Source organism: Megalops cyprinoides, chromosome 16 (assembly GCF_013368585.1).
Source record: "Megalops cyprinoides isolate fMegCyp1 chromosome 16, fMegCyp1.pri, whole genome shotgun sequence".
In the NCBI taxonomy this organism is placed as follows: domain Eukaryota; kingdom Metazoa; phylum Chordata; class Actinopteri; order Elopiformes; family Megalopidae; genus Megalops; species Megalops cyprinoides.
In genome coordinates, this window is record NC_050598.1 from 1859218 (window position 1) to 1975250 (window position 116033).

General features: G+C 42.8%; 3 protein-coding genes and 1 pseudogene across 4 annotated transcripts; 3 read left to right on the forward strand and 1 right to left on the reverse strand.

Moving 5' to 3' along the window:
• The first annotated feature begins 2411 nt into the window (after positions 1-2411).
• Positions 2412-23793, forward strand: LOC118791127 (annotated as a pseudogene).
• An 11120-nt stretch (positions 23794-34913) lies between these two features.
• On the reverse strand, positions 34914-36696 carry her5 (hairy-related 5). The gene is made up of 3 exons (XM_036547599.1): positions 36649-36696; positions 35583-35678; positions 34914-35411 (listed from the first exon to the last, which is right to left on the reverse strand). The coding sequence occupies exons 1-3, from the start codon at positions 36694-36696 to the stop codon at positions 34914-34916; spliced, it is 642 nt and encodes a 213-aa protein (XP_036403492.1).
• An 18773-nt stretch (positions 36697-55469) lies between these two features.
• On the forward strand, positions 55470-78063 carry ctc1 (CTS telomere maintenance complex component 1). 2 transcript variants are annotated; one of them, XM_036548004.1, is made up of 24 exons: positions 55470-55642; positions 56166-56317; positions 56671-56917; positions 57251-57471; positions 57925-58060; positions 58311-58688; positions 58899-59027; positions 59945-60171; positions 60502-60652; positions 61309-61506; positions 63640-63778; positions 63872-63986; positions 64225-64819; positions 65511-65600; positions 65743-65853; positions 66489-66544; positions 67689-67795; positions 68391-68556; positions 69243-69311; positions 69467-69629; positions 73081-73145; positions 75416-75572; positions 76962-77097; positions 77768-78063. In XM_036548004.1, the coding sequence occupies exons 1-24, from the start codon at positions 55601-55603 to the stop codon at positions 77878-77880; spliced, it is 3963 nt and encodes a 1320-aa protein (XP_036403897.1). In that variant the 5' UTR covers positions 55470-55600; the 3' UTR covers positions 77881-78063. The 2 variants fall into 2 exon arrangements, with proteins under 2 accessions (XP_036403897.1, XP_036403899.1); XM_036548006.1 differs by lacking the exons at positions 76962-77097; positions 77768-78063 and having other exon boundaries at positions 75468-75566.
• Positions 78064-80094: 2031 nt separating this feature from the next.
• Positions 80095-111796, forward strand: tfr2 (transferrin receptor 2). Its single transcript, XM_036548595.1, has 18 exons — positions 80095-80110; positions 86694-86751; positions 89802-90042; positions 91181-91370; positions 95582-95722; positions 96571-96682; positions 97208-97450; positions 98188-98327; positions 103822-104003; positions 104501-104620; positions 106027-106109; positions 106356-106419; positions 107022-107089; positions 107841-107917; positions 109225-109309; positions 109571-109798; positions 110269-110409; positions 110692-111796. Exons 2-18 carry the CDS (start codon positions 86722-86724, stop codon positions 110932-110934), a joined length of 2388 nt encoding a protein of 795 aa, XP_036404488.1. The 5' UTR covers positions 80095-80110; positions 86694-86721; the 3' UTR covers positions 110935-111796.
• Positions 111797-116033: the final 4237 nt, after the last annotated feature.

Here is a 116033-nt window from a genome sequence, read left to right on the forward strand (position 1 = left end):
CTTTTTCGAGTCATTTATTTATGTCTTTATTTATTTTGATTTTGGCAGCTTTCGTCCTCCATTCTGGTCAGTTGTGCCCAGTATATGGTGGTGTTCCTTTATTTTACGCATGATTAGATTCCAAGCACTCCTCTCATATTTCATATTCCATGTGAAAGTATTTTTTGTGATAAACCACTGAAAAACCAATGTAAAATTTAAATTTAAAAAAGTAAATGTCTCTCACTAAATTTGTTTTTATATTATGAAATCAATATGTATAAGCACTATCATGCAAGTATATGTCCCACCAACCCCATGTGGTGAAGTACCGATTTTCAAAACAGATCCTTCTGGCATGCATAGAACTCTTGCCCTGTAGGTGTGTCCATTTGTTGGCGACAGATTTCAGTGCTGATGTCATACTTTCAAACACAGCCTGCTTCACTAAGTCATAACCTGTGGCATTGCCACTAAAGCATTTTTAGTTTGGCTAATCGGGGAGGATTAGCTCGGCTGGTTAGAAGTGGACTAGTAGTTAGCAGACTGGCCACTTCTAGTTCAGTTATTCATATACTGTACCACCACTAGTCTTTCAGACGTTCAATAATGATAAATGCTGCCTGTGTTTTCCAGTTTTGCCAGAAGAGGCTCATGGTCACCCCTTGTGCCTTTGATATGCCAGATCTTTGGTTGACTCAGGTTTGATACAGGTCAAGCTGCAGTTGGTCCATCCAGTGGTTAAGGACTTTGAACCTCTGCTCTTGACACAGGCTTTTAATTCTTGTCCTTTATATGTCCCTATGGCACAGCTTAGTGAGAGTGATGTACCCATGCAAACTGAGAGCAAGTAGTGTCAGCTGCAAAGGCTGTGGTGGATTGTAGCTCTTCTGGTTCCTCCTCACTGGCACCCGCTGGTGCCGCTTGCTGCACATCCCCCCTCTTAAGAGGCATTGCTGCAGTAGTGGTCTTATATAGCTGCTTTTGATTCTTCATCTCACTGTGGCATCCCGCTACTGACACCATTCATAAGTGTCCAGGGACCTCATTTATAAAAAAAGTTGCGTAGAAACCATCCTACGTTTGATCTAAGATCGTTTCTGAAATGTGCGTACTTGTGATTCAGAGAAAATGAACGCACGAACAAAAAAAAGGGTGTACGCCGCTCTCCCAGATGTGAAATGTATAAATCACAAATGATCTTGAAATTGTGCGCAGTTGAATGGTTTTAGATCTCCGCCTTGTAAACGCCCCCTAATTAATTTCATTAGCATATAAAGGAGCTCGAATCAGCTCGGCAAACGGTACCTGCTTCTCAGCCATTGTCATCATGCGCAAAGACGTCTGCCCGATCAGTAAAAACTCGTTGGACAAAGGGATGATTCACGTCCCGGGCGGGATGGCGTGGGATTTCATCACCCTACTCAGAACGGCGCGCAATTTAAAACTTATGAAATGTTTATTTCTGGAATTAATTTTAATATTTTCGGACCGCGGTTGACCGCGGGCAACTGAAACCGCTGAAAGCAAAACCGCGCATAAGGGGGAGACCACTGTAATAATAATAATGAGGAAACAATTAGGCAGCAGACGACATGTTGGCGCTTTTAGATTTCCGAATACCTGCAGTACTACAACATTGCCACAAGGAAACGTGCGTACGCCAAGTTGGAACCTGCTGTGGAGCTAAGTACTTTTCCACGACAAAGACCGTTTTTATAAATCTGAACTTTGGCATGGATTTCAGCGTACGCACATTCTAAGATCAAATCTGTGCGTCAGAACGTTTTATAAATTAGGTCTCAGCAGTGGGTATGTAATTAAGTGCATGCAAGACAAAATTTTCCAAGAAAAATCTCTGTTTCTTTATTCTCAGCAAAGTGCAGTCCCAGAATCCAGTGCAAAACATGAAGACCAAACTTGAAAAGTATTTGCACTGGAAGGGAAGACAAACAAATGCAATACAGACACAAAAAATATGTGCAACTATCTTACAGCTCCATGGTCCCTTGCAATAATGAGCTGCTGGTGGAGTCAGCATGCCCACCCTAGCTTATATGAAGCAGTCTGTTGGTCCCTCAACATTTAACAATGTCTGTACCTTCCATGGCTAAAAATCCCTTTAAAAACTTGTTAATGTTGGCTACAAATATGATTTTAACCATGATACTGAATACAGTGATTTGTCTGTGACATGATAAAAGACAACAAACAGGTATTTTTAGGGCATAGTGTTTCTCCATCCAGGGCATTGTTCCTTCAGTCCATGGCAATATACATTGATGAACGGTGACCTATTGAGAATCACCGGAAAAACATACATATAAATATAGTAAATTAGGGTAATATGTAAGAAACTCAGACACAAGTATTTGTTATTGTTTTTGCATCTTGTAAAGGTGGGTAAAATTGGCTACTTTGTGGAAATCAACATGGTGTTGTACAAGGTAGAGGTGACTACAGGAAGAATCCAGCTTGCCAGCATGATGAACAATATCTTCATAAAGCTGGTGGGCACTGAGGGAGAGAGTGATCGCACCATGCTCATAAACCTCAGGGGAGGCTTCTATCAGGGCTCAGTAAGTGGTAAGGCCCAGTGATCTAAGCACCAAACCATACAGTTAGCCAATGGAAAGCGCAATATACATGTATCTCCAGTTTAGCCCTCATAATGACCATTTCAAGTTTACGCTGACTATGATTATTACTGTTAAAATCTGGTGTGTGCGTATTGAAATAGCTGAGAAGTGTACTGTTTCTGTTTAGAGGCTAATTCTCTGGTATTGCTGACTCATTTGTTGTGTTTCTGCAAATGGGCAAGTTCAAAGTGTTCAAAGTTCCCATTCATTCCGTAGAGCATTTATGAGGTCAGGTACTGATGTTGGACCAGAAGGCCTGGCTCACAATCATGTTGGAATAGAAAAGGGCCTTCCCCAAACTGTTGCCACAAAGTTGGAAGCATAGTATTGTCCAAAATGTCTTGCAGCATTAAGATTAAGCATTAAGATTGCCCTTCACTGGAGATAAGGGGCCTAGTCCAAACCCTGAAAAACAGGTGTGGCCAAATACTTTTGTCCATATAGTGTATGTTTCAATATCTGATAATATGGGTATATTGTAATATTATTATGATACAGTATGTGAGAGTACATGCAGGTAGTCATGACAAGTATATTAATAGTTAAGGAAAGAACAGCAGTCATTGTGATGTCATTTATGTCTTTTCCTTTGTTCTGTCTACTTTCAGGTAAGAAGGTGTATGATGACATGCACCCTCTGGCCATGCATCACCAGAGGAAGGAGCTGCAACTTCGGAAACAGGAGTACAGGTAGGTTTAGATTGCTGCATCTGTCCATCCTACCAAACCATGGGCCGTAGATGCTGAGCCTCCATGATGTATGCCTCATTCATGCTGGATAGAAATGAGTGATGTAAGAGTGAGGTCATGTAAGGCCATGGCCTCTCTCCTGTGTTCCCCTGCAGCTGGAGGGTTTACCTGGAAGGCATCCCACACTGCATGAAGGTGGATAATCCTCTCTTTCTGCCTGCTGAGGTCCGCTTCTCCTTCACCAAGTCTGCTGAGCTCCTCTTTACTGGCGCCCATGGGTAAGGTCTGGACATATTTCACAGGCCAGTGGTATTCAAACTGTGGGTCAGCCCCCTTGGTGGTGCATGGGGGAATTTCAGGAGGAGGTGAGGTGTGCAATGAATTTTATGAATGGGTTTGCAATAATACATAAAAAAATAACATCAATTAATAAAATATATTTAATTAATAATCAAAAGACTAACCTCGTTACTGTGTTCACCACAGTTTTAAGACCAATAAAAAACAAGAATGCAGAGGTAGATGAGAATCTCTGCCAGTTATATGCTGTAACAAAATAAATACTAAGGAAGAAGCAGAGAATATATGCAGTTGTGAGGGAGCATGCAGACCAGCCCACCTCCTCAGCCAGCTTTACCAGTGGTGGCTGGATAGTGAGGAATGGCAGTAAAGAAGTTTGTGGCACTGTATGGCTCTATGAATACGGTCTTCTCCAAGTCTGCATCTAGACCACAGCTAACTGTAGCAGACTAAATAGGTGAGTTTTCCATCTAGACCTAAATATTGAGACCGAGTATGACTCCCAGATACTCTTGGGTAGATTATTGCACAAGTGTAGAGCTCTGTAGGTGAAGGCTCTATCACCTGCTAAGCTTATTGACATGTTAGGAGCTACCAAATAGCCAGCATGTTGTGATTGGAGCAGTTGTGTGGCTGATGAAGTCGTAGAACAAATCCAGAATGCAGCTGCACTACAATCTCCCTAAACATACTTAAGTTACTCCCCTTCTCACTTCACTTCATTGGATTCCTGTTATTGCTCACATCAAGTTCAAAACTTTGGTGCTGGCATACAAGACAGTGAATGGGACAGCCCCCTCATATCTACGATTGGTCTTCAAACTCTATGTTCCCTTAAGATCACTACGCTCTGCATCTATGGGGCAACTGACTGTCCCGTCATGATGGAATCGTTCCTCTCTGACAGAATCCGAGTCTTGTCTAGTCCCTCAATAGTGGAATGACCTCCTCACAGACGTTAGGACAGAGGAATCACTGGCCATTTTCTGTATTTTGGATTCTGTGTTGTAATGATTGATGTACTGTAGTGCACTTGGTTTCCGTTGCCTAGTCAGGTTGCATGAGTTAACCTGTGGCAGGGCTTGACTGTGTGTTGAATAGTCTGTGAGTGTTACCTGTTCTGACGAGGTTGCTCATTTAAATTGAATGGATACACTTATGTTCTTTTGTGATGGAAGTTGGTCTGGATAAGAGCGTCTGCTGAATGCATGTAATGTAATATAGTGTAATGTAATGATGAGGAGGGGGCAGTTCTGAGAGATAATAATGTGCCCGACCATGTAGCTTTGAGGGTTAAGAGGAGTACCTTAAAATCAGCCCTGTACTTGACAGGAAGCCAGTGAAGAGATTAACACAGGAGAGATATGCTCAATTTGTTGTTTTAATTATAATGCAGACAGACATATGCTGTATGTACTCCGCCTCAAGATGTATTCCAGGTTTTAACGTCTGTAGTGCGTGCCTCTAGCCAAGAGAGTTATTGGTTTCATTGACAACTGTAGTTGTGTATCATCAACCTAGCAACAAAAGTGCATGTCATACTTACAAATAATGACACCAAGAGATGGCACATAAAAAGTCAAGAGTAGAAATCCCAAAACTGAACCTTGTAGAATACCATACTTTGTCTTAGATACAATGATACAATCATTGAGGTTCCAGTGGCACAAATTTGACCTGAAACCTGACTGGAGTGGTTCAAACACATCACGCAATTGCAGGAATGCAGACATTTTCTGAGTAACAGCTTTGTCAATAATTTTGATATAAAGAGTCCATTTGAGATTGATGATCTGAAGAAGTATAGGTCAGTATCAAGATTAGATTTACTGCCACCTCCAATATTTTTTTATAACACATCCTGTTGGTAGAGGTATGTTGACTACATTCAGCATAGGGAGGCCTAACACAGAAGGAGCTCTTTTTAAAGTGTTGTTGGAATAAGATCAAGCAAGCAGACAGATGTCTGAGATGACATTCAGATAGCTCATCAACCTCAAAACCTTTAAAAGAGATTACTTGGAGCCAGTTTTGGTCTCTGATTATTTTTAACTTTTCAGTGAAAAGGTTTAGGAAGTCATTGCTGCAATTTGCAGGATAATTGTTTGTCACCAGCTGGTTTTTGATTGATTTGACAACTGTACCCAAATTTGCATTATCTTTGTTCTGTTCATTTGAATTGAAGAAAGAGGAGGACCTTCCAGAGGTAAAATCTCTAACTGAAATTGAGTTAGAGGCTTTCTTGTATAAGAGGGCCTCTGGGAGCTGGTTTCTAAATTTTCAGCAGTTGTAGAGTTGATAGAATGGGTCATAATAAACACAGGTTCTACACTTTACGGGTACATCAGTTTAGCTTCAAAGGTAATGAGGATCACTTCCATGAGCTAGAAATCGGCAAAGGCAGACAATATTGCAGTCCAATTGCACACCAAAACAATATTTCCTTTTGAGTTACTACAGTCAAATGTCACCAGTGCTGATGTGGATGACAACTTTTATGATTTGCTTAAGCCAGCACCTTAAGGTCAAATTGTATGTTGCTAGCTCTGGCATCAGAAAGGCCATGGTTCCTGGTAAATCTATTGTCATGTTTCAGACTATTGACCCGACAATATCCAGGGCTTTCTCAGTGTGTTATTGAGTGTGGGGCAGGCCTGGTGTCAGGAGAAAATACTGGGGGGTGCATTTGCAATCCATAGTATTTATTACTTTAAATAAATAATATACATAGTATTTATTACTTATAAAGAAGTAATACATACTATGTAGCCATCGGGATATAAGGAGACAACTGGGGTTGTACTGAGGTCTAGGGTTGCCACCTTTGATTTGTGAAAAACCGGGACACGTGGACACTTAGTTAAAATGACTACATTTTTTGCATTTCCTTAATACAAAACTCTGGTGCTTCTTTGTTATTGCATGATTTCCAGCGCTGTTTTTCCTTCATATTTAACTGAAATTTTGGCTGGACACAAAACACAGGTGGTGGAGAACGGGTCTCTTTGGGTGGGCCTTACCCATTCAGAAAAGTTTTCTCTTGTCCACGGGTCTGAGTTGTACGTTGTAAATCGTTTTTTTCTTTTACGCTGGTGGCTCATCCGATTTTGATTTGTCGTCCTCCTCGTCCGTCTCTCCCCCCATTTCACAAAACCGACAAAATAAATAGAAAGTTAAAAAATAATAATAATATTGTTACCTCTAGCTAGCCACTGAACTTATGGTGGGGTCATGGATGTGGATGCGCGCGGCAGACCGACAGCCCGGGCAGTTGCTAGGCAATAAGGTAAGCTTCATATTTCCGCTACCAATCAAATAAAAGTAGACATGGCCAATCGTCACTGTGTTTTACCCATTTTTATCTGTTTACGGGCACAGGATTGGGTGTATAAACATAACCAGGAAGAAAACAGAATAGCAGTAGAAGGAACCCAAATGAGGTTTTATTTGAAACTATGAAATTCTAAATTAGAAGTACATTTTCACAAAAAACCCAGACAATTAGTGTCCCAGGAAAGATTATTAATCTTCCAGGACAGTCGCTCAAAAAAAAGGAAAATCCCGGCAAAACGGGGACAGGTGGCAAGCCTACTGAGGTCTGTCTGGGGGTGCAATGCAGTCCTAAGCACCCCCATAGCACCAGACCTGGTGTTGAGTACCAATTTGACACAGTTTGTGCACAGCTAGTGGCATGTGGGAGGAGCATGCCAGAGATGCACTTTGTGAAGCTGCATTGTAGGAGCCTACATACATGTATATGTATCAATCTGTCTTATCCACGTTTTAAAGTATTACTCTCTCCTGCTTATCCAGGCTGGCTGAGCTGAAACTGAAAGGTCTGGCTGACTGCAAGAAACCATGGACAAATCTAGATGACATAAACCGTGTTTTCTTCTGCAAAACAACTGACATCTCAAGTAGGCACAGAGCTTATGGACCCACCCTGATTAGTGATATTTTTCTAATACAGCCTACAGAATGTCTAATGTATTTCTTTTTAGTGAATTCAGTTTTTGGACCACACTTTATGATGCCCCATATTAGCCTAAATATAAGGTCGCCTTCATTATAAAGTTGACCCATGTGATAAAAGAATTACCCCAAAACTGAGCTGATTTAACTGCTAAGTGACCTGCGTCTCTCTACAGAGTACGTGCAGGATCACTGGAAGAAGGATGATTTTTTTGGATACCAGCTCCTGAATGGTGCCAACCTCATGATGATCCGCCACTGCTCCAAGCTGCCACCAAACGTCCTGTCTCTTGCTATCTTCCCTGTCACCGACGACATGGTGCAGCCGTTCCTGGAGAGAGGGAGCAGCCTGGAAACAGAAATGCAGGCAGGGCAACACAGGGTGGCTAAAGCCTGAAAAGGGCTGCCTGCTGTCTCTTGCTATCTGTCTTTGGATTCTTATCAAACAATACATACTGTAACTGCTGATATGCAGTTGGTAATTCCACCATAAGAAGAGTATATTTTAATGTGATTCAAAAAAAAAACATGAGAACAGCACAGCTACATGCCATATGGCCAACAGGATCAGCTGCCATTCCACCTTCTGCACAAAGCTAAGCACAGTCTGGCCTGCTCATCTCTTGGATGGGTTTACCTCCGTCACTCTCCCATAAAGAGCAGTGGTGTGAAGTAGGGATCCTACTGTCATTCTGCCTATACATTCTGACTATAAAATCTTGGAGGGTGTATCCACTAATGTCGTCAATGGCAAACAACAGTACCAGGCAGTTCCACTCTGTCTGCTGTACAAGAACTCTGAGGACAAAATGCTGCCCATCGCCATCCAGGTACACATCACCCCGAGCAACGCAGCAGATCAGTGGAAAAAGATGAAATTAAAGGATAAAAGAGGAATTAACCACAACTTCTAAAAGTACATTATTGACTTATTACTAAGTGAATCAATTTAAGGAGAAAGATACAGAAGCACGCACACACATGCATGCATGCACACACAGTTCACTTGTAAATTTTATTACTGTGGTTCACCACAGCTGAAGCAGCAGCCTAGAAAGCAAAACCCCATCTTCCTGCCCAGTGACTCGGAGCATGACTGGCTGCTCGCCAAGATCTTCGTGAGGAGCCATGCCTTTGGCTTTTCTTAGTTTTCTGCCACTGGAGGAGAAGCTGTAGAAATGATCCTGAAGAGGGCCACCTCTTCACTTACCTACAGCTCCCTCTGTCTGCCGGATGACATCGCTGCACGCGGCCTGGAGTCAGTGCCCAACTTTTATTACAGAGATGACGGGCTCAAGCTGTGCAACATCAACAGGTGGCACTGTTGTTCAGCAGATCTGTGTGTTTAAAACAGGACCACTGGAATGTAGACTGGTGGAGAGCTTAGGGCTGATGTTGAGGTGTGCTCTGTGGCTGTGTGCAGGTTTGTCCAGGGGATTATGAGGCACTATTACCACAGTGATGCTGAGGTGCAGCAGAACTCAGAGCTGCAGAGCTGGATCGGGGAGATCTTCACTCACGGCTTCCTGTGTCCTGTGAGCAACTCAGGTCAGACATGGGTGATGGGGTCAGCAGCTGAAACCTGAGTCTTATGCATGAAAATCCACTGGTGTAAATGAGCCCCAACTCAGATACTGATGCCAGTGAATTAAATGGTCATTCAAAGCACAGATTTGTGATTTTGTGCACTGGGGTGGATTAACACCTAGTTGACAGGAAGGAAGTGACCTGGATTTTCCTCAGATCCAAAGCACCGGAGCTGAAAAGCAGAGGTCAGGATCCTGTCAGGTAGAATGTTACTTTGCGATACCAGTCTCACAAATCTCAGGACTTCACATGGATTTTTCACATGGAAAGTGTTGAACTTTCTGCTCCCAAACTGTGATCATTAAAGTTTATGGGTCACAGCAGAGCTTACAGAACAGAAATGTGTCTTTCCCCAGGTATCCCTCAGTCTTTCAGTGCAGTGGAGGAGGTAATCAAATTCATCACCATGGTGATCTTCACGGTGTCAGCCCAGCACTCTGTTGTCAAGAGTGGACAGGTAAGATGTTGTATAAAGTTCTGGAAATTATGCACTGATTATTTTGGCATCCGTTTGATTTACTGAGTGACAGTATTGCATCTGAGTGACTTGAGTGTAGTTGTTAAGCTCTATACTACCTCAATAGCCAGAGAGGTTGTAAGGTGGTGTGGTGATGGGGAATGGACCATACCATGATTTTGTGGAAAAAGAGAATGTTGTTCAAAATCAAAATTCTTGAAAAATAAATAATTAAATAAACTGGGCATGAGATGAAATAGCTTTATTTGCACTTCTGAGAAAATGATTAAATATTTTACGGCACTGAGAACATACTGCAAAATCAAATTATTGCCCAACTTATATCAAATTTAGAATTTACTTTTTTCCAAAAATATCATGTATGTGGAATTTTTACTTGCTTTACTCATTCTGTCAGTTGGAACTAGTGCTATGACAAGAAGTACTTTCTAAAATGATTAGTTGTGAACCCATTGTTCCTATTGGTCAGTTTGTGTTCCAGTTTATTGATTTTTTACACAAACAATTAATTTCCTTCCGTGCAATATGAAGATTTGTTTTGCACATCTATTAAACGTTCAGAGCTTCCATTCATATTACTGCAACTTACTGCTAGGACACACACTATGATTTGAACTGAGAACTGAGTTTTTTTCCCCCCTTTTTTATTTTAAAACATACTCTGGCAGGAGACATAGGTTACTTTGACTATGGAACAAAAAATAAATTGCTCTGTTACAATTTTAAATCAGTAATATGTCTTCATATAGTTATGTGTCTTAATAATGATACTGCCAAAAACAAGTACTAATCAACAACAAGCTAAACATAGCAAGCTAAACATAGCAAGAAAATTCATTTGTAATTAGCTAATATATGTGGCATTCATTTTATTTCATATTGGAATCTGTTTTATGTTTATAAAAAACAGATTATTAGTGCAATGTTGAAATAGACCACTGTATTATCACCGACAGAGTCATTGTATGGTCAGAGAGGGGAACACACTCAACGAAGACACACTAAACAAGATCTACTGAAAGAACTGAACGGAAGAACTGTACACATCAGTAGTGACTCTGTGAAGTGCAGGAGGCCCACGCAACCACGAACTGAAAAAAAAACTAGATGAATGAACGAACAAACTGTAGGCACTGAATGACAGCCATTGTAGTGTACAGTAATTCGTTCAATGAGTGAAGTCGTTCAATGATGGTACTAGTTTTGATACACTGCCTGGACAGCGGTCCTCCCAAATGAAACTTTTTCTCCTTTCGCTGTGATTTTGGTTTTGTAGATTTCTAAAAAAAAACCATTTGTCAGTTCGTGAACTGTAATACTACTACTACATTCATATTTACACTTATTTATTTAACAGACGCGTTTATCCAAAGCGACGTACAAAAGTGCATACAGTACGTATAGCGACAGTACAGGGACAGGATGTGTACAGTTCCACAATAAAGCAGTAGTTCTCAGCTGAGAGCAAAGTCTGTTTGAGGACGCAGTACTAGCAAATTTATACAACTACAGGGTATAGGGCAACTGGCAAGATCCAAATTCAAAACAGCGCAATGAGTGCCAGAGTGAAGCTGGTAACAACAAAAAACAAAAAACACACAGCAATTTGTAACAGCACTGATCCAGGTGGGGAGCTGAAGCTGAACTGATTGTGCAATAGGTCAGCCCAGGTAGAGTCTGAAGAGATGTGTCTTCAGACCACATCTGAAGGATTGGAGTGATGGAGCTGTCCGTAGTGGAACAGGGAGTTCGTTCCACCACTGGAGAGCGATGGAGGAGAAACGTTGTTGCCTTGCAAAGCGAGAATATCCTGCTTTGTGCAAGGAGCAAGTCATCCAGTTGCTGCTGAGCGTAGGGGTCAGGCCTCCCCCTCGTAGGGCTGGATGAGGGCTTGGAGATAGGTAGGGGCTGTCCTGTTGACTGTAGAGAAGGCGAGGGTCAGTGTTTTGAATCTGATTCTGGCTGCAACAGGAAGCCAGTGGAGGGATTTAAGCAGGGGAGTAACATGGGAAAATTTGGGGAGGTTGAAGGTTAGTCGGGCAGCTGCATTCTGAATGAGGCTGGGTGATGCAGGCTGGGAGGCCTGCGAGGAGAATGTTGCAGTAGTCAACTACAACTACTATTACTAATAATAATAATAATGACAATAATAATTGTAACAAGCAAGTTATTACGTTCGTTGGTGCAGTCATGTAATTAATACAAGTAGTTTTTTTATTATTATTTGGGTTTTTCCTCTTTGTGTAGACTAATAGCATTCAGCCATTTATGGATTCGTTTTATAAATGTGATATGCGACTCAAGTCGCTGTGGTCATGCATGTTGGCAAGTTGATAACTGAGGAAAGTAAGAAAAGTATTTCGTGAGGCTGAATGTATCATGTATCAAACACATGCATAAGTAAAGTGATACATTTATGTTTTGGTTCAATCACCCCTAGCAATTTCATTTTTTTTTAGGGACTTGGTTATGTCACAAGGTAGATGTTGACCTGTGGATCATGTATGTTTGCAGTGTATCACAAATTGTCACTTAAGTTTTTTTTTTTTGCACAATAGTTGTTATCTGCACAAAGTGATGTACAGTGTGATGTTTTTCTCTGCACGTGTTTGTGTCGTGATCTGTCATAGCAAACGTACGTCACTAGTCATGCTACCTAGAGAACTCCCACCATTGATAACATCTATAAGGCCATTCACTGGTCAACCGTTCCTGAGCCCCATAAAAAGAGAGAGAAATAGACTTACTGGGGGATAATCGCAAACCATGAGGAGAAATCTGCTGAATTTGACATACAAAAAGAAAAAAAAAGTGTATTGCCTTGGAATGGCAGACCTCGTTATGAAAGACACAGATCAAGACTCCTCACCAAACCCAACGCTGTTAAATCTGGCCTGGAAATCGCATGTCAATATAAACAATAACTGCAATGAATAGATTGCGTTCTCTGGCTCATATGATGATGTGATATGGTGTAATTACGTAAACTGTTGTGTGTGTCAAATGTATATCGTTTAAGCACTGTGTTGGTGTATGATCACCTTTGTCTTTCATAATGTATGAAGTAAAAAAAAAAATTTAAAGAATAAATGACAAAATTTCAAAAATTTCAATCAGTGTTCATGTCCATCACTGATAAGGGTGACTATCACAAATATATCCAACAGCAACTATCTTCAATTTGAGGGTTGCTATCAGTGGACTGTTACAGTGATAGTCAGTAGGGCCCCACAACAGTAAAGTCCATCACAGAGAGGAGTGGGGAGAGCAAGGTAGGAGGCCTTTGGAGAATAGGATGCCAGAAGGTGCTCGCGGTAAGAGTTTGAGAGGCTCAGACTCCATTCTCCATGGTACATTCACCACAGGTAAAGGCAAGTAGCTTAAACAGCAGTGTGTGATGTGACATGGACAAACAAAAAACAATCCTTTCAGCGGCCTTGTGTCATCGTATTCCTTTTATTCCTGTATTGATCACAACGTAATTTTAATAAGACATCTTTTTACAATCAATGTTAATAAAACAAGAGCAGTCGTGCAACCTATCTGTGCTTTTATGTCGGCTGATATCGGCCACGTCACAAAAAAATTAGTGGTAGGCTAATGCACAGGCAACGTGAAGCGGTTTCAGGTCGTCAATAACAACCATTAAATATCTTTAAACAGACTCTCACTGTGAACTGCCAGTTGTTTCCGGTTACGAAAACTCGCTGGCGGCCGTCAAGTGTTTCAACACCGTAAAATGTTCACACATGCGTGGTACAAATCGGGCAGGAATAAGTTGTGTTTCCGGGTGCGCATGCGCAGAACGGATCGGCCTTAACTGATTTTCTCCTTCCTAGTAAGACTTTGGTGGCTGGATGCCAAACAACCCCTTTTCCCTGCAACGGCCTCCTCCTACCACTAAGGGGAGCTCTAATAAGAGCACCAATAAGAGGACGCTGCCTGATGTCAACATCACAGTCCAGGGCATGTCCACTTCCTGGGTGCTCAGTAGGAGGTCCACAGACTATGTAAGCTTTTGGCAGGGAAACATATTTACAACGTGCCAACCATAATCAGTCAATCAAGTTTTATTTGTTATAGCACACTTTTGCAGAGAAAAGTTCTGTCAATAGAACATAATGCATTTTCCAGAGGGAATCAAAAAGTCGTGGTCAGAAGATAGGAGGATGTCATTAACAAACTTAATGAGAGCAGTGCCCATGCTATGACGGGGAGTAAACTAAGACTGAAAGGTTTCCAAGATATAACAGAAGCTTTTCCCAGGATTTCTGCTAAAAACAGGGGTTTTAATATCACTTTCTAGTTATGATTTTTTGGATATAGATTGAGTTTCTTCAGGAGCTTGACTATGACTACTTTTAGGGGCTTTGGCATGTTGCCTGATGATTGAGATATTTCAACAATATTTAACATAGGCTGACAAAGCACAGACAGGAGATCTTCCATTCTTTTGTTTGGTATTGGATCAAATAAACCAGTTGATATGATGAATTTATTTATTGTTCCATATTATTTGATTTGGGAGAGTCAAGAAAAAAAACCCAAGAAATGGCTTTAAATGTTCATTATTACTGTACGCGCTGTTTTTCTGTACGTAGAAATTTACGAACCACCTTTAAATTGCACTTTAAAACCCTTTATGACCCTTAAGATCAATTGTTTATAACATGTGAGATGTCAGACAAATTTGGTGATCATTGGACGCTATTTTGGGACATTAAGCCACGTTAAGCCTTTCCCTTAAAAAAATGGGCGTCAGTGGAGAGGAAAACGCTTAATGTAAAATAACGTCCATACATAGGATTTCGGTTTTGATTTTTTTTTTTTTTTTGACAAGTGGAAGTGTTTATGACAAGAGATGTCCGATAGAAATCTGGTGATCATTGATCGCTGTTTTGGAACATATAAGCCACGTTAAGCCTTTTCACGTTAAGCGTTTTAGAATGTCCCATTTTCTTGACTAAGTACCCTGTAAAAAAGAAAGGATACCAGCAAAGTGATTGTGAACGAGAACGAAAAGTGACATCCGAAAAGTGAACTCTTTCAACTAATGACGTTGCAGCCATGTAAACGATTTAGTTTACTTCAGAAGTGATGTGTATCACAAATTTCAGAACAAGTTCATTGTAAACTTTCACAAAATATCACTGAAGACGCTTTTAATATGACTACATTAGTTAAAGAGTAAAAGCCAATGAATGCCAGTGGTAGGGTGACATTGAAGAATATTGGTTTCATATGCCGCTGTTGTCCTCAAAAGGATACCCGTCTTTTTCATGCTCATTATTCATTCAGGTTTAATCCTCGGTAGGGGGGAAATGAAGGGGGAATGTTTTTCTACGACGGACATTAATTACAAGAGAGCGCTCACAAAGCGGTCACCGCTGTGTCGACTTTTCATTGCAATATGAATGGCTAAATGCCGGAGCTGCAGGGGTGCGCGCTTTGAGGGGGCGGAGACGCACCTGAATGGACTGAGCGCACTGTTAACAGCGCGAGTTTAATGGAATTCCTCTTGCCAACATCTGGCCGCGTGGGCCCCTTGCCTGCCCCCATAATTAAGCAAATGTTTTACTTCAGCAAACAACACCCCCCACCTTGAATTCATAAAAGTAAAAGGAAGACTTCAACTGCCGCTCCTTTCAGTCGTGTGGGGTGGTACATTTCAGAAAACCCTATGTAATAGATAGAACCTATCTAGGCCTGCTATTATGTAGACCGGGTATGAGGTGTTTTATCAGTGTCACCATGTAATGTAAAAATACAATCAAAGTGATTAGGCAAGAGCAATCTTATTATATTACATTACATTACAAACATTTAGACTTCCAGCACAATACTGTAAGTAACATACTGTAAGTGTGTGCATTCAGTTTAAATGAGCAACAGTGTCAGACCAGGCTAACAAGACTCCCAGACCAGGGAGTGTGAGCATAACACTATTCCATACCTACCACAAGTTAACTTGTGCAATCTGACAGAAGCCAAGTATACTATGATACAACAGTCCTTAGAACACAGAATCAAAATGCATCACAATAGTACACATACAATAAACATCAAATACTAAAGATAGCAGATTTTAGGGGGGTGAGGATTGAACTGGAACTCAGATGCAGTCTGAAGAGGTAGGTAGAATATGTAGGTAGGTAATATGGTATACAGGTAATATGGTAAGTAGAATATGTTTGGCCGCAGTACACTCCAGGTCATTGTTGTCAGACGGCCGGCTTCCAACATACACTATAGGGCTTAGTCCATGCTCAAAGTGAGCACCTGGTGACTTCAGGAGATTGAGAAGAAACTTACATTTGTGAGGTTTTCCAATCAGACAGAGAAATCAGAGAAAACACCTTTTATTCTTGAAAATTTTAATCAACCTGTCAACTGTGTTTTTCCCCACAATAAAATTGCAACAATCCTGAATCATGCTTACTTCCTTACTCAACTTGACAGTGGAGTTACCTCCAGGCTCAGTTAACATTACGCTTCATTTGGATTTGAAAATGACTGTAAGTGTTTGTTTAAATATGAACAGAGCCAAGCACTAAACTGGCATTGTAAAGAAAAATAACACTTACATTCAACTGTGAGTCAAAGTTAATTGTCAATTTAATTCAGTCATCAGTCATTTTTTAGTTTCCATTAATACCATGTTGATGGTATTATTTAATTTCAACTACTATTGGGACAAGCATCTTCAGAAATTCTCCTGTATTCTTCCCTCTTACTTTCTGCCAGATATACACATGAAGGATCTAATGTCATTTTGGACATGATGTGTCCATTGTGGCATTCTCACCCTGTTACATACATACTATTTATATATTTCTCTGACACCATTCTCTTGCTCCTGCTCATTTTAAGAGATTAGCTTCTGTACTAATGCTACTGTAGCACAATCACAGGTGAAGGTGAATCAAGTCTCAAGGTTTATTGATAGGCTATTGACATTGATTGTCTACTGAATAACCTCTCATGTGTGGAGCTTTCATATTGATATGCTTTGCTGAATCAATAATAAATCGTAAGAACATTATCTAGAGCATCAAAATACATAGGTCTACGGTATGAAGCATGATAATTAAGCTAAGGTTATTTGTAACTGTAGCTAGCTATAAAAATAAAAGAAAAATGCTTGAGAGTAACACCATTACAGGCTAACGTCATGATACACTTATATTCATTTCCAAATTTGGCTTTGAAATGTTTTGTAGGACTACTATTATTGATACTGTTGCTTACATAAGCTGTTTGTTTAATCAATGGTGTTGTGTGAAACGCTAGCTAGCCTACTAATATGAAAGAAATAGCCTAGCCTTCATCATGGCCAGAGTACGCATACTTAACATGTTTCATACAATTGCCTTTACTCCAGACGCTGTACCAGGTTACTGTTTTGAACGTTTCTTACAGATAATGGCATAATGATTATTGCTTTGTCTTACCGAATGGTATGCTGCCAGTTCACACACATGCCACCTGCTGCTGCCAACGTGCATAAATTCCAATTGCTGCTGTCAGGGGAAGTGCTGATGATGCAAGGGGCTGCGCTCGCGCCCTCTCACAACTCTCACGCACAGCGGACACTAAATAACAATTCTGAACTGAATTAAGCATGCACTCGTCTCGGAGGAAAAGTTCTCAACCACTGATTTTTTCTTTTTTTTTTTATCCAGTTGTATTCAGCCTCAAATTTTATTTTTAGCCCTAAAAAAATTACCGATGTCCGGACCTTGTTGACCTCATAGCTGGTTACGGGCACGAGGAGTATGAGTAAAAGCAGGATTAAGAGAAAACACATAAGGAAAATAAATAAATAAATAAATAAATAAAACACAAGAGCAGAAAAAAAGTACCACACAGAAAAAAAACTTGATAAAAATGAATTAAGAGTGGACATGACAAAAACCATGGAGCAACCTCAGACTGAACTAAGAGCAAGAGAAAAACGGTGTGTCATTAAATTTGATTTAAAATTAATATGGGACGGGAGACTTTTCCAAAGCCTGGGAGCAGCAACAGAAAAAGCCTGGTCACCTTTGGTTTTGAGGAGTGAGTGGGGGACTGAGAGGAGTTGTTGTGAGGATGACCTAAGTGACTTGGGGGCAGAACGTAGAATTGGCAGATCAGTAATGTATTGTGGAGCTAATCCATTGAGGGCTTTAAAAACAAACATGAAAATTTTAAAATCAATTCTGTATTTCACTCGTAACCAATGCAAGTGAGCCAGAACATGAGTGATGTGTTGTCTTTCCTTAGTTCCAGTTAAAAGTCTAGCAGTTGCATTTTGAACCAATTGTAGTCGAGAAAGGGTCGAATGGGTCAACCCCATATACAGGGAATTACAGTAATCCAGCCGAGAGGTGATAAAAGCATTGATAACTGTTTCCAGGTCCTTATGAGATAAAAACGGCTTTAATTTGGCTATGGTTCTAAGCTGATAAAAGTTACCCTTCACAACGCTACTGACTTGTTTGTTAAAGTTCAAAGAAGTGTCCAAGAAGACACCAAGATTTTTAACTACATTGTGCAAATTTGCAGACAGGGGACCAAGCGCATTGCTTAGGTTAGTGACAGAGCTAGGAGGGCCAAATATTATTAGTTCAGTTTTGTTTTCATTTAGCTGAAGGAAGTTCCTCGCCATCCAGCATTTGATGTCTTCAAGACAGTTAAAGAGGTTCTTCAGTGAGCAAGCGCTGTCAGGTGTACCTGGTAGGTAAAACTGTGTATCATCCGCATAACAGTGATACAGAATATTGTATTTCTCAAAGACAGAGCCAAGGGGAGGCATGTAAAGTGAGAATAAAAGAGGCCCTAAAATTGAACCTTGGGGGATACCACATTTAATGGGAGCAGGGGATGAAGAACAGTTTCCTATTCTGACTGAAAAGGTTCTTTCTCTCAGGTAGGAGGTAAACCATTGTAACACTGGGCCCTGCAGACCCTGCAGACCCTCCAGGTGTTTTAAACGGATGTCATGGTCGATTGTACCAAATGCTGCGCTGAGATCGAGCAGGACTAAAATGGCACACGAACCAGAATCAACAGAGAGAAGGATATTGTTATGTACCTTCAACAGAGCGGACTCTGTACTATGCAGAGCTCTAAAACCAGACTGGAATTTGTCAAAGATGTAGAATGTGTTCAAGTAGGAGGAGACCTGGGAGAAGACAACTTTTTCCAAAATCTTAGAAATAAATGGTAACTTGGAGATGGGCCTGTAGTTTTTATGGTCATATGGGTCTAGGCTAGGTTTCTTTAGTAGGGGTTGCATGATTGCATGTTTTAAACTGGAAGGGATGACCCCATTTGTTAAACAGCTATTAATTATAGCCGAAATAAGGGGGCAGATTGTGGCAAACACTTCTTTGAAGAGGTGTGACGGTATAACATCTAAGGGACAATAGGTGAGATTCATGTGAGAGACCACCTCAGACAGCTGGGAGGAGGACACAGGTTGAAAATGCTGGAGGCGGATGACTGGATGATGGGTCTCTGAGGGATCAGAGTCTGGGGGTGAGATGAGAGAGCTTATGTTGTCAGTTTTATTGATGAAGAAATTCAGAAACTTCTCACAGGTTTCAGTAGTGGAATCAGAGGTAGCAACAGCAGCAGCAACAGGATTTAAGATAGAGTTAATTGTGTTGAACAATATTTTAGGTCTGTGGGAATTTTTATTAATTAGTTCAGCATAATATTGTGCCTTAGCTGACTTAACAGAGCTTTGGTAAAGCTCTAAACAATCCCTTAATATTTTGTATGAGACCTGGAGTTTGTCTTTTTTCCATTTGCGCTCTGCCCTCCTACAAGCTCGTCTAAGAGCACGGGTGGAGTCATTCAGCCAGGGGGTACCAACAATGTTAGCCTTGGGCCTTTTTAGTTTTAAAGGAGCTACACAGTCTAGAGTGTCAGAGCAGGATATGTTGAAGAGAGTGACTAGCTCCTCAGTGTCAGTGCAGGAGGGAAGGGCATCTGAGGTATGAGGTAAGTGAGTGTCAGGAGTTCCTCCCGACATGACCGCGCTGCACTCCCTGGGAGAGCGAGGGGGCTCGGGATGGAATAATTGGTAATTGACGGTGTTCGCTGCCTGGTGTGTGCTCCGCACCTGTTGCCTGTCTGTGTGTAATTTTCGCTGGGACTATTTAGGCAGGTGAGTGGGAGTAACACGCCAGAGACGCTAACGGAGGTTATCACACGGGATTTTAGCGTGGAGCCAGGTTTTTTGATTTCTTTTTTTGAACGTGCCGGCACGGCTGAGTTTAGGGTTTATTTTGGTTTGCTGTTTTTTTTCTTTGAGCTCTGGGAGTCGCGACCCAGAGCGGGTTTTGAGTTTGCTTTGTTTAATTTCTTTTGGTTTTTGCTTTGGTGTGCGAGATGCGCGAGTGTGTTTGTGTGTTTTAGGCGGCTTCAGAAGAGCGGCGACCGAAGGGGCTCTAGCGGTGAATCCCTGAGGGAGCGGGGAAAACAACGCTTGGTTCCGGACGCAGCCGGGGCCGAAGGGAGCCCCCACCCCGTGGAAGCGCGTGCTGGGGAGGTGATCCCCTAGCTGGAAGGGAGGTGGCACCGCGAAACCTTGAGAGTGCGTGGGTCACCAGCACGGGGTGGAGAGGGAGGGCTGACCGGCTGCTGTTCTGTGTCTCCCTCAGTGCGATCCCGCGGAGCCGGCGGAGTTACTACCGGGGAGAAGACGTGGGTCGCCGCCGGAGCCGCCAGCCCCCGCAGGAGTGACGCGGGGGCCTTGTCTGGAGTTTATTTAATTTTTTTGTTTTTTGGGACGTAGGCGAAGCCCGGCAGTGTGGCGCGGGCTGAGCTACGTCCCCCCTTATATTTTCGTTTCATTTTTGTACGTCTTGTGTGGTGTGCGTGCGTGTGAGGAGCCTCCCCCACAGCGGCAGCACTTCCCCCTCGGCAGTGAGATTGAGTAGTCTTCTCTCTCCCAGCGTCCAAGTGGGCGGGGACGCCAGATCACGGGTGTGTGCAGTGAGGCTAAGTGTGTGTGTGTGGGGATTCTGTTTTTTTCTTTTTCTTTTCTTCTTTTGGTGTGAGCGGCTGGGTAGCGTTCCCGCCTGTTTGTAGCCGGGGAGGGCAGACAGGGGTGGATAGAAGGATAGGGGGAAGGGCTTCGCTGGGAGGGATAGCGGCGTCTCAGATTTTATGAATTGCCTTGTTAAATTTTGTGTTTTTTTTAAAAGAATAAAGAGTTGCTCCTACTCACCTTGTCCTGGCATTCTTGTGGCGGGCGGATCCCTAGGAGGGCGAACTACCTGGGCATAGTGTCACTCCTGACATGAGCGAGCATGAATGTGTTGGAGAAATGTGTGGCTGTGGCTGAGTTTATAGATCGGACGAGGGAGTGGGGCTGGGAGGGGGTGAGAAAGGGACAAGACAATGTGGATTCAAACACAACCATAAGATGGTCAGAGACACCAGTATCAACAACGGAGGAAGTAGAAGACATGGCCACTGGTGCAAACTAAAGAGCAGCGCATTATAAAACAATAAAATGTGCATTATGTTCCGAGGACGTTTTTAATAGATGTGACTGTTTTATTTCCACTTTATTGTAATCATGTTGTGGTAATGTTGCATTTTTCATTGACTTTCAAACGTCCCCATGTCATTTCTGTAAATACACTCAATGACCAGGTTGTAAAGAAAGCTTTTCTCATGGTCGCACACCTCTGTGAACTGGTCAAGGAGAGAAAACAAACGGCTGGAGACAATGCAAGTCAGTTCTGACAAGTACAAATAAGGTAAGCTGAACTTCTCATTAAAGCATGAAGTTAAAACGGAGGACACGGTTTGAATCTCACACGTAACCATTTTGCGATTGGCCGTGGGACGCACCAGATCTATCGTTTAACTTAGTGAGGAAATTTTATGTTAAAAATGGCGAGACTTTAGATTTTACCCTAGAGTTTGATCCAGTGCTTTACAGCGCTTTACAGTAATTAAGCAACTGCAAATAAAAGAACAGAGGAAATAAATTAAATTAATTTATTACATAAAAATATAAAATATAAAATATTGTGGCTGTAAAAACACAAGACACGGTGAATAAGTTAGAATGATAGGTAGGCATTCCTTTCACTCAGACACACGCGCACACTCGGCACCAGACAAACCACCACCTGAGGTGTCAAAATGTTTTTGCATCTCACCTCGTGCCGCAAAAGCAGAAGCGCAAAATGCATCACAGAAGGCACGTTCCCAGAACCCCAAAGCATACCTCTGATCTCTCAACATGTCAAACATGCAGACGCTGATAACTCAGCAAAACCATGGGAAGAAGCAGGCCCACAATTCTCCACATGCTGAGTTATAGGATGGAATGCATAGCATTTTGGTTCACATTCTACAGTTTTTAGGCATTTTTCTTACTCACTTGCTGCTAATCTTACTTGGTATGGTTTGAACTATGTTATTTTCAGGGATGGGAAATTGAAAAGTTTCCCTCCACAGTTTGCCACTAGGTCAGTCGCGGTTGTTGTGCAATGCTTTTATATTAATTACCACAAGCTTATTACCAGTAAAATGAAATCTTACATCGTCAAATACAGGAATTCATCTTCAACGATTTAAGACCGAAATCTGCTTTTACGCATGCCTCCAAAATATAATGAATGTCCAGCCCTGAGGTGTTTGGTGGTTTTTATTTCTCCTCTCTTAATAGGAGCCCTCTAAAGTAGCAAGTCAGAAATGTGCAACATTAGAGCCAACACCATTTACATATATATATATATATATATATATATATATATATATGTATAGGCCTATATCCATAAAATGTATTTATTTATTATTTTATTTTTAAACGTATCCATGAGGGTGACTCGAGGAATCTCAGTCAGTCAGCTTGTACGTGCATGCATGAGACTTGTATTTCTCTCAGTGTCTGCTTATTTGTGTCAAATTGTCTGCTTATCCACAGAATTCACTTCATCAGAATTCACTATCCTGGGCAACTGGGCGGAGTCACAGAAAACGTCGCTCACTTTGACCACTTTAAAAGATGCTGACAGTAGGCTACTTCTCTTTGACACATCAAGACAGCAGAGACTACGAGGGTAGAGGTCATTGCAGTTCAACATACCAGCTCTTCATCTGTATCAACGGACAAAAGAAGAACCAGAAGATGAAACAGCTAGAAGCAACTAAAACGGAGCGCTTGAAAAAGGCTAGAAAGGTATAGATTCAAATGCAGGTATACATCCTAAGAATTAGCGGCATGGCACTGGAACCTCAGGAATGTGCATTTTACATTTAGAAAAAATGTTTTGGAGGGGAACTGAAAGTGATCCTCTTTTGATACTTGCATGATTGCAAATAATTTATGAGTGCTTTAATAGAAAACTAAAAGTCTGAGTGTCTGAGAGCACTGCTGCTGCAGGGGCCATAGCACCAGGTGAGTAGCATCTCCCCCTCACTCTCACTCATCTCTTTCAAGGCCCCCCCACAGAATGATACCTATCCCCCCTCCCAACTTGGTGTAGGCGTCTATATTCCTTCTCCCAGTGTGATGTAGGTATATCAAACCTTTCTCCCAGTGAGGTGCAGGTGTACCTATCCCCTCTCCCACTGTGGTATAGGTATATCTATCCCCTCTCCCAATTTGGTGTAGGTGTATCAATCCCCTCTCCCAGTGTAGTGTAGGTGTACTAATCCCTTCCCTTCCTCATCTAGGGCCTGACCGGTTGGCGAGTGGAGAAGGCTGAGATCCTGGAGCACACAGTCTCCTTCCTGAGGAGCACAGGGGACAGAGCGACAGATGAAGGTTCTCTGCCTTTCTGCAGCGAGTGGCACAATTCCTGCAAGTTGCGAGGGGGGGCAACAGATGGAAAGAGCTCTGACACACTCTACCTTTATCCCACACTGCCCGCAGTCCAGGACCCCACAGATGTCCCCTCCACTCCTCCTGCCCAGATATGGTCCAAGGCACTGATTGGCCAGTTGTGGCAGCAGGAGTGGAACTGCAGAGAGCAGCTGAGTGTGGCACTCAGGAATCGCTGCTCCCCCTCCCACAGCGTCCCACTGGAACATGGAGACTCCAAAGTTCCCCAGTGTCTCCAGCGAAGCGCTCCTGCTTCCCCCTATTCCCCACCCCCCACACACAGCCAAACCGTGTGGAGACCCTGGTCCTGACACTGCCTGAGAAAGGACTCCCCCTTAAACTGGGATGGCGAACAATACAGAGTGTAATTTTTCATCATATGTATATAGATAGATGCATATATTTTACCTTACTTTCCTTGCCAAGTTATCTATTGTTTGACGTGATCTCAGTTTGAGATGACAAGACCAATCGGCCTTCTGCAATTTTGAAAGCATACCTTGAAAATGTAAATACTGACATATCAATTTTCTTGAATCTACATAAGATGTAGACAATTATATGACATATTATCTATAATGTGAAATACCAGATATTCTCCCACATGCATTTATTTTTGTATTTTCTGAGTGTCTCCTACATTAAAAGCATGTCAACTGTTTTGGTTGTAATTATGTTTGTGTTCAGCACATCATTGTATTGTTTTGCTCTGCTCGTCAAGGCTTCATTTTCAATCACAATCTTCTTAAGTGTCCCTCCCTTTCTGTTTGCAAAACATTTTGCATTGAATTCACTGCCTGGAAGAACTATATCACTTTCTGTGAACAATGTAAATCTTGCAAATTGATTTGTCAACTTTTTCAGAAACTCCTTTGTTATGTGGGAGTTTTAATGTGATGTTGCCAGAGAGTTTTTGAATTGGTTGAGTCTGAGCTATTCTGATGTGACTTTGAAATACTTTGGACCTGGCGATGTGTGCACAAACCCACTGGCTATTCTTCTTGTTTTGGTTTCCGGCTTGTTTTAAAGTGACAATGGCCTGCTAACATGCTTTATTATACGTTGTTGTCAGCTCTCAACGGGAATTGACACTTCTGTGCAACTTGCATGCAGCACTTTCCAGTTTCCATTTGATGCTGTGTGCGTGAGAGGGTGCGTAAAATCCACGCGTCGTTTCTCGTAAATTCCTGGAGTGGCATATTCTTAGAAGTCGCATCGAGATCACAGGCCCTCGCTGCCATGGGAGCGAGATAGAGTGGAGAAACGAAGTGCGAATCCTTTTCTGTCGGAGAGCTATACGGTCTTCTTCAGAATAGTTGTTTTTAGAATACTTACGCCCCAGCGTCATGTTTCCTGTATTCATCGCGTGTCATTGCGACCAGAACGGTTTTCAAGGGCTTGGAACTTCTGTCCAGTCCTGTTATAAATTAAGTTATATGATTTAATATTAATTTAGATTAGCCCATTTGAATTTTATCATTTCAACGGAAATGTTCCCATCAAATGGTATATTGCATGCCACTTCATCTTCAAACACCGAATTTATTTTTAACTACTTCAACGAACCTTACTGTTGCATGTGACATACCTCTGGCTTTACAGTGCAAAATGCTCTGTTGTATGTAAGAACGTAACATCACATCGTTACGTTGAATTCGACCTCATTCTAAATTATATTATCAAGAAGTCTCACACAACCAATATTTAAACTACTGTCATATCAACCGGTAAAATTATGGTTTAGTGAGGTTAACCACTTTACATGTTGGCCATGAAATTGTCCGTTCAAATCAATCCAGATAGGTGTACCATGTTCGGTTTATTTTGACTTTTAGCGAGAAATTTGATGTGCGTTTCTTTTGTAACCGGTTGGAAATGACCCATAGGGTAAGGCTAAAGGGCCAGTTTAGGGGGGCAGCAGACGGTGTGTTTCTCTCGCATTTGGTATTCCAGTCTCATTTGACACTTGGTCGGACTCGTGAGACTGGCGACATTTGACCGTACAGATCAAGATGATGCCATCCAAATACCAATGAAATTGAGAGGCATACGTAAAAGCAAATTTTGGTCTTAAATCGTTGAAAATGAACAACTGTATTTGAAGATGTAAAATTTCATTTTATTGCAATAAGCTTGTGGTAAATAATATAAAAGCGTTGCGCAACAACCGCGACTGACCTAGTGGCAAACTGTGGAGGGAAACTTTTCAATTTCCCATCCCTGAAAATAACATAGTTCAAACCATACCAAGTAAGATTAGCAGCAAGTGAGTAAAAAAATGCATAAAAATTGTAGAATGCAAACCAAAATGCTATGCATTCCATCCTATAACTCAGCATCTGTTATCAGCATCTGCGTATTTGACATGTTGAGAGATCAAAGGTATGCTTTGGGGTTCTGGGAACGTGCCTTCTGTGATGCATTTTGCGCTTCTGCTTTTGCGGCACGAGGTGAGATGCAAAAACATTTTGACACCTCAGGTGGTGGTTTGTCTGGTGCCGAGTGTGCGCGTGTGTCTGAGTGAAAGGAATGCCTACCTATCATTCTAACTTATTCACCGTGTCTTGTGTTTTTACAGCCACAATATTTTATATTTTATATTTTTATGTAATAAATTAATTTAATTTATTTCCTCTGTTCTTTTATTTGCAGTTGCTTAATTACTGTAAAGCGCTGTAAAGCACTGGATCAAACTCTAGGGTAAAATCTAAAGTCTCGCCATTTTTAACATAAAATTTCCTCACTAAGTTAAACGATAGATCTGGTGCGTCCCACGGCCAATCGCAAAATGGTTACGTGTGAGATTCAAACCGTGTCCTCCGTTTTAACTTCATGCTTTAATGAGAAGTTCAGCTTACCTTATTTGTACTTGTCAGAACTGACTTGCATTGTCTCCAGCCGTTTGTTTTCTCTCCTTGACCAGTTCACAGAGGTGTGCGACCATGAGAAAAGCTTTCTTTACAACCTGGTCATTGAGTGTATTTACAGAAATGACATGGGGACGTTTGAAAGTCAATGAAAAATGCAACATTACCACAACATGATTACAATAAAGTGGAAATAAAACAGTCACATCTATTAAAAACGTCCTCGGAACATAATGCACATTTTATTGTTTTATAATGCGCTGCTCTTTAGTTTGCACCAGTGGCCATGTCTTCTACTTCCTCCGTTGTTGATACTGGTGTCTCTGACCATCTTATGGTTGTGTTTGAATCCACATTGTCTTGTCCCTTTCTCACCCCCTCCCAGCCCCACTCCCTCGTCCGATCTATAAACTCAGCCACAGCCACACATTTCTCCAACACATTCATGCTCGCTCACTTACCTCATACCTCAGATGCCCTTCCCTCCTGCACTGACACTGAGGAGCTAGTCACTCTCTTCAACATATCCTGCTCTGACACTCTGGACTGTGTAGCTCCTTTAAAACTAAAAAGGCCCAAGGCTAACATTGTTGGTACCCCCTGGCTGAATGACTCCACCCGTGCTCTTAGACGAGCTTGTAGGAGGGCAGAGCGCAAATGGAAAAAAGACAAACTCCAGGTCTCATACAAAATATTAAGGGATTGTTTAGAGCTTTACCAAAGCTCTGTTAAGTCAGCTAAGGCACAATATTATGCTGAACTAATTAATAAAAATTCCCACAGACCTAAAATACTGTTCAACACAATTAACTCTATCTTAAATCCTGTTGCTGCTGCTGTTGCTACCTCTGATTCCACTACTGAAACCTGTGAGAAGTTTCTGAATTTCTTCATCAATAAAACTGACAACATAAGCTCTCTCATCTCACCCCCAGACTCTGATCCCTCAGAGACCCATCATCCAGTCATCCGCCTCCAGCATTTTCAACCTGTGTCCTCCTCCCAGCTGTCTGAGGTGGTCTCTCACATGAATCTCACCTATTGTCCCTTAGATGTTATACCGTCACACCTCTTCAAAGAAGTGTTTGCCACAATCTGCCCCCTTATTTCGGCTATAATTAATAGCTGTTTAACAAATGGGGTCATCCCTTCCAGTTTAAAACATGCAATCATGCAACCCCTACTAAAGAAACCTAGCCTAGACCCATATGACCATAAAAACTACAGGCCCATCTCCAAGTTACCATTTATTTCTAAGATTTTGGAAAAAGTTGTCTTCTCCCAGGTCTCCTCCTACTTGAACACATTCTACATCTTTGACAAATTCCAGTCTGGTTTTAGAGCTCTGCATAGTACAGAGTCCGCTCTGTTGAAGGTACATAACAATATCCTTCTCTCTGTTGATTCTGGTTCGTGTGCCATTTTAGTCCTGCTCGAACTCAGCGCAGCATTTGGTACAATCGACCATGACATCCGTTTAAAACACCTGGAGGGTCTGCAGGGTCTGCAGGGCCCAGTGTTACAATGGTTTACCTCCTACCTGAGAGAAAGAACCTTTTCAGTCAGAATAGGAAACTGTTCTTCATCCCCTGCTCCCATTAAATGTGGTATCCCCCAAGGTTCAATTTTAGGGCCTCTTTTATTCTCACTTTACATGCCTCCCCTTGGCTCTGTCTTTGAGAAATACAATATTCTGTATCACTGTTATGCGGATGATACACAGTTTTACCTACCAGGTACACCTGACAGCGCTTGCTCACTGAAGAACCTCTTTAACTGTCTTGAAGACATCAAATGCTGGATGGCGAGGAACTTCCTTCAGCTAAATGAAAACAAAACTGAACTAATAATATTTGGCCCTCCTAGCTCTGTCACTAACCTAAGCAATGCGCTTGGTCCCCTGTCTGCAAATTTGCACAATGTAGTTAAAAATCTTGGTGTCTTCTTGGACACTTCTTTGAACTTTAACAAACAAGTCAGTAGCGTTGTGAAGGGTAACTTTTATCAGCTTAGAACCATAGCCAAATTAAAGCCGTTTTTATCTCATAAGGACCTGGAAACAGTTATCAATGCTTTTATCACCTCTCGGCTGGATTACTGTAATTCCCTGTATATGGGGTTGACCCATTCGACCCTTTCTCGACTACAATTGGTTCAAAATGCAACTGCTAGACTTTTAACTGGAACTAAGGAAAGACAACACATCACTCATGTTCTGGCTCACTTGCATTGGTTACGAGTGAAATACAGAATTGATTTTAAAATTTTCATGTTTGTTTTTAAAGCCCTCAATGGATTAGCTCCACAATACATTACTGATCTGCCAATTCTACGTTCTGCCCCCAAGTCACTTAGGTCATCCTCACAACAACTCCTCTCAGTCCCCCACTCACTCCTCAAAACCAAAGGTGACCAGGCTTTTTCTGTTGCTGCTCCCAGGCTTTGGAAAAGTCTCCCATCCCATATTAATTTTAAATCAAATTTAATGACACACCGTTTTTCTCTTGCTCTTAGTTCAGTCTGAGGTTGCCCCATGGTTTTTGTCATGTCCACTCTTAATTCATTTTTATCAAGTTTTTTTTCTGTGTGGTACTTTTTTCTGCTCTTGTGTTTTATTCATTTATTTATTTATTTTCCTTATGTGTTTTCTCTTAATCCTGCTTTTACTCATACTCCTCGTGCCCGTAACCAGCTATGAGGTCAACAAGGTCCGGACCTCTTTAATGTTTTTAGGGCTAAAAATAAAATTTGAGGCTGAATACAACTGGATAAAAAAAAAGAAAAAAATCAGTGGTTGAGAACTTTTCCTCCGAGACGAGTGCATGCTTAATTCAGTTCAGAATTGTTATTTAGAGTCCGCTGTGTGTGAGAGTTGTGAGAGGGCGCGAGCGCAGCCCCTTGCATCATCAGCACTTCCCCTGACAGCAGCAATTGGAATTTATGCACGTTGGCAGCAGCAGGTGGCATGTGTGTGAACTGGCAGCATACCATTCAGTAAGACAAAGCAATGATTGTTATGCCATTATCTGTAAGAAACGTTCAAAACAGTAACCTGGTACAGCGTCTGGAGTAAAGGCAATTGTATGAAACATGTTAAGTATGCGTACTCTGGCCATGATGAAGGCTAGGCTATTTCTTTCATGTTAGTAGGTTAGCTAACGTTTCACACAACACCATTGATTAAACAAACAGCTTATGTAGGCGACGGTATCAATAATAGTAGTCCTACAAAACATTTCAAAGCCAAATTTGGAAATGAATATAAGTGTATCATGACGTTAGCTTGTAATGGTGTTACTCTCAAGCATTTTTCTTTTATTTTTATAGCTAGCTACAGTTACAAATAACCTAATAAGCTTAATTATCATGCTTCATACAGTAGACCTATACATTTTGATGCTCTAGATAATGTTCTTACGATTTATTATTGATTCAGCAAAGCATATCAATATGAAAGCTCCACACATGAGAGGTTATTCAGTTCAATCCAGTTCAGATGGTGTACCTTACAATTAAAACACAAATAAAATTAGTTTCTTGTACAGGTCTCTTTCTATGTATGTCATTTTTATATGTGTAATTTTGACAAAACCTAACACCCCCCCCCCCCCCCCCAGATGGTAATCTATCTGCCTGGAAAGCACTTTGGGTCAACTCCTGTTGTTTTTAAATGTGCTATATAAAGAGAAGTGACTTCACTGAAAAATTCCTCAAAAGCGGAAGACTGTCCATGCCCAGTCTTTGCTAAAAAGGTGTGTGCAGGATGCAATGCTGACTTTTTCAGTTCTGCTTCACGTACCTACGTATGATATAGTTATCTTTTCCAGGCAAAGATGAAATATGGTATATCAAGATGGATCGTGAAATATGTTTTCAGTAGATTAATTCTCTTCACATCTAAAATGCATGTGTATAACAAATTATACAACGGTAGGGATTTCACTTTCACCTAAACTACATTGGCAGTACAGCTGCAGTGGCCGGATGGGGGGCATATAAAATTGTATTTGGAAAAGCTGAATGCGTCGCTTCGTGAAATTCCCACGGTACTAGAGGCCTTTAGCCAGCGCACGTGGGAAAAACGATCAAATGTGAAAGCGTTAAAGTGACAAAGTCTTACTGCGTGTCTATGTTCAAATGTTCTTATCAGGCTACACTTCTAAGACATCTGAGGTGCATATTTGTCTGACCGAAAACACTTTTGAAACATTTCCAACGTTTAAACGTACCACCATGTACAGGACAAGTTGTTTCATGTCCAGGGATGTCAGATGTCATGTTTTAAACAACACCTAATGACCACAAAATCCAACAAAAGAAGATAGATTTACAAAAGGAAAAAAATAATATAGGCTACGTTCTTTCCTATTTGTAAATGTGAATATGAAAATGTGGACTCTCGGCACTACATGGAGCTTTCTCCACGCTACGCCCGCTTGTACCTTTGCACGCACCTGGCTAGCTATTTTACAGCTACTTGCTTTATCTTTAAATTCAATTCATACTAATCATCTAGCTTTCTTTTTCAGTTTTACGATTGATTTGTAATGTATAAACATTATAAGGCAAATGGTATGTGCACAGTAGTTGTAACTGCTGCCATAGGGTTAATACCATCTTCGTTCTGCAACATTGGAAGTTTAACTGCAGAAATGTGTATGACAACACAATGATACCACATTTTTAGACTGGACGTTTAACCAATTTTGCAATATAGTTAACCTGTGGATGCCCTCTAGCTAGCAATTTACGTCTGCTAAATATCTAAATTTAAATTGCATTCTAATTAAATACTCACATGCAATGAATATTTTTAAATACATGGCAAAATGCAAAATACCCCAGAATAAATGTATCACTTACAAAATAGCGGAAATACCTCCACATGTCAGGAAATTCTATTTTCAACTCTTAAAAGAGACCCATAACTAACTACATTATGGATGCGTGCGGAGTTAATGGACATTTAATGTAATAGTACTATTTAACAGTTGTGCGTTTTAAAGATGAAGTGGATAACTACTCATTGAAAACGTTTTAATTTAATAAAAATGTAATATCAATTGTTTTACAATTAACGTAGAGTAACGCATGGCTATGTAGTTAGCTGGCAACTTAGCTAACGTTATCTAGCTGGCAACTGAGGTAAATTAATAAAACTGTCTCTTTCGCTCCAGTTTTTTTCCCCATAAAAATGTTTCTAGATTCGTCATCAACTTCACAAGCAAAGTCAGCGCTGTAACCTCGGTCGCATAATTCATTGAATGAAAGGAGTCTCCGCGTTCATTGCATATGTGAGCCGAGCTGAGGCAGAACATCTCTACGCACTTGCATGATATTATTTATTTATTAGAAAACGACAAACTGAACATTTGAACTGTTCTCCACTACTTGTTGTTTATTTTTACAACTCATACGTTAAAACGAAATTTGAACTTAAAATCATTTTTTTCATTTTCCACCCCAGAACACAAAGTTGATTGGCCGTTACATACATAGTTACATTGTTTAATATTTAGAATGTAAAATTAATTTATTTGACATAAATACAAACACGTGCTGGAAACCTAAACCAAGTAAATATCGTTGTGAGTAAAAAAAAACAATTCTGAATTACCCAGTCATTTGTTAATGAAGTAATGAAGACCAAAATCATTGAGAATAACCAAATAAAACAGCTGTTGTGTTGATACCAACATCACAGCGATGTTGTTTGCATTGCTTTCGATTCTTTTAATTCTTTTACCTTTGGAAGACAAATGAAAGATAAGAATAATCCCTGCCATTTTCTTTAATGAAAACAAAGAATAGCCTATGTATGGCCAGTGTCCATTACGTTAGCAGGGAAGAAGTTGTTATGGGAAGGTCTTATTTGTTGTAACGTTTTTCGCATTAAGTGTCATTTTATAATAATAACATATATTGTCATCTGAATAATAATAATAATAATAATAATAATAATAATAATATAATTTGGGTGTACAAAACACAATTAAAGTTCAATTTAAAGTTCAACAGCCTTTATATACTTTGCTTGGCTCCTAACAGATTTAACACCCCGTGTTAATTTCGGACTTGCATTATCCCTTTTTTCCAGCATGCGACTGGGCCACTCGTAACTATACATCTGCTGAGGCCAATGGAAGACAAAGTCACCTACATCACCTAAATCCATTTATCACAAGACGGGTAATGGCGTTTAAAGCATGGATTCCCCGTTAATACCGTTTAAACACCCCACTTTGGTTACTGGAGAGAGAGGAGTTCCTCTCAACTGATTGCGTAATCTTATTTAATTTTAATCCCTGTAGGCCATTTATGAGTTTAACTCAGACCGCCGTGCAAAGCAAAGCTGCACATAAAAGCTAGTCCCACTCAGAGCTCACAGCCGCGGCACTAACCCAATCCTTTGAAGCAAGATAGTGTTGCTATGGGTACGGTGTGTCTGGGAAGAATGCAGATAAAAAGACTTGATGCAGTGCTTAATTAAAGTTTAGTATGATACGTCAATGTAGTTGGAGTTGTAAAAAGACGAATTCGTTGCCTAAAGTTTTTTTTTTTTCGACCGATAAGAAAAATATCGAGGCACTTTATTCTTAACATCGATAAACGATTTCCCCTTACTTTTATTCCGTTATTTAAGTGGCAGAAAAACATGAATCTTATCAAGATTTTGTGCTGGAATTTAGGACCAAAACACATTGCGATTACATTACAATCTCAGTATTGATTTCGTGGAAGATCGTGATGATTTAGGGCAAGAGTAATCTAATCTCTTATTCATTGCACGTTTTTTCTTGCTACGTACAATGTTCTGATTTAACTGCCGATTGGAGTGTAGTCTGTGCATTAATTTGTCTTTCCATGTCCTTTTCTTGGGAAAAAGTTGCAAATTGTATTACTCGTTGGTTTACTTTCCTTTAATTTTGTTGTTTTATTTACTTTGTATTCCTAAAGTTCTTAATTTTTCTGCAAAACACTTTGGGTAACAAAGTGCTGTATTTTGTGTTTTATGCTTCCTTCTCTAAGCTTGCAACTGTATCAATGTTTTGATATCTTCTGTGATGCTCAGCTACTTGTCGCTGAGTGAACTGAGTAAATGATATTCATAGGCATAACACTGAAACACACGGCACAAGGGGACGGGGTGGCAGAATGACTGGTATATTTATGAATTTCATTTTGGATGAGCTTTGACTTAAAGTGTGTTTAAGAACACCCTGGCTACTCTACTGCAAAACCCATGTCGTTCCGTCACTGGTTTCTCGATTTCCCTCTCTAAAATGCATCATGTTGAAAAATTGATCGATTCATCTACTACACAAACGTGAAAAAATGAAAGTAGCAATAAATGTGCTGATGAAACATATTTTTAAATACAGTATGTTAGCATTGTGTAGAAGATGACATTGTGTAAAATTATGTTTCCAACTAGCTGTTTCCTTTCAAGCTCAGAGAACGTGCCCTATGCTCACACATCAATCTCCATTCACCCCAAAACTGGGGGTGAGTTACCTTGTTCATTTGTGAAGAACAGCAGGAGGGAGCAGTTAATGAACTATGCTCCTTCTGCTTGCATGTGACAAAAGGTGCTTTTGATCACAGAGGAGAGGTCCTCGTTTTCTCACAATGTGCTGTTATCATTACCACAAACACACCTATCACAGAGCCTTATGGGGATGTAAATGTAAAAGCATTAGCCTTACATGGATATCAAGTCAAATGCTGGACATCAGCACTCACAGACAGTGGGAGACAGTACTAGAATATGGTAATTAGGAAATAGAAGAAATCTCCATTTGAATGAACAGGATTTTGAACACATTTAGATTGACCAACAAGAGATGAGTAATAAATACATAAATATGACAGCCAAAGCCTGTCATAAACACTTTTATTTCACATGTCACATGCATTTGACAAGCAGTGACTTATTTTTAATATAAAAATACAATGCTCTTAACATTTGTCCATTTAATATAAAAGGGATGTACCTTTAGAGAAATGTCTTACTGACAGGTATTAAGTCATCAGGTACCTATTAGATAACAGCTAATGAGTCAATGTATTTTTGATATTCCTCCATTTAACAGTGACGGTCTGGTTCAGATGGGTTATTATGTGAAATAATGGTCCTTGGATTGGAGCAGAACTTTCATGAGAGTGTCTCTCCAGTAAACTGTTTGCTTTATTGCTCTGAATTAGAACAGGAAAGTTATATATAACAGGAAAGAGCACATCTGTATATACACTCACTCAAAGTGTCACTAATGTAATTAAGATGCACTCACTGTGCTCCATTGTGCATATTTACATATGTACAGTCCTTATATACATATACTGTATATATACACATAGTACATGAAGTTCAGCCTGTTGACAGCTGCATAGCCCAACACCTGAACAGCCTCCATTTTAAGCGTCTTTCCTCCACCTTCTACCAGAAAGCTCCACTTCACAAACTCACATCCTCAGTGCTGACAAGGTGCTGGGCACAGATCCTGCCAAGTGGAGGCCCTCCAGGAGCCAGGCACAGTTCTCCACAGTGCAGACAGGGAAGGTGTCTATTGTGGCCATGGTCTCCATACGGCTTCACTGAGGCCAGCAGCAGGCTTAGGGGCAGCCACCATCCTGCTGGTGTTGCATAGCGCACCAGCGGTGGGGGGGCAGGGTATAGCCAGGGAGAAGTAGGGGGTGGGCTGACCGTGGGGGAAAATGTTGTGCTGAGGCTCATGGTGTCCAGGCTTGGGGGCCACCAGGGTCTCCCCAGATACTCGAGAGCAGGGTGGGACAGGGGGCAGGCCCACTCCTCTGCTCTCCTCCAGCTCCTGATTCTTCAATGCAATAAAGTGGCCGACTCTCAGCAGACATGCCCTCATGCCATCATGGTAGCTTTGGTTATGCTTCTGGGGTAATGGGACTCTGCCTTCTTCCCCTCCAAGATGGGCTTTCTTGCCTCCTCCCACTGAAGGAAGTTCATTTCCTGACCCCTGCTCTGCCCTCAGAAAGTGAACCACACTCTCCAAGATCTCAGCCTTCTCTACTTTGGGATTCCTTAGTTTCTATGGGCAAAAATGGAATAAAGAGACTATTATTACATTTTTTAACATATGAGGCAGTTGCTTATAAATAAAGTTGCAAGTAAACAGGAAGCTGGACTGACTACATTGAAATTGAATCTGATTATGTATTACTTTGTATGTGGTAAAAGGTATATTTTATGAAGAACCAACCTCATTGCGTGTATTCTCTAACAACAAGAGACGTAGAGTTTCCAGGCTGTTGTTGATGCGGTCCCGTCTCCTTTTCTCCATCATGGGTTTCGGAACCTATGGGGTAGACACAGCACGCCACCATTTAGCCGCTGACTCCCTTTCCCCTAGACACGCTTTCCCCCCGTTCTTTACACCGACCTGCTCGGCTGGTAAACTACCTCTCCGTTCCCACTCGGCCATTATTTGTGAACTCCACCACTGGGATATAAAGTGTGCTGAAGTCCTACAACTCTACAAAGTGTGGTAACTTGGTCACTGTCAGGGGCGTTTGTAGCTATTGAAAAGATCAGGGGCTAAGTCAAGTTTTTTTTGAAGGGAGATCGGCATCGGTTTGGAAGGTTATATCTAACTCTATAATAAATACATATTATCACACCTTCGGACGCTGCAAGTCCGCTCAGTTACACAGTCCGTTTTGCTATAAACACCTCCTTTTTCAGGGCGAAAATATTCGGGGTTAGGCTTAAAATATAGTCCCGAATGATCCGACCTAATGACGCCACTGGTCACTGGACAAAGGTAATTCCAGCGTCTCTCCAGTACGGAGAGGTGCTTGTAGGTCTACTACTAATAATAAGAAAATGATGGTATTATTGATTGCTATGGATTTTTTCACACAAATACATAGTTTAGAAGTGAAACAACAGGATCACCCAAAAGTTACGAGCCCCGCGGATGACTGTCGTATAGTGGATAAACGCTGAGTTACGTGGTCTTTAACTCAGTTGCTGACTTTAACTCAGTTGCTGACTTTAACTCAGTTGCTGGCTGGAAAGGGGTACCAGCAGCATAATATACGTTTGAAATGATTTAATAGTTTAAATAAAGACAAACACACAAATAGAAAATACTGCGTAGTAGAAATAAAGTGATTGTATCGGTAGTCCAAGTAGTTCATTTTGTTCTAAAACGAATTCTAATAATTGCGTAGACATACCCATAGTTTAAACTAGACTGATAGATTCGTTCCTTTGATTAAACAACAAAACGTAAATTATTTCATATATTAAAATGTCATTCTCACCCTTCTTGCATCATTTTTCTCTGGGAGTTCAGTGCCCAAAGTTTTCATGGCTAAATTTACTTGCTGCACTCCGAGGCGAACAGAGAGATTCCTGAGAGTTATTTTGACTGAGCTCCAAAGAACTACTTCTCTTGTACCTAAAGGCCACGCCCCATTTCCTGCCCGTAGGTTTTGGATATAGAATTTCCTATGTATATTATAATGGGGGTATCGCCCATCGTGACGTGTGTCAGCCTACAAAATCAGCGGATGGGAAGAACACCATTGCGCATCCTCTCCGTTCCATATATCCTCCGGTGTCCCTCCAATGCAAACGGCTGTAGGCTGCAGCAGAGGTCAAGCACAATGCTAGAGGACATCAATAATCAAATCCAAAAGAGAAAATTTCAACATGATGTCAAAATGGGTTTAAAAGAAAATATAACTCACCAATTTGTCTTTTTCAGGACACCATCCAGCTATCTATGAAAACAAGGAATTCGATATATGTAAATATTTTACTTTTCAGTAATGCATCTGCGGCTGTGAGGAAAATTACGGTAATAACGCCCAGGGTGCAGATTGTGTGTCCACGAATAGTGACTGTAGTGGCACAGCCAAGTTAAAAAGCAACCTTCCAACAACATCGCTATGACCGGCAAAAAGTGTAAAAAAAGTTTGAGGAAATGGTTTGTATTGGCCAAGTGTTCTAAATCGTTATCTTCCAAGTTACTATTAATAAGGGACAAGGGAGAGTGAGAAGCATCGATCATGCTTTGAAGGTGATTGGCCACTTGACAGTCTCCTCCAAGTGCGACCCTGAATTCCCCCATCAGGGTATTTTATACACTACCACCTAGTAAGGACGGCGACCGTTAAGGAACAAGTAGCCTAATGTAGGTAAAGTAATGTAAATAATGCAATTCTAAGCGAAAGATGATTTGGCCTTGGTGATCTGAAAGTGTGTCTTCATGGCATAACTGCCTGAAAAATCTGTTAAGATTGAAAAGTGTTATTTCTGAAATCTATTGTGCACTCAGACACTTTCTGCTACTAGCGTTTTTGCATACAACTTGGAAAAAAACACCATTTTAAAAAGGAAACGGTCACGCTTGAGTGACATAAGTCTCAGTACTACGTATATGCAGTAGTCTAACAGTTGGTACTGATTGTTTTACTGGTTTAGAGTAATGAGAAAGCTGCTAGAGTACATAAATAGTCCTTCATTGACCTTTACCTTACGACAACCACAACCCCCAATTCCACCTCCAGCCACGGTCGCCACACTTCCTCTCGCCTCTTCTTGCTTTCACACACAAGTGTTACCTCGTGCTGATGCCAGAAAAGGCGCGATCCATTATGCTAATTAAACATTTGTCTGTCAAGAATAACAGCTGCAGACGCCGAAACAAAGGTTGACCGGGGCCGGCGTTTAAATGATGTGTTATGAACCATAAAAGTTAACGTAAAGTTAACGATTGTAATAGAAATACAACAAGAGGTAATTGAGGATGTGTGCATACTATGAGCAATTTCAGTCATTAAAAGGTAATCAGAAGATAATCAAAAGGTGCTTAGGATATGGATGGAGAAAACTTTTAGTCAACATCAGCATTTTACAGTCCTTTAGGAGGATGTTGTAACTTAAATTTGGCTCTGCTCCCAACATTTTACAACACGAATTACCGTGAATTATCTTAATAATATTCATCACTGTTTGTCATGGTGGAATGTGGAAGACGTACCGTGTTTTGCTGGCAGGTTTATAACTGACATCTGTAAATCTCGTCGATTTATATGTCATATATAGTTCACCAACATTTATCCCTCGCTACTGTGGCCTGCTATGCACCAATCCCCTCATTAACTACGGAATATGCGGAGATAACACAGGATGATCGGATCACTGACACCCCGTGGAGATTATCTGGAATTAAGGGGTACTGATGGTTCCGGTTAACAAAAAGAGAGAAGGGTGTTTATTGTGCTTTGTGTCGGCTTAGTCACTGATCCGTGTACAAAGGAAACATATATTCTATATAATCTATCATATGCTTTACATTCAGGCCTTTTAATGTTTTCTATCTGAAGGAAGTCTGCACGCATGAGGACGTTCGTACGAGCATTTGTTTAAAGACAGAGTACTCACATTTAATCAAAAGGCAAAGTTGTTTCAACGTTCAGTTACAAAATAAGGTATTGCTTGTTTTATTTCACCCCTCAATCGAATCAAGAACAAAGCAAACATTTAAATAAATGTAATAATGTACATTGATATTATTTATTAACATTTACTATTAATTGATTGTTGGTCAACTCTGTATATTCATTTTATGTATTTTCAGACATCCCTTTTTCACACAAGGAATCATTGTGTTCATCAAGTAAAACGCACGTACACAAAGCATCAATGTGGAGCCCCGCTTCACATTCGTATGCATTTAGACCGATGCAAAAGACCATAAAACGACACTCCATGATCAGACTATTTTTTAGACATTTTTATAGAAAATAATTAGGCACGGCAAGGCATTGCGAGATGTGTGTCTGGTGTATACGTGGGTGGTTATTAAAGAAAATATCTGTCGTCGCTCAGTGCACCTGCATGAAGACGATGGTAGAACAAAAGTCTGTTTTATTTATTCCCCGGGCTCGGGACTGCCCCGCCCCGTAATGAGCCGCAATGGAAGCCGCCTCGCGCTTGCCTGCGCCAGTTACAATGCAGGAATGCAATTAGTGACATCTGCCCATTCAGGTTACCCCGTCGGCCTTCGTTTGAGTAGAATCCCATCCAATATAGAAACTCTTCAGGCGCATCTGCATGCCGAACAAAAAGAACAAAACACAAGAGAAGCGATTACAGGATTCCGATTCTGGGACGAAGTGAAATGGCAGCGGAAAAGTTAACTGATCATTGGATGCTTTGTAATATACCCTTGTGTATTAGCCTTCCATAGGTGTGTGTGTGTGTGTGTGTGTGTGTGTGTGTGTGTTTGGGGGGGGGTACGCAGACGTGACGGCTCACCATACAATGGGACGTACCATCGTGTACTGCACTATTTTAAAGGATTTTATATGTTTGTCACTTCGTTCTAAAAATATTTTCTGGCTCGAACGCACGAGTGTTAATGTGTCACTGCCACACCTGGTCTGAAGACAATTGCGTACACTTAACACATGAGTGCAACAACAAAACAGTCCCCCCTCCGAACCCTCGGAGACCCAGATACAGTCTATCTCCTTGACTTTGGCAAAGATTATCTTTCTCAGCGTTTTAATGTTTTATTATACCTGGAACCCTCTTGGCCAAACATTGCAACACTGCATGATTTTTATGACAAAATTTGACATGATTTTGTGATATTATATGATTACTTACATATCTATAACAGGAAGTAGACAAAGTAAAGGAAATATCAACAACACATGAACAGAACAGCTGCAATCCTTCTTGGAATGCTTTTGCACAACTTTTGAACTGCTTCTCGTGGGATAGTGGACCATTCTTCTCAAAATTCTCAAAAAAGAAAGAGGAAATGTACACTATACCCCAGGACTCCCAGAAAGGTTCAATGGTGTTTAAATCTGGTGAACAAAGAGGACTTGGATGGTGTTTGGCTTCATTGTGGTGTTCATGAAACCACTTTTGAATCCATGTAGCAGTGTGCATGGGGGCATTATGATTTTAGGATTAGGAACATAAGAACATTTTGAGGAAATGATGTTTTCACCATAAGGTGTGCCTGGTCAGTTAAAATGGCTTTGTATTCCTTGGCTGTAATTCTGCCATACAGAGTAATAAGTGGATCCAGTGACTAACACAACATGGCTGCCCATACCATAACCAATCCACCACCATGTTTAACAGCTGGCAACAGGCACTGTGGGTAGAAGGTTTCTTTTGGCTTTCTCTAAACATAATTCTATCAAGATGTATGAAATAGAGTAAAACTCCATCAGACCATATTACTTTCTCCCATTGCTCAGAAGTCCAGGTTTTGTGCTCATTACCCCAGGTTATGCATGTGTCTGATGCCCATTAGCCTTAGTTAAAAGTGGTTTCTGAGTGACAGCCCTATCATAAATACCAGCTTCCTAAAGCTGACAATTTCCAGTTGTTGATACTGGTCCTGGAGGTGTAGATCTTTGTAGACCTTTAAGAAGTCCTATTTGTTTCTAATATGATAAACTACCAGGTTTATAATACATTTATAACACACACTGCAATAATAATGCCTCATTGAGCATAAATGACGTGTACAGGTTTAGCTCTGCTACAGCATTAGCTCTGCTTCTTCACCTGAACTGCACCAATATCTAATATGAAGAAGGAAAAATTAGAAACCAAGTTAAATGTTGGTTAAATGTAAATTATTTGTTTATTACATTATATAGTTTCTATCTGTAACCTACTCAGACAATGTTACACAATGTTACACAATGTTAAGACATGTAAGGAAAGCACAGTTTTAACTTGAACCTTGATTAAGTAGAGCAAATGTCAGATGGCCTTTGAATTTTATTGGTTTTACTTACTTTCACAAGCATGATATGAGGGTGGCAGTTCCGTTTAAGGAGCCGACACAATGAATGAAGGTCCGCACAGTAGTTAACTGCAAACACCCTTATCGTTTACTTCCAGCATCTCTCATGTTCAATACAAAAGTACACGTAAAGCAGTTGACTGTCGTAAACCACAGTGGTAAATGGTACTGTCGTACACAACATTTCTCCCCCTCCTTCAATGGAGTAGAGTCCCACAATAAAGTGTATAAAATAAGAACAGATGTTCAATATAACTTCGCCGAAAGGTGGCTACTGCAATGAAAGAACAAATTCAACTGTGAAAAGAGATCTCAAAGTCCTCGAGGTAGGCAGGGCGAGTCCGTGTCTGTGCAGGCCGACCTTCAGCCCTGATGGCCGGGCCTGGTTCTGGCTCCTGGAGCTCCGGTGGAATGTCAGGTGCAGGCTGAGCAGGCGGTGGCTTGCACCAGCTGGTGGTTGTAGCAGAGTATGGGAGAGACTCAGGTACAGGCGCTTCAGAGAGAGCAGGCACTCTTTTGAGACAACTGGCTTGCCAGCGTGAACCGTCGCTCAGTCTGAACGTTGCAGCCCCCAGTTTGTGTGTGACCTGGAGGGGCCATGACCAGAATGTGCCTAATTTGTGGGCTCGCTGGGGACGTCGGGTTCGCAGCCAGTCAGACACCTGGATGCAAGGCTTCTTCGCCCCGCGCTCCTTGTCAAAACGTTGCTTCATCTCTCTCTGGTGCCTGGCCACAGCCCATTTTGCTTGGGTGCACTGAGCTCCGTGTACGGTCACACCCCGGGCCCTAAGACTATCCAGAGGCAGCTCCATCTCAAGTCCCAGCATTAGGGACGCCGGTGAGACATTAGTGGAGGAGTGCTGACTCGCCCTATAATACATCAGCGTTTGGTTCAGGGCAGTCTGGAATGAGCACCCCTGGAACAGATGTGCTCTAATGCCATTCTTAAGCATCTGATTAAAACGCTCCATCCCTACATTGGCCTGGGGGAGAAAGTAGGCTGTGCGGATATGCTTAATGCCTCTGTTGCTGAGGTAAGAAGAGAATTCTGCAGAGGTCAGCTGCGGCCCATTGTCCGTGGTGATGGACCGGGGCAAACTCCCTCTTGCAAACAGGCTGTTGAGGATGTTGATAACAGCCCTCGTAGTGACTGTACCCACTGGAACAACCTCTGGGCACTTGGAGTGGAGATCATACACCACTACTAGGAACTGCTGGTGGTGAGGGACCCCTTGGCTACAGATGTCCAACTGGATATGGTCCCATATCCACGCTACTGGTGTGCGAGTTAGCACCACAATTGCCACAGCGCCGACTGTTAGGTGCCCTGCGCGTCTGCTGCACGAGAACCTCACTCTCCGTATCTGTGCTGTGTGCAGGGGAGGGCGTGATTAGCGAGCGGTCTGTGTATGGTAGCTGGAGTTGCTGTGCGAGGGCAGGGGACAGCTGCTGTGTGTGCAGCGGAGCACTAGATAGCATGGAGACGCATTCTAGCGCTGACTCGACCTGCAACGCTATCTTAACGGCGTCCTCCAGCAATAAATCGTCCAATTCCAAGAGAAGTTTTTCCTTCGTCTTTTCGCACAATATTCCACAAATAAGATGAACTCTGACCATGTTGTCCCGCAGCTCACCGTAATTGCAATGACCCGCTAGCTCCCGCAGATTAGCTACATAGCTAGTGACCGACTCACCGGGAGGTTGAGCTCAATCAAAAATCAAGTTTGTCTTTTTTGCGTTACAAAAAGTCCCAGCACTACCTCTGGATGCCACAGTCAGCTCAGATGGGCCTCAGCCCTAACACAGGGAAACAGGAGTTATCATACAGGGGGCCCAAGCCGTCGATCCCAAACTTCGTCAACAGGGACCTTAGTGAGTTTGCCTGCCTGAAGCTTTCCAAAAAGTATCAGGTGCTCATGGATCATTTGAAGTTAGAAGAGGCACGCTTAGCGGCCGATTCGTATCTCAGTTCGGTCACCCCCTATTCAGATACCATGGCAGCACTGACCAAGAAGTTTGGGTGACCACACCAGCTGGCCCTACAGAAGAGTGCCGTAGTAATGGATTCTCCTGACATACATCTGGGTGACACTGCAGGCTTTGATCAGTTTGCACTCTAAATCCAAGCGCTCATAGGTCTCCTCAAGACATTGGGCCCAGAGGGAGATGTTGAGCTACGGTGTGGATCACACGTGTTCTCACAAAATTACCTCCTGAGATGAGAGCATCATTCCGCAGACCGTTGTGCTCTCCACCAGGCACCATCCACACACTCCTTGATTTGGCACAGTGGCTTAAGTTTGAATCCTGGTGTCAAGATTATGAGGAACAGATAATCAGCAAATGGAGACGGGATCCACCAACAAGAAAGTCTGGTCGACGTAAAGATCAGAGACCCAAATCCAGACCCGTTACCATCTTGCATGGCACTGACCAGACTCCTGATCCTCAGGTTATTTCAGTACCACCAGATAAGCACTCTCAGGTGGCGAATACGATAGACAAGAGAAAGGTGTACTGCCCCTACTGTGAAACCCCCGACCATTATCTAAGTCAGTGTCCCAGGTTTCAGCTGTTCACAGAGGATCAGATGATAGACTGGATCCGAACCAACAAGCGGTGCTGGAAGTGTGGGCGGTCACACCAAGCAGCGCAATGTACCTTGAAGAAACCCTGCAGCCTGTGCAAAGGGAAACATCTCCAAATCCTGCATAAAGTGAACAAGAGGGAGCCCAATAAAGGTACATGCTTGGTCCTCCTTGGTACATCCTTGGAACCTCCAGCCGTGCCCTCCTGAAGGTGATACGGGTCCTGCTGCAGCACGGAGGGAAAACACTTGACACCTATGCAGTACTGGACGATGGTTCTGAACGTACCATCTTACTCCCTGAGGCAGCAAAGAAGCTGGGCCTGCAGGGAGAGGCTGAAGATTTAGTCCTTAGGACCATCAGACAAGATGTCAAGAAGCTGCATGGCGCTGCAGTCAGCTTCAAAATATCTTCCCTAGTCCAGCCCCACAAAAGCTACTCCATTCAGAATGCGTTCACTGCTGACCACCTGAGCCTTTCTGAGCATTCATATCCTGTGGCTGCTCTACAGCGTAGATATCACCACTTCAAGGACCTACCCTTACAGCCCATTCAGAAAGCATGTCCGCTTCTCCTTATTGGCACAGACCATCCCCACTTGATAACCCCCACATAACCAGTTCACCTCGGTCCACCAGGGGGTCCAGCAGCTGTGAAAACTAGACTGGGGTGGACTCTTCAAGGCCCAGCCAGTGTCCTGCAACAACATTTCCACTCCCATCAGTGCCTTCTGACTTCACTCATTTCTCTGATGGCTGAATTACTCAAGAATGTCAAAAAGCTATGGCAGGCTGATGTCCTGCCACATCAAAATGAGAAGCAGGTCACGCGGTCCAGACAGGACCAAGAAGCTATCTCTCTGCTCCAAGCCAAGACCACCACAGTCACAGTAGATGGCATAACCAGATACGCCACACCACTCTTGCGGAAGAAAGACATGCCCTGTCTTCAGGCACCCAAGGAGGCAGTAATGCCCAACTTGAGAAACACTGAGAGGCGGCTGGCTAAAGATCCTCAGAAAGCAGCAGCCTACAGGGAAGAGATGAAGAAACTGGAAGGTTCTGGTTATGCAGTCAAACTTCCTCCAGAGGCAGTTGAAAGGAGTAAAGAATCCTGGCACATACCACACCACATGGTCCAGCACAATGGGAAAACCGTGTGGTATTCAACTGCTCCTTTCAGTTCAAAGGCCTCAACCTGAGTGACTTCCTGCTCCCTGGACCTGCCTTGGGCCCATCTCTCCTGGGCGTTCTCCTGCACTTCTGTGAGCATGCCATAGCCATTAGTGGGGGACACACTCAGATATACGATATAAGTGGAGCAGGGGGCCCCTACAATGTGCTCAATTTATTGGGTGTTAGCAAGACAGTATGATCCGCTAGGGCTCATCCTCCCCTACACTAACCGTGCCAAAGTCCTGGTTCAAGGACTGTGGGATAAGCAAGGGGATTGGGACAACCCCCAGCTGCCTGAGGAGCTGCTCAAAGCATGGAATGATTGGCAAGAAGAGCTCACCTTCCTGTCCAAGGTTACCTTGCCACGATGCTATGTGTCAGCTGACACAGACCCACTTAGTGCTACCAGAGAAATTCACGTTTTCTGTGACGCTTACGGGTCAGTTGCATACCTGCGCACCAAACACAGTGAAGGCTATATCCAGCTTGCTTTCCTTATGGCCAGGTCAAAGGTTGCCCCGAAGCGACAACACCATTCCCAGGCTGGAGCTGTGTACTATCCTGAATGGAGCTCAGCTGGCCAAACTGCTCAAGAATGAGCTCACCAATCATCATTTCGTAATGTAGACTGACTCCACAACAGTGCTCTCATGGCTGCAGTCAGAGTCATGCTGCTTCAAGGTTTTTGTAGGGACAAGAGTAGCAGAGATTCAAGATCTGACAGACCGTAATGTCTGGTGATGCGTGGACTCTGCTAGGAATCCCGCTGATGACATCACCCAAGGCAGGACACTGACTGAGCTGTCCACATCAAAGTGGTGGACTAAGGGCCATCTTTCCTTCTTAAACCCCCTACCGAATTGTTAGAAACACCCCCAATTGGTGATATGGAAGAGGAGGGTGAGCTGTGGAAAAGTATGTTTTGTAGAGCCATCACAGTCACACCTACTCCCTTCATTCCAGACATCAGAGACTACCACACTTGGATAGAGCTGGTGGGAGCCACAGTGCAGGAGGGTCAGGGGGCGGCATCCCACTGTCACAGATTATCAAGGACCTGAAACCCACCTCCTCCAGAGAGCTCAACAAGACAGCTTCCCTGATGAATACAGACTCCTGAAAGTAGGGAAGCCAGTTGCCTACTCACTCTGGCCCCAGAGTTTGATGAGTTGTGTGAGCTCATTCGAGTCGGAGGACGCCTGCATCGAGCTGCATGATCCTGCAACAAAACACCCAGTCATCCTGGATCCCCACCACCCGATTACAAAGTTGCTGATCCAAGACTATGACAGCAAATTGTGCTACCCGGGTCCAGAATGAGTTTTTGCAGACATGAGGAGGACCTTTTGGATCCTGCAAGGGCGGGAAGCAATCAGGAAACACCAATACAAGTGTACAGAGTGTCGGAAGTGGCAAGCGAAGCCAGCTGTGCCCAAAATGGCTGACCTGCCACCTGCATGCCTACGCCTCTATAAGTCTTCCTTTTACAGCATTGGCATGGACTGTTTCGGGCCATTCCAAGTGAAGATTAGCCGCTGCACTAAGATACGGTGGGGCATAATATTCAAGTGCCTGACCACAAGATGTGTGCACCTGGATCTCCTCAGTGGAATTAACGCCGATTCATTCCTTATGGCTCTCAGGTGTTTCATTGCCCGGCGTGGTACACCACTCGAGCCAATATCAGATCAAGGCACCAATTTCCATGGAGGGCAAAGGGAGCTACGAGAGGCCTTCACAAAACTCAGCCCTGACCTACAGCTACAATTGGCAAAGCAGAAAATTGCCTTTCACTTTAACCCCCCAGGTGCACCGCACTTTGGTGGTGCATGGGAGCGAGAAATTTGCTCCGTTAAGAATGCTCTCAGCAGGACTGTGGGGTCACAACATGTGACTGAAGAAGTACTCCAGACTGTCCTTGTAGAAGTGGAGGTTATACTGAATAGTAAGCCCCTAGGATACGTCTCCACCAACATCGCAGATCCTGACCCAGTTACACCCAATCTCCTCCTAATGGGGTGGCCTGATAGCTCACTGCCACATTGATGTACCCTGCAGGTGAACTCGCAGGCCGACAGTGGTGGAGGCAAAGCCAGATCTTGGCGGACCATTTCTGGTCCTCCTTTGTGCAACACTATTTACCCAACCTCCAGGCACTATACAAGTGGCATGGCAATCCTGGTGACCTGGCAGTAGGAACCGTAGCAATGATTGTTCACTCTCAACTTCCATGAGCACTCTGGTTAATTGGCTGAATCATCAGAGTGTTCCCCGGCCCGGATGGACATGTTAGAGCTGCGGAGATAAAAGTAAAGAACTGTACCTACACACGTCCGGCTACCCTACCTGAAATCCCCAAAAAGGATGACAACGGACCAGCTACAGCCCCTGTTCCTGACTCAACCCCTCAAGGAGCAAATATGCACAACATATTTGGGGGCGGTAGTGTACAAAAAGTTAGGATTGTAGCTGACGTCACTTGTCCCGATAGTACCACATAGTACTACGGGGCGAGTTAGTCAAAGAGGAAGGAGAGGGGAAGTCAGATGTTTATGGGTCGAGCCATAAACTGCGAGAAACTTCCCTAACCGTTGTGGAAGAAACCCCCCAGCTGCTAAAAGTAGTGTGTGTTGAATGCGGACTAGTGAGTGACTTTAAAACGCACTTTTACCAAACATTTTCTGTGTTTGTCATTAGATTTACTTGCATAGCGAACAGTGGCTAGCGCATTCCTAATACGCAGTTTATAGTAAGTATTAATCATTACTGTGCGTATGGTGCAGTTGCACTCCAGTGTTTTCTTTATTGTATTTACTTAAAAGTTTATCCGTTGTTACGATGAATGTTAATTAATTGGAACTGCTACCACAAGTAAGACTCTACTCGCATTATAGCTAGCTAGTGCATGACGTAGCTTTTAATTCCTTTCAGCTGTATTGAAATGAGTAGTCTGCCTAAGTGCTATGAGCGCCATCTGCTGGCAGGATTCTATATTTACTGTGCCAAATTATTATTATTATTATTGTTGTTTAAATGCCTGTTTGTGACAGATAATAATGCCTGTTCACTCCACTTGATTAATGGATAAGTTAATTTCCTTTGTAAACCACACACCTCACCTACACACAAATACTCTCTCACTTGTACCCCAGCCTTCAACTACCTCCAGAAGTGGCATGTACAACCGAAATGCAATGCCTTGTGTGCGCTGTGCTGTTAAATAAAGGAAGACAGTTTGATACTACTCCTGTTTGAGTAGTTTCCTGTTTTTTATCGATACCCCGTGGTGAGCAGTACTGTACCTGCACCAGCCTGCTTACAGTCCACTGCTATGTTTCCCACAATTTCATATGAATAGTTTGTTGTCTTTTCCTGAACTAGTGATAGGAGTGGACTTGGTATACTATGTGGATTGCAATAATACTAAACAATAAACATTTTTGTATTATCTTATCCAATATGAAATGCAACAGAAGCATTGCTTGAAATATAAAGCTCTTTGGACACAATTTTGAACACAATTCGTTGTGTTTTGACTGGTGTTTCAGTGCATATTGGGTTTTCGTGTCAATGAAGTGAGCAACAACAGAAAATGACAAGAGTACTAACGAATGTGTCCTCAGCCTCTGACCAGGTGGACAGGCCTCCCAGTGATTAAATTCATTGGTTAGTTTAAAGACTTACTAATTCAACTGTATAAAAATATGACCGAATAAAGAATCAGGTTCGTTCCACCCCCTTCCACTTATTAGTTTTCTGTACTCTTATTCTCTTCAGAGAGGTTTCTTTTTTTACCAGATCTGTTTATTTAACCCCAGCCTTAAATGAATCTGGCCCATTAATACAGCTCTGTTTATATGTTTTTATGTTTCATCCTCTGCAGGTGCTTAGACCTGCCACACAGAAGAGACCATCATCTGGCAGAACTCAGGCGTGTTGGTTCTTATTCATCAAAATGCTCACAGAAACAAGCGCATTCAGTTCTTGAGGGAAAGTTTGCACAAAAAGGTCACGTCGGATTCATGAAACAAGTGGAAACACCCAGTTATGTTCTTACCCTTGTTTGTAGGATCCCAACTGTTTTTAAATTAGATGTTCATGCACATCACCTGCAATTAGCATAATTAAACACGCCAATAGTCCCATATGTATGTCCCCAAAATGTTCTTCTACATCATAAGCTCACTGCATGCACAAAAATGTTGGTGAGCATGACCAGTCAATCTGGCCCAGTGGGGTTTTGTGTTTTCACAAGATTTCACACTTAAATGGTAGTCTCAAGCGACCTCTGGTGGCGATCATATGTTCTTGATCCATGCGTGTGCTCCATGCTTCTGAGCAGGGCAATTTGAACATGATACTTTATGTGGCATGTTTCTGCAGCTTGAAACTTAGGGGGCAGTTTCACCGTGAACTGTCGCAGTGGTGTGTCGGTCAGAACACAGGAGTCAGGTTTGCGGTTCAGAGCTTTATTGAGGGGTTGCAGGTATGTGGAGCTGACAGTGTGTGTGTGTGTGAGAGAGAGAGAGAGAGAGAGAGAGAGAGAGAGAGAGCCTGTCTCACAGAGTTTGTGTGTGTGTGGTTTCATTGGCATAGATGTACACAACAACACAACATCTGTCAACACAATCACAACACATCTGTCCCCAAGAGTTTGGTGTCCCCAGTTCTTCACCCCACAGGAACTGCTGCAGTACTAAGGTGGAAAAGGGCACCATAATTTTTAGATTGTCCAATAGATAGATGTACACTCTGAAGTTAGAGAAGGCAGAGATTTGAGATTTCAGTACCTGAAGAGGACAAACAGACAGCAGGATGGGGGGAGTGAGCTGCTTGCACTCTGTCAGTTGCTGGTTTCTAGATGAGTGATTGTGTGGAGTCTTCACCTGTCCCCAAAAAATGATGAATTGTTTTGTTTCTTGTTTGTAATGTAAAATGTTTTTTATGCGTTTAATAAGGATCCCTGGCTGTACCATTAACAACAGTATCCATAGCTGAGCTCATTGTCAACTCTAGAATATCAGTTCAATTTGATTGTTTCATTGTCTGTCTATAATTACTTAATTGAACCAGCCACTGACTAATGAGCCTAATAATTAAAAGCATAGTAAGTACAGGTGTGGCCAGAGAAGGAGACTCACTGTTTTCAGCAGTTTGGCTGTGTTTGGCTCTAGGCTGTGGTTTTGACATGTTGGTAAAATGAAAATAGTTTGTGTGTGAGATGCATTGGCCAACTTCTTTACAGCAGGGCCGGCCCGCGGCATAGGCAGTATAGGCAAATGCTAATACACATGCCGACCATCCAGGGGGCGCCAAAAACGGGGGAGAAAAAAAAAATTACTCTTCTTAAAACTAGTTGGTATTATATATCGTAATAGGAAGATAATGAGCCAAAAATATCTAACTGCATAGCAAACCCTATTAAATATGAATAAAAATAATAATAAAAATGATGATCACACTTTACTTTCCTGAGATGCTCCCCCTTCCCCCCGGACTAATTAGACTCTACCTGCTGGCGGAGGGGGGAGGGGGGCACGCATTGACGTGACCCCAAAAGCAAGCTCGACAACAAGACAACGACGACAGGACAACAACATGTCAAAACGTCCCAAACTGTCTGGTGCCCAGGGGAGGAAAAAAAGAAAAGAAGAGGAGGAAAAAAAGAGAGAAAGACAGAGGTAATGTTACAATAAAGGTGATGTCATTACATTATTTGTACGTAGGAGAACACGACACGTTGTTAACCAAACATGGTTTGCTAATCAATAAATAGCTAGCGTGAACTGTTTTAACTTCAGTTAGGCTAATGGCATGTTACGAAGGACCAAAGCTGTTATGAAAAATGGCACTCCCACCCAGCTTCCAAATATGTAAATATTATAGGGTCAGCAAGAGTTAAAATTAAAATAAAACTTGTTTACATTTTTATTGAAAACTGGTTAGCTCACGTTTTCTTAGCTTGCAATATTAGCCTTAATCAAAAAGCTAACGTGTTATTCCTTTTCCTATAGTTGCACAGTGCACATCAGTGCACATCATTCCTGTTATAGCATACCTTAGCATTCCTACATTCTATATTATAGTGCAGTTTACTACTTCTTTGCATTCTGCTAATCAGCATTTCCTTGTAATGACAAAAATTGAATCTTATATCATTTGCATATCAGAAAAGTATTAAACATGTACAGCGTAGTCATCATGCACATATCCCTTAGATTTTTAATTTGTCATATTTCAGTTTATTCTTAAAATCATATTATGTATCATATCATATTTATTATTAGATTGGTGTAATATATTCCTCTTCTCTCTTCAGATGCGCTGTTGAGGTTTCTCAGTCCCACCCCTGCAAACTCTTGACCTTCCTGCATGAGAAGAAGCTGGCCGAAATTTACCCCAACATGTGGGTTGCTCTGAGAATCTTTGCCACTCTTCCTGTCACAGTGGCTACTGCAGAAAGACGCTTCTCAAAGCTTAAACTGATAAAAACCTACTTGAGAGCTACAATGATGCAGGAACGTCTAAGTGGACTTGCCATCATTAGTATAAATCATGTGGTCTCAAGTAAGCTATCATACAATGATGTTATAGATGACTTTGCTGTAAGAAAGAGCAGGAGAGTTAAGCTGTAGCAGCAGGTGGTATGAGGTTGAGTAGGTGGTTGTGTAGTTTTGATGCAGTACCAAAAAGCACCAGTAGATGTCTTTATAAGAGCCCCCTTTCTCCCCTTTTATTGATATTCTTGTAATTTTTTTTTTTTTTTTTGGCAATACTGGGTTTTTTTTTTTAACATCTTATTGTGTGCAGTGCCTTATTTATATTGTATTTATAATTTATTTTATGCCACTGGTTTACACTTTTTAAATTATTTTGTAGGTATTTAAGTCTTATACTTTATTTAAGCTATTCATATTGTATTAAAAAAAAATGATTTTGATTTTGCAATCGCAAATAAAAGAATGTCGAAAACAAAGCTATTCAGTTTCTTGTGAGTATGTACACCAGCAGTTGAATTTACTCCGATGCAAGGGGGGCGCCACCTAAATTTTCGCCTAGGGCGCCAAATTGGTTTGGGCCGGGCCTGCTTTACAGTGTGTGTTAAGATCATTCATTAGTTTGGAAACACTTATGTTTCATTAGCTTGACATCAAGCGAGAATCTATACAACTGACCTGTTGAAGTCTATTATCTTTTCCCACCACAAATATTTCCTCCAACTCTCTCCCCTTTGAAAGTTCACTTCTGTCCATACTTTTCCTACCTGCTCTGAACCATCCTCCTTACACTGCTGTAATTTACATTCTTTTACACTTGGTTCTGAAGCTGAGTGATTGTGATGATTCAGAAAAAATCAGAATAAACTGATCATTCAAATCGACATAGACAAAACATCATAAGTGCAAAAATTAACTTTTTGGTACATCATTAAGAAGAAAACACTTGTGAGTTCAGCAATGGCAACCAAACTGGTAAACCAAGGAAGACTGAGAAATACTTTAAATTGTGAAGAAACCTCCTACAGAAGTCCAACAGATCAGGAACACTCTCCAGAAGGTAGACATAGATGTGTCAAAGAGTACCATACACAGGAAACTACACCAGCAGAACTTCAGAGGGTAAGAAGCAAAAACCTAGTGAGCCAACAAGAACAGAATGACCAGGTAACAGTTTCCTAAAATGTACCTATAAGAGTCTGAGGAGTTCTGGAACATAGTCTTATGGACTGATGAGAGTAAGATTAATCTGTACCAGAATGATGGAAAGTGGAAAGTGTGCAGAAAAAATGAACACCCAAGATCCAAAGAATACCACCTCAACTGTGAAATATGGTTTGGGTATGTATGTGTAACGGGTGTTATCTTGCGTTGTGTTTAATTTGATGTTACGTGGGTCAACGAGCGAGCGAGTTTCGAACCGAGGTTCTCACTGCTCGCTGCCAGACCCTTACGGTCAGCGTCGTTGCCAGTAGAGCTAAAGTCTCAATTTTCTCAATTTTTATTTCGGTGCCCGTGTTAACAGATTAGAGCGACCACGCAGCCCGCGTGAGCAGCGCGGCTCGAGCCTCGCTGCATCGGCGCCTCATCTAAGGATTCGGCGTGTCGCCTATTTTTTTCCGCGTGACGCGCGCGGTTCTCAGCAAAAACACAGTTTGGGGCGGGGCCAGAGGCGGGGCTTTCGGGGCACGGGCCATCCTGGTTTGCCACCCAAAAATCCTAGTCTTTGATTGGCCATCAACCAAGTCGAAGACGGGACTTTTCTTGACGTACTAGGTGGTTCAAATCAGCGCGGGAGTCGGGACTGACTTTAAGTACACGTCTTGATATAGCCAAGAGTGTACTATTGTGTACTACTACTACTACACAGTCCTATATGTGTAATTGGTTGTTAGTATGTGAATTATTTTACAACACTATTGCTCTTGCTAGCACGCAAAGTTATCTAGCCAGCTATCTGTCCATCTAGCAAGGTAGCTAGCTAGCTAATCTATCTAGCTAGCTAACATCAGCTAGCTTGATAATGAACAACAAAGCTCACCAGGCAGCTAGCTAGTTAAATGTAAATCATTAATGTAAAAAAAACCTTGTAGGAGTAGGATCTTTTCATTATTTAGTTGGCATGTTTGTTGATATGTATTTGAATTTCTTCAACTAAAAAAAAGATTACGTGAGAATATGGTGTTTGTCATTCTTTGCAGTTTCATCCTCTGAATATGGTGTTCATATGGTTAGGTCATGGTTTATGGTTTAGCTCCTGTATTGAATTTGTGCTAATTCACATCTTGCAGTTCTTTTAGTGTATGGGAGGCATTATAAATATTTGTTATGCGCCTATTTCTGTTATTGTGGATGTTGCGTTATCCTCACGCCACCCTTGAATGAATCAGTGCTCCACTTGGGCCACCCCAGTCAAAAAAGTTTAGAATCGCCACTGTAGACAGTGAAAATGATCTGTTGATAGTCATATTGACATCATACCAGCAACATTACACCTTTAGTTTCAATGTCTCTATCTGCAGAATATGTCACAGACATGAAAAAATATATAGCCTATATTTAACTCAACACTTCCTGTATCAGTTTCAAATTCTGCTAAACTAAATACAAATCAGATTTATAATGAAATTAATTCAAACATTCTGTTACTGATGTCCATTATCAAAGGCAAACTCAATGTAGAAAGACAGTGCTGGCAGTTGCAGCGCCGCAGCAAAAAACGCTGACGGTGTGGACAAACACACGCATGCGAGCCGCAGCAGTTCAGCGACGTAGCCGTCACGCACACGCGACGCAACTGGTGTGGCCCCGGCTTTTTCGGTTTCTCCCTTCCGCTATACCGGAATTTTTAAAGTGCTCATATCGGAACACTTTCCCTTTCGGCCGCCATTGTTCACTGTGAGCGGAAAAACGAAGCGGGAAGCTAAACAATCAACGAGTTTCGTGACTGACCCTTCAGAAACCACACATCCCCTAGCGTTAAGGCGGTGAATTGCACAGCGACGCAGAGCAACGCATTCAACCACGACGCAGAACTTCGAAAGGTTCACGACGGCATCGAAGCGGAGAAGCATAAACCAAGCTTAAGGCTTTACGCAGGACTCACGCGAGCTAATCACTTCAGCTCTGCTACATATGGCTGCAACTGGAACCTGCTCACTCGACTTAATCGATGATGTGACTGCTTACAGCAGCAGCAGGATGAATTCTGAAGTATCCTAAAACATCTTGTCTGCTCAGATACAACCAAATGCCTCCAAAATCAATGGATGGCGCTTCATCATGCAGCAGGACAATGATTACCCCCCCCATGGTAACCAAGTAGTTTTTCAGGGCCAAAAAGCAGAAAACTCTTGACTCTTGCCAGTTTAGCTAAAGGCAAATTGCCCCTAGCCTGTCGGCAACAACGCTATTTAACCAGATCTCGGGGAGTGGCGTAGCTACTGCAACCGATCGGCGGGCTACCCGCTTCCCACTACCAAGGCTTTTACGCAGGACTCACACGAGCGCTTCACTTCAGCTCTGCTACACAAGCAGGAACCGATGGCCACAGTACAGGCCTGGTACAGCATTACCAGGGAAAATACCCTGCATCTGGTGATGTCCATGGGTCTTAGTCATTGCATGCAAAAGATATGTAGGCCTACGACAAGTACTGTAATCTGCCCTAATGCTAGGTGACCACATGTTGTGGTACCTTTTAACTGTGTGTGTGTGTTGCGTGTCAAACCCAAATTGCTGGACTACAGATTCAAAACACCACAAAATTATAAGTCTTCTTGACCAACGACTACGTCTCAATCAGGTAAAGACACAAAAACGACGGAATGCAGTTGATCAGAGTCTTATTAAAACGTGCTTCCATTGTTCCCTTTTAAAGAGGGGATGTTTGGAACTGATGTTTCAGAAAAAAGATAACCGTGAACGCAGCGTGCGCCTTGGGATGAGGTACTCCACGACAATAGATGGCGACATGCACACTTTTTGGTTATTTAGTCATTATATCCCAACGACGAAGAAGATGCAATTTCTGCAGACGAAGGCACACTGAATGTTGGCAAGTAGTTCAAAATATTTGATCGTAACGTCAGACGTCTATCCTGGCCCCATTTCATAGTGAGTCACATAAAGTTAGCTGGCTTAACTTTCAGGAAGCCTAGGGAGACGGCATGGATTCGTTTCTTGGCGAATTTGAAGAAGCAAATGTGGCGGTAGGTGAACAGTTAACTGTCAATTCAAATAACATAAATCTTTACTATTTGTCTGCTACACGTATGGCTGTCTAACTTGGCTAGCTGATTTGTTGAATGGTGTGTTTGATCGTATCTGCACAGCAGTAGCAAGCTAATATATTATTTACATTTGCTTATTGAAGTGTTACTTTCTATTGACGATACTTGTGCTTGTTAAACTAAGCACATTGAAGTAAATGTTTAGTTTTCCAGGTAAGTAGGTAGTTAATTATTTTATGAACCGATCATTACTGCTTGAACCATCGAGAAGATAACGGCTTAACTATATCTACTTTATCCTTTAATTGCATTTGCTAGCTTGGTATTGTTAAAAGTTGTATAGAAAATGTTTTGTATACTGCTAATAATAACATACTTACTTAACATTATTTTAACAACCATTGGTGTTACAAATAGAAAAAGTACATTCCTATATGATAAGTATGTCATGTAAGCGAAGCATTTTGACATGAATTTAATTAATAAATTCCCTTGCTCCTAGGAACTTCGCTGGCTAAGGGGGGTGTACCGATTTGTGGAAGACACCCTGTGTCCAGTTGCTGAGCAGAGCGCTGGGCAGCTGGCGTTAGCTGTGGTCAGAGCGGTGCAGCAGACGCTGGGCTCCAAGGCCGGCATTCTGCCTCTGGGCTACAGGTTAAAGATAATACACACTTGTGGTTAAAGCTTTCAAGTCGAATACGTTATGTTTATTATTTGAGTGATACATGCTTAGAGAGACAGACGGGTCACAAGCATAGGGGATTTTTGACCTCTGCAGTAATGACTACTTCTTGATTGACTGCTTCTTTTGGATTATCAGAGCACAGTGTGCATATATAACTATGTGCTTGTGTCCAAGCTCTGGGCTCTCTTTATTGTTTGTTGTAACTTGACATGACAGCGATCACAGTGTAAGAGGTACAAACATTCAGTCATGAAGCCTCCCTATAAGTGTTTGTGTATATGCTGTTCTGAATCATGGCTGTGCTCTTATTTACTCTCCCAAGGTTGGTTTCTGTGTCTGAGCTGGTCACCAGGCAACATACTCTCTGCTGCAGCCATTTCACCTGGAGTAGCATGCAGTACAGAGAGTGGATCAAGGAGGCGGAGCAAGGGCTTCCCAGTCAGAAAGCTCTGCCGCAGGCTTACTTGCTGCTGATTGGTTGTCTGACTGATGAGGGCGGTGCAGAATCAAGTGGGGTGTGTGATCAGACGTGGAAGGTGAAGGACGGAAGTGGGTGTGTGCATTGTGAGGTAATGAAGTGTCTTTGGCCTTTTCTAAAATTTTCCAGAATGCGCTCGCATGGCATCGCTGAATTAATCCTAGCCACATCTCAGCCAGAATGCACTCGCATGGGGGTCCTCAGTTACAACCCTTCTTCTCAAAGTTTCGTCTCCATACCCCATTTTCCAAAGGGAGATGAGGGAGGCAGTGAGTGGTAATCAAATATCGCAGATTTAACTTTGTAGGAGACATACCTTCGATCAGCGTGCGCAACCAGAGATGCTTCAGTGAATATTAATGAACTGTAGTTCATTCTTCACCTTTCTTTACTGTGTTTGCTGTGGTGTTTTTATGGCTTCCAGATTCTCAACCCCTCACCTGAGTGGCTGGGACAGTTGATGCTGTTTCCCAGTTGGAACTACATTCCTCAGCATGCTTCAAGACAGGGCCAGGAAGTAGAGGGTTACCTGGAGCTGAGTGCTACTCCCCTGCCTCTGATCCCCAGTCCCACACACTTTGACCCTGGGGGTTACATGCATAAGTTAGTGGGGCCCAGGGAGGCAGTCAGACTGCTGCACCTGAGGTGGGTTCTGTGTTTTCTGTTTACTCTGTGTGGGACACATGCACCACTAATGATGAGCAGCTACGCCAACAGCTTTTCTTTCAGCTAGGGATACATCATGAAATGCTGACTGTCTTCAGAGGACTGTCATTCTGAAATGCATACTGTCTTCAGGGGATTGTAGTTCTAAAATGCAGACTGTGTACAGGGGACTGTCATTCTGAAATTCAGATAGTCCCCTGAAAACAGTCGCTCTGAAATGCAGACTACAATCCCGTGTAGACAGTTCTAAAATGCAGACTGTCTACAGGGGACTGTTGTTCTGAAATGCAGAATATCCTCAGGAGTGCCATCTGTCATGTTCTGGGTGTTTGGACATGACCGTGTCAGAGTGAAGCTATAGCTTGGACGTGCCCTTTTTGTAGTAGCTGCTTATATATTTGTGCAATTTCTACACCTATGTCTGATGATCAGGGAGAAGCACAGAGGCATTCGCCTGGAGGTGTGTGGGCGGGTGAGCATGCTGGGTCCCCAGATGGACATCAGAGGAAAGTCATTGTTCTGCTTCTGTTTGACAGAGGGGGACTGCAGTGTTCCTGTTCTGGTCACGGTGAGTTGGGAGTGTGCGTGCACATGCATGCTCGTATGTATTAGGTGAGTGTCGCAGTGAGTAAGTGTGTGTGAGTGTGTGCATACTTGTGTGTTGTCTGTAAAACCTCACACCAGGATTACCAGGTCTTCTTTTTTCTGACTAAAAAGGGTTAAACACATTCAGCAAGGCAGGGTCTCGATTTGTAGTTGACATCTGTGCATCTGTCTCTGTACAGACCTATAATCTGCAGTCGTCTGTCTTTGTGCAGGACCCTGGCTGTCTGAGCTGGCAGCAATGCATGCATGTAGGTGCTCTTGTGTGGGTGTCAGGGCTGCGGCCCTGCGTGCTGAAGGGTGTGCCTGGCCGCAGGGCACTGTGTGTCACCCCTCAGTCCTGCTTGCACCTCACACAAGAGCTCCTAGCTGCACCCCTGCCCTGGGACACAGCGACTCACACCGTGGCAGATGGCAGGGACATGGAATCAGGTCCACTGGGACAAAAGGAGACAGAGGTAGACACACAGTCAGATATGGAGACAGATGCGCAGACGGAGGCAGACATCCAGATGGACGTGCAGACTGTCACTTCTCAACCACAGGCGCTCCCTACAATCAAGACCAAACTTTCCAAAGTCATCAGCTACAAGGTGAGTGCCATTAATACATGTGTGCATGTGCATGCATGTGTGTGTCCGTATGTGTCATGTCCATATTTTTTCATTGTGAAAGCATGCAAGTTATTTCCTGTATTTCCCATTGGTCCATTTGATGAATCCAGCAGTTAATTTGATGTCGGAGCTGTGGTAGCTGTATCATTCGTGTCAACCAATGTCATTATTTCTCTTTCCCTGTGACAGGGGGTGGTGTCTAAAGTCCTGAACTTAGAGGCTGGGCTGTACGAGATTGACGGGAAGGTGGGGCTGTGTCTGGCCTATCAGCCACTGCAGAGAGGAGGGCGTGGCTTCAGACCAGGGGCGGAAGTCGAGGTGAGGGAGGGAGCTCCACCCTGTCTGTGCTTTCTGCTGATGCGTTTTGCCTCACCGTGGGTCATGGAGGAGCTTCTCGCCATAGCGCCAACATGCTGGCTTGTTAGTACGTGTGAACCCAGCCTTTGTGTTTCTGACTTAAAGATGTTGCAATGTGTTAAATCAGGAATTTTGCTGTAGATTTCCCTGCTAAGGTATTTTGCATTTGTGATATAGCCGAAAAAGTGATTAGTATGGGATACTATTGCAAACCTGATGGCAAGCGAGAGGGGCTGTCAACATTAAGGCTTAAAGTTTATCAGGTTGGAAATTTATCACCTGCTTGCAGTACCTGGTACATTTGCACTTGATGGGTCAAGTCTGTGGGCACTGGGGGTTATAACTCACACATCAGGGTTTGAAATAAGTATAGGAAGCCTCTAAAAAGCATGTTTGTTTGCACTGCAGTACAATGATAAGAAAAAAGTTAAATTGGACACCACAAGGTGTATTCTAGAAACAGGGACACTAGCATCCAGATTATAACCAATTACATACATTACATTTTTACCATTTAGCAGAGGCTCTTGTGCAGAGCAACTTGCAATTTTATCCATTTATACAACCGAATATTTACTGAGGCAATTGTGGATTAAGTAACTTTCTCAAAGGTGCAACATCAATGCCCCAGTGGGGAATCAAACCAGCAACCATTTGGTTACAAGCCCTGCTCCTTACCACTCCGCCACACTGCTGCCCATACACACTGATTCCCGTGTTATGGGCAGACTGATAGTGACATTGTACACAGTTCATTATTATGATGGATGAAGTGACAGATCTGTGGCTGGCGAGGGCACACAGTGTGTAGAGAGATTAGCAACACAGCAAATATGTAGCACGAATCTGACTGCCTCCACTAACCCTCCCACCTCAAGCTCCATGACGTCCACTTCCTCTACCGGCCCTCTCTGCACACCCTTCCCACGATGCTGTGTGCATGCCTGCGCTCCAGTGTGCGGGTGACAGCCTTCAGTCGCCTGGAAACAGGGGTGACGCCCTGTCCTGCTGCGGACTCCCCCACCATCCGCCTGCTGCTGGAGAGGAATCTAGGCATATCCCAGTACCTGTGGCTGTGCCACTGCTTGCCTGCACTGAGAGAGAGGTATGTGTGCGCCACTGCTTACATGTACTGAGAGAGGTGTGTGTGTGTGTGTGTATGTGTGTGCGTGCGCGCGCCATTGCTTGCCTGTACTGACAGAGAGGTGTGTGTGTTTGTGTGTGTGTGCAGCTTCTTACCTGCACTGAGAAAGAGCTGTGTGTGTGTTCAACCGCTTACCTGAACTGCGACAGGTGTATGTGTGTGTGTGTGTGTGTGTGTGTGTGTGTGTGTGTGTGTGTGTGTGTATGTATGAGTATATGTTCTTGCCCACACCTGTTGTGCACGTAAACAGTATGGAAATAGATTGTGGTGTCTGGCATTGCTCCATGGCAGGCTGTGTCCTCGCTGGGTGAGAGAGGGGCGTGTCGGGGTGGTAGCAGGCAGACTGCTGGCTCTTCTGCTTCCTCCTGGGCAGGAGGGTGGACGACCGAGGGATATGTTCAAAGAGATGCTGGAGGAACCACACCACTGCCCTCTAACTGAAGTGAGAAGAATTGCAGCCTGCCTGTCTTTTATAGAGTCTTGTAGTATTGTAGTTGTAGTCTTGAAGTCATTTTCAACTGACATGTCTGGCTCAGGGCCAGCTCCATTTCATATTTAAAAATTTGTATTTTTATTCAAAAATGTATTTAAAGGAATCAGTATGAAACATTTACTTGACTTTTGAAGTCATACATACAGGTGTTCATACAACAGGACTCTATCCTAAATGAAATGCATGGAAACCTTGTATTGGACACACAGTCATTAAAGTTAACCTACAGCTATGGAACATGAGAACTGAAAGAATTTTGTGTCTACATTGTGTATATACTGTATATGTTCACACATCTCTCAGAGCAGCACACCCCTCTCTCCGTCGTGAGTCCTCTCCCTCTTTGTCTGTGCTGGACTGAGTTCTCTCCCCTCTAATTGCTGGACTGAGTGATTTCTCTTCTTTCACAGTGTTGGACTGAGGCCTCTGTCCCCTGTCTCTCTACCTTTGGTATCTGCTCCCCTGTCTGTCTCTACTTCATGTGGTTGAATCTTCCCTCCTGTCAGCACGGTGCACTCTCCTCTCATCCAGTGCAGCCACAGCCTGTCATTGCTGTGTACTGACTCTGTGTGAAGTGTGTGACTCCCCTCTCTGCCTTCTTCCAGTACTCCATCAGCTGTCCCTCACATGAGCTACTGTCAGTGCAAGATCTTCGATCCTGGATGGAGAGAGAGTGTTGGCACTCCATGTCCCTGCCCTCGTTACTGCCCCCCTCCGCTCCCCACCTGACCCGTGCTGAACTCAACCCCCTCCTAGCCTGGTCTGTCCACGTGCTGCCTGCCTGGACCCTGCCCACACCCAAGGTTGGTGCATTAGTGTGTTGTTTAGGTCTTGCAAAAGGACACTAGTGCTAGGGGAGGCTAGTGCAAAAGGGAGCCAGAGTGGAGTAAAACTTAATAATATGTCTGGTAATGCCAGTGTGTAGTTAAAGCTGATCGCATGTCAGCTAATGCTAATGTGCAGTGTGCAAGTTAGTGTTTTCAGCTTGGGCTTGTGAGGTATGTTTTTGTTGTTCAGCTGACTTATTTTATATAGATATATAAAAAGACCTCCTTTTAGCCACATGGGTCCTGATGTTATGTCCTGACGTGGGTGTTCTCTATGGCTCAGTGGCTGAAAGGCATGTAGCCAGGGATGATAACACAGAGTGGACTCCAGAGCACAGCTGTTTTCACAATGGCATCCATTGTGTTCTGTGGTGTGTAACTGAACTCTAGTGTGAATATGCTGTCAGACACCTGCATGGCCCCCAAACCTCTGCTGTCCTTACGTAACCCAGGATTTCTGCTTTGTACCCTGGCATGTGGTGCCTGCCCACAGAGCTCTCTGACTGTTATGACTCTGAGGGGTGCTTCACTCCCCCCCATGAGCTGCTGCAGTGATCTTGGCTCCAGCTGACACCTGTTCCGCTGGCCTCTCAGCAGAATGGCCTGCACTGGCCCTACATAAAGCTGTATAGACAGAAAGATCACTCCTCCCTCTCTCAAAATTCATTTACTTCACTTCAGTTCCACTTCAGCTCAGATGTGCTTTGTTGCCATGAAATATCCTTTATAATTATTATTATTATTAGGCTAATATTTTGCTTTTGATTATCAGATAGAGTATTAAAAGTGGAGTGGAGTTGAAAATGAAGTGCAGCTTTGTCTCAGTTTGTTTGGATTGACAGTGTTGGCACAGCCAGTTATTTTTTTTTCAATGGCCAGCCTGTGTTCATTGAGTTTGTGTTGGCTAGACTGCTTACTGAGTCTGTACTGGCCAGGTTGTTTTCACTGAATCTGTACAGGCTGTGCTTACTGAGTCTGTCCTTTATCAGGGTATTCTTCAGTTGTTTTGTCAGTCACCTCGGTTGGATATTCAGCCATGGTGCACTGTCTTTTTAGGGCCAAATAGCACTGCATTTTACTGTGCTTAAATATATGTGTCCCATTAAGTGATGTAGTTCTGTTTTTGTTGTGTTGTTTGGTCGACTCCAGTTGATTCTGTGGTTTAATGAACTGAGCCTCAGGATCACGTGGGTGAGGGGACTCTTTTCTTTGCTCAGCATTTTGGCATTGCAGGGCTTTGAAATATAATGAGTGGAGTATATTTGAGATGTTTTCAGAATTTGATTGTCCTCTTTTCAGCTCTGATCAGTGGATATTGGCCTGATTCTGCCTTTCCTGTATTGCTAATAGTTTTTCTTTGCACTTGCTAAATGTTTTTACAAAACATTTAGCATGCAGGGATTCTGCTGGGTGCTTGTCCCATCAAACAAAGTTTAGTTTTGTAAGTGGAGCCCACACTTCTAAGGGCATTTGGTTAAATTATAAATTCAAGTAATTTAAGCCAAATTTAAATCTGAATTTCAATGTGAATTTGCAGTTTTATGGTATAGAATGCCTTTTGTTCTTTCAATGTCAATCTGAACTGTAAAACTTACTTTAAAACTTGAAAAAACAATTACATATTTTAATGTGTACAGTGTTCTGTGTGTTTCTTCCATCGTGCAAAGTTTGCTCTAATTACCTGAGATCTGGATTGTTTTTGGAAAATTATATTTTTGGTCTTTTTCATAATCATAGCCAAGGCCCAGGTCTGGAAGTATTGCTGTAATGAAACCAAGCTCTGCTATTACCCCGCTTACTGGGTGACAGCAGGAACAGGTCATGTGCAAAGAGCAGAAATTTAATTTCTGTGTCATGTAGATTAAGACCAGGGACTAAAGAAAGCTTCATCATGGTGGCCACTCTGATAGAGATGTTGAATGGAGTTAGACTTGCAGCCCTAGCTGCAGCCCTGTCTCACTCCATGCCCCTCTCTCTGTCCCTCTCTCTCTCTCTCCCTCTCTCTCCCTCTTTCTCTCTGCCTCTCTCTCTCTCTCTCTCTCTCTCTCTCTCTCTCTCTCTCTCTCTCTCTCTCTCTCTCTTTCCCTCTCTCTCTCTCTCTTTCTCCAGGTGCTGGTAGGCGTATTTCGGGGTAGTGGCAGAGGGCCGTGTATTCAGTTAGTGGACCAGACCAGTGTGGTCAACTGTGTTGTCGTGGAAATAAGGAAGGGCCATGGTTACTGTGCTGCCTACAACACCGCCTGGTTAGGTAACACAGGATCCTGACACACTTGTGCAGAGCACACACATGCACACCCCTTCCTGTGCACGGTGGTCAGATTGGTGGTGTTGTTTGCCACAGGTTGTTTGGTGTGTGTACAGCGCTACACTCTGGTGATGGAGAGATTTCTGACTGCTGACTTCCCTGCCTGGACATACTTGGACCAGGAGCGTTACATCACACAAAGACACTCCAGGTACCAATAACATGCTGTCTCACACACACACACACACACACACACACACACACACATAAATACGCTCACAAACAGCCCTCACTCTCACACACATATATGTATATAAATGCATACACCCCTCGCTCTCACACACACGGACACATACATACACCCCTCTCTCTCTTATATACACACACACACACACACACACACACACATACAGCCTCTCACCCACACATTCTCTCTGCCTCTCTCCTAGGGTGTATATTCAGCTCTGCCTGGATGATGTGCAGGTCCTCAGCCCATCTGTTGCCATGACAACATACCGCAGTGCCTCAGAGCGAGGGAGGTGTGGAGAGGGGGAGGAGCCTAGGGAGGGAAGGAGGACAGGCGGAGGGAGAGCAGAGGAAAGAGGAAGGCAGGAGCAGCCCGGGCAGCCGGAGAGCAGGAGTAGGGAGAGGGGAGCCAGGCAGCCACCACCAGGCAGAGGGAACCGCTGCAAGAGACCCAGGAGAGACATACAGGAGGCCAACCGCCATCCAGAGAGTGGCACTGCACAGCCTGCAGAGGGACGAGCACGAGTGGGGGAAAAGGAGGATCCATCCTTCAGCGGCGCTGGCTGCCTTCTGACCTCTGACCCCTGCGTTTCTGTTGTTCTCTGTGTGGTGTCCAAGGAAGGCCTGGCCTTTCGGAACATCCATGTTCTGGAACATCCAGAAGGAGCCCCCGGGCTCTCCCTGTGTTTTGGAGCATCTGCCACATTGTTTGGGGGGGTGCAGAGATGGGAACAGGACCCCAAAAACTGCCCCCTGGAAGAGAGAGAAACTGATAGAGGGGGAGCTGAGAACAGAGCGGTAAGCTATGGAGCCTCAGCTGGCCAGCAGGTGGCATGCAAGGGTGTGTGGGGTTGTTTTGTGAATAATTCTCAGTACGTTTCCTTTCTGTGGCTATTGATAAATCTCTAATGGGGAGCTGAGATAATGTGAGAATAAAAGAGCCAGATACCGAGCCCTATGACCCAGCACAAGAAAGCACATGGGTGAGCTTGAGCTGTGACACAAGATGAAAGTGGAAGGATTGGGGGCTTACACCAGCCAGGATCCTCTTATCAAACCACTCCTGAGAGGGTATTAGGGAGAGATGCCCCTATCCTCCAGTTGGCAGGTGCTTTCCTGCAGTGCACCCTGGGATTTGTAGTTTGAAAAATAGCCATTAGCTGCAGGCAGATACTTTGGAGGACTGCACTTGCCATGCCTCAGCACTTCCTGTTCGAGTGTGGAGCATGTCATGGTGAGTTTTATGCGCAACAGAAAGGGCAAATCGCAAAGCATGATGTTTTTGCGGAGCACAGGATTTTAATGATGTCGTAAAACATAAAAGTTGCCTCACAGCTTCTGTCCACTGGATGTGATTGGGTGGCTGATGTTAAAGGCCACAGGGGGCAGATATATTCCCTCACGTGTTTATGTGTCTTTCCTCTCCTTCAACTCCGTCCTCCTCCCCACCCTTCCTACCTGTGGCTGCCACGGCCTCTGTCCCTCTCAGGTGGAGCTGCAGTTTGTTGGTGACTCTGTCCGCTGGTACCCCTTTCTGCAGCCTGGCTGTGTGTACAGGGTGGTGGCTCCCCACACACAGGTGAGTAATGCCCCTTCCCCTTCTTTTTAGAATCCTGTAGCTTTTACTGTATTCATTTGGGTGATGCTCTTCTCCTGAGTGACTCACAATGCAAAGTTCTATGATTGAGTGCGTATGATAAGGGAACCCCCCTCTCTGCCAGGACCCCTCTGTTCTCTGCAGCTCTGCTCTCCCGGTGCACGATGGTGTTCAGCTCCACAGCGCCCCCTGTTTGCTGGTCCAGGCACAATGGCACTTCCATACACTACCACAGGTCAGCAGTGCATCAGTGTTTAATCTCCACTAATTATCATTAGTCCAGTGGTTGAATATATGCGCATTCCCATCAGCACAGTTATGACATTGCTGACAATGCCTAGAGAATTACCCTGACTTAAATTCCCTGGCTTAATTTAATGGTTTCAGCTGTTTCTTTTTTTTAACCAAAAGTTTTGTGTGTGTGTGTGTGTGTGTGTGTGCGTGCGTATGTGGCTATGTGTGTCTTTGAGTGTGTGAATGTCTGTAGATTGATTTTCCTCTTACCTGGTTTGTGCAAAGTACACATGATAAAAGTAATCTTATTTGTAAATGCTGGTTTAGTGTTAAGCTGTGCCTCACCATACGTAGTTATAGTATAAGTACTTATATCAAACGTATGTTTATTGTCTAATCATGTTAGGGTTTCTGTGCAATACCCACTAAGCCATGCAAACTGAAGCACACAGCTTGGCTAACAAAGTTCAGTGTTTTTCAAAAGTCGACATTTCAGGCAACTTGATTCCTCCAGATACAGAGAAACATACTGCAGAAATGCCACAGCTCCCAGCAGGTGATCAGCTCTGAAACTCCATAGAGAGTGTGCAGAGAATGGCAGACAGCGTAGTTTCAGGCTGTTTTTTTTTCTTGCAGGAAAACCGGAGCTTGGTACAGAAGGTCATGTCCGTGTCAGATGTCCTGTACAACAGGTAAATGCAGGAGTCTTTCACTGGCTAATGACACATTCAGTACTGAGATTTATTTGTCATATCATGTAGTGGACATTGTCATAGAGCGCTGTACATATAGCCTAGTGAATTTTCCATAGGGAACCCCAGGCTAGTTGGGAAAAGTATTCCCTGACCACTGGAAAAGGTGGTGGAGAGACTCCTGTGGTAACGTCATCATTAGCGGACTTTCCATAGGTTTCTGACTCAAGCTAAATTACCATGTGTCTGCTCAGGTGTTAGTGTGACACCAAAGTCCTTTTTCCCTTTTTGGTGGTTGCCTCCTGTTGTAACCCTTAACTTTGGAGCGTGGCTATCGACCCCAATCCCCAGAAAAGCTAAGCATTTTGCCAGATTTGCTACAGTAAAGCTTCATCAATCACACAGCAGAATCTGACAAGAAGACAAATTTTGCTGCTCTGCAGCTTGCTACAGAAACAAAAAAATCAGACTGAGCAGAAACTCAGCCACATCGTAGTCTATGAGATTATGCTGAAGATATTCTGAATTTTGATTTTGCCAGCTAAATAATGTCATAAAGGACAGGAGAAACATGCTGCATGCTCACATCAGGAATGACCAGGCACACCAGGGAAACCACAAACACAAACCACAGTCTCCAGGTTTTTAGCGGGTTTATGGCACACACACTTGTCAGTATTTTTGTTGAATACTGTAACTAAAACTGTTGTGAAATGAGGACTCTGTGTTTGATTAGCAGTAAATGGAAGGCATCACACCAGTGATCTGGTGTTTGCATATGTAGCCATTTACATTACGTTCATTTAGCAGACATTTATCCAGAGCAACTGTCAGCACAAGAGACAAAGTGTTCCCATTTAAATATACAACAGTGTCAGATCAGACTAGCAATACTCCCAGACCAGTGAGTGCAAGCACAACACCATTCAACCACTACCTCAAGTTAATTTGTGCTAATAGGAAACTAGACAAACTAGAAATCTAAGGGAAGTCATTAACTACATACACTACCATAAATCTCATGGAGGTCACAGTAGTGATGCTCTTCTCTCAGCAGCAGTGCAGAGAGAGGTTCCCGCTGTGAATAGTGCTAAAACATGCAGGCCACACTGCAGGTGATGAGCTGATCCTGTCTCTGCTCCAGCGCTGCTGCTGACCTCGTCACTTTTGAGGGCGTGATCTCCCACAGGATAACGTTGCTGGAGGAGAGAGGGAAGGCCTCCACCATCCAATCAGAGCTCCGCAAGAAAGGTAAGCAGCCCCCATGTCTGCCGTCACCAACAATAACAGACAGTGCAAATCGATGTAAATAAATTCAGTATGTGATTTTTTAGCCATCAGACCAAAGTGACAGACACACAATTATGAGTGTAATTGTGTGAGATCAGTTGAAACCCAATAGATCAAGCTGTATAATCTCACTGTCCGTACTGTGTGTATGTATGCATATTGCCATACAAAAGAAACTTGCCCAAGGCCCATAAGCACCTCCACTGTCTCAATACATTCCAATGCGTGTGTGCTTCTTCTGTTCTAATCTGCTCCATAGTTACTCTGAATGGGTATATGTGTATTTGTGCAAGGGTGTCGGTGTCTCTGTGTGCGTTTGCGTGTATGCAGGTGTGTGTGCACGTGCATGTGTGTGTGTATGTGTGTTTGTGTGTATGTGTTTGTGTTTTGTGTATGCACGTGCGTGTGTGTGAGCAGGCGTAAATGTGGACTAGGCTCTGAATAAGCTGTGATCTCTGTGTGTCTCCTGTGTGTGTGTGTGTGTGTGTGTCTGTCTGTCTGTCTGTCTGTCTGTGTCTGTGTTTGTGTCTGTGTGTATATACGTGTATCTGAGCAGGTGTGGACGTGGAGCAGGCTCTGAATGTCAGGTTGACGGTGCAGGACCTTGTGTCTCCTGGGCAAACTGTGCAGGTGTACTTGGACCTCTCACAGCAGCCATACCTCCTAGGGCTAATACCTGGGGCCATGGTGCTGTTCTACACCTTCCAACGCAAGGTGTCGCGGTGAGTGCAGACGTCCTCCCTCCGGTCTGTTCATCAGCTTCATGATGATCAAATGTTAAACGCTGCTTGTAGACAATTCACTGATATAGTTATGACAGAAAAGAAAATCAGTCAGAATAATCCTGTTGTGCACTATTGTACCAACCTTGTAAAATTTCCATTTTGATTCAAGTACACTCAATGCACTATAAACTGGCTAGCTCACTAGCAAACTGAAATATGTGTGTGTGTGTGTGTGTGTGTGTGTGTGTGTGTTTGTGTGTGTGTTGAGTTTCCAGGCTGAATTGTATGTGTATGTGTGTATGTTTGTGTGTATGCTATATTTCCAGGCTGTAATATGTGTGCACCTCTGGTTTTTGATTCTTACTTTACGTGTAGTATTGTGATGTTTTTGGATTCTGTGCTGTACGGACTGTTGTATTGTAGCATACTTGGCTTCCAGATTGCACAAGTTAACTTGTGGCAGGGCTTAAATAGTGTTATGCTCACACTCACTGGTCTGAGAGTGGTCACTGGGCCTGGTCTCACACTGTTGCTCGTTTAAATTGAATGGATACATATATGTGCTGGAAGTCGCTCTGGATAATGTAATGTAATGTGTTTCCAGGCTGAAATGTGTGTGTGTGTGTGTGTGTGTGTGTGTGTTGTTGAGTTTTCAGGCTGAAATGTGTGTGTTCTGTTTCCAGGGTGAATTGTGTGTATTGCCGCTCCATTCCTGTCAGTTGTGTGGCAGTTACTGCATTGGGGGCAGATGGGTGAGTCATGTTTCCATTGTCAGTCCCCTCTTTCAAATCATCTTGTCAGCCGCATATGTTAAAGTTATAACGTACAATTAATAACCCCCTGACACTCTCAGTTCTGATTGGCTGTATTTAGTAGAGTCCTTCATCTTCATTTGTTCTTTCTATAGGTCAGCAGCCCCCTGCGCCCTGCCTCCCATCATGCACCTGGGCGAGTGGGCATTGGAGGGGTCGCAGCGGAGCAGTGTGGGCAGGGTGCGGGGTCATGTGGTGTGCCTGCTTTATCTGCAGCTGTGCTGGGTGTGCTCCTTTTGCACGAGTGTCTTCAAACAGGTCCTCTTCTCTTCCTAAAACACCTGCAGATCCCATTGCTTTGTGCTGAAAGAGAGAGAAATGCAGGGAGCTGTGTGGGGATTGCCTGAAAGGCACGACACTATGTGGGGATTGGGTGAAATGCAGGGTGCTGAGTACCGAGTGGCTTAAATCCAGAATGGGTCACACCCCAGTATAAGTACGCTTATCTGTATGGTGTATACTGGAGATAAAGAGGAAACACAGTTTTCCAGCTGTCTCACACCTCCATGCTGCTGTGGATTACTGTCAAAGGCTGTCAGCTGACCGGCAGGGTAATCGGGCCAGTGCAGAAGGGAGGGAGTGGAGCCTGTGGTACAGCTGAAATCATGTGAAGCAGGCCTGATGGGGGCCATACAAGGACAGCTCCTCTATGTCAGTGCTTTTGGGGACATACCCATTACATTCACTGTATCAGTGACATATTCCACTGCCAGCTCTAGAGAGCTGCAGTATAGCAGGCTTTGAGTAGTCCTGGGAACATAAAAATAGCAGGCTTTGAGTCATGCTTGGAGCAGCAGGATAGCAGGCTTTGGCTCTTGCTCGATTGCTCTAGCCTGGACAAGTTCCTGCTGTGTTTGTGCTGTGTTTGTGGAGTGGTCTTTGTGCTATTACATTCAATAGGATAAAAATAAAAATTGGGGGTATTTACTTAGCTATTAAATAAGGTAGGTCTGATCTGCTCCTAAAGTTGAATCTTTTGTTGCCATTAGGGGACAGAGAGGGAATTTTCCACTTTTTTCCTCCGTCGAAGCGTTATCCAACAAGTTAGCTCGTTGGCAAATGCAGCTAATTCGGCTCTAGCCAACGAGAGGTTTTTTGTGGTTTTTGCCCTCTCAGGAGCAAATCTTTAAATATTTAAGCAGCACACGTAAGCTAGATAGTCGGGTAGTTTAGCTAGCTAGCCGGTTCGCTTGTTTAATTGTTTCTACTATTCTTCAGCGTCGGATTTTAGGATATTCTGATTGTGGTTGTGTTAGGGCGTCTGCTGAACTGTAAACGTAGTTTTATTGTATTTAGGCTAAGTGGCATTTCTTGTGCTTGATTTCTGCGTTTGACTGTTCTGAGCCACCTCTGTGCTTTTAGCACTTTTTTTAGCTGGTAATTCTGTCTCGGCAGTAAATCTTTATTTAGGGAAAGCGTTTCAGTTAGGGGAAAAAAATGTGGCCAAAACTGTGTGAGGGTTTCCAGATGATCGGCTTTCTGGAGGGAGACCTCCAGGATGAGTTCATCTGCGATCATTGCTGGCTTGTTGAGCACTTGGAGAACAAGATTCTTGATCTCGAGGCCCAACTAGCTGGACTCCACAGTAATCCTGAATTGTTAGAGTTTCAGGAACTGATTAGTACGTCCTATAGGGAGATAGTGTGCTCACCAGAGCCGGGTAGAGGGGAAGATACAGACCAGATAGGGCGAGAGAGCTGGGTTACAGTAGGGCGTAGGCGTAGAAAGAGGCACACAATTCCAAGAGGGGCGGCATCTCCAGAGATTGCGGTGACCAACCGTTTCGTGCCATTGCAGGACGAGTTGGCCCATGACCCTGAGAGTGGGAGGACTGAAGAGCCCCAGGGCACCCAGGTGGCCTCAGCCTCCAAGAAAAGGGAGTTAGTAATAGTGGGAGACTCAATTGTTAGAGGGGTAGATAGCATAGTGTGTTCGTGCGACAAGGAGTCTTGCATGGTCTGTTGCCTGCCTGGTGCCCAGGTTGGAGACCTCCTGGAGAGTGTGGACAAGCACCTGGCCAGAGCGGGGGAGGATCCAGTGGTCATGGTCCATTTTGGAGCCAATGACATAGGAAAGGGGATGTTCGGGGTTCTGCAAGAAAACTTTGTTGAGCTAGCGGGGAAGATTAGGAGCAGAACCTCCACGGTAGTCTTCTCTGGAATTCTACCAGTACCACGTGCAAGCAAAGGGAAGCAAGCCTTTATATGGAGGTTTAACACAAACCTGGTGTAGGAAAGGGGGGTACAGGTTTATGGGGTACAGGGACTCCTTTTGGAACAGGGGTGACCTGTACAAGCGGGACGAGTTGCACCTGAACCGGAGGGGTACAGCTGCACTGGGCCAGCATGTGCTTAGGGTAGCAGAGGGTTATTTAAACTAGGGTCTGGGGGGGCAGGAAGGTTATACAGTGAGATGGGTAGGGATAGACAGACTTCTGGAATAGAACACACCATGGCTAAATATTTTATTATTAGTGAGAAAACGATGCTTGTAAATTAGTCAGAGCAGCATTGTAATAGAGGTGGTTCTGAGCAGCTGGGGGCGGGGGTGAAGGACAAGAAATGCACACGTGGTACCCTGAAATTCCTCTGTTTAAATGCTAGAAGCATAAAAAATAAAATTTTGGATCGAGAAACCGTTATGAGTAATAGTAATTATGATGTTGTTGGGATTACAGAGACGTGGCTTGGTGCAGGGAATGGGGATGAGTGCAATGTAGAGGGATACAAGCTGCTAAGAAAAGATAGAATCAATAGAAGAGGAGGAGGCATAGCTCTGTATGTAAAGGATAATCTTAATATTCAGGAAATACCAGGAATGGAGCCCCTTGGTGTTAGTGAAGACATATGGATTAAAATATTGGGGGAAAATGAAAAAGGTCTGAATGTTGGAGTACGCTATAGGCCACCAGCCTCAGACAGCATTGTCAACAGTATGCTCTTTGATAACATTAAACTAGCATGTCAGGAGGGTGAGACAATAGTAATGGACTTCAATTACCCTTCAATTATTTGGGAAGCTGTGTCAGGTCATGGTAAATGTGAGGAAGAGATTTTGGATGTTGTAAATGACTGCTTTTGATACAGTCTGTTACTCAACCCACGAGGGAGAACGCAATCCTAGATCAACAGGATTCTGGGATATATAGCCAAAAGTATTGAGTATAAATCTAAGGAGGTTATATTGAAATTATACAATGCCTTAGTCAGACCTCACTTGGAATACTGTGTGCAGTTCTGGGCACCGCACTATAAAAAAGATATCGAAGTTCTTGAAAAGGTCAAAGAAGGGCAACTGAATTAGTTCCTGGCATGAAATATAAAAGCTACGAGGAAAGACTCAAGTTACTTAACCTATTTAGACTAAGCGAGAGGAGGCTTAGGGGTGATTTTAAATTTGCATTTTTAAATTTATAAAAGGGACAAGAGGACATAAATGGAAATTAGTTAGGAGTAAGTTCCGCACTGATATAAGGAAATATTTTACACAAAGAGTTATCAATACATGGAATAGGTTGCCAGGTCATGTAGTTGAGGCAGAGACCCTTGCAAGTCTAGACTTGATGCAGTTTTGGATACTCTTTAATTAAGAAATGGCGAGCTTAGTTGGGCCGAATGGCCTGTTCTCGTCATAACACTGTATGTTCTTATGTTCTTACGTTATGTTCTTTTTTCAGTGTGTCCGAATCACCTGTTTTCCCTCCTAACAGGAAGTGTGTACCCGGACCCACCCCCCTTGCTCCTCTACTGTTCCTGTCTTTCAGGCAGAGGCAAAGTGAGCCTTTAGACTGGCCTCTGAGTGTGTATGCATGTGTCTGATATTTAGTGACTATGGTACTTCAGTGGTGGTCTCTATGAATGCATGTCTGCCCTTTGTCTGTGTAGCAGTGTGTGACTGTTGTTTGTTTGTGTGTTTGTGTGTGTGTGTGTCCATCTGTGCACAGCAGTGTTGCTCATATGTGTCAGTATACAATGCTGTTTTTGCTCTGTGTACATATGTGTGTGTATGTGTGTCAGTATATTTACATTTATATTTTGTCACTTAGATCAGTGTTTCTCAAACTATGGGCCGCGGACCGGCACCGGTCCTCAGAGCCCTACCACTGTGCCAGTCAAATTATGATAGGTGCTTCTGTCACTTGCCAGGTCCCTGCCCCCTTGGCTGAACTTCTTGCTTCGAAAATAGTAACATTTTTTTCAAGATTCTAGAATGTTAAGCGTTCCCGCCCGCAAGAACTTGCACCCTTTGTTCTCTCATTTTGTTCTCTCTCAATTGCACGTTACTTGAGCTGTCGTTTAGTCATGGCATGTTCCAAGCAAGCCAGTCTAGATTCCGTTTTTAGGAAACAACCAGCATCTAACGATGCTGATTTAAAGAACCAGGGGCAAAAACTTCGCCCATTTACTACGTGTAATTACGACTCATCATATATTAAATTTGATTTGATTTCCAGCGATAGCTTCCCCCCAAAGCCAATCTGTGTCATTTGTCAAACCATGCTAAGCAACGAGGCTATGAAACCATCGAAATTGCGCAGGCATTTAGAGACAAAACATGCACATCTCAAAGACAAAACGGAGGATTTCTTTAAAAGGAAAAGGGATTAATTGGCTAATCAAACTATAGTACTTAGAAACAATTTGACAGAAAACGAGAAACTTGCAAAAGCGCCATACATAATTTCACACCACATTTCAAAATGTCAGGCTCCATTCACGATGGGGGAGAAACTCCTTATGCTCTCGCTAGTCAGTGCTTGCTCTGAGGTGCTGGGTCCAGCTGCTGCTGCAAAGATGAGGGAAATACCTCTGTCAAATGACACAGTCTGCGGATATCGCAGCCGTCCATCTCTGATGTGTGTTGGGAATGTTCATAAAAATCAGTTTATAGGTTATTTGGCAATGGGTTATAGGTTATTTTTGGCAATGATTTTATGTTCAGCCAAAGCACTTCTGTTGTAGGTTTCTTGATATGATTGTTGTAAGTAATTTTCTATGGGCACATAATAATAATGATAATAATAATATCTATTTATATATCTGTCTATCTATCTATTTATCTATCCTTACTGCAAAGGGGCGTTTGGGGGTGGGGCCTGGGTATGGGGTATGGGGCCTTGTAACCCCAAAGTCTGACATGACTGAACCCCAGGACAAAGAAGTTTGTGAATTGACTCTTATCCAGAGTGACTCCAGAGGTTAAGCATCAAGGGCATCTAGCAAAATGACATAAACACTACAAACAAGGAAACCATCACTCACATATGAACAAGAGCCAGTATCAAACACACAAGGCGGGGACCACAAATGATGAACGCAATACTGGAGTATACTGTTCCAATACAATACCTACACATATCTAGGGCCTTCCTGGGTTAATGTCAGTGTAATGGTATGATGTAACATACAGTAAAAAAAAACTCCCTAGGTGGCCTCCTTAGACAAACTTCTGCAGATAGACTCCCTTGTCTGTGCTATGACAAGGTTGCCGCTTCAGTGCAGACACGCCCAATAAGTACACTGAGTATGAACAGCCAATTAAGGCAACGTAAACAAACAGACTACTGACTAATTAGCAGTGAAATGCACTCTGTAAATTAACCAAGGCAAAACAAACACCTAATTTATAGCCTAAGAAACACTAAACAATAATGAATATGCAATTAGCTGCAGTGCTAAGCAACACGCTGTTAAATGCAACACAGTTTAAGCTACAGCAAATCCTAAAGAAGTGTTATTTGTTCAGGGGGAACAATAAAGTTCATGGTATCCAAACTAGACCAAACCTGTTTGATGCACTAATTGTAAGTCGCTTTGGTTTAAAAGTGTCTGCGAAATGCCAAATTGTAAATTGTAAATTGTAGATATACTGTTTCTGCTGTTTCTGTGTTATATCGTGCTGTTTCTGCTGTGTGTGTGTTTGTGTATGTGTGTGTGTTTGTGTGTGTATGTGTGTGTGTGTGTGTGTATATGAATGTGCATGCGCACGCCTGTATATGACACTGTTTCTGCTCTGTGTGCGTGCATGCGTGTGTGTGTGCGCAGGGCAGTGGTTGAGGACGGCACTGGCGAGGCACATGTGTGGTTCTCCTCTCAGACAATCCCAGATCTGCTGGCTCTGAGTGTGACGGAGTGGGAGGGGCTGCAGCGGCTGGTTATGGTCAGAGGTCATCTGAGGGTATACCACCGAGGGAGGCATGCGGTGAGATGGCTTTCACAGGGCACACCTGAGCACACTGACTGAGAATATGAACTGATTTTATCCTGGTTTTACCCAATACACCTGTCTGACTCACATTCATTCAATTGCTGCTTTTTAACAAGTTCAGTAATTATGCAGCTTGTTTTGTTTTATTTCCTGTCTATTGTATGTTTCATATAGGAGACGTACTGAAGGAAAGTTGTCTTGGTTGATTCGGCAGTTAATACTATGCATTCTGTTTTCACAGAGCTATGAGCAAAGCTTGTTTCTGATTTATTTTCACAGATAACAATCAAAATCTAGGGGTTGACCCCAGAAACCATGTTAAATGGTACCTGTAAGTTTAAAAACTAACACTAATTGCAGAGAACAGCCTGTCCTATTAAAGTGTATTAGCTATGGTATTATTGTGTATAGCATTGAAGTGGTACAGTATAATAGCTATAATATCATTGTGTATGGAATTAAAGTGCATTAGCTAAAATATTACTGTGTATAAGATCGTTATAAATTGGGAATAGTTAAAATTTTATGAAGAGTGCTGTCTTCATATTGATATGAGATATGAGTCAATTGCCTACATGAAGTTATATTGCAATAGAAATCCTGAATGAGTATGTTGTGGATTGCAGTCCCTCAGATTCAGTGGTCTTTCTTTCATGCAAGTCTTGCTCCCTGTAGATCAGGGCCTTCCATGCAGCAGACTGGATTGCTTGTTCAGTATTAGCGTTACAGGGGAAGGCATAGCTGACAGTGCAGTACTGCAGTGTGACAGATAGGGGGACAGTCAGCACCGTGGAAGTAAGCGCTTTGACGAGGCACCACTGACACAGACGAAGAAACTCAGGATTGTGGGGCCTACTTCAAAAAAGAGATTTTCTTATTGGGACAAACTCTGAATCAAAAATTGTCTATGATTTACAATACCCCACACAGAGGACATTCTGAGCTGAACTGGGTCGGTATAATGATATAGTATTTTAAAAAAACAACAGTGTGAGAGCCTCATATAATAGAAACCTTCACTCCCTGCAGGCCCAATACCTTGCTTCCAGTCCTTCTGTGTTGAACTCCTGTGTACCCATCACTCTGTGGGTGATCAGTCACCCTAATCATACCATGGTATACAAAAAATACATTGCACGAGGCAGGCAGGCTGTAGAGGCCATAGAGGCAGGCAGGACTCTGTCATCATTATGAATCTCTGGTTGTATTATTAAAAGATGGATTATTAAGAATATTTAGGGATTAGAAATACTATTTCTGATTAAAATCTGTCCTGTGGGAAAAACTGGTGTGCAGTATTGACTGTGCAACACACAGCCCCACTTCAGGGATAAGGAGACATTACTGACTCACTTTGCTGTTTTTGCCCTGGGCACATTGCAGGTGTCTAATGAAGACATGGATGACCCCCTGCTGCACTACCTGTCCTATCTGTGCTCCTGTGGGGCTGTATGTCGCGCTCTCACTCTCATCTGCCGACTTCAGCCCCGGTCCCAGAGGAGCACTGCACACAGACATGGTTAGCCAAGCACTGCACTGCAGTACATACAGTACAACATACTGTATATCAACAGAGCGAGCCGATCACTGCACTGCACTACGCACCACATGCTGCACACCGACACAGTGAGCTGGTCACTGCACTGCCGTATAGACCACATACTGAGTGCAGACATTGCGAGCCTAGCACCACACTGCTGTACACACAACATACTGCACACAGACACGGGGAGCCGAGCACACACTGCGATTCACACCACATACTGCACACAGACACGGGGAGCCGAGCACCGCACTGCCATTTACACCACATGCTGCACACAGACACAGGGAGCCGAGCACCGCACTGCCATTCACATCACATACTGCACACAGACACGGGGAGCCGAGCACACACTGCGATTCACACCACATACTGCACACAGACACGGGGAGCCGAGCACCGCACTGCCATTTACACCACATGCTGCACACAGACACAGGGAGCCGAGCACCGCACTGCCATTCACATCACATACTGCACACAGACACGGGGAGCCGAGCACCGCACTGCCATTCACATCACATACTGCACACAGACACGGGGAGCCGAGCACCACACTGCCATTCCATCACATACTGCACACAGACACGGGGAGCCGAGCACCGCACAGCACATCCTTACCAATCATATCCCCGGTGTGTTCCAGAGAGTGCCCAGCTGAAGAAGTTCACCCGGAGGGACAGAGAGTTCATCACGAGGATTCCACTCCCCCTACAACTCAGCTGTACAGAACTGAGGGAATGGGACAGTTCCCTGTGACAGTGACAGGAGTGAGAGAGGGGTAAATGGAAAGCCAAGGAGAGTTGGGGAAGCAGGAAATGAGGGAGAGAGGCAGACTGAAGGAGTGGGAGAGTGCAGTGTGGACCAGTGGGAGACATGGACTTTTATATGACTCTAGCAGTCACTTTTGTGTGTACCATAATATATAATGATGAACCTAAACTGTGCCATATGATGTTTTTACTTTGGATATCTACAGAATTAATTTTGTATTAAAGTACAACTTTTTTAAAGTACAACAGCTGAGATGTGTGTTTCATTCACAAGAGCAGCATATTTCCACCCAACCAGAACTTAAGCCATCTTACAGTATCCAATACAGTAATAATTAGTCAGGTCAAGAATACCTTAATATATCATAATGCATTTTAAATCAACCAAATGAAAGTGTGATCAGTAACATGAATTCCTGCCTGAAATCTAGAAAATTCACGAACAATGCCATGGCCCATGGCACATACTTTTAATCGATAGGAGAATCAATATGAAAACGGAACAAAAAAGAAAGGAATATGGAACCTGTTGACTGAGTGAAGGAAAATCTTTAAGCAGTGAACCTTGAAAAACGGCATCTCCTTAATATCCCATCTGCCTCTCTGAGAGACACAATAGAGTGCTCTTCCTATAAAGTGCACTTTCAGCTTTCAGCATATTCCATGTGGTTTGGCTGTAAAATGGAATTCAGCTCAGATTAAGCCTGTTGCAAATCTAGAACATTACCTCTCACATCATTAAATTTGGTCTTATATTCTTATCCTTTTTCAGGATAATCTGTATGCTATTTAATGCTAATATTATCTTAGTTTTACCACTAAGGTATCTCATACATTGCATTGCCAACAAGCTTATGGTCTGTAGAAGCTCATGACTAGATCCAAATATATGGTCTCTTAGCATGTGATATGTTCTGTCTTGGTCACGTGAAGGGACAGGGTTACATCCTGGCCTAAAAGTAGGAAGTATTGTTTTGCAAAAGAGAACTGCTCTTCATCCCAGCCGGCCCTTCCCCCCTGCATGACCTCTCCATCACCGTCGATGGCACCACAATACCATCCTCTCAGTCAGCAAAGAGCTTGGGCGTCATCCTCCACAGCAACCTGGACTTCAAGGAGTACATTGCTCGCACGTCACGGGCCTGCCGATTCCTCCTCCACAACATCAGGAGGATTCGTCCGTTCCTGACAACATACGCAACGCAGCTCCTTATCCAGGCCACAGTTCTCCCTCGACTGGACTACTGCAACGCTCTCCTCTCCTCCTTCACCCCATTCCTTCAGACGGGGCCTGAAGAAGCACCTCTTCAGACTCTACCTGGACTGACCCAGCACACAATTGCTGCCCCCCCCCCCCCCCCCCCCCCCCCCCCCCAATCAGAGCTGTCTTAAATCGCTGTGCTTTTTAAATTGATTCTTGTTGCCGCCTTTACCCTGACGCTCATTGCGCCGTTTGAAGTTGTTGAAGTTTGCTGTTTGAAGGTGTATCGTATTAGTTGCCCTATACGCTGTAGTTGTACAAATCCGATAGTACTGTGTCCTCAAACAGACCTTGCTCTCAGCTGAGAACTGTCTCATTGTGGAACTGTACACATCTTGTCCCCGTACTGTCGCTATACTTACTGTATGCACTTTTGTAAGTCGCTTTGGATAAAAGCGTCTGCTAAATAAATAAATGTAAATGTAAAATCTTTAAATGATGACAAAAGATAATTATGCACATGTTTCAAACATGGAAATGCTGCATAAGTTTTTACTTTTCTCATACAAAATGTCTTTCCTGCAGAAAAACCAATTACTGCAAGTTATTGTAAGTATGACAAGGTTCTCTTTTGAATCTTGTTGTCTTGGTTTTAAAAAGAAAGTGACATTTTTATTTGTGCTTAATGATGGTATCAGGGACTGGTTCCTCTGAATATTCTCAGGGTGAAAGAGCCATTGGCTGGCACTTCTATCAATAGTGAGACATTGCATATCACTGGTTTCAGATTTAAGATTTCATGTTTTTTTGCTTCAAAATGGTCCCTTCAAAGTCACCTAAGAATTTGCCCTAGCAGGCCCCACCTCTGGCTCTCTCCCTTTGGCTAATAGCATTTCAGAAAGGCAGCAGTGGGAGGAGTTGTGGCTGAATACTGGTGTGATTGGCTGCAGTTTTTGGAAAAAGACCTCTGTGAAGGACTGAAGACTACAGTTTGCATAGAGTGAAACCAAGAGGGGTGAGTTTGGAGCTAAACTTGCATATAATCGCATTTGTGATATGTGATATATTAGTTGTGATATATTAATCCAACCTACATTATTTGACTACAACAATATCATAACCTTGTCTTATCTGCTTTCAGGGGAAAATATTGTGTCTTTAATTTTAAAGAAAAAAAAAGAATTTCTGTCATATGATGTCTTTGATTTGAGTGAAAGGTGTTTTAATAGAGTTTAATCCTGCGTTTGCCTTGAGGATCAGATGGATAGCTTTTCCAGGTAGATAGCGTATTACAGTTTTGGACAGGGCCAATATGAGAGACCTCTGCTTTTAGTGTATAACATTTGACATTAAAAGTTGAGACCTTCGAGCCAAGTTGTGCACAGGAGGACTACCATATGAGGTCTGCTTTTATGCCACTGCTGATTTTGACAGTCCTCTTCTTCAGTGTGAATTTGCAATGTAGTTCATATGAGTTTGTGCATGTGACAGTACATGACAGTACCTGCTTTTTCTGGTACCCAGCCAGCCACATAAAATGTATATATATATATATATATATATATATATATATATATATATACATATATATATAGAGAGAGAGAGAGAGCGAGAGAGAGAGATACAGAACATTAAAATTGCAAATTTTAGTGTTTATTTCAGGCAGCCATGAAGTGAGCATTTCACAGCATAATGCTGTCAGTGGTTTGTGAGTGTGAAGTGTTCATATGACTATGCATCCATGAGTTAGTGTGGGATCTGAAACACAGTTTGATTGCATAGGATTAGCACTGCTGTGACCTCTGAAAATATATCTACTCAGTTTCATTTAACTTTGGGGTTAATGAGTAAAAAACTAATTTTGGTCCTCCCCCTGTTTCTGTAAATCCCAGAATCCTGTGTTTCTGTGACTTCACTCATGCAGAGGGTGATATGTTGTGGAAACTGTCAAAAAGCCCCAAAGATGACATTTCACCAACAGGTTGCAGTGGGTAGGAGAATATAATGCAGAGTGGTCCATTTTGATCTTAAATTGAAAATAGAGATGTTTGGACTTTGAGCTGTTTGCCAGAGAGCATGGAGGACAGGTCAGCCAAGGTAGTTCCTGTCATGTATATTGGTTGGTCATGAGTACATACAGTATAGCACTGACCTCTAGATCATATTTTCCCCAAGAGTGAGAATGCTCTACCTCTCTCTCTGACCTTTGAGCATTCTGTACATGTGTCCCTGAATCATTGATCTCTGCTGCATATATACGCTCTGTGCTGCTCACAAAACAGCCAAATCTCCCTTTTGTGTCACGAAATCAGAGGCCTTCTGCTATCACCTGTTTTGTATTAAAAATACTAATATCGTGATTATTCTAAACTCCATAACTGTCAGCTTTGTATCACACCTATATGACAGTTGGGGGGGAAACTGTTGGGACTTGTGAAGCTGTTAGATTTAGTGATCTGAACTCTCCACTGCTACCTATAGGTTACCTGTGTGCCCAAGAACAGACATAAATCAGATTTTAATGAGACTGGGTGAATACATTTGTACAGGCTACAGATTGCTGTGTAAAATGAGAGAGAGAGCTACTCATTGACGAAGACACATAAAGCCTTAGTTATTTTGTTCACTCTTTTTACGTTTTAAAGTGGCTGCATTCTGAAGTCTGTGTTTTTTTTTGTTTATTTGGTAAAGATGAGGCATAGAGATTCAAGCTATTTGGCATCCGCTTTCATCAGTTAAATAGTGTGACATGTAAAGTACCCTCACAATTAAAAGATTAATGCAAATTTCAGTGAGTGGTCCTAGGTGTGCTGTGAGATTGGCATTCCCCAGGGCCTGTGGGGAAGGGCACAGTCTGGGATTGAGCCATGGAGTGGAGGCAGGTGCTGCTGTTTACTGTGCTGTTAATAAAGTTACTGAAGTTCCACACAGAGTCAACATGCCCATATGGCAGCAGAGCCTTGCTCTTGCCCTCCACCAATCACAGCCCAGCTTTCACCAAAAGTGCCTACACCTTAGAGGTGGATGAACTGTGATCATGACATGTGTTTGTCTGTCTTGTATCTGTGCATGGACACACACACACACTCACACACTCATACGTCAACACACTTATGTTTGTGTGTGTGTGTGTGTGTGTGTGTGTGTGTGTGTGCATGCACAGCTAACAGGGTGTGGCTGTTTATCAGTCTTATCCTTGGTCTGCAGGAAGAGACAAATAGAAGGAGAGGCAGGAAGGCAGAAAACAGCCAGTACTGCAATGAGCTACACACAGTTACATCAGCCTGATAGGCAATAAACATGGCTGCACTCAGAAAGACGAAGTATTGCATCAAGCTCTCTATTGTTTCAGTCAGATCTTTTTACTGGAACAGGGTGACTGGGAAATCCCCATCAGGATCCTGAATGCAGTCCAGTGGAAGATGTTTGGGCTTAGTACCCTATTCTGTTTAAGCTCAGTCACAAACACTGCTTGAACTAGCTTTAACTTCAACTAACTTTGACATCAAAAACTCTAACTCTGAATTGATGTATACCGTGTCTTGAAACAAGCAGGAGATTATGAGGCTTCTTAAGCGGTGAGACTCTTTCTGGCATGATTTCCAATAACTCTCAGGCTTTTGAACCACCAATTGTTATGGAACAATAAGTTTCAGGCCTGCCTTTTGTGAATACTGTCAGCACAAACAGGGACCAGCATTCAAGCAGAACTGTAGTTTCTGAGCATTTGTTTATTTATTCTTTTTTTTGTGACATTCAGGCAAACAATGGGTCAGAGACAACCAAAATTGGCCTCCTTGAATAACCTAAGTAATATACCATACAGAAAGGAAATATACTGCAATATACTGAGAAATATGTTGTCCAACTCATGAATATACTGCAAATACACTGATGCAAAGCAGAAATACAATGTACCAAAATGGCAAAAATACATATTTTAAACATTTATTGAGCTAAAAATGTATTTTGTAAAATACACTCAGTGACCACTTTGGTTATTGGGGTTACTGTCGCCTTCCTGTCAGCTTGGACCAGTCTGGCCATTCTCCTCTGACCTCTGTTATTAACAAGGTGTTTTCACCCACAGAACTGCCGCTCGCTGTTTTTTGTTTTTCACACCATTCTCTATACACTCCAGAGACTGTTGTGCATGAAAATCCCAGGAGATCAGCAGTTTCTGAGATACTCAAACCCCACCTTCAGTCACCAACAAGCATCCCACTGCCAAAGTCGCTTAAATCAGATTTCCTACCTATTCTGATGTTTGGTCTGAACAGAAACTGAACCTCTTGACTATGTCTTTGTGATTTTATGCATTGAGTTTCTGCCAGATGATTAGCTGATTAGATATTTGCATCAATGAGCAGGTATACAGGTGTTCATAATAAAGTGGTCACTGAGTGTATATTCTCAGTATATTTTGTATTTGATTAGTTGGTTATTTAAGTCCTGTGGGCTGTCTTATAATTAATGCATAGCATAACTGTACTTCTGTATTCAGTTAAAATGTCAGCTGTACTCCAGGGACGACCTCATGTGTGAATTGTGAAAGCACTCCCATGTTGTCTCCTCAGTGTTTGGTTATTGTCATTATTTGGATACAAGTTCAAAATACCCCTTATTTGAGTTTTAAAATAAAATAACACCATCTCTTAAGGCCGGACCTGCCCCTTCCTAAAGGAGGACATGAGATCCCAGAGGACATGCTGCAGAGCCCGGTTGCCTGGAAGTCCACGTAGTTCTGCTGGCTCTGCTGTGACTGCTCTTTACCTTCTATGTGGTTGATTCACATCCACCCTCATGCTCTGTCAGAATACTTTACTTGTGATTCCAGAGTAGTTAAGTGGTTAAGGCGCTTGTCTTAAGGGCAAACTGAGCTCTACTGCTTGGGTTTGATCCCAGCAGCTGGCAATGACTTGGAGCACACTGGGAGCTGGGGATAGGGATGCTTATACTCCTCTCACAGTTTTCGGGCACCCTGTGACTCATCAGGTACCAGCAGGTTGATTGGATGACATGACATTGCATTGTTGTCATTTAGCAGAAGCTTTTCTCCAGAACAATTTACATAGGTTACAATTTTACACATTATCCATTTATACAGCTGGGTATTTACTGAGGCAATTTTCGCCTTGCCCAAGTGTACAACAGCAGTGCCCCAGTGGAGAATTGATCCAAAACCTTTCACTTGTGAACCCTACTCATTACCACTACACCACACTTCTGCCCACAGTAGTGAAGCTAGTTGCACTTCAAGTGAAAGTGTATCGGAAGATTACGTTCTCCACGCCCCAGGACTACTGCATAAATAAATTTGTTGTTGCTCTGAGACTAACATGATGTATCCAATTTGCAATTCCAAAATATGGTTGCATAGAAATAAAAAGAATACTTTGCTTGATGGTGTTTTCCAATACTTGAGGTGAAGTTAATTGATGAACATAGGGTATGGATGGCATTTTTCAGAGAACGACTCAAAGCGGTCCTTAGGCCACACTCATCAGTAAATGCTCCACTGTCTGTGGATCATGTTTTCTTCAGGGCTTGGCCTTTTCAAACCTCAGCTAATTTAACACAGCCAGTCAGTAGCTTCACTACCATGAGTGAAGTTCACATCTGGTGGGCTTCTGCACAAAGCCAGTTTGACAAATTCAGCCTCATGGAAGAGTGACACCATGATTACTAGAGTTGTGAAATCTTTTTTTGGTTGGTACGGAAAAGTGACTTGGGAGTGATACCCAAAGTCTCTGGTTGGCATTGGAATTGTTGGCATAGTGATTTGTCTGTACTTTGAGCTATATCTTTTCAAACAGGAAATCCTGAGCTGTATGAGAATGTTTGCAAAAGCTATTATGCTAACTCAATGATCCCATTGTCAGAAATATCTCTCTGTTTCAGAGTCAGGCTTTCATACCCTAATAAAATGGAAATCCTCAAGGCATGTGGTTATAAGCAGGGTAGCATCAGAAAGGTGTACTGAGCTTTTTATTCAACAGCAGCAGTCAGTTTCATAAAGCATCATCTTTCATTATTATATTATTTATCCCTTATCCCTAGTAACTTCAACAGTATCTATTTATCCAGCTGGATCTGCACTGAAGCCAGCTGAGTTTTACCCTGCAAAACGGTGCAATAGGTGTAATGTGGGAATTAAGGTATATATCACTGCACCACACTGCTGCTCCTTACCACAAAGAACATAAGAACATATGATGACGAGAACAGGCCATTCGGCCCAACTAAGCTTGCCATTTCTTAATTACAAAGCTGTGCTTTTCTTTCGTATACTTGGTAGCTTTATATTTTTCAATGACATCTGTGGATGTCAGGCTTTCAAGTGGAAGGACCCAGCATGGCTGTAACCAGGGTTTGAAAAATGGCGGGGGGGGGGAGGATTGGTGTTTAGGTTGTGTCAAAGTTATTGTCCGGGGGGGGTTGTGAAAATCACACATATGAATATTACATACATAGAAACCTTAACTAGCTATAAAAATAAGAGAAAAATGCTTGAGTGAAACACCATTACAAGCATTTTGTAATCAATGGCATTGTGTGAAATGTTAGCTAACCTATTAATATGAAAGAAATAGCCTAGCCTTCATCATGGCCAGAGTACACATATTTAACATGTTTCATACAATTGCCTTTACTCCAGACGCTGTATCAGGTTACTGTTTTGAACATTTCTTACAGATAATGGCATAACGATCATTGCTTTGTCTTACTGAATGGTATGCTGCCAGTTCACACACATGCCACCTGCTGCTGCCAACGTGCATAAATTCCAATTGCTGCTGTCAGGGGAAGTGCTGATGATGCAAGGGGCTGCGCTCGCGCCCTCTCACAACTCTCACACACAGCGGACTCTAAATAACAATTCTGAATTCTGAAACTGAATTAAGCATGCACTCGTCTCAGAGGAGAAGTTCTCAACCACTGATTTTTTTATCCAGTTGTATTTAGCTTCAAATTTTATTTTTAGCTCTAAAAAATATTACCGAGGTACAGACCTCAGTGACCTCATAGCTGGTTACGGTCATGGGACCCAGGCACAGACCAGAGTGCCCAACCAGGTATTTATTTGACGGCAAGTCAAAGAAACAGTAGTTATAAAACAGTATGAGCCAAAACCAGAAAATCCACAGGCAGAAATCCAAAAACACAAGGCAAGTTCAAAATCCAAAAAATACAGGCAGAAAGTCAAAAACCAGAGGAAGCAGAAACAAACAGGCAGGAACAAAACAAACACATACACTGAAACAAACTGGGAGAGAAACAAAGAAGATAGAGGGGTGTATATACACAGGCTGGTGATGAGGGAACCGGGAACAGGTGCACAGGATGGGCTTCAGGTGGTGGGTGTGGCAGAAGGGCTGACAGGTGGGACAGGAGGTGGGACAATGGGCTGTAAACAAAAACAAAAGCACATGCGCGCAAAAAACAAACAAAAGACACACCCACACCGACAGACAGGGAGACAGAAACACAATACAAGCAAGACATCAAGCGGAAGTACTGACAATGGAATTGTTTTATGAGAAGTCATCATGGAATTGCCTGTAAAGCCAGTAACAGTTTGTTGGATTTGTCTGCAGATTTTTGAGGAAAAAACCCTGAGGAGATATGGCTACCATTTCCTCTTCAGTAACAGAGGTAAGATTTTTTGCTCCAGGGCCTTTATAACAATGTTGTATTCACATTTACCCTTACTTTGTTTTAGCTCTCTCCTGCCTTCTCATATTCTTGAATTTATTAGCATACCTGGCAGAACTATCTGTTCAGTCTTTCCCTGCTCCTTCTATGTATTCCTTCTTGTTGCAATACTATAGAAATCACTGAGAAAATGACTTATGACTTATGACAATGACTTATTCTGAGAAAAGAATGTTTGATACATTGTAAATTCTTTGAAGTAAGTGATTGCTTGCTCACTTGCAATATTGCAAAATATCACATTTAGTAAACACATATCTACATCAGTAGAAATTTTCAAAAACAATTTTCAAAAATTAACATTATTGATATCAAAAGTAAGGGCTGCATTACCTCACACAAACTGAATAAGTGCTATTCCACACCTACTGTGCTTACACTGGATCTCTTATTCTGTCTGTGTGCTTCATCGTACACTGATCCCAGATGCTCAGCACCAAACTGAGCATAAATACCACTGAGGCAAATTGTTTTTAAAAACACTATTACTATTACTTGTATTTATTTGAATCTAGAATTTACCTTAAATGTGCATTATTTTTTTGCATTCATTACAATGAAATCTGGATTTCTTATTAAAAGCCTTACTTTAGTCGCTTTTTATTTTACTGCCGGCAGTAATGTTTGACATTGCTCTTCAAGCAATGCAGGCACTATTGCAGCTTCAGTTGGGGATTTGAAAGAAGGGCCAGGTTGTCTGTATAAAATTCAGGTGGCAGCAGTGAGTCGGGTGTGCAGATTCTTTTTGTACAACATCCAAAGGATCCGCCCCCTGCCTCACTATGTATTCTATGCTGGTCCTCTCATACCAGGACTGCTGTAACTACCGCTTTGCTTGTCTTCCTGCCTGTGCCATCAAACCCCTACAACTAATCCAGAATGCAGCTTCATGACTTGCATACAATCTCTTTAAACGTAGTCAAGTTACTCCCCTCCTCACCTCACTTCATTGGCTTCCTGTTATCACTCACATCAAGTTCAAAACCTTGGTGCTAGCGTATAGGACAGTTAATGGGACAGCCCCCTCATTCCTATCACATGTTACACCAAGATCATTACACTCTGCAACCATGGGGCAACTGACTGTCCAATCTTGACAGGGTTGCTCCTCTCAAACACGATCCCTGTCTGTGCTGGTGGTCCCTCAATAGTGGAATGATGTCCCCACAGGGGTGAGGAAAGCGGAATCACTTGCTATCCTCCAATGCAGACTGAAGACTCACCTCTTCAGACTGCATCCTGGTTCCACCTCAGTCCTCGCCCCCTAACAGTTGCTACTTGATGTTTATTTTATGTGTAGTACTGCAATGTGTTTTGGATTCTGTGATCTAACGACTGATGTATGGGAAGTATACTTAGCTTCCATTGTCTAGTCAAGTTCCAAAAGTTAACTTGTGGTAGGGTCTGAATAGTGTTCACTGTTCAATAGTGCTCACACTCACTGGTCTGGGAGTGTTGGTAGCCTGGTCTTACACTGTTGCTCATTCAACTTGAATAGATATGCTTGTGTTCTTTTGTGCTGGAAGTCGCTTTGGATAAAAGTGTCTGTTAAATGAATGTAATGTAAAAACAGTACAAGGTAACAGTACAAGAGTACCAAGGCTACAATGTGACGTGAAACCCAGGGCTGAGGAAATTAACCAATTTATGGAAATACATGTAGTGTTTCAATCCACACCCCTAAAGCTGAATTTATTCATTCATTCATAATTATTTCATATTAGATTTCACCACCTGCATCAGTTTTGATTTGTAAAAACATTAAACCTTATTTTTCCAATTTAAGATGAATAGAATTTTCTCAGATATGTAATTTATATTTTGGATGGCTATAATCTCACACAGTACTGCTGCAGTGCAAAAAATAGTTTTGCTGGACTAGGTATAATTCTGTCCAGTCTTCTATTTTATTTTATGCCAAGCCAAAAGGAAACCAGCATGTTGAATAATCCATCAGGAACTGGAAATTTATCAGTATTAATCAGTCAATGCCAAACCTGTGGAGGGAGAAGATTTTACACACATTCTGGATTATACTCTGTAAGATATACTGTATGTAGCCATTTAGTTATCTGAAGATTGCACAATCACCTTACAGCATATACACTATATGGACAAAAGTATTTGGCCACACCTGTTTTTCAGGGTTTGGGCTAGGCCCCTTATCTCCAGTGAAGGGCAATCTTAATGCTTCAGCATACCAAGACATTTTGGACAATGCTATGCTTCCCACTGTTTGGGAAAGGCCCTTTTCTATTCCAACATGACTGTGCCCCAGTGCACAAAGCAAGGACTATAAAGACATGGTTTGATGAGTTCGGTGTGGAAGAACTTGACTGACCCGCACAGAGCCCTGACCCATGGAGCACCTTTGGGATGAACTGGAACGGAGATTGCGAGCCAGGCCTTCTCATCCAATATCAGTGCCTGACCTCATAAATGTTCTACAGAATGAATGGGCACAAATTCCCACAGAAACACTCCAAAATCTTGTGGAAAGCCTTCCAAGAAGAGTGGAAGCTGTTATAGCTGCAAAAGGGGGACCAACTCCATATTAAAGTATATGTATTTGAATACAATGTCATTACAATGTAATGGTCAGGCGTCCAAATACTTTTGTCCATATAGTGTATATTTATGTGATACCTCTGAATAGTTATCAATACCTGTGCTAATTTGTCACAGTGGTCAGAGATTACTAAATTTACTAATGCATTAAATCTACTAACAGCTCTCCAGATGGTGTAGTATAAAGTATAGCAGACCTTCTTCGTTTTAGCAGGTTAGCACATGATTTGCTAAACAAAATGACAACTTTGTAAACTTTTAATCATCTGTGATTGTCTATGTCTTTCTGTTTAAATTAGTAAATCTTATTTTACTGCCTGAAAATTGCAATAGAAAATAAAGCAGGCCTAATGCAGGCTTAGCTACTGTCAGAAGTGGACTCAATTCCTTCCCCCTGTGTCTCTCCATCCATCTCTCTATAGCATTCTCCCTCATCTCCTCACCCCCCCTACTCTATATTCCGGCGCCGGGCCCAAGGAAATGGCAAGGATGAGGGGGAGGAAGACTCAAGGGTGGAAATGAAACTCTCTCAACCAGAATCAGAGGAGAGTCTTATGTCCGGACTGAGCAGTGATGTCACCACCTTGGTCCTACAGCAGCCCAGGAATTTCAGGAAAGCTGTGTTCTACCTCACTCTCACCTCACTGCTCATCTTCACCACAGGTACATGCTGTAACACACCATGTGACTCCACACACTTTCCACAGCCAGCATGCACACCAGGGTTAGCCAATCAGGGTCCCCAAGGGCCAGAATTGCTCTGATGTTATAAATCACCAGTATAAAATCCATAATAATATATTACCTGGTGCCTCTCTGCTTCTCACTTAGTGGTACAGAGATGGATGGGGTAGGGTCCATTCATAGACTGGTGTCCAGTCAAGGGGGCATATTTGAAAATCACATTGCCTTACCTACAGAATTCTGGGTGAGTTCTGGATCTTATGAGCCATCTCCAGCATAGTTTCCATTAAAATAGGACATCATTGGCACATCATTCATTACAGGTGTTTTGCATGTGTCCAAATAGGGAAATAAATGGAGTAATAGACATGTAAATTTGCAGAAAAACAAATCAACACCAGCCCTCAAGAACCTACCACTGGCACTTTCCCATAGTCCTGCACCCATGTTTTGACCCCCTCATCCCTCTCCACTGGCTACAAATTACAGCTTTTCTCAGGTTCAGGGCCCTGGTGCTATGGGTCCTGTTATGCCCCAATGTTAGTGTGATAGTGCTAGTGTGACGTAGTATGTTAGGTCAGAATTAAGCATTGTGTGAGTGGTAGTGTGATACAGTGTTACAGCTCAGTATTAAGCACTGCATGAGTGCCAGTGTGATGTATTGTTGTAGCTCAGTACTCAGCAAAGTGTGTGCACTGGTGCAAAGTTTGTATTGCTGTTACCATTTAGGAGAGGTTTCCAGTTTCTGTGAACCTGCTTTTATTTTTGTTGTATGTTTATTTTCCTCTATTTTTTTGGCTTGATGCTAAATATGTTGCTCACTTTTCTGTCCCTAAATCCTTATGTTGCTCTTGTGATGTGCAATATATATATAGCTTTGACATGTTTCTGACATACACTTGACAGAAACATTTCCAGAATGTTTGCAACAAAAGGGTAGAATAGTGCATCTAAGTCATAAGAACAGTGGTACATATGTTCACATGTTCATTCATCACATAATGCTGTAATAACTATTGTCATCATGAATACAGAATCACTTCAGTAAATTTCAACAAAATAATACCCTCCCCAAAAAACATTTGGGTGTGACTGCTGAGGGTGTACTTCTCTGCAGCATTCCTTTTGGGCTATGTGGCATTCCGGAGCTCATGCAATTACTGCGGGGACACAGACGACGAGCTGGTGCCTGTGGATGACAGGGCTGACTTAGACTACTCTTCCGAGGGAGGCAGGATGCACCTGGGGGAGCTGAGAGACATGCTAAGAAAATACCTGAAAGAGGAAAAGATCGAGAGCACGGTCAGGTAAAACCAACTCATCCATTAATACAATGATACACGCTTGCATGGTGCCCTTTACAATCAATGAGCTTTGGCTCACAGCCAATCAGCACAGGTATGCTGGAGAGGGTAGAGTAACAGCATTACTTAGGAGGTAACATTGTGCAAAAGGGAAAAAATGCCATTGCTTCAAATACAAGGTCCCACACATAAATGCCTTTATAAATGTGCTTTTGATGTCGATATTGATGTATGATGACTTTTTTGACGTAGATATTGATGCTAAATCATGGATGGAACTCCCAGCACTTCAGGACTGCAAGGTGTAAGAAAAAAACAAGGATGGATAAGACGAATGCGTGTTGAAATGAGTCTTTAATCCAGTAAAAAACAGTATCGAAGCGTGTGAAAAACACAGACTTCGGGTTCAGCAGTGTCGGATTGAACCCTGAACGTTCAGACTAACCCTGCTCTCACACCGGCAGCGACTACGAGCGACAAAGCGGCCAGAAGTCATTCATTTCCAATGGTCGCTGGGCGAAACTGAGCAACATGGCGCGTCGGGTTGCCTGGCGACGCGATCACCGCGACTCGGTGACTAAAAAAAGTTAAGCAAAGTTCAACTTTATGCAAATGAGCAGCGACATAGTCGAGCGACGGCCAATCAGGGAAGATGTGTTCCTCTTATATTCTTTCGCTCTGAAATGTTTTCTTGTACTTTAGTTCCTATATTAGCATTTTAGTTCCCATAGCGGCAATTGTGAATGCTACTTTGCAGTCCATGGTGAAACGGTAGTGTTTGAAGCAAGATCACACTCTTATAGGAAAATAAGTTCCCTCCAAAACATATTTTTCAGCGGGAATGCACCTGATTTGTGGGTTCACGCATATATTGGGCGATCTATTAATAGGCCTGCCTTTAAGAAAATATGAACATACAACTCCATGATGAATATACCAAAGACGATGTAAATATAACAAATATATAATATATATTTAAAATATTTATTAGTATGTACATTTTTTTAGAAAATTGATGCATCTCCTGGGCTCCATTTGTAGCCCACTTCCTCAAAACTATGTTAGCAACGCCCACGAGCTGGCTGCAGCAAGCGACAGCGAAACAGCGATAGCTGCAGCTAGTGACAGGGACACAGCAACTTGGTGATATACAGCGATAAAGTCGCTGCCGGTGTGAGCACAGGGTTATTTTCATATATACAGTTTAGATTGTTCTTAATGTAAATGAGACAAACCTGTCGCCTGTATGATAATGAATTCACAGCATCGGTTTTGAGTAAACCAGGATACCATTGTTTGAATAAGCCCGGATACCCCTTTGTCTGAGATAGTTCTTGATTACCCATTCCCGGTCCCATTCTGTAATTATTTACCACCTCGCTTGACCAAATTGTTTAAGGTGTTGGCAGAGGTGGGGACCATCCTGTGGGGGTCTCTATGATCTCAAGCCCTTTGGGATGCCGCAGCTATTCATTAGATCATGCATGGTGGAATACACATTCTGGGGCAGAATGCTGTAATTCCTTACAGTCCCCCCTTTGATGCTTCTTGGCCTGAAAGCTTCATATTCCGCCATTCAGATCATAACACCCTCCTGCTTGGACAGGTGTCCAGTGGCGGGGGGTCCTGCCTTAGGTTGCTCCCCTCTCTGGCCATTGGGGAATTTTACCCATCTTAATACCATCACCTCATCACACTGGCAACCGCTCTATCCCATTAGGCTAATCTTATCATAGGTTCCTTCTTAAATTTGGTACTAAACAAACAACTCTTTCTTGGGTTTGGGAGAGGAGCACTCAAGAACCACTACAGCCCACGGGACCGTCCCAGAGTGATCATCGAGGTATCTGTGATTTGGCGTCTCAATAGCGAGCACAGGCACCATAGCATCACACAATGGCACATACACAAACTGTGCACAATATAAGAACATAAGAACATATTGTCAGAACAGAACAACTTACTGTCCTACAAGGGTCTTGTATGAGTTCATCCTGTCCTGCGCATTTATCCAGTCGGATACTCTCCGAATCCATTCCAGTGGCTCCAAGCATACTATCCATGAGCCCCAGTAGCTTCCTTCTGAAATGGGGCCCACTGGGATAGCTTGTTGGACGCTCCTCTGCCAACTGATCTGTGGATGACCTAGTCACTACAGCACCGTGATCTCAGGAATGCCGTTATCAAGATGACCTTGTACATCCCCATCACACTGGACTGGAACATGGATCCACTGGATGTTATTGATCAGCACCCCCTGGTATGATCTCATCACTATGCCAGATGGGGGGAGCTGCCTGTTGTTCCAGACACTCCTGCATCACAGCCATTGGAAGGACCACTGTCAGGACCCAAGGCAACATCTTTTCCTGGTTTATGTTGGTTTTGGGGAATCTGAAAAACACATGAAAGCAGAAGGAATTGTCCCCCCCCCCTTGTCCCCACATGGCACTGGACAAAAAAAACACAAGACAATTCTTTAAAACATTTTCCTAAAAAGACAAATAACATCACAAACTTATAAGACAATATGCAACATCATGTACATCTATGTAGGTTTACCATCTGACTTCTTGTTTGCTTTTAACTGATTGATATGGATTGATATTCATTAGATCATGCCTGGTGGAATACACATTCTGGGGCAGAATGCTGTAATTCCTTACAAAGGTGTACTGGTTTAACTTCTATATCATGTTAATGACACAGTTAATCAAACCTTAGACTGGTTTTACTTTGGCAGGGTCCCCTCAACTCAGTGCTTTCAGGCACCCTGTAATTTATCAGGCACCTGTGAGTTGCCTGGATGATATCTGTGGAGTAGCACCTGTAGCATATACGTGCCATGTTCTGTCAAAATCAGATGAATGCCACATTGGCAAATTAGCATGTAATGGACATTTTTGTGTTTCAATTAACCTTGCCACAACCCATATGACAGCATTTTACAAGCTACACTCTAGCTGCATTAGGCAGTGTGTATCACTTCCTGGAAAAACAGTCAACGGCAGCCTGCAATTGTAGTTTGATAGTTTTTCACGAGAAAGATCATTCTGAAGTAAAATAAAGAAGCTAGTTAGCCATTTAGCCAGAAATGTCACAGGGAGACAAAGTTCCTGTAGCTGAGCCACTGGCAAAGATAAATGGCACAAGGTAACCAATGAGAAGGCATGAGAGTTCCTGTAGCCTCCTGTAACTTTGGAGGCCTTTTTCTCAAAACCACTGTTCTATATACTAACTGTTGGTACATAACGGGGCATCATTCTCATAATCTTTGGTGTTGAGAAATAAAATTGAGAAAGCTGGGTTTCTCCTCTTTCCAACTGTGTGTAAAAATCAAAATTTGTCTTGGGGTCAACAGTAACTGATGGAACAAGTCACATACCTCATGGAAGAAGTCACATATCTCACATGTAGTTGGAATCATTGCATTAAGTGTGCAACAGGTTCTCTTTCCTTATTGCCAATGTAATACACAGCACATGTGTCGTTTGTTACATTTACTATATTTTTGGGTTTATGTCCTACATAGAAACAAATGCTTTCCTTTGAGGCGATTCATAATAGAACTCCCCCTTTGCATTTATTGTCAAAATAAAAAACAGAGTCTGGTTCAAAAACAGTCCATCTATTTTAAATAAATCATGCCTCTTTCATGAGCCCACCTTCATTCTGAAGTTAAGCGCTGTGGGAGTGATCAGAGCACGTAAGGGATAATATGCGTAACTGAAATGCGTGTAAATGGCGCGCAAATGGGAGAATACGGTCCATAACGAGGAATCCATCTGCATGTAAATCGTAGTTGGTTGTGTGGAGTAGGTGACATAGACCTGAATAAAGTCCCTGGTGGCTGCAGGTTTAAATCCGCTTGGGGGCGCTTCATAAAGCATGTCCAGGAATGCATCATGTGTAAATACATCCTGGTGTTCCTGATGAAAGTTTCTCCCGATGAAACTGGTACAGATGTCAAAATGAAATAATTCTCTGTTGTAATTGTAGTTGAGTTGAATTAGTTGCAGCAGGACTGGATGTTACAGCAGATCTACCATAGGGGTGACCTGTGTGAGCACAGGTGGTGATACACAGCGGCACTACAATATTTTAATCCAAGAATGACTGGGTGTACACAGCACATTTATTGACTCACAGTTTGCATGATTGTACGTTTTTTGGATTCCAACAGTGAGTCCCCCATCTCCCCTTTTTTTGCTCAGGCGAATGAGTCGCGAGACCCATCCCCCAGGGTCCTCGGAGGGGAATGCACTTGCCAGTGAGATCCTGCAGAACTTTCGCAAGCTGCGCATGGACCACACCTGGACGGACTCACACTATGCCACACTGCAGTTCCCCTCCAGGTACGTATGAAATGTATGGAAATACGCACTATTTGTGTAGATGACAGAGCCAGAGAGATTTATATCCGTCTGTTTGCCATAATGGTTAAATCTTCAGTACTGTCCCATCAGAATGGCTACCATGGAAACCACATGCAAAGACGTTACTTATAAGTAAAGTATGGCATCGTTCAATCAGTCTTGCTTTGAGGAAAAGTCTCAGCTCAGATCAGTTCAATTTTAATCGTATAGTACCTTTTACAAATGGGAGTTTCACAAAGCAGCTTTACCAAGATTCTGGGCCTGAACCCCCAAAAGCAAGCCTACAGCATGAGTGGAAAGGAAGGACTCACTAGCTAAAGGGAAGAAACTTTGAGCAGAACCCAAGTTAAAGGGGGTACACATCTGCCCCTGGCCAGCTTTGGGCAGTCTACTCAGGTTTAGTATGGTGGAGGAGTATTTTAGATGAATCCATTGGTTAGGGAGGAGAGGTCTGAAGAGGGGGGAATGGTTATGTCGGTGGGACTGGCTGGCTGGGCAAGGTGGTTTGGCACAGTCAGGCAGGAGAGTAGGTGAGGCATCTGGACCTGGAATAGGGGATCCAGGTCTAGTCAGAGTGCACTTTCAGTGCAGAAAATGAGATATTTATGATGATATACTGTACAGTGCATGTACCATGACAAGTGACTAGGTGTCACCAGTGAAAACAGACTAGACAATAGTCTCAAATAGAATGGCCTGACATCAGAATGAGACAAAGTGAATAGCAAATCCAAGAGTGATTAAGTGAAAGTAATTAGAAGTTTAATGATTACTGTATGGTGAGTAGGAAATTCTGAGTATGCACGTGTGTGCCCTTATTTCTACAGGATGCAGAGGAACTCTCTGGTGATTGTGGATGCTAATGGGGAGCTCCTGGAGGACATCCCTCTGGGGAACCCCCTGGATTACTGTGCCTACAGTGGCACTGGTACCGCCACGGTACAGAGGGACACCTGTGTGTGTGGGAGTGTGTGTGTGCGCACGTGTGTGTGTGTGTTACCCTGCCCTTTCACTGAGTGTACATGTGCATGTTACTGTGTGTGGATCTTGCTGTCTCCCTGCATGGGTGGTTGTGTGGTTGCCTCTCAGTTAAATTCAATAAGTTTTATTAGCATTCATTTGTGTTGCCAAAGCAGAACTTTCTTACAGTGAATAAAAATCATACATTGGAAATGTTATGTTTCTACGCAACATAAATATATTTTCAGTAATGGAGAGTGGCACATAGTAACAGGTCAGAGCATTTTAAGTCACTATTTTCCTTAAAAACTGAGGTGTTACACAGAACAAACATAATGGCCTCTAGCACCAAGTATCGCATTATGGCATCATAACATAAGCACAATTATGAAAGGACCTATTAACAATATTAACAACAACAGTGTAGAGTAAGAAAGGACAAAAAAAATCCCTCTCTGTGTAACTCCTCACCACCCCTCTCTCTCTGTCTCTCTGTGTGAGCAGGGTGGCATTGTGTATGTGAATTATGGGCGGAAGGAGGACTTCGACTTGCTGCGCTCCCTCAGGGTGTCAGTGGGTGGTGCTGTGGCAGTGGCACGGGTTGGCGGAGGTGTGAGCTTTGCAGAGAAGGTTTGGCATGCTCAGCAGGCAGGCCTGGGTGGGGTGCTGATCTATCCCGATCCTGCCGATGTTCCACAGGACCCCCGCAGGCTAGGCCTGTACAGCAGTGCAGCTATCTCTGAGCATGTGCGTACAGTGCCTCAATACTCTCCAGACAGGCCCCAATATTTCCCCAAACAGGCCCTAATCCTCACCTAAACAGACCCTGATATTCCCTCAAAACATGGCTCAATTCTCACTCAAATAGGCTCATATACTCCCCAAACAGGCTTTGATACTCCTCAAAACAGGCCCTGATATTCCCCCAAACAGATCCCAATACTCCCCAAGACAATCTTCAGAAAAGTATAATTCAGAACAGCGCTGTAGGTGGTCCTGCTGACAATGAGTGGAGCAGATTCTAGTGTGGAGACATACCTACTCTTTAGCACAATAGAGCCCTACCAAGCTTCATATTAAAGTACAGCACGTCATACTGTACTACATTCTGGCAGACTAAACCATGCTTTACCATAGAGTACAGCAGGTCAATACTCTACTTTAGAGGACCAGATCATAGAGAACATTAACATCACCATTGGGATACCCACTTGCTGGAGGCACAATAAGTGCATTATTTTATTTTTAAGGTAAATGATACAAAAACTTCCCAAAGACCAATTAAAATTCCAGTTTGTTCAGGCCTGACTCCACCAAATGGGGCAGTGGCTTTTCTAAGGAGACCTCTTTTTAACAAGCCCTTATATGTTGAAGATTCTTTAAATTATTTATTACTGTATTGAGTGTACCCTTTTAGTGCAGTATAGCAGCCTCCTGATTCTTGAGAAGGTGATATTTCTGCTTTTCTTCCCTGTTAATCACAGGTACACCTAGGGTCAGGTGACCCCTTTACTCCTGGCTTCCCCTCCTTTAACCACACTCAGTTCCCGCCCACACAGTCGTCTGGCCTGCCACTCATTCCTGCACAGCCAATTAGTGCTAATGTAGCCTCGAAACTACTGAGGTAAGACCTCCACCCACTGACTGTCTGAATTATGTGAGTGAGGGCTTAAATACCCTACCTCCTTATCCTAACTTATCCAGTTCACACACATAGTAGAAGAAGTGTACGTCTCCGTCTGGAAAGGCATGTCCTCTTCTGTTGTGGCCAATTACATCATATAAGAGCTCTGGGGCCTTCCAGTCTGTGTCCAGGTTGTGCCCATGTAGTAGAGCTGAAAGTAGTAGCTTGTGCGAGTCCTGCATAAAGCCAGTACGGTAGCTGGTAGCACAGCACTTTCAGCAATGACCTCACTCCCTGAGACTTAGTTAGCTAGTGTTGTTGCCTTTGGAACTAGGTGCAAATAGCCTTTAGCTAAACTAGTGACAACATTGGTGGTTAGAGTAACTTATGCAAAGAAGATTGGGGATTGGATGTCACTCATGGCAGTGCGGAGCTCCGTATATTTGTTACACTCACTCAGTCTGTGCTCAGTGTTTTCCTTTGTTTATGGGTTTTCACCATGATTAGATGATCAGTCTTCTGTGGTGTCTTTCAAGGTCAAACAGCATTCTAATTGTAGAGTACCAGCCCAACCTCAACCCTAACCCAAAAACCTTAAATCACTAAAACCCTAACCCTAAAACCCTAAAGCCCTAAAATCTTAAAACCCTAACCCTTACCCTAAAACAAACAATTATCCTACGACTCTTAGAAATCAGCCTAACCAAGAATGACTTTGAATTCAACAAAGAGTTGAATTCAAAGTCAGCGGCATGGCTATGGGCATGGCTATGGGCAGAAAAATTTGCACCGGCCTATTCCAACATTTATATGGCACACTGGGAGGAGACTGTATTTCAAAAATGCCCCAAACTTCCAGCACATTACTTCAGATATTTAGAATATATATGGGGAACATGGACACTTTGTACAAACCTCCTCAACACACACCACGAATCCATCACAGTTAAGTACACCACACAAAACATAGACTTTCTGGACACCACCACATACAAGGGACCCTTATTCCCCCACTCACACACATCTTGGATATAAAAGTCTCTTTAAAGAAACAGACACACACGCACACCTGCACAAAGGCAGTCTCCACCCAAACACACCTTCAAGGGATTAATCAAATCCCGGTTACTGAGATTCCACAGGATCTGCACACAAACTACAGATTTTGAAGCCACCACCAAAATCCTCTTCACAGAATTGAAACCAAGAGGATATGCCAGATCCAGAGGATATTCCTTCCTCAGACAGGTTCAGAAAACCTTTTTGGCCACAAAACAGGACACAAGGAAAATCATCCCGCTCATCACCACATACTCAGCATTGAGTCAAGCAGCAAATAGGAAAATAAAACATAACCAGAATCCTAATGCCAACTTGCTCCAGAACTACAAAATCATCTCGGCCGACAAGAAAAACAAAAACCTGAAGGACCACCTGATAAAGAGTAAACTACCAACGATCAACAAAATACCCACACAAGGCCCAGTATTCTACAAACAGACCACCACAGTCAAGAACAAAACAAACACACCATACCTCATAAAACAAAAATTCACAATGGACACAAATTGCATATATGTCATACAGTGTAAACACTGTGACATAAAATATGTTGGAGAGACAGGCAACACAATTAGAACTAGATTAGCCCAACAATTATATAATATCAGAAACCACAGAGACACTGGCACACACCTAGTGGCCCATTTTCTCCACCATGGACGTGGGTCACTGGAAATATTGGGCCTTCAAACAAACATCAACTGGACACCAGAAGAAAGAAGAGAGAAAAACACTGGATCAAGAAATTCAACACAATCTTTCTAGAAGGATTAAATACACACATAACAAAGCTAACCCTAACTTCTCACAACCCCAACCCTAACCCTAACACCCCAACACTAACCCTAACCCCAAATCCCAACCCCAACCCCTGGGTACACATTTCTCTTATTCTTACTTTATTCTAAAATAGTATGTAGTATGGAAATAATAGTAAATACATCAAAACTATGAATTAACACAAATTGATTTATGCAGTGACCAAAAAAGTGTTATAATAAATCTTGTGTTTCAGATTCTTCAAAATAGCCAACATTTAAAAAATATTTAGGGTTATGGTTAAAAGAAATTCATATATAGGCATCAACTTCCCTATATTTTCTTGAGGAACAAATTTCCAGCATTTAAGCATTTCAGTCTTTAGATCAAAATGTCTTTGCATGTTTCCCATTATCTTAATCAGGTGTATCTAGACTTTTGACTGGTACTGCACGTTTTAGCATGGTGCTGTCCTCAAGCTGCTTCCTGTCAGTAGGTATGTTACATGCATATGTTAGTAGGTGTCAGAGGTGGACACCCCAGCTTCAGAAAGTAAAAGTCCTGCCACGCTTTTGTTCCACCCATGCACTACACTGGCTGATTTTATTTAGCACAACTCTTCAGCCAGGTAGAGGAGCTAATTAGTGAAATCACCTTGTTTAGTGAATGGCTAGAACAAATACATGGTAGGACTTTCTGAAGCCGGGGTGTCCACCTCTGGTAGGTGGCTCAGTGAGACCCTCAGCTGCCTGGGGAGATTTTTTATGGGCTCAGCTCTTGGCTTTGCAGGGCTTTGTAAGGATAAGAGTGGGGGTCATTATCATGAAGGGAGAGTTTTTTTTTGCCTCTTTATCAAATTTAAAGAATCAATCTTTAAATTTTGCACACAGGCTTCCTGTTAGCTGTTTTTTCCATTTGGAAAAATCTGTGTCACCGCCCTAAGGCCAGTAACCTAAATGTTTCATTTCAAGATTTTTGATCATATTTTTAAAGGCTGTTGAATTTATTTCATGTCATAACACGCTCTTTAAGTTCATAATGTGGCACGAGGAAGCGCTTCAAGTACACCAAATCAACTAAAGAATGTTTAAATTGTAGCCAACTACGCCACCCTGGGAATTTCACCCAGAGAATTTCAACCTAGTACTTGCACACGGGACACAGGTTCGTTGATACCAGGAAGCGAGCAAAGGTGTTATTTAAAGGTGGGATGGATGGGACGTGTCCCATCCAACATTAAAAACGGTTGTGATCATCCCCTCCCCCTAATATTTTCCTATAAAAGATGAATAAATGCCAGCAAATATAGATAGAAATCAGTGACTTATACAGCTCTGGTTCTAACCAAAGATTCTTAAGTTCATCAACTAAGTTGTCTCTGTTCTAACTACTGACCAATGATAGCCTACTAGGGCGTGCTCTCAAGATTGAAAAAAACCTGTCTGTTGCTATGGCAATGTTTATCATATCGGAGGAAGCAGAGTGATATTTCTGTCAGTCAGAGCACGAGTCCGAACGATGTGTGCAGAAATGAAAACTCTTCAAAAAAGAAAATTCACGGATTATTTCACCAAGTAAACATTTTTATAGTTAGGCTATCAGCTAGTTCAAATCAAAGCTGGCTCTCTACAGCTCTGGTTCAAATGTTACTTGACTACTGACTACTTGCAAGAATTTATTTTCACAGAAACAAGGTCATGAAGACATCATGTATTCATACCTGTGTTTTCATGCTAACACTACATTAGGTAGCCTAACTAACCGACAGGCCAACTGCTAGCATTTACAGACGTTAAATTTCTGCCAGGCTAGGTCACTGCGGTCAGCTAGGCTTACAATGAAATGTAATGTCTGAAAATGCTAACGGCTGGAAAGCTTAGCTGAAAAAGTTCAAGTGTTTAAATTAACATCCACAGTGGCCTGTTTGCTCTGACTAAGTTTGTGAACTTCGTGTTACATGTGTTGATGCAAACACCAGTGTTCGTCCAGAAACCTTTTAATCATACAAGTTAGCATTAAGTTAATGCATCGATTTCTGTTCCATTTAAATATGTAGCTTTACGTGGTTACACTTAGACAAAGCATGTATCTGACGAGATTACTGACATGTATTTTGTATGTGTGGTTAGTTCTACTGTGAACCCTAAGTAAAATTTTGAATGTAACTTAAGCCTCAGTTTTCTTGAGAACCGTTTGCTATCTGCAGAGCTGTTGTAAAAGGCTACTGGTTCAGGCGAGTCTACCCCGGGTCCCGTAACTATTGGAAGTTACTCGCAGGTTTACTTTGTGTTCTTAATGGATTAGTCAGGATAACATAACATGGATGGTTTATTTTTTGAGTCTCAGCAAGTTATCAGTGAGTGATATTTTTGAACAAGGATGTTTGTGTGGGTATGGAGATACATTTTGATGGTGAGTAGCACAATTTCTCTTATGGCTGCTATACTAGGTGAGAACAGACCAGTTACTATTGTGAATAACCTTGACCTTCATGTGCGGTCTTATTCTATTTAGGACATTACAAGCTTTCAAATGGTGCATTAATGACTGTCATTTCAATATCTGATGTTTAAAAGATATAATGAAGTCGTAGATGAGGCACTGGGCCAGAAGTGGGTCGTATGAGGTACAATGCTAGTGAACAGTGTCTGTCCCTGCCCCCCCCAATACTGAAGACACAGTAACACCCTTGGAAGCGAGATGTGATTTCAAGTATAAAATGGAATTTTGACTGAGGTGGTAGTGGAATTACTATGAAGCTAAAAGCGTACAATACACTCCAGCAACAACATCCAATGTGATAGCAGAAAATTATAGATAAAATCAATCCGGAGTATTAGAGTCAGAGCAATAGTTAAATTCAATACAAGAATTTTTTTTAAAAATTAGGTCTGTCAACGTTAACGTGTTAACGCTCGTTCGCGAAACTTTAACGCCTTAATGTTTTAACGCAAATTAATCATATTATCAAGTTTGAGGGCAACTTCACTCCGTAATTCCAGCGTGGATATTTACCTGGCTGAATTACTGAAAGGCGTGGCAAACATAGATGTGCTGAATGGCAAATTTTGTTTTAACCCTTTCGCATCCCTAACTTATTTGTATGTAGCGTGCGTGTTACCTTATATGGTTCGTTATGTTTTCATTTTCGTTATTACATTTCTTATAGATTCCAGTAAGCATTTGTCATATTTTTAGAGTTAAATCGCTGTTTTCTCAAAGCTAAAATTAGCTAGAATTTCTCCAGTGTTCTAATCACACCGGTGTGACCGTACGCGCGAAGGGTTAAAACGAAATTAGCCGTTCAGCACATCTGCGTTTGCCATGCCTTTCAGTAATTCAGCCAGGTAAATTGTTAGATATGCTAATTGATCACCTTCCCGGTGAACTAACACTAAACAGAAACAGGTGCGAAAAGGGAGGATGACACTACCTGGCTACAATAACTAAGAAGCTCATTGTTGAGCTGATTTGTAACCCTAAGAAGCTGTAGGGCATGCTGTATTCCACTATTTGAAGTCCTGTGGTAAAGGAATGTTTGTTTCCCTTACATCTAGGGTTTTTTTTTGAAACTTAACAGTGTTTGTTTTAGACATGTTTACTGTCAGGGACCCCAGCTCTGGCAGTATTCCTGCAGTGGACTCAGGCTCTGCTCTTTCTCTATGTCTCTTAGTCAGCTGACTGGTCCAGAGTGCCCGCGAGGCTGGCAGGGTCGGCTGCCGTATGTCCACTGTGCGCTGGGTCCAGAGCTCAGCTCAGGCGAGGGCCGCAGGGTGAGAATGGGCGTCTACAACACCATGAGGCCCGTGCTGCTCAATAACATCTTCGCCTCTATTGAGGGCAAGATTGAGCCGGGTGAGAGAGACACAAAGGCCTCACACACGCCGGTTCCTCACATTCACATTTAGTGCTAGTTCCACCCTTTAAACAGTTAAACAGTAACTTACTCCTTATGCTGATTTTTTCTGATATATTGAAGAACCAATCAAACAGATGTTCCGGGGGCCTCTTTAGGTGAATTCATTAGTTGTATTATAAATTAATGCACCACAGTTCACTACAGTATTCTCTAGAACAACTGAAACTGGAATGGTTTGAGTTTAAATTCTACAAAATGACTTATAATCATATATATGGGGTATTGAAGGAACATTTTGCATGTGACAGAATGAAGTCCTGTCTCATACTGTGATTTCTGAGCTACCTGCACTAAAGTAATATTTATCTCTTTGCACATCCTTATGCTTATATTTTGATCTCACACTGCTAATCATGAATCATAACTATGTTGTTGTTGATAGATTTATTTTGTCTAAAATGGTTGAATGAGCAGTTCCTTCTCTCCCTTGCAGATCAGTACATCATTGTGGGAGCCCAACGGGACTCATGGGGCCCTGGAGCAGCGAAGGCAGGAGTGGGCACAGCCATCCTGATGGAGCTAGCCCGTACCTTCAGCGCCATGGTGGAGAATGGTACTCCTCACATGCTCCTCAAGCAGTCCTAAGACAACCCTCACACACCTCTCACACACATCTCTAACATGCCCCTCACACAGCCCTAACCCATCCCTAACATGCCCCTCACACAGCTCTAACAGATCCGTCACAAACCTCTCACACAGCCCTAACCCATCCCTAACATGTCCTTCACACAGTCCTAATAGATCCCTCACATACCTCTCACACACCCCGCACACACCCCTCACACAGCCCTCATACTCCTCTTACACACCCCTCACAAAACCCACATACACCCTTCACACACCATCCACATACCCTCATACTGTATGCCCTCCATTCTCTGGGCCTGTCAATGAACCATTACCACCTTAATACACTGGACAATCTGAGAAACATTTTATTTATAAGAAGGACAGACTTTTGTACAAGCTGATCTGTAGGAATATTCATTTAGCATCTTCTGAATCCTACGATGAGTCATCTTGAGTTTTGATACGATTTTGATATGATACAAAAAAAATACATAAAAATCTAAAAATAATAAAAGCAAACAATCAAAATAGAGAAAGTCCATCCTCAATTAAAAAGCCTTGGGTATAAAATTTTCTTCATGGTGCTAGTTAATGTTATTCAATTACTTTTCTATCTCATTGGAGGGTACTTTTTAACCAGTAATTAAAACTGGGAGGGGACTAAGCCTGTGGTGGATTTGTTCAGTCTATTGAGGATAGCTTTTTATTAAAATCTTTATTAAAAAAATCTGATTAATTTGTACTACCATGTAATAAAATATGTGCAATTTTTCATGTTGCTTTATGTGCTTGTAGAGTCTGCCATGCACGCTGGTTGTGATTGGACATAGTCACTTCTAACAGGAGAAGCATGATTGGCTTTCAGCAACAACTCTTAAATCATAATAAGAGATTGGGTGTTATGATTTGAGGAACCTTTGACACAAAGCATGAACACGTACAGATGTTAAAGATTCTTTTTAAAAGGGTGGAAGCAGCCGTAGGATTCTACGTGCTCACACACACACACACACTGACCTCACATTACTTGTGAATGAAATGGAGGAGGAAAAGGTCAAGCTATCAAACACTTTCCAAAATGCTCTGCAATATTCTGGTATTGAGTTTTTGGGTACACCACACTGCTGTCCATAAGCAGTATCGTTCTGACTTATCTGTTTGAAAATACTGGCAAGGGGGTCAAATTCCATTAAAAATAGGTAAGGACAGTCAGATATGAGCTGGGCACAACCCTCAACTAATTCTCTCGTGTTTTCGTGTTCCCAGGAACAGACATGTTTTAAGAAAAACATCTTAGTGAACAGGGTGCAGTGCTATGGCAGACGCACTTTGCCTACTGGTGTGTGAGTTCACCAGCGTGTTCACCATTGTGCTTTGTGTTCAAAGGGTTCTACCCAAGAAGGAGCTTGCTGTTTGCCAGCTGGGACGCAGGGGACTTTGGTAGTGTTGGTGCCACTGAGTGGTTGGAGGTTTGTGGTGCAGCTCCCATATTTCATCTGTGTGTGTGAGAATTCATTATCTATCTCTCCTTCTCCATATCCCTCCTCAGTCTTTACCCTTAATCCAACAGTGTGTTTGTAGCACACAGTATCACTGGCGTATGAACTGACTAAGTACAGAATAATCAGAAAATCTATTTAACAGAATTATGAATTAACAGACAATAAACAAATTAACAATTTCTGTATTTTTGACCTTTGACCTTTTGTTGCCAGGGTTACCTCTCTATGCTGCACCTGAAAGCTGTGGCATATTTCAGCCTGGACAGGGCTGTGCTTGGTAATACCCTCAATTCCAGAAAATATCCATTATACTTTGCATAAATGCTATGATTAAACATGTTATTATTTAGTCCTGTGAAGTGCAGCATATACCAACATAAGGATGTTCTAGGGCAAGGAGTGTTCACCCCTTCTTCAGAAGCATGAAACCAGCTAAGCTGCAATGCAAGGTTAAAAATAGCTATCCCATCATCCTCCATGTGTTAACTGTAAAAATATGGACTGCACACACAAATGAAGGGATGATAATGAAAACATTGGACAGATTTCATTTGTAATGTTGCTTTTTGATAATGACACTGGCTCGGCCAGGTTGGACACTGGTCCATATGGATATGTCTGAACGTGTTCAGAGGGCTTAGAGTCAGTGATGTTCAGTGCATGTTGGTGTGTGTGGGTATGCAAGCTTGTAATACATGTATGTGTGAGACTGTGTGCACAGGAGGTACACATAGGTAATATTGAATCTTTACATACACAACCTGTGCATCATCCTGCTATCCTCAGAAGCATTTAATGGAAAAAGCATTTAAAACGGATATTACATACCCTGAAGTGACACAGTTGTGTAACTATAATAGAGTCCTTCTGTGTGTTCAGGTGATGACAATCTAGCAGCATACACCAGCCCCCTGTTAGCTGATCTCATCGAGGGAGTCATCAAGCAGGTATGTGAGTCCATGCCTGTCAGCGCAGACCAGGTGTACATTTACATTTATTTATTTAGCAGACGCTTTTATCCAAAGCGACTTACAAAAGTGCATACAGTAAGTATTGTATTGTATTGTATTGTAAGTATTGTATTCAGGTTCCAAATGGCTTTATTAGAATTGCAGGGCAAGTTTGTGGTGGCAGAGCAGGCAGGGTCAAAAACCAGGCAGGCAGGCAGATCAGACAACCAAGGCAGGGCGGCAGACAGGGACGAAGTCGGAAGTCAGGCAGAAGTCAGCACGGGATCAACAACACGAATAAACAGGCAGGTACGCAACAGAGGAAAAAGATGACATGAACTAGCAACGAGACAGAGACAAGCAGGGTATATGTAGGGCTGGGCTGATGAGGAGATGGGATGCAGGTGGGCAGGCAGGCAGGTGGAGGCGATGAGGAAATCGGGTGGGCAGTGACAGGGCAGAGAGCGGGGCAGGGCCCGCATGGAAACTTTAAACAAAAGCACATGGACAACACTGACAGACAGAAACACAAAAACAACAGTTAGGGGGCTGAAGTAATGACAATGCCATTGGCCCTGCTCTGTGTCCTCTACACTTTTGGGCTTCATGTGTGTCATTCTGTGTGAATCATTTTCACGCATCATATGTGTTATTCTGTGTGTGAATCATTTTTTAAGCTACATATGTTGTTCTGTGTGAATAATAGGCTTCATGTGTGTCCCACTGTGTTTGTATGCTTTATTGTCAGGTGGAGCACCCAAAGCATTCTGGCCACACCATCTATTCCTACACCGAGAGCCTGGAAAACAGTTGGAGGTTCCACATGTGAGTTTACCTCTGTGTCCATCAAAAACCACACACACACATGCACACAAACACACACATATGCATACATATATACACACACACGCGTGCACACACACACTTCTAGTACCCATGTGTGTTTACCACTGTCTCCATCACAAACTGTAATGTTGCCCTGAACAAATCAATAAATCCAGGGAAACTTTGTTTGGATATGCCAACCATCAGTCAGCTGACCAACCAAACACTTTCCCTGGGTTTTATTTTCAAACATTACCCTTTTCCAGGTAATTCATTTCAAGTTCTAATCAATTATAAATGCATAGTAGACCATTATAGCAACATTACAGCTGCATCTGCTGCTCTGTGTCACTCTGTATATTATATCAGCATTCAAAACACCCCTCGTGTGTAACTACAGTATATATGGCACTTAGCATCAGCAAACACACGGTGAACATGTTTGGCAAAGGACATTTGGTTTGCTACAATCTAGCAGCAGAAGGTCATCTGACTCTGCCAGAAGAGAAGTCCAAATAAGGTCTCACCAATTCCTGGAAGTGAGGTTAATACCCAGGAAATGAGGTCACTATCTTTAAGGAAATTGTGTTTGACATGTGGATGATGGACATTACCAGATTTTTGACCTCTTATACAGCAGCGCTCATCACCCGAAATGCCTGCGGAAACAAGTAGTAACTAGTGCCAATCCAAGAGGGTTTTTGCCCTAAATGTGTGTCACTGGGGTGGTGATGAACAAGTGAATACTGCCCCCTAGAGGAGGTCAGAAACAGGTGCACTTGGCTTTGCTCATCCATGAGTGCATTAGGGTGATGGTGCTATGCAGCTAAGGTTAAAGTGCGTATGCAACAGAAATAATGTCTAACTAAGCAACTAAAAAATATGTTTTTCAATACAGCAATGTTTTTGTCCTGCTTGTGTCAAGAAGTTATGGAGTCAAAACCCATTTGGCACTGATGTTTTCTTTCAGTCAGCAAATCAGTATGGCTGGATATACTCACACACACTGATGCAGACTTTTGAATGGCTGACACAGGTCAGTCTCATTTTGATTTGCAGATATGAGAACTCCTATTTATTTCAGAGGTATTTAAAACAGCAATTCCCAGTGGTCCCCTCACTAACCACTATCTACAGTACATTAGAGACATTATTTTCTTACAGAGATTCCCACAAAGCCATATCAGCCCTTATGTACAGCACATTAAAGATATTATTTATTACAGAGATTCCCATGAAGCCTCATTAGCCCATCACTGGTACTGACTCTGTTAACTTCAACGATTCGCTTTGCAATCTCCAAACAGAGTGAAGCCACTGTATCTGAACAGCGGGGCCTACAGTTTCACAGCATTTGGAGGAGTGCCAGCTATGGAGCTTCGCTTCACTGAGGTGCATAGTGAAGAGAGACACAACCCTGGAAGTCTTTCTTCCTCCTCTCCCTTTCTCCTGCATGTGTGATGTCCAGATCACAATGAGATGAAAAATTATATGAGTCTGTGTGTGCATATCAGCACGTCCCACCATGTCTCAGAATGTCTCAGCATGTCCCACCATACCTGTTTTGTGATGATGTGCACTGGCATCGCGGCAGTAAACGCTGCATGCCACAGCTGTGTGGGACGCTGAGCTGTGTCCCCCTGTCTGTCCCAGGATGTGCGTCCATACCCCTTTGTGAACACACACTTTGACACACTGGAGAGGCTGCAGGAGATGCTGCAGGGGCGCGTGGGGGTCCTGGGTCGCAGTGTGGGGGAGCTGGTGGGACTAATGGTTCTGCGCTTGGCCCATGACCACATCCTACCGCTGGATGTCACCTGTTACAGCGACACCGCCCTGCACCTTAGCTCCCAGCTCAACAAGTTCTCCAGCGAGCTGCAGGTACACACACAAACACACACACACACACACACACACACACACACACACACACACACACACACAGGCACACATAATACTGTGAAACTGTTCACAGGCCAGCTTTATAGTGCCAAAGTGAAATTCTTTTTTTAGTTTAGATATTATATTACAACATTACATTACATTCCATTATATTATTGTCATTTGGCAGACACTCTTATCCAGTCGGACTTACACAGTACATGTAATGAATTGGAAAAAAACAGTGGAAAAGTTGCAAAAACAGGTCACCACTAAGCACACATGAATAAGCAACAGTGCTGAGTATGGTGCTGAGATCACAAATATGTCGTTAGACTGGCAGGTAAGTGGAAGTGGGTGTGGTTTCAGTACTGGCTGGGTGTGGTTTAGGTACTGTGGTGTGTATGGTTTTTGGTGCTGTGCTGGATGTAGCTGTACCCTGATGAGTTGGTGACTCCTTGCTTCCACAGGCCCGAGGTCTCTCTCCACAGTGGGTCTTCAGTGCTCGTGGGGATTATCATCGGGCAGCTGAGACTCTGAGAGAGGCCATCCTCAACAGCGACGTGCAGGATGAAAGAATGACTCGACTCTACAACACACGCATCATGAGGGTCAGCCAATCATAGCCATGCAGGCTGTCAGTCCATCTGTGTCCACCTATTTGGGCATACACATCTGTCTTTGTGTGTGTACAACTCTATGTGTGTGTACTGTGAGGGTGTCTGTAGGTGCATCACTATTTCCTGTGTCATTCCCATGTCTGTCTGCTGGTGCAGTACTGCTTCCTGTGTCTGTCCTTGTCTGTCCTCTGGTGGAGCACTACTTCCTGTGTCTGTCCCTGTCTGCCCTCTGGTGGAGCACTACTTCCTGTGTCTGTGTCTGTGTGTCTGCAGGTGGAGTACTACTTCCTCTCCCAGTATGTGTCAGTAGTGGAGACACCCTTCCGTCACGTCCTGCACGGCCGAGGGGAGCACACGCTGAGTGCGCTCACAGAGCACCTGTCCCTGTTGCGCTCAAACCCACGTCTGTTTGATGAGGCACGCTTCCGCAGGCAGCTGGCCCTCCTCACCTGGACCTTGCAGGGTGCGGCTAATGCTCTGAGTGGAGATGTCTGGAACATCGACAATACATTCTAACTTGACCCACAGCTGAACCACACCCCACTGACTGCTCGTTTCACACTTTACTGGAACGTTAGTCCACATCTTTATTTCTGACTCATACATACGGCTTACTGACCGACTGAACTATTGTTGATTCCAGCTTCAAGAATGACTACTATACCTTTAACTGACATTTGGATGATTGACATACTGATACTGCTAGTACTACACATTGACTGAAGATGAATGGGTCCCTATTTATAAAGTGATTGAATAACAGTCCTTACCACAGAAAGGTTTGTAAACTGAATCAACTAGGTGCTCACCATTATGTTTGGCAAGTTAATTTTTTGTTGAAATTTTCAGTTTTGTTTAAATGTTTAATAAGTGACCCCAGGGAGAATGTTTTAATACATTAATTATGCACACAGCATTCAGATGGCCCATACAAGGCAGGGGCCTGATTCACCCCCACCCCTGAAGTCACTCACTTGAGTTTGTGTGAACATGCTATGTTGGCAGGTGTTCCAAATCTTCTGCATCTTAAGGTGCACATTTCAAAAAGGAGGAAGGGGGGATTTTAGCACCTAATATCAGCATCAGGCTGTCAAATCCCCCTTCATTGAATAAACAAGTTCAGCATACAAGCTTAGAAGTGAAGGGCTACCCCCAGGGCTGGCCTGACACATAAACAAACTAAGCAGCTGCTTAGGGCCCCCGTGGCCACCAGAGGGCCCCCAAGAGCACTTTTAATGTCCCATAAGAGAGCTTGAAATGTTTTTTTTTTTGTGTGATATATTTAGGGTTGTCAAAATAATGCATTAATTTCGATTAAAGAAAAAATAACGCGTCAAAAACATTAACGCAGATTAAGCACACTCTATGATGCCCCTTGACCCCATACTCACTTTGCATCTAAGCAATATCACATGAGAGGGAGTGCTGTTATACTGAATATTAGCACAGCTGTGATTTGGTCGTAGGTACTAGGCTGCAAGCCGAGCACAACCGTGCTGATATTCAGTATAACAGCACGACCTCGAGTGTGATATTGCTTTTATACAACAGTTCTACAAACAAGGCTGTTTATTAAGTAACGATAATTTGAAACGACAAATTATGTTTTTTTGTTGTTTATTCAGCTCCGCCGACAAAAATAGTTCCTTCAGGATTACATTTACACGTGTTGTCAAGCAACACATAAACAGTTTCCTAACTGCAGGTTAGTTAGCTAGCTAGCTAGCTAGCTAGCTTCCTGCTTTTTATCATACATGAAAAGGCTCGCTAGCTACTTTCTTTCATACTCGACAGCAGGCTCGCCAGCTACTTTTTATCATACACATAAAGGCTAGCTATACGGTAGGCAAGCAAGCCACTTTTAATCATAGCCCACTACAGGCTAGCAAGCTACTTTTTAGCATACATGGATGGGCTAGATATACGGTAGGCTTGCTAGATAGCTATTGTTTATCATACCCAACTGCAAGCTAGCCAACTTCTTTTCTTTTATATCATACACAGAAACGTATCCACATTATATACTATATATATCCACTGTTGGTCTATGTTGCCTAATTAATTCTAGTTTAGTTTTTTGGGTATCTAAAATATGATACATTGACAATCATTACAATGTCAAGGATAAAATTAGAAACTTGTGGACTTATTTCCATCATTGTTCTTGCTGAAACATTTCTGATTTTTAAATTTTTTAATTTAATTCATTAGGTCATATTTTTGATTGTTATGGCCATTATTGCATATGAACAGTCAAAAAATGTTCTGAATGTTTGGGAAATAAAAGAGATGTTGACCTTTAAAGTGTGTATTATCATTGATGCAGTTATCAACCAAAATCCATTTGAATTGAAATATTTTTAAATGCTCCATGGCAAATATTGATATATGCGATTAATTTAGATTAATTAATCACAAAGCATGTAATTAATTAGATTTTTTTTTGATCGCTTGACAGCCATAATTATATTATGTCAATGGTAATCATACAAAAACGCAATAGTATGTTAACAATAGTCAATTTTATTAGTGGTGGGGGAGCCCCAAGTCAAATTTCGCTTAGGGCCCTATAAAGGCTTGGGCCGGCCCTGGCTACCCCACACTTGCTGTGCAGGCTCTTCGATTAGATATAGGTGAATTAGACAGAGCCAGAGATAAAATAACCAAAGAAAGAGTCAAGAATGCAAAAACAGAACCCTGTGAGTTTAAATGAGTGGCCCTCGATGTAATGTCATCAACACAGCACTCTACTCAGCGAGGAGCTCAGGGTGAAGGGGCCACTCACACATGTCTGCTTTCCATTGGTTAGTTATTTTATTCTTCAGGATGACCCCGAATACACTTCAAAATGGCCCTAAAGCTTTTCTGTGGTATTCAGTGCTGTCCTTCAGTTGCTTTCTGGATAGACAAGTCCCTGACATGACAATGCTGAAATTGACTGATGTGCTGACTGACAGGCTGTCTGTGACCGATGGAGGCTCTGCCTCTCCCGCCAGTGTGTTTGTGGTGAGCATATAGTGTGTACCAAAGCATATCTCTCACTGTGTGTTGGTGTTGAGTGTATTAGTGTTGGGTGTCTTAGTGTTAAGTGTGCAGTCCTATAGCGTATCTGCCACTAGTGTGTTAGTGTTGGGTGTATAAGTGTTGAGTGGTGTTGAGTGTACTGTGGTATCATAACATATCTCTTTCTAGTGTGTCAGTGAGTGTATGACTGCAGTGAATTGTGGGTAGAATGTCTCCAAGATGTGATTTTCTTTTTTCTTCCTTTCTTGGCACAGGCAGTGGCATTTTTCTCATGAAAAGTGCTCCCTTAATTGAGTGTCAATTTAAGACTGCAATTGCAACTAATTCTTTTTTATTGCCAAGTGATAATGACTTTGTTACCAATGTAGGCAATAATTATCGGGTGCAGTGCCTCCCATAATTATGACAGTCATACTGTTGTCCAATCAAAAAGCAGCATCTGCTATCAATTATCACATGATGTCAAAGCTCAGGGGCATGATATCATCAGATGCACTGAGGGTAATAGGTGTGGACTGGACACAAGCCGGGGAGCACAGGTAGCATGCATTGTCGACATTAGATTAGAAACCTAATGAACACATTTTACTGACATTACATATGTTTGGAATTTATTTCAACTTTCCAGTTGTCCATCACACATTAGTAAGATGAAAAGATATGACAGTGGACAGTGGAGGATCTAAATCAATAATGCCACTTGTTAACCATTGCTATGGATCAAAGGTGTGTAATTGGTTTTATTTATAAGAGAAACAAAAACAAGCTGTTCCATTCCATTACATTACATACATTTAGCAGATGCTCTTATCTAGAGCAACTTCCAACGTAATAAAACATAACTGTATCCATTCAAGTTAAATGAGCAACAGTGTCAGACCAGGCTAACAACACCCATTGACCATTGACTATGAACATAACACCATTCAAGCCCTACCACAAGTTAACTTGTGCAACCTGACTAGACAACGGAAGCCAAGTACACTAGAACACAGAATCCAAAATACATCACAATATGAGACGTAAAATAAACATCAGTCCTGGGAAACAGAGATACAGTCTGAAGAGGTGGGTCAGAAGATGGCCAAAGATTCTGCTGTCCTGACTGCTGTGGGGAATTCATTCCACCGCTGATGGAGCAGTACAGACAGGGATTTTGTCAATGAGGAACAATCGCATTGCGACGGGACAATCAGTTGCCCCGTAGATGCAGAGTGTAGCAATCTTGAGGGAACGTAGGGTTTGAAGAGGGGGGCTGTCCCATTCACTGTCCTGTATGCTAGCACCAAGGTTTTGAACTTGATGCAAGTGATAACAGGAAGCCAGTGCAGTGAAGTGAGGAGAATAACTTGACTATGTTTAGGGAGATTGTAGACAAGTCATGCAGCTGCATTCTTGATTAGTTGTAGGGGTTTGATTGCACAGGCAGGGAGGCAAGCAAAGAGGGAGTTGCAGTAGTCCAGGCAGGAGAGGACCAGGGCCTGGATGTTCCTTTTTAGAACTTCAGATGAAGTAGTTTGGAAAGGCAGCTAAATTTAAACCCAGAACCCTGAGAACTCGTAGTCCAGTCTATTTCTAGCTTGAGGCCTATCTGAGGTCCAACCCTCTCTGAACCCTGATCTTTGACATCACTGAGCACTGCCTTGTCAATATTATTGGAAGCCAGTGGCACATGAGAGACTCCATTTTGAGTCCATATCAGAGCACTGTATTATCAGGGACAGTGATTCCCATAATTTATTACCTCTTTGTTGTATTAACATAATTAAACCATCAATTACTGAACATTTCGTATGCTATGAAATGTTATGAAATATAATTAAGGTTGTGATGAATGTAGATCCAATGGGCTACTGGACTGAAATTATTTTTTGTTGGAGAGACAACCTTGATGTTGGATGGAGGTCTCTGAAATGGAACAACTAAAGTTCAGTGCACCTTCTTACACATCTACTGTGGATATCAATTACAATAGTACTGTGACTATTACCCAAAACTCACCTGTCATATCTGCAGGACTTCTGAAGTGTTAATTAGCTGTCAGTTGCTGTTAATCATTGGCTGGATCAGAATACATTTTCTGTCCTTAGCAAAACCCTATGATTCAGATCAGTGAGTCACTGATAGCACATGATGGCTCCATCCACTGTGAGGTTAACTGTATTTACACTGAATGTCTCCTTCTCACACTGTAAGGTTAACATACCATGTACACTTTACTCTGCCACAGCCTTCCACTTTCCTTCCCATTTTCTTTATTCTTGTACTGTTTTGGTCTGTTATTCACCATCCCATCTTTATGATGTCCACTGTTCTTTCTTCGGTGTCAGAGATTTTTTTCCCCTGTCCTTCTGCCTGCCTCCCTTTGTCCTTTTACAGGGTAGGGTGGTAAAGATGTGCCACGCTGTCTTTGCCCAGCAGACTGATGTGTAGTAAACGATCCTTCATTTGTGTTTGGAGAGTATTGCCCTGTTTTTGCGCGGCCTTCTGCATCATGCCTCATCATGCTTTGACTAGAGGTGCCACAGTCCACCCAATGGTTAGAAAAAACATTCCCAGAGCACACCCCTCTCTGGTTTTTTCTGAGCCCA

Coding starts and splice junctions, on each gene's coding strand:
- her5 (XM_036547599.1), bottom strand. CDS start 36,696: ATGAAAACTTTGGGCACTGAACTCCCAGAGAAAAATGATGCAAGAAGG. Junction 35,679..36,648: donor AGAAAAATGATGCAAGAAGG/GTGAGAATGACA, acceptor TCTACCCCATAG/GTTCCGAAACCCATGATGGA. Junction 35,412..35,582: donor TAGAGAATACACGCAATGAG/GTTGGTTCTTCA, acceptor TTTTGCCCATAG/AAACTAAGGAATCCCAAAGT.
- tfr2 (XM_036548595.1), top strand. CDS start 86,722: ATGGCTACCATTTCCTCTTCAGTAACAGAG. Junction 104,621..106,026: donor CAGCGCCATGGTGGAGAATG/GTACTCCTCACA, acceptor TTGTGTTCAAAG/GGTTCTACCCAAGAAGGAGC. Junction 107,918..109,224: donor AACAGTTGGAGGTTCCACAT/GTGAGTTTACCT, acceptor ATCTCCAAACAG/AGTGAAGCCACTGTATCTGA.
- ctc1 (XM_036548004.1), top strand. CDS start 55,601: ATGGATTCGTTTCTTGGCGAATTTGAAGAAGCAAATGTGGCG. Junction 60,653..61,308: donor ACCACTGCCCTCTAACTGAA/GTGAGAAGAATT, acceptor GCCTTCTTCCAG/TACTCCATCAGCTGTCCCTC. Junction 63,987..64,224: donor ATCACACAAAGACACTCCAG/GTACCAATAACA, acceptor CCTCTCTCCTAG/GGTGTATATTCAGCTCTGCC.